The 132,559-nt window shown below is 36.3% G+C and overlaps 8 protein-coding genes across 16 annotated transcripts; 5 read left to right on the top strand and 3 right to left on the bottom strand.

Annotated features, from left to right (window-relative positions):
- Positions 1–5,853: 5,853 nt before the first annotated feature.
- LOC122342830 (membrane-spanning 4-domains subfamily A member 4A-like) lies at positions 5,854–9,620 on the bottom strand. Its single transcript, XM_043236969.1, has 6 exons — positions 9,453–9,620; positions 9,120–9,239; positions 8,972–9,028; positions 7,715–7,831; positions 6,031–6,168; positions 5,854–5,862 (listed from the first exon to the last, which is right to left on the bottom strand). The coding sequence occupies exons 1-6, from the start codon at positions 9,618–9,620 to the stop codon at positions 5,854–5,856; spliced, it is 609 nt and encodes a 202-aa protein (XP_043092904.1).
- A 5,677-nt stretch (positions 9,621–15,297) lies between these two features.
- Positions 15,298–19,141, bottom strand: LOC122351007 (membrane-spanning 4-domains subfamily A member 4D-like). Of its 3 annotated transcripts, XM_043247831.1 has the most exons (8): positions 19,106–19,141; positions 18,645–18,813; positions 18,376–18,492; positions 18,238–18,294; positions 17,843–17,947; positions 16,878–17,010; positions 15,901–15,945; positions 15,298–15,814 (listed from the first exon to the last, which is right to left on the bottom strand). In XM_043247831.1, exons 2-7 carry the CDS (start codon positions 18,798–18,800, stop codon positions 15,941–15,943), a joined length of 573 nt encoding a protein of 190 aa, XP_043103766.1. In that variant the 5' UTR covers positions 18,801–18,813; positions 19,106–19,141; the 3' UTR covers positions 15,298–15,814; positions 15,901–15,940. The 3 variants fall into 3 exon arrangements, with proteins under 3 accessions (XP_043103766.1, XP_043103776.1, XP_043103759.1); XM_043247841.1 differs by lacking the exon at positions 15,901–15,945; XM_043247824.1 differs by lacking the exons at positions 15,298–15,814; positions 15,901–15,945 and having other exon boundaries at positions 15,960–17,010.
- A 1,423-nt stretch (positions 19,142–20,564) lies between these two features.
- On the top strand, positions 20,565–25,422 carry tmem144a (transmembrane protein 144a). Its single transcript, XM_043249205.1, has 12 exons — positions 20,565–20,795; positions 20,863–21,024; positions 21,586–21,708; positions 21,796–21,895; positions 21,969–22,049; positions 22,144–22,222; positions 22,465–22,541; positions 22,719–22,837; positions 22,932–23,051; positions 23,913–24,010; positions 24,102–24,155; positions 24,248–25,422. Exons 1-12 carry the CDS (start codon positions 20,717–20,719, stop codon positions 24,329–24,331), a joined length of 1,176 nt encoding a protein of 391 aa, XP_043105140.1. The 5' UTR covers positions 20,565–20,716; the 3' UTR covers positions 24,332–25,422.
- Positions 25,241–27,237, bottom strand: med28 (mediator complex subunit 28). The gene is made up of 4 exons (XM_043249218.1): positions 27,047–27,237; positions 26,707–26,773; positions 26,119–26,231; positions 25,241–25,965 (listed from the first exon to the last, which is right to left on the bottom strand). Exons 1-4 carry the CDS (start codon positions 27,206–27,208, stop codon positions 25,768–25,770), a joined length of 540 nt encoding a protein of 179 aa, XP_043105153.1. The 5' UTR covers positions 27,209–27,237; the 3' UTR covers positions 25,241–25,767.
- A 1,809-nt stretch (positions 27,238–29,046) lies between these two features.
- npy1r (neuropeptide Y receptor Y1) lies at positions 29,047–45,527 on the top strand. 2 transcript variants are annotated; one of them, XM_043247915.1, is made up of 3 exons: positions 29,047–29,314; positions 33,682–34,520; positions 42,704–45,527. In XM_043247915.1, exons 2-3 carry the CDS (start codon positions 33,795–33,797, stop codon positions 43,118–43,120), a joined length of 1,143 nt encoding a protein of 380 aa, XP_043103850.1. In that variant the 5' UTR covers positions 29,047–29,314; positions 33,682–33,794; the 3' UTR covers positions 43,121–45,527. The 2 variants fall into 2 exon arrangements, with proteins under 2 accessions (XP_043103850.1, XP_043103926.1); XM_043247991.1 differs by lacking the exon at positions 29,047–29,314 and adding an exon at positions 29,415–29,847.
- A 10,400-nt stretch (positions 45,528–55,927) lies between these two features.
- On the top strand, positions 55,928–89,261 carry rapgef2a (Rap guanine nucleotide exchange factor 2a). Of its 6 annotated transcripts, XM_043236081.1 has the most exons (30): positions 55,929–56,630; positions 67,818–67,888; positions 67,972–68,028; positions 69,943–70,026; positions 70,119–70,194; positions 70,278–70,445; positions 71,306–71,323; positions 75,472–75,594; positions 76,057–76,234; positions 76,346–76,482; positions 76,573–76,731; positions 76,994–77,146; positions 77,691–77,855; positions 77,945–78,052; positions 78,155–78,358; positions 78,454–78,562; positions 78,650–78,893; positions 79,338–79,498; positions 79,891–79,905; positions 81,855–82,095; positions 82,178–82,561; positions 82,704–82,915; positions 83,009–83,132; positions 83,883–83,906; positions 85,035–85,252; positions 85,628–85,756; positions 85,858–86,007; positions 86,703–86,862; positions 86,976–87,505; positions 88,221–89,261. In XM_043236081.1, exons 1-30 carry the CDS (start codon positions 56,562–56,564, stop codon positions 88,244–88,246), a joined length of 4,497 nt encoding a protein of 1,498 aa, XP_043092016.1. In that variant the 5' UTR covers positions 55,929–56,561; the 3' UTR covers positions 88,247–89,261. The 6 variants fall into 6 exon arrangements, with proteins under 6 accessions (XP_043092028.1, XP_043092016.1, XP_043092023.1 ...); XM_043236093.1 differs by lacking the exon at positions 71,306–71,323 and having other exon boundaries at positions 55,928–56,630; XM_043236088.1 differs by lacking the exon at positions 79,891–79,905.
- A 1,589-nt stretch (positions 89,262–90,850) lies between these two features.
- klhl2 (kelch-like family member 2) lies at positions 90,851–101,551 on the top strand. Its single transcript, XM_043246632.1, is given in 21 exon segments — positions 90,851–91,206; positions 91,505–91,630; positions 92,825–92,931; positions 93,257–93,378; positions 95,044–95,206; positions 95,346–95,455; positions 97,068–97,184; positions 97,275–97,424; positions 98,794–98,807; positions 98,809–98,909; positions 99,453–99,650; positions 100,114–100,187; positions 100,190–100,217; positions 100,689–100,729; positions 100,731–100,754; positions 100,756–100,819; positions 100,925–100,966; positions 100,969–101,049; positions 101,052–101,063; positions 101,178–101,321; positions 101,517–101,551. Coding segments are annotated over 21 exon segments (1,764 nt in total). The 5' UTR covers positions 90,851–91,189; the 3' UTR covers positions 101,546–101,551.
- Positions 101,552–112,673: 11,122 nt separating this feature from the next.
- cpe (carboxypeptidase E) lies at positions 112,674–126,320 on the top strand. Its single transcript, XM_043236922.1, is given in 10 exon segments — positions 112,674–112,791; positions 121,920–121,993; positions 124,038–124,072; positions 124,074–124,192; positions 124,285–124,364; positions 124,366–124,399; positions 124,916–125,095; positions 126,193–126,206; positions 126,208–126,249; positions 126,252–126,320. Coding segments are annotated over 10 exon segments (765 nt in total).
- Positions 126,321–132,559: the final 6,239 nt, after the last annotated feature.

Below are 132,559 nucleotides of genomic sequence, written 5' to 3'. Positions count from 1 at the left end.
GCTACCAAAACCAAACTGCGAGCAACAAAATCGTGTTTTTGTGACAGGTGCAGCTTCACGGGAAACTCAGTGACCTGGACTGATGTAATAAAAAGCGAAATAACTCCATTAAGGACAAAAAAATGTATTTTGAATAAAAATGTAAAAATAATGTAAAATACGAAAATAAATGTAAAGTAATTTAAAATACATTTTCATGGTCGGTAAGAGCTTATTAGCCTTCTCAGTTCATCAGATCATTACTTAAGAATATACAAACAACAGTTGTCTTTCTTGCACTTTTAAAAGCTCTCTGCCTTTTAACCAATAGTGAGTCGTGCACGGACGACGCTCTGAGCCAATGAAAAGAGTTTCTTGATTCGTTCAAGCTAATGTGCTTTGAGCAAGTCGGTAACACACGAACAGATGTGGCCCTGTTCAGTATGTTCTGGGGACACATTAGTGTTGAGCTTCCATAAACAAGCTACAGTATTTTAACCAAGTGTTTCTGATTGCCTGGTAATCTTTTGGGGTGAGGAAAATTGCCAAAATGTGTGTGTGTGTATGCTTTCTTATTGATTTCTTAGTAAAGGTAAAAGGCCTACTGTGCCCACTGCCTGATGTTCACTTGATACCATGTTATTGTTCTGGGACATACACAGACACACACGGTCTCTTTTTAGGCAAGGCTCCCAGGCAAACAGACTGACATAGCATCTGCAGCTCAGCAGTTGAGTTTCCTCTCGCTGTGTCTAGTTCCTTATTAGCTTTATCAGCCAATAAGAAATCAGTATTCTATAGCCAAACATGTCTCTTGCAGCCAATTAACGCTCAGCATCAAATCAATTAACAAAGCACATTCAGGTAATTTTGTAATAATGTTTGTTTGTGATTGCACATTTAACACACTTTCATTGCACACATTCTTTGTGTTTGTTGGTAAAGCATACTGTATTTAACGATCTAGTAAAAATGATTATTATTATTTATTATTTTTTATTTTTTTTTACTTCAATAGAATTATATAAAACTTGTTTTGCCAATTTTCTATCTGAACACACACACACACACACACACACACACACACACACACACGCATACAGTTTAAATGTCCCATAAAAAAATAGTGACACTTGTATCGTTTATGGTTAGAAATGACTGCACTGGAAATGAATGTGAAACAAATTTCATCAAACACACTGGCCCCTAACAAAATGTTACTGAAAGCTAACTGTTTAAAGATGTCAACCAAAAATCTGGAACACAACTTCTTTAGGTTTCTGGCTTTTAATTTCCTGTGGTTTTGTAGTAAAACATATTTTGGAAAATACATATTTCGTACATTTTAAAATGGTATTTTAGTATACTTTTTATTATAATAAACTTATCAAGGCTAAACTTATCTGTGCACTCCACAGAATTCACGATTTGTAAGTTGGAAACGTTATTTTCAGGTCTACGCAAAAAAAAAGTGGTTATCATAAATGGATCATAACTATTCCAAAAAATGCAATGTAGCAGAAATAAAAAATTCCCTAAACAAACAAAACACTACAAACTAAAATATAGCTCATTCATTCTTTACTTAATGGGGTACCTCTGGTTTTAGTGCTGGACTCCAACCTCTTGTTAATATATATATATATATATATATATATATATATATATATATATATATATATATATATATATATATATATGTATATATATGTATATGTATAAGGCATATAGCTTGGAACAAACATCCAGGTACATTGCTTTTTCTATGTGTGCAGCACTTACACACAGCTCTACATTTCAATCCACAATCCCATAGGGAATGTACAGATCTTGGCCTAAATGAAAGAACGCCACCTCCAGCTCAGCCTAGCCAAGACAGAGCTCCTCATTTTCCCAGCCAGTTTGGCAGTTCATCACAACATCACAGTTTAGCTAGGCTCATCAACAGCAACACCGTCCAGGATTATGGATCGGGCCAGTGCCTTGGGCCATCAGACTATTAAGGGCCTAGAAAAGTCTTAAATTCTGAGAGTTCCAAATGAAGCTGAGCTATTTGTACATAAGAGCATGAGCTGCACACCCCTGGGCCATTCTGCTCATAAGGCGCATTGCTTAACACACAAGGGTCCATGTCAAGACAGACCCCGGAAACTCTTTTTAGTCTAATTTTAGCTTTTTTTCTGTTTTTGTGGCATTCAGAAATTTGCGTTGCACCTTTCATTAGCGAAGTTTATGTTAAAAAAAGTAAAGCGAGACAGTTGTGTGTCATTGCACAAGCACAAAGAGGCACAAAATCAATACTGACTAATCACAACACATGATTTACTATCTACCTTTTTTGTGAGCTCTTTGCTTAATATGTTGTTTGTATATTTTACTAAAATAGGTTCAGAATGTAGTACCTTTCTGTTATATTGTACTGTGTACACGTTTTATTTTATGTCTGGTATCAAAAATGTGTAAATTGTATTGAATAAAATATGAGTAAAATCGAGAAAAATGGTCAAATCCGTTTTCTGTCTCATCCTAACAAGCATAATAATTTGTTTTCTAAAATGATGATGGTATCACCTTTGTTATTGAGCTGAGAAAGTGCTTAGCTCTTATTCAGTGCCCATACAACATCCAAATGCTTAATAAAGAATAGCCTAGATTTTTAACTGTAATAGCTGTATTATACATTCCCTTGGCCCATCAAATAATCAATATTTTCATGTTAGGCCACTAGGCACTCATTCATTCTTATGGTATAAGTTGTTTGTGGCCATGATTAGTTGTGATTTGTGTTTGTAGTCTGACCACATACGAGCGGTGTTTGGCAATGCAAACATTACCCACACTAACAACTCGAATGCACAAAATGGGATTTCTGACAAGCATGGGCTTGATTCCTTGTAATGATTTCTCAGGACAAATAATTTAGTGATATTGTCATTGTGCTTGGTATTTAAAAATGTTTACTGTACCTTGGGGATAGTTCACCTTGAAATTACATCTCTGTCATAATTTACTCTATAATTAACCTCGGGTTTTATTTTCAAATATGACTTTTCTTTATCACTGAAACACAAATGTGTGTCGATCATTGTTAACAAAATCTTAAAATGAATCTGTTTATTTAACAAACTGATATTCTCTCTTCATTCATCATGTTACCTAACTTTCAGTAGAAGCAGAATACGCTAAGAGTTTGTTAATGTACTGTTTTGTGTTTCAAAGAACAACATTGACAAACAATGGCCATTTCTGGATGAACTATTGAAGAAACAGAGCTGGAAAGACAAGACTGATACAGATTACGTCTGCGTTGTGAAGTGAGCAACATTAAAAAAATAAAATAAAAATGCCAAAATCTGAAATCAGGTATGGGTTTCACTTCCCATGTCATTACATTTTCTAAAATTGGCCTTGATCTGTGCAATTTGTGTATTCCAAATCCCAAATGTGAGCTTTAGTGCTGCATTAGGAGCACCATCAATGTTAGAGCAAAGCAGCTGACAAGCTCAAAATGGTCAGTCTATATATATATATATATACAAATTCAGATCAGACTATAATAAAATGTTTGTTTTAGCTCTCCTGGAAAGTTGGTGAAACTTTTACACCTTTCTGGTTCTGCCCCTCGGTATGCAGTTTTATATTGTGACTGTTGAGAGCATCGATGCCCTCTAGTGGTAGTGATTATGCTCATACTAAGTATTTCTTAAAGTCAAGTATGCACATTTTACTATCAAATTATTCTCTGAGAACTTTTTTTTGTATTAATATGATGTGTGTAAATTGGCATAATACATATTTACCTGACTGATAATAAATTGTTACATTTGGTCTTATACTGTTTCACTCTTTAATTATTGACTCTAGTAGATTACGATGTATCCTTGCTAATGACATGTACACCCGAATGAATGGGTGAATAATAAAGAGTTAACTAGAATAACCAAATAACAAAATACTAATTAGAAATAGACAAATAACCTATTTGTATTTGACCCTAAAATTCGAGGTCATAATAAAACGAACGATACAGTATTAATGATAGAATTTCTATTTTTGGTTTAACTATCTCTTTAATCTTCATCCTAGGTCAGGTACAGAATAACTCAACATTTGCACCAGGGGAATTCATTTTTACTTAGAGGTTTATTTAATTGCAAAAAGATGTTTCTTACCTATTAGATTAAAAAAAACAAACCATTCCCCAGTGGTTTCAAGAGATTTACAGTATGTTTCCATTTGAAACACTTATAGGCACAATAGGTTTTCATCACTAGAGCAGGCATTCAAAACAAATTAACAAAGAAACAAAGGTGTAGTTTAATGGCGCTGTGACTAATGTAATAAAAAGAAGTGCGATACATAGCTCAAAAGCAGCAATTTTGCCACAGTCGACCACTTCAACTTTTTCCGGTCATGCAGATGTGGTGTAAAGCTAGATTTGTGGTTATCATGCAAGATTTGAAAGTTCTGCTATTATGCTACTCTGTGTGGTTCTTTGTGGTCACCTGTACTTATTTTAGGTCTTTATTTTGAATAGTTTGTCAAAGATGTTAAAAGCAGTTATGGTGTATGGAATGTAGATTGATGTGTAAAATTTAAATATACATATAAAATAACATATAAAAAAATACATGTATATATAAATATATATGTTAATCTGGATAAAAACCAATAAACATTAAGTCAAAAAAAAGCATAGCTACGTCACAGACATAATGGCAGACAAATATTATAAGACTAAGGATATTTGAAGTGGTCGTCTTTATGTAATGCCATCCTAGGTGTATATGAGTTTTTAAAAATGTATCCTGTCTCTTCCAAACTTTTAATGCGGTTGGACAGTGCTCATTTTTTTGAAGCTTTGTAAAATCAGATATATCTACGAGTACCGCAACGTAAAACCAACCTGTGAGCCTTCGGGGAGGCTATCAAATGTCCTCTGAAGCAGATCAATTGGTTTTTGTGACAAATTTCAGGTGACAGGTTTTAATGTTATAACGTAAATAAGTGACATGTTATTGTACTTGAGAAAATGCAACTTAAGTTGTATAAAAGGCTCCACTGTATTGTGTGATCTGCTGTGCATCTAGAAGTTTCTTCCTGCCTGTTCCTGCACCTCCTGCATATTTTGAACTCTGACTGTTATTTAGAAATGATTAATAGGCTAGTTTTCTTCATTAAGAAGTAACTGATTTAGCTGTGAATATGTACATATTTTTATACTAATGGTGTATTAGTCTAATATTCAATACAGTTTGGAAAGGAGTTCTTGTCTCCTCATTCTTTGTGTCCTGATCGACACTGCAGGAGTGTACATTGCTTTATAGTGAGAGCCTGAGCCTAGCAGTCTCCTTTTCTTTTCCAACATACATCGCACGTCGAATCCAGAACTTGGCGCTCAGTCAGTCAGGTGTTTGCCTTATAGTTTTAAAACTAGAAATATCCTGTTACAAAAACCCATCGATCTGCTTCACAGGACGTGTGATAAGGCATATAGTTTAGTAGTTTGGGTCGCCTTGATTTTGCCAACTAAGACATGATCCTGAACCAACATTACTGTTCAAAAATCCCTTATCAATCCCTACTCCTAAACCTAACACAACCCAAAATAGCTGATTAACAAGGGTGTAGAAGTCCCTAACCCTGATCATAAGCCTAAAACAGATAATTCCAGAAAAATTATCCCTCAAATCCGATTGGTTGATTAAAATGTTGCTTCAGGATCAATAAGATCCCAGAACATCTTGCTGAAGATACGCTCACCACCAAGCTTGCAAGAGCCAGGAGGTCAATTTTTTTATAATAATCAAAAACTTGCTTGAATCATCAGGAGCACTATGACATTTTAATTCCTTGCAGTTTCCTCAGTGTGACTCAGTATCCCTGGGAAGTACAAGACAATATATTGGTACACAAGACTAAAATGATTAATAGCCTACACAAAAGTGAAAACCGGCAGAAATGTCATATTGAGATTCAAGTAATTGGTTTTGGGGATAGAAGTGTCTGACAGTCAGGTTTCAGAAATGACATAGTTACTAAGTCATTTACCTGGTTTAGTGACACGTTGACCACTGTAGACTCAGGTTTGCAGGCGACTTTGCAGGCAAATACTAAGATAGCGATGGAGATGATCAACTGAAGGATGGATAACACCAGCAATATTCCAGTGATCCCCAAACAGGATCTCTAAATAAGCACATATGAAAGCAGTTCCACAAAATATTATATTATATTGAGTTAATCAACAAAAAAAAAAATTAAACAGCAAACAGATATTCTGATGGACATAATCCTATTGGGAAATCTCAAAAATAAGGATATGAAGTTCACAACCTAAAATCATTTTGTAATATACTCTCCTTCTTGTCATTCTATCATTTATTTTTTATTGAAAAGCAAAATAAGTTATTTTGAAGATGGCTTTAATGCAGTTGATTGAATAGCTAAAGCATGAGCTCGCACACGAAACAAAGTAATAAAATAACAAAACATAAAGCTTTATCAAACTGATTCAGCAGAAATGTGCTTAATGCTTTTCATTTACGTTTAGATTTATACTTGTATTGTAGATTTTTCATTTGTAATTAGTTTTCACTTGTTATTCCAATAATAACCATTTGCTAAAAATACTTGTTTGTTTACACTTAAGTATATTGTCAAAAAGCCATGCAGAGCTGTTTTAACTAGAGTCGACTGACTGTGTAATTGTTATCTGTGAGCAAAATTAGAAGCAGAGGCAATCAACCTTCATGTCTAGTGTTTTTGTGTATAGACCTACAAGTAAAAAAGACTTTGCTGGTCATAGCTAACAGCTAATAGCATGTTGCACACTTGTAGGATTTCACTCGTAGATATTGATTACATTAAATTTAATAATTTTTTAAATTTAACATTTTAAAAAGGGTAAAAAAACTGCATGATGGCACACAAAAAAAAAACTTGCAGGTGAATGAATAGGGTAAAAAAATTGTTATCACCTAGTTGATTGATTACATTTTAATTGCAAATATTTTTTTTAGTTTTACAAGTTTTCTAAAATATTATATTAAATAAGAAAATTAGAATTAAAATATTATTTAAATATGCACACATTTGCATTTATTTCCAGAAAAAAAATGTAAACACTGGATGAAGTCAGTTTCCAAATTCTTATTTAATTTTCTTGACAATTTAGCGTCAACAGTTTGAAAATTCATCATTTGGTCACCCTCAAGTAGTTCAAAACCTGTATGAATTTCTTTGTTCTGCCGAGCAGCCGGCTGTTTTGGGTCACCACTGACCTATAGTATTATTTTTTTTCCTACTTTGGAAGTGGTTACATACTTTTTTTGTGTTTGGCAGGACAAAGAAATTCATACAGGTTTGGAACTACCTGAATGACCTTCTTGAACTACTTAAATGAATTTTTGGGTGAAGTATTCCTATAATGCCTGGCTTGTACTATTCTGAACAGTTGTTTGTTGAAATCCTTAATTCTAAGTTGCTTTGGATAAAAGTCTCTGCTAAATGAATACATGTAAATGTTTAACTTAGGCAGTGTTTTTCTATTTATTTATTTATTTTCCAGATAATCTAACAGCTTTATGTGAGAAACAAATCGAGGATTATGTCAAGATTTTCAGTGATTAACAACTTCGAGGTATATATTGTCAATCTTAATTATTGGGTAAAGTTTTCAATAAAGAAAACAGCTTAAAATACACATTAAAACAAAATATCGCACATTTAGTACCTTGTCATCATAGCAGCAATTGTATAAAGAAACCCGTGATAAGTCCATACTCGCCAGAATGATGGCTGTTTCTGCAGTTATGATGCTGAACAAATTCATTCCAAGAGAGGCTTTCAGCTATAAGAAGAACAGATTTAAAGTGACATAACATGTAGTGACTAGAAACACCGGCGGCCCCTGTACACCTAAAAACGCCAGCAGGTAAATCTCAACTGTTTTTATATGGCTAAAGAACATTTTTACGCCACTGGCTTCACAAAGAAGTGTCACAAAATGTTTATGTCCAGTCATCAACTATATTTTTGTCCTGTTGTTTTATGTTCAATGCTTTATTTTATGCAGGCTATTCTAATCGCTTTTCATAACGGTAAACATAAGCTAAAATATAAATGATACAATTCTTCATTCACACAAGAATTCGAAAGAAGGAAATACACATATGTGTGGTGTAATACAATGCCATTAATCAATATAGGCTTTTTAATGTAATCTATATTATTTAAATTACTAAAATAGCAATAGCCTAAGGAGCACTAATAATTCAGCACAATGCATGATGCAAATCCAAGTACACAGCTTTACCCATGGATTAATCATTTGTTTTGTTATATAATAAGTTGAATAAGAAAACAACAACAATAAACTTCAAAAATAAATGAATTACTTATCTCCTTACCATCAGACCCTCCATAGTTGTTGGCATTCAGTGCTGCTTATACCTCTTCAGAAATCATAAATTGCCTTGACTTACTTATTTTGTCTGTATAATAACTGCTTTCAGTGTGTGAAAGGCATTGTCTGATAATAAACATAATAATCGCCCAATAATAAGGGGGGATAATAATAATAATTTTATGTGATTTCAAGTTTTCCTTTCTCTTTGAGGTTTCACAAGCGGTTAGTGCATAGATAAGATTAAAGTGTCAAACTCAAAGAGATATTCTTTATAAAAGTTCAGACTCTTCCCCCTCTTGTTTTATTCTACATATATGACCAGTAGGACTTTCACCAGTAATCTTTTTCTCTATAGAATCTATGTACTCTCAATTTCAAAGAACAGATCGCTGAAAGATTGCAGAAAATGTCAATAAATATCAAATGAGTTTGGCAAGGTCAGTTGCGCAACTGATGCAAATCTAAAGCTACAGTGTGTGAACATTTAAATTGATCAACCATTTTTGAATAATGTAAACTATAATGACGTACTAAGAAGCAAAAAGTGACAGCAACAAATTTCAGCACATTATGTAGACATACCACACATAGATGAAACTGATTCTGTGCTGCAACAGACAGAGATCCAGTACTGATGTACTGAGAAATGAACATAACACATGTTAAAATGTGTATTGGAAATTAAAACGAAAAGGTAAATAAATAAATAATAATATTAAATAAAGCTTACAATTGCAGATCCCCAGTAAGTGATGAAACCGTATACAGACATCATATGAAAACTGTAGCTCAGATTTGTGAGTACAATACCAAGTAAGAAAACCATCACTCCAGTCATTATCTGCACAGTCTAGAGAGCAGCTACGGGTCAGGTGTTTTATTCATGATTCATGTTTATTCATGAGACAAAAGTAGTAATTGCGTTAAAGGGAATCAGACCAACACAAATCTTTGAACTTTGCACTTATGACAAGAGACCTCTGTCAATTTAAATGATCTAGAAGAAATTAAATCCTAAGAACGTTCCCAAAACATTATTGTAATTAATCTTTAAATGCATTACCCCAAGTGCCTTTGGCTCTGCTTTGAAAAATCCTTTAAGAGCTGCATTGTGATTTAATTCTCCATCCTCCAGTCCATCAACATAAATGGCGCTGTCTTTTGCCTCTTGTGGATTTATTTGGATGATAACTGTAGTTTTGTCTGCTGAGGTAAACTCCATCATTTCCATTCTAATTAGATTTTTGGATTTCCCTTTAATTCAGCATTACATTTCATTTAATATTAACAATTTATAATATTATGTATATTAAAACAGATGTTTTACATGGAATTTTATGTACCAGAGTATTGCAAAAAAAAGCAACAATTTTGCTAAAACAATCACTGGTGTGACAGAACACAAAAGTCAAGATATTTATTTTTAATTGATGTATCAAAGTGTATAAATGTAGGCACTGTAATAATAATACAAAAGAAAACTTGTTAATGTCATATGATGCATTAAAGATTTTACCTGAGTTGTGTTGATATGGATGTCTGATCACTCTGTATGAGCTGAAGAAGTGCTAAGGAGGAGCTTGTGTCATATAAGCTTGCTTTATACTTATATAAAGATCACGTTGATTCACTGTACATGAAGATTAAAAAAAATCTACAAGGTACCATAAACTACAGGAATTGATTGGGAACAAAAATATGCATGGTTAAAGGCAAAATCACACAGTCTGTGTTCAAACCCACAAATTCTGTAGTTGAGTAGTTTTTGTGTATTTGTCAATCAAGTCACTTTAAAGGAATAGTTCACTCAAAAATGAAGACTTTTCTTCAAGTAGCTTTATTTTAAGCAGGAGAGTATAAAAAATGAATGTCCAAAATATAAAACAATATTGTCAATATTGAATGCAATTTAACTTTCTCTGGAAAATAATAATTTAATCTAATAACAAATGAACAAAAGTCTTTTTTTGTGTTCAGACGGCTACAGAAGAATGTCATTTTACACCAATGAGGTCACAGGCTGTTTATCAATGTGGTCTCTTGATATTTCCTTCCCTTGCTGACAGCGAGTTGAGACTGCTTTAACTGTCATGAGCAGACTGCACTTGTACACAGAGGTTTTAGGTTTCCATTTCACGTAGAAACGTCACCTACCAACCAGGTTATGGTTGTAACAACACCATTATCAAAACATTCATTTAAACATTAATCACTAGAAGCAGGTGGCTTTGCAGCTGTGACAGGAGGCAAAGAACGAACTGATCACAAATGCTTACCATCGATGTGTTCTCTTTTGCACACTACATGCACACAAACTTGCACACTAAATGAAAAATATTACACTATATCTCTTGAAAAAGCATTTCTTAACCTAACTAATAAAAAGATTGCATAGTACTCTGTACACAAACATCAAATGATTATGCACTGATATGAAAATTGTAAAACATTACTTGCGTTTTGTGTCTTTGATTTGTTAATTGTGCTGTGAAATTTTTCATATAGCTAACACATGAGCATATGTGCAAAAATACCATGCGAAAAATGCAATGCCAAAAAGAAAAACAGCATCATGCTGATTATGATACAAATTAAGACAATCGAGCTCGACCAGAACTGTGGGAGTACAGTTGATACTTTTTTCCCATGTTTTTTTGTTTTATCATATACTTTTTTTATACTTCACTGAAATGTGTTTTAGAAGAAGTGTTTGTGTGGGTGGTTAGGGGATCTTCAACTAATTTAGTATGGAAACCGCATTCACGTCCATGTATAGCTGTGTGAAAATGAATATATAAATAAAACTCCACTGTTTGATAAATGGAGCTGTGTGCTCATGTATCCTACCTCTCTCATTCTGCACAAAACCAAATATTCCACAGTATTGATCACTTCAACTGTGTCTCACATTTCTCAGTTTAGCAACATTAATAGCAAGTGGTTTGACTGGACAGAGGTTCTCATTTAAAGCCTGCTGGGAACAATAATGCCAGAGGGCCAATAAATAAATATGTATGTAATGAATGTTTATGCATTTTTGACTTTACCACAGTACTATCCGTCTATGAGGAATGTGTACTGTCAAACATACACAGCTATTAGCCGATCATAACAGTGGGCATTTATTTAAAATCTAATCCACCCATACCTATTCAATCATTACCTCAGAGAATAGTACAAAATCATAAAAATTTGTGACACCTTTAAACAAAACTTAAGGCTTACATTAGCTTGCAGTGAATTAATCATTTTAACTGCATGGCCAAAAATGTTGTCACATATACATAACTCTTTGATAATGTATGTTTATATATTATTTTATTATTACATCGTAATTCCAGCGTGAACACGGTTATGGTGTACAGCGTAACTCAAATGGCTTAAAAAACAGATAATCAGCCTTCCATCCGATTACCACCAGAGGTCTTTCACATATTGACTTTCCCACCACACAGACTGTTGCACTATGCCCTGGAATTAATTTCCCATCATCCATTGCACTATATCACACATACAGCTGTAACTAATCACATGCTCACTTGTATTCAATTAGACCCACGCCATAAATAACAAGCTTCAACCTCTGTTCCAGTTCTCTCATAGTGATAGCAACTCTACTGAGCCACTTCCTATTTCTATGTCTAGTCATAGCTTTTCCTCGTTTGATTTTCCTGTGCTCTGATTTCTGCCTATTATTTTGTGCCTCCCTGTAATCTTGCTGTTTTGGACTATTGCTCGTTTACCTGGATGATCTCTCCATTCTGTCCCTCTGGATTATGTTTGCCAAGGACTAACCCTTGCTTGTTTACCGGACTGTCTTTTGTACAAAACCGATTTTCCAGGGTTAGGTCAAGCTAATCTGCCAGATTCACGCCTGAGCCGGTCATCGAGAGTCCTGCCACGTGTAAACACGTGTAAAAATCCAGTGCTTCAGAGAGATACACTGCTAGTGGCTTCACACAATGGTAGCATCACCAAACCAAACCCATTCACTCTAACTATCCTGTTCTTTCTCTGAGGATGCTTTCTGCGATGGGGGTCATGTTATGTTGCATATCGGCCTCATACTTCACCCCAGAAGTACTCCTGAGGTGGCGGTTGATGCTGCAAAATCTCTCCAGGAAGTGGTGCACGTTGCTGTGTTCCCTAAAGTGAGTCAATTTCTCCAGAGGTGGGGGCACATGATGCAGAACCTCCCAAAGTTGTGGCACTCACTTCAGCTCCTTGTATGGTGGTGACATCCAGCAAACGCTGTCTCATTCTGTTATGACACAGTCCAGTGACATGACAGTCATCACTAAACTGTCCACTTATCGGCTATAATGGCCATTTGTGAATCTTTGTCCTGCCCTGTCATGGCTATGGAGCTGTTGACCTGTATGACTGTAGCACCCATCTGTAAACACTTTCACTGGCCTGTCGCGGCCATGAAGGATGCTTTTGAACTCTTACCCTGCTTCGAACCGGACAAGGAGGCTATGTCTAAGCTCTTGCCCTGTTCTAAACCAGTCTTTAATTATAGCTGATTATGAACTGTCTAGCTGTCTAGCTTTCTTGTCTCAAATTATGAATCAGATGAAGCTGAAAATGGTCTGTTCAAAAAGCAAATTGGTCAGCCAGCCTGTTTGTGAACTATTTTTTTTTCCAGTACCAGTCAAAGAGTTAACTTGTCACCTGTCATCTTGCTCAGACTCAAGTGTGTCTGATGTAGATCTGTCGATCGCTCCTATTTCTGTCAAAAGATCTGGTCATTTACACATGTGTGGCTGATAATAATAAATATGTTGTACCCACTTAGTCTATTTTCTGTCTAGCCAGGAAATGCACCCGTTGGTGATCTGTCTGATGGTCCACTGCTCACAAGTGTGTTTAGTATTTTGTATATCCCTATAGTCTTAAAATCTCTTTGTCCCTCTAGAACATGTTTGCCATGGATTTGCCCTTGCTTGTTTACCGGACTGCCTTTTGGATTATTTTCTTATGTTCTTGTTGTCTGACCCTGCCATTTGTTAACCAAAAATTATTGCAATTGGATTTATTATTCCTACATTTTTCTCGTTATAGACTTATTATTTATTATGTAAATTATAGACTTTGTACTTTGTGACACAGAAGCAGGGGCGCTAATGTTTGGTTCATTGTATTTTATTTTGATAAAAAAATACCAAATGCAGTGTCAAGTTAACAATGCCGGAACTTGTGTTTTGGATGTTTCTTTCTGCAAATTCTTTCTGTGAACAAATGAAATGTCACAACAGTGAACTGAATCTTATATGTGGGATACATTACGTTTTTTACGTTTTTATCAGAGCTGCTTTTCGTCAGTATTTAAATTTGCTGACTCATTTTGTATTGTATAAAGCATTGTAAAAAAAAAAAAAAAGGTTTTAATTATATGCATATTCAGTCATTTATTATCTTGATCTGAAGATGTGGTATGTGAGAGAATGATTTCAAGTGCCTCAAGTGAAACTGTGTCATCTTTAATTAAACTGAGGTGTCACCATTTAAAAAAAATTGGATATGATTTTGTTGATTGTGTTTTTATTTAATGTTATCATATCCTTTTCTATACTCCACTGAAGTAACAAAAATGTTTTTGTTTTGTTAGAAGAAGTGGTTGCGTGTGGGGTTAGAGGGACTTGCTTTTTCACTAAATCATGCTAACAGAAAAAGTAGTGAGATTTCTCAGTGTCATGTCTGGTTTCCTGTACTGCTGTTAGTCATCGTTCTATTGTAGTTTTGTGTTTTGCTGGTCATGGACTCAGTGTCCCATACTGCTGTGTTCTCATTAGTGTGTACCTTTCTGCTCTGTTCCATTTCCTGCATGATCTTGTGTTTGTGTATATTAAGCCCCAGTTTGCTAGTGTCAGTGTGACTTGTTGATAAGATTTCCCACCTGTGATTCTTGTGACTATATCTTGGTTCATGTATTTTTGCTGTATCTCTCTGTGGACTAATAAAGGATCTTTAACTGCATTTGGACCCACTGTCAATGGTTAATTGTCACAGAACGGCTCACCACAACAAGGAATCCAGCAGTTTTCATCATGTGATCCTATTCCTCTCTGGCCACTGGCTGCAGTGGTTTCACCGGACAGAGGTTCTCAGTTAAGGCCTTAATATCATATATATATATATATATATATATATATATATATATATATATATATATATATATATATATATATGCTCTGTAACAATGTTTTTTTAACTGCATAGCCAAAAATGGTGTCACTGATATCTAAATTTGTATATTACACTCTTTGATAAAGCATTTGTTTCTATATTATTTATTATTTTATTATTAAATTGCAATTATATTGTACAGTGTAAACCAAATGGCTTAAAAACATGCTAAACATTTTGAAAATAAAATAATAGCAGTATTTTTAAGGGGTAGGGTTAAGGTAAAAGGATAGAAATAATGGATTGTATAGTATAAAAATCATTATTTCTGTGAAAAGTAAAACATATAAATGCCTTATTGTATCACAGTATATACAAGTTGAGGACATACTTATGCTCAGTTCAACAAAAAAAAAAAAAATTAGATTAGAAAAACATTGGACCTTGTCTGATACAAAAGCATAATAAAATGTAATATATCATTATAAAATATACATAAATATTATTGCCTATAACTGTGACTTTTCCATACTTTTTCCATATTTGCAGTGTATCTGAATGCAAAACTATTATTTATTATGTTAATTATAGGCTTTGTACTTCAGTCGCATTACAGTGGTGACACACTGTATTTTGTACCAAGCATTGTGTCAAGCAATACTAGAACTGCTATGTTTTGTGTGTGTGTGTGTGTGCACCAGTGTGATCACTTCAACTGTGTCCTTATACCAGCAGAATCAACTTAAAACACGCCATCATTTATCTTTTTTTATTAATAATGCATCACTGTAGGGCTACTTTTATACACCCACAATGAAAACAAAACATTGTGCTTTTGTCAAATAAAGAAAACAAATTATGTTTTGAGCCATTTGAATTTGCTTTCTGTGTTTAAATTAAACATCACAAAAATGAATTGAAATTTTCCGTATATACATTACTAAATCAAATATATTTCAAGTATATTTTTCACTTGTGTGCATATGCTATATATTAAGATAATGTAGTATTTGTACATCTACATCTATTTTTTACTTTTAATTTGTGCTACTGTCTGCTCAAAATGAATGAAAAGAAACATAGCAAAGCATTTTTTTTTTGTAAGACTAAACTGTGACCTACAACCGTAACAAACAGTGACATCAAAATAACATAAACCAAATCCATTACAAATGTAATTACAAAATATTCACAACTATTAGGGCCTGTAACACTAGAACATACTTTTAAATCTAAAAAAACAATATGAAACTTGACTTCTTTGTAGCCTTTGGTTGCCAGGATCTCCTCTTCATCCTGAGAAGTAGCAAACAAGGTATGTTAGCACAAAAGAGACTCAGAGTCCTTAAGAATATTAATTATTCAACAAAAAAATCACATACTATAAACACTTTAATCATTCAGGTAAGGAGAAGATCCCACTTAGTCTAGAAGTTAAAGAATGGATATTATTTACAGGATATTATCTGCACCAAATGCAACTCTTTAAAACACAACAAACAGGCAAACATGTGTCCTGAAATGTTCTGAAGTGTGGTTACATTTCTAGGGTCATATGGTTTTAAGACTGTCACTTAATTTGAATCTTGAAATGAAATGATATGTGGATATTAAAATGTAAAAGATGGTTTAGATAGGACTCCTGCATGTTCCATCAAACCTCGAAATGTATAAATGGCACAAACATGGGTTTTGTTTACTATACAAGTAATGAAGCACACATGGCACGATGGAACTTAACCAGAGATGCTGTGAGTCACTTCATGAACATTTTTAAGTTTCATCTAAAAAAAAAAAACTAGCACTATATCATACTATGTAGACACACAAAAACGTCACAGCAAGCTGTCAAAATAAAATTACAGTTTAACATAACAGAAATATATTAGGCCTACTCTTGTATTGCGCTTGAACGTTATAATGTATGTCTTTACATATTCTATTCACTGTCAAATTTAAATAAAACAAAAGGATAAAAATAACTATTACAACCACATTAACCGCAAAAGCATTTTTCCAATTTTTCCACCATTTATTATTGTAACAGTAAACCTCTGGTTGTTTGCCAGAAAATAAGTTTTATTTAAAAATGTATGTTTCATGTCTTTATTTAATTAGCAAAAAAAATAAAACACATAATAATTTTCAAAAATTGTAGGGCCCTATTGTTCAAAACATTGAAATTGAGAGTTTTTTCATTGAAATAAATGTTTTGTTATTAAACAGAGAGTAAAGGCCCGCTCCGCTTAAAATGTGAACGGTACCCAACCCTTCTTTTTTAATAATTAAAATGACTGGTGTGATAAAAATGCCAAGCTTGTAATGCCAAAAATAGCATTATCTCAACAAAAACGTTCACCTGGTTTAGTCACATTGACCACTATAGGATGGATGTTGCAGGTGGCTTTGCAGGCAATTGCTGAGATATATATAGAGATGATGAACTGAGGAATGGTGAACACCAGCATTATTCCATCAGATCGTAAATACTCCTAAAAAAAAATCAACATGTCCATGTATTGAAGCACTTCCATAAACGACACCAATAAACTGTACTGAGTGAGTTTCTGAAATTACACTGTATAATTTTCAGCTAATTACAGTAGAAGAGCATCTCAAAAATCAGGATTAAGCGATCAGTCAGTAAAATATTTTCAAATGTCCAATTACAATGAATAGCAAATGGAGCTGCTTCAAAGAAGACAAAAGCTTGTCGGAGGAGCACACTGATATGCATGTCTTCCTTCACTTGATAATTTGCCCAAAGCCAGCTATGACTGCGCAGGACAAACTGCTACCTGTGCACAGTTTTAAAAGGATGTTCATTGTGCTTAAGGCCAGTTGACTACTGGATAAACAGTGGCTCTAGCTCTAGCTCTATTTTCCAACTTTCTAAACAAAAAAGAACGCTTCCTTTCCCACCTCATGGCAGTGTGATGTATATCACTTAGTATATCACATTGTTTTCATTTGCTTAGGTCAGAGAGAACTGCTCCCTCAACTGAGCCTTTTTCTCTATTTCTGTCATTTATGGTTGTTTAGGCTCCTTGTCATTGTCACCTTGATCTTTGTTGGGGTACCTACATTTCAGAAATGTATGAATGCACAGGCACAGAATCAGATGAGAAGAGAGCTTGAACTCTCCAAAAAAAATCTCAAAAGCATTGCAGTCCTCACATAACCATTGTCACCAATGAAGCTATGATAAATTTAGGCTTATGACACTTTTGGAAATTGCAGCCTTGAACTGAACTGAATTGAGCACCATTCACCATCCACCATCAGTAGACTTCATAAGTGACCAGAACTTTGTGCGTGTCATACCTGCTCATTAAATTGCAATGACATTGCAAACTGTACACCCATCACAATAATAGCTAGTCCTGCAGTTACGGCGCTGAACACATTCATTCCAAGAGAGGCTTTCACCTACAATAACAATGCACTAGTTTCAGAAAATTATTTAAGGAACACTTTTTAGTAAAAATCAACAAAAACTTGATATCTAAGAACATGAGAAGGACAATCCCTGTTTACCTCCTCCGGACCTTCAAAAAGTGGAGAAACATTTTCATGGTGACATTTTCAGCCAGCATCGGGCCGTTACATATTATTTAGACACAGTCATAAATAGAATTACGGTGGAATTGCATCAGAAATGAGTATTTAATAAAAAAAATATAATGTTGAAACTGGTGGATCATCCTATATGAACTCACCAAACACGGCTGACGTTTATTCTGTGCAGCAACAGACAAAGATCCAGCAGTGATGTACTGAGAAAGAAACACGGGGTGTGGGAAATTTCATGCTGGGCATAAAAATTAAAAGGGAATAAAGCAAAAAGTCCAACTTACAATGAAAGATCCCCAGTAGGTAATGCCAATGTTGAAAACAATATTGGGAGAATAGACATGGAAGGTGAGTAAAACACCAAGTAGGAAGAGCGTTACTCCAATCATTATCTGGACAATCTAGATGACAGGTGTAGGTTAGATGTTTTATTCATGATGGCCTAGCATTGATATTTGGAGATTTCATTTATTTTAAATGATCTATAAGAAATGAAATGCTAAGAATCTTCCCAAAACCACATATAATTGTAATTCCTCATCAGATGCGTTACCCCCATTGCCTTTGGTCGTGATTTGAAAAATCCTTCAAGAGCTGCATTGTGATGTATCGTCTGTCCATCAACATAAACAACACCGTATTCTGCCTGTGGACTTATTTGGATGATTACTGTAGCTTTGTCGTTTGAGATAACCTCTGTGGTTTCCATTCTGTAATTTCCCCTGTAATAAGTATGTTATGTGAAAATGTAAACATTTAGGACTATTTAAAGACGTTTTTTTGTCTATTATGTGTTACTTTTTATAAGGATGCATCTTCCATAATTCTCAGATATCAAAATTTGCATTGTATTTCATATTATTTTGAAATAGGTTATGTTATTTTTGTAGGTTATTATTAAAACGAAGTAAATAAAATAATCAAACTACATATATATATATATATATATATATATATATATATATATATATATATATATATATATATATATATATATATATATATATATTTTACCTGAGATGAGACTTGATGTCTGTTGATGTCTGCAGCTCTTTTGGTGTGTCTTTGTGTGTGTGTGTGTGTGTGTGTGTGTGTGTGTGTTAACTCTGTAAAGAAGGAGGGGTTAGTATGCTTCTGTTGACGTCCACCTTCCTCTTAGCATCTGAATCATTATACATATGAAAAAAACCAAAAAGGAACAAAAATTGCTGTGTCTCTATGGATAATAGAGAATGCAATATTAAGATACACGCATAAACATTTTGCAGAGACAAATAAGTAGTTTCACATTAATCATAACTACGAACATTATTACATTATTTTAAGCATAGGCCTTTTTTGGCATAGAGCTTCAATGATTTCTGTAATTATACACAATTTACTGCCACTAATACTAATTGCATAAATACATGATTATTATTTTAGAATAAACCCATTTAACCTATTCACAAATGCAGTTATGGTTTGTTTTCTAAAACTAATAATAAGAATAATCTCCTTTAACAGAACATCAGCTCATGTCTGTATCAAGACACAAACATTAAAATGACTTATAATTATATTTTCCTCAGTATCTGCACTTATATCAACAGACGCAGGCCATATAAATATTCTTAATACATCGTATTTCAATAAACAAAGCTCTAACGAGAGCACTAAAGTCAAATGTAGCATCCCTGCAGCTCCTGCGGTAGACCATAGCGTTGCTCATGTTCACTTTTATAGTCTCAGACAACTACAGCAGACCGCTCTATTGACATACCAATCAGCTGAAATGTGGTTTATCATAGGACATATGTGGTTTCCTTTTATTTTCTACTTAAACTGCAAGCTGTAAGATATTCCTCTATTTAAAAAAGGAGAAATGAGCAGACTTTTTAACTTTGCCACTAACTCTGCCTCCCTTTCTTGAGCGCTGACCAAATCAGAATTTTGAAAATTGCTTTGTGATGCAGAGAGGGATCTGAATACAAACCACAAACACTTTCCAAAGATGCAGGAGTGTATGTATTTCCTAAATTGTGGGTGAAATAATAAAAAAAAAAACACACATTGTGTTTAGGGTTGTACAGTATATTTAGCAGTTTAAAATGAATGATGTCTAAAGCCCCCCTAAAACATGTAAACTCAACTGTTTGGTGACACACTGAAGCTCTGTTTCAGAGCCACTGCCCCCAGATGGCAAATTTAGATAATACAAATGTATATATACCTTGTTTTCTGACTGTGTAATATGTCTAAATGCTAAATGATGATTTTACTTATCCATGAATGCACTTATGTTGCTTGCCTCGGTAATTACTTATCACTATAATCACCCCATCGTGTAACATATATTTTTGCATGCATCATAAATAACGGCTATGCAGCTGGCGAGTTCTTCAGGTCATCGTCTGGCTCCGCCTCTGGTCGCCTTCATTTTCGAATGCGCGCGGTTCTCCACGCGCGCGCCCGACACGTGTCTTTTAACAATCACGTGATCGTGCCTGTCAGCTGACAAGGAAGGGACGAGGAAGTCACACATTTTCATCCGGCGCCTCTCTATTTTATTCCAGCTATCTCTGCCTGAAAGTGGCTTTTATTTTCTGTTAATCGCGTGAATGCTGTCGCGTGTGAATCTTTAGGATGAATTCTCGCGTGGCCGCGCTCGTCACCGCGCTCCTCTGCGCGGTCTCCGGCGGCGCCGCGCAACACCTGGACACAGGTAACGAATAGAAATGAATTAACTGCGTTGCATACATAATACATTCCTGACTTTGATTTGATTTCAGTTGAATGGCTATCAAACGGTCCAAGCGCGTCCGTGGAGCTTCAGCAAGGACCCAACAGCACCAACTCCTCTGATCTGACTTACGGATTCATATCTTGCGCCGTATCAGTAGTCTTCTTCGGGAGCAACTTTGTACCAGTAAAAAAGATAGAGACTGGTGATGGTCAGTCTTTTTTTATTTTTTTTTTTTTATTTTTTTAAATTGTGCTTTTGTATCGCTGTAAATCTGGCTTTTTACAGTAAATGTTTACATTACCAAATGTCAACGCAAATGAAAGATAATGGTTTAAAAAGCTTTAATAATCGTTTAAAAATAGTAGAATTAACTAAAAGTGCGTATTTGCAATAGTCTGTTTTGATTTACTGGCCCTCAGTGTCAAAGGTAATCTTTAGGACATGGAAAGGAGAGTTTTGGAGTCATGGAAAGTTTGTTTTTACTGTATGGAAAAGTGCATGGCAACTGAGACCGTAAGCCTCTTTTTGCCTTTTACAAAAATTCATACAGGTTGGAAAAGTGGTGTAAATGACGTGTCTTTGTCCCCTTTTCCCATCCAGATGTAGTAATAAGTTGTATTGCCAAATAACAAATTAAGCCTATATTTGTTTAGCTATTAATGTTAAATGTAGACGAATCCAACATTACACACATGTTGCCTTTTTGAAAGCACCCAAAATTTAGTTCAGTAACATTTAGTTAATTTTGACTTTACCCTACTGTGTTCAGGTATGTTTTTCCAGTGGATTCTATGTGCTGCTATATGGACAGTCTCCCTAGTGGTCAACATCATTCTACATAGTCCAAAGTTTTGGCCTCTTGCTATGCTGGGAGGAGCCATGTGGGCTACTGGTAACAGGAATTATTTGATATGTGGTTAATGATGCTATACATTGTGGAAAAACTTACGTTTGTTTGTGTGTTTTTTTTTATTTTTAGGTAATATAACTGTAGTTCCCATTGTAAAGACTATTGGGCTTGGGCTTGGTTTTCTTATATGGGCTTCGTTTAATCTTCTTTTGGGTTGGGCCAGCTCAAGGTAATCAAAATCTGATTTCAGAATCCATTTATTATTGACATAAACACAGACTGATTTCCGCTGTTGATTTTAGGTTTGGCTGGTTTGGTATTGGTGCGGAGACTGTTTCCAAACCAGTACTGAACTCCTGTGGAGCAGGTATTTGCTTGTTTAGGTAAAAGTGCACGCCTTCATATAATTATTTTTGCCTTTAAGTTGCATTATTTTAAAAAATGACTTCTCTTTTTTTCTTCTTTTTATGTTTACAGTGCTTTTGTGTTTTTCTTTGTGAAAACCGATGTTCAGAGAACCGCAACATCTGAAGAATCACCATTACTAATAGACCATGTATGTTGACATATATTTAAAAATAAAGCTAATAAAGTCAAATTTATTTATGGAGCCATGGCGATTTAAAAAATTTAGTTGAGAGGAAAAATAATTTATTTCAATGCTTTTGTGTTCCACTGAAAAACTTCCTCCCATCTAATATTTTTTAATCACCGTGTTCTTAAGACACTGCGTACATTTTATTTAATATGTCAGGTTCAAATAATCCAGTTAACTCCTTGAATTAATGTCGTGTCTAGACTGTGAACTCTGACTCTGTGGTAGCAACAGATGATTCCTGGGTGGATGCATTAACACCACGCTCCAAACGGATAGTGTACGTACACTTCACACTTACATGATCCATTACACACTTTCCCAATTAATAATTGCATGTGTTATACATAAGCATAAAGTATAAACCATAAAACATTGCCTAAATGTTTTTATACATTTTAAGGTCCCAATAAAATGTAATTAAAATGCAACAGAACAATGCATTTATAAATTGCAGTGGAATGTTTCTTGCTGTTGTCGCCGGACTCCTATACGGAGCTTCGTTTGTTCCAGTTCTGTACATTAAAAATCATGCATCAGATCCAGACGGCCAATACAGCGGGGCTAGCCAGTTTGGTAAATCCAGATTGCTTTGTCATAAGCGGTAGTCGAATTATTCTATGTCAACTATAATGCATTTGGTTTACATGTACACCATGTTTCTTTGCAGATCTGGATTATGTCCTTGCACAATACAGTGGCATTTTCCTCACTAGTACAGTGTATTTCATCTTGTACTGTGCCATCAAAAAAAACAGACCACAAGTCTTTCCTAAAGCAGTACTGCCAGGTAACACATCGCTTCAATTTAAAGTAATAGCCCCCCCATCCCCCCCTCCCCCTAGATTTGTAGAAATTTAGCATCACGTCACTTGCTCGCCAATAGATGCTCTGTAGTGAATGTGTGCCGTCAGAATGAGGTTTAAACGGCTGCTAAAAACATCACAAGACTTCACAAGTGATCCACGCTTCTCCAGATTCCATATCATTTTGTATCCAGACTAGATGGTGGATCAGCACCCAGAGATTATGTTCATCAGAGACCAGAACACCTAGATGCGCCCGTCGACAGATCACCAGATCCTGATGCACACACACACACACACACACACACACACACACACACTAAGTCATTTACACTACCTGACACAGCTGCGTTTAAAATTGAACTGGAAGTTAAGTGCTGGGCGTCCGGTCAGAGGAGAACTGACCCCAACTGAGTCTGGTTTCTCCCAAGGTTTTTTTTTCTCCATTCTGTATGCATGGGGTTTTGTTTCCTTGCCGCTGTCGCCTCTGGCTTGCTTGGTTGGGGACACTTAACTTCTAGTGACTATCGTTGAATTGACTACAGAGACCGTCTCTGCATTTAATAAGAAATTGGTCACTCTCGTCACTATACATCCCTGTCATTATACTGTACAGTGCTTTGATGCAACCTGTGTTGTTAAAAGCGCTATATAAATAAAAATGATTGATTGATTGATTGATTACTTGTGGGTTATGGTGATATTTGGAACTATTTTGGATAGTTCTGATGGCACCCATTCACTGTAGGAGATTTTTTGCTGAACCATTCCTGTAACGTGCTGTAGTCTTCCGCATTCCTCCTTTCATGTTGTATAGAATGATGTTATTTGTTTTTTCCTTGAAGGATTCCTTTCTGGCATCATGTGGGGTATAGCCACGTGCTGCTGGTTCCTGGCCAACCACTACCTCAGTGCTGTAGTGAGCTTCCCTATTATCACAACAGTGAGTCACATCTGACATCTCAAAATAATGCACATCTTTTTGTATTTTTCAGGTAGTATTGTTTTTTAAATGTGTGATTGGTTCCTTTCAGGTTCCTGGATTGATTGCAGCTCTTTGGGGCGTTGTCGTGTTCAAAGAAGTAAAGGTAAATACTTGTGTGGTGTATGAGATCTGTTTCCGCTGTCTATTGCTTTTATCTTTTTGTATTGAACTTTTCATCTCCTCTCTCTCCCTCAGGGTTGGCGAAATTACATTGTCCTCATCGTTGCTTTCTGTCTTGTTTTATCTGGGGCATTATTGACTGCATTCTCAAAGATCTAAACCTTTTTTAGACGGGGAAAAATGCAAAGAAAAATCTTTTGGTTGAGTGTTTTAACATTTTAGGTTTCTCTTTTGAATCTTGGAATGAATGCAAAGATTGTTCTTTCATATCAGGTTATGCAGTTTAAAAAAACCTGAACAAACTGAGAAGAGAAAAGAAATACTGTTTATATGAGGGAAGGATGTGGTCCTAAATCTATAAGATACTTGAAATGTTACAGCAACATCAGCACATTGTTTTTTACTAGGAACACAGTTCACTATATTTTTGTTGTATTAGCAATCACTTTTTAAATTGTTGTTTACACTATAATGGACCTCATTTCACTTTATATTTGCACATGTAATGGTTATAGTTTTTTTTTAATATACGTGTTGCATCTGCACAGTATAAAAGCAGGAAGGGTATATAATACATAAAGACAAAGAAGTATATTTTAAAATCATTTTAAAAAATCTATTATGTATGATGATATTTCCATGCTTGTGCTTATTTTTATTTTAAATTAATTTTTCTGTTTTTTAATTTAGCATATTTTCAGTTGTTCTCAATGGTGATCATCAGCGATGTTATTTTATATCGCTGTACAAATCGAAACACTGCAATGATTATTTATAATTCTTCTTTTTCAGTTTTTCCTCAATGACATTGCATTACAGTACTGGGGGAATGACATAAATGTCACCATGCAAACAATTTCATGCTTTAAAAAGCAGGCTTTTTCTTATATGTAGTATCTAATTGTGATATTCCATTTCTTTTTCTTCTGTTTAGAATTTGTAATGGAATTCATACAGTTTTCGATTGCTGATGGGTTGTTTTTTGCTGCCAAATTGTTTGAGGCCTTGGTTTGTGTTTTTTTTTTTATATAAACCAAAAGGGAAATAAATATTCAAATGCAAAGGATGTGTGAACTGAAAAACGTTGCTTATATTGATACAGCATGTTATGAAGGGAGAAAATACAGTGTAAGATGTAATGTAAAATTTTCAGTAAAGAAAAAAACATGCTTCATTTTAAACTTTACAAAAGATATTTTAATAAAATAAAAACAATGGGGGGAAAAGTATCTCAATTCTCTCCAACTAAAGCTCTTTGTGGTCATTTTAGCTTTGTGGTACAAACATCTGTGCTTGTTATATTAAAAATGTAATTAACTTGCCATCAATTTTATAGCAAATTCAGTTTTGAGTAGGCTCATGATTAAATGTCAGAGACCCTCGAGTTCATCAGAATGACCTTCTAGCAGACCTACAAGATCCTCATGAGAGGAGAGACAATAACATCCTTTAGCACCTTTGGAAACACCACGGATGACAAAAATATCACTAACAGAGTCCACAACAAAGGCTTCTTGCACAATTTGATTTGCGCAGAGAGCGAGTGTGGCCCCTGAAACACAGTCTGGACAGGGTTCTGAATCTCTGGACATGGTTTAGTTTGGTTTCATGGGTGCAGGAATGTTGGCTGAGGCCTGTTCCAGGAAGGCCAGTGGACCCTGAGGCAGTTCTGTGGGCTTCTTATGCTGGACGTTGATGTCTTCCAACACCTGCTGCCAATGATGGATCTTGGTGAGATGTTTCTGAATCAGCATTTCTTTCCTCTGGAGTTCATTCTTCAATTCTGATGCGTCCTGAAACAGAAAAGCAATTTTGGTTAAGAGTACACTGTATCAAATATTTTAACGGAGAGTCTGAAAATCTTCATGAAGCTGGTTTAAATTTAAATAACGTGGATAGATTTTAAAACAATTTTATGGAGAATTTAAAAACAACGAGGAGTCTACCTCTTTTTCCACTTGTTCAGGTTTCTGTACCGATAGCTGCAGTCTTTTCTGAAGGAAGAAACATTCAGTCTGTCTGGCTACATCCAGAAACTTCTGTATACACTGGTCAACCCCTAAAATGCACAGCAAACAAAATCAAGGTAAAACATTACAAGTCAAGCCGCTGTTTTATATAGAGCCTGTTTTGAGAATTTGGGCTATTATCAAAATGACACTTTCAATTACAACACTTTAAAAGGAAATTTATCAAAATGAGTTTTGCCTTATGTACTTTCCGGTCTTATTCCTATATATATCCTTAAGGTTTTTACAGAGTTATACAAATTTGTTCATATTATTTGCCTCGATTTATATAATATTCAACAATTAAAACGTGATTCTTTTTTTTTTATACTTTATTCTGGTAAACAAAATGAATTTTGTAACTTCACAGTATTGATATTAGTGTAATATATCATTTATTTTTTTTTTTTTGAAGCGGCTTGGATATGAATATAGCAATTGTGAAGTATTTATTAATTCAAATATTTATTATTCTTTGCTATTCCTATCCGATAAGAACGACAGAAAAGAGAGTAAAACAATTACCAGTCCTAATTTCTTCCTGGTCTGTTCCATTCACATAGTCTTGACTGACAAGTGATGCAAAACACGCCTGTGGTAATCAGAAACGGTAAAAGACAGGTTACGTGACAATCTCTAGAACAATAACACCACCGATTATATAGAATAAAGCATAAAAGACTAACAACTTCACCATTTCGATTTACAACCAAGCAAACTAATTCCACAGCATCTATAAAGCATGTGCTTATATACATATAAAAGAAACTGAGTACGTGTATAATCAGTTCTCTTGTTGTATGATTGCGCAGAAAATCTATCACTGGCATGTAAGCAGCAGCAGGAGTTTTATCGATCTACTCACCTCGAAAGAAGCTTCCAGCTCATCTACTAAAGTGTTGTTTGCCCCTCTGTTCCCAGGAGGACCCGTGAGAAGTCCTGGCTGACCTGGGCCCCCAGGACCCGTAGGTGGATGAGACCCAGGAGGCTGCTGACCGGGGAACATACCGCCCATGGACGACGCCATTTTTCCACTAACAACAACACGTCTTCTTCGCGTGCGCCAAAACTACGTCCCAGTCTATCAAGCTACGTCTAGCGCCACCTAGTGCAACACGACGGGCAACGCAACTCATGTATTTACTTAGTAAGTAACTGCCATTAGCTTCGACATTTCATTCGACGTTTCAACTCATTTTGTCAAATTTTATAGGGACAAAATGTTTAATTGTTGTGGAAATTATGCCTGAGCAATAACGTTTTAAAAAAAAAATACTTTTTTTTTTTCAAATGTACTTCTGTGTATTTTACTCTTCGTTTTAGAGCATGTAATAGCTACTTCATTTTATATTTAAAAAAAGAACACGTAAATTATATCCAAGACATATTTAATAAGTAAGGAAGAAAACAGAAATGAATTCTTGTGACATAAAAGTATAGCTCACCCAAAGTTTTTATCCTTTCCTGATTCTTATTCTGTATCCAATTTATATTTTAAAAATATAAAAATGTGAAGATTTTCAAGACATAAAATATCTCAGAAGAGAGATGAAAAGATAAGAATGAAAGAGAAAAAGGAAGAACGTTTAAAACGGTTTTAATAAAATAAATAAGTTATCTTTTTCTGATTCTTATTCAGTTTTTGTTATCTCCTGAAATCCAAATTTTGTGCCATTGTGCCATTGCGCATTGTTCGTTACACACACACACACACGGATGAATAACAGCTCAAAATGTGCCATTTCGACCTTCACGCGACATGGGCCTTTTAAAGAAGCTTGAGGAAAAAGAGACATCCAGATAAAAAGCGACAGCTCGCACAAACAGGTCAAATAGAAAGTTCACTGACATTTAAAAGAGCTTGAGCTCCAGAGCTCCTTCTAATGTAATTGGCAGAAAAATCTATAGAGCATCTGTCTGGTTGTCATTAAGCGTCAGAAGAGCGTTTCAAAGCCTCTGCGGTGACCCGGTGGGCTTCCAGTTATCGGACGACGTAGTTTTACCAAATGTTTATGTCTCTTTCGTGTTTCAAGTCGAAAGGCAAAAGAAAGAATGAAAGAAAGAAATTATTTACAATGACCGAAAAAGGGGTTTTCGCAGGGATCCAGTCACAAGCATTAGTTAACGCTGTGTTTTTCTCCTCCAGCAGGTGGCGCTGCTCCATTCAGTGAGAGAGGTTTCACAGCATCACACCTACATTGAAAGACCTCGCTGGGTGTGCTGGAACTAATTCCACAGCTTTTGTCAGGTTGGTTTATTTTTAAACGCCATATCCTGAGAACCTTGTTTACAAAAAAACAGGCCTACTCAATAATTAGCCTATTTTTTATCCCCCGGAACCAAATCAATTTACTGCACAAAACAGCTGAAACGAAAAGTAACCGGATGAATTGTACAAACGCGTTGTGCTATTAAAACACAGCTTGAATTTGCTTTGACGTGACATGTCTCTGTCCTGAAAACACAACTCTTTCGGTTAAAACCATCACTTCCGTCGATCATGAGTGCATGCCAGTGTGAATGAAAAGTCTCCTTGGCGTTTTCTCTAACGTTTGCATGACCAGGAAATGTGCTTTTGACACATTTATAAACGCTGGACGTTTTGAACATCGGCAAAACATTAAAAATAACATTCGCGTAACTTACTGGGAACATTTTTCAGCCGGGTGTCTGTCAAACATCACGGCTCAGAATGTTTAACTAACCCCACAACCCCAGAAAAGAAAAAAAACCCAGACAGGGTGATTAAATCTCCGTTTATCCCGTAATTCGTACAGGCTAAGAACAACACTGTAAGAACATTCTGTGCGCCATGCCCAGATGAAGCGCGAAGAGCCCCGTTTCCATCAAACCACGACGCTTTAATAAACACGTGAATCAGTTTTGAATCAGATTATAGAGTCACTATAGAGAGCGGGGTTTTTTTAGCAGCTCTTGAATAAGTGTCATGCCACGAATGCATCACAGCGCCGTGCCGTGAATTGGTGTGGTCGGGTGCTTTCGGACAGTCACGGACCCCCGCGTGAGTAACGCTGTGCAGAGGCGCGGTGGAGGCAGCTGTGAGCGCCACACGCTCCTTCACTCGCTCAGACTGATGGAGAGCTCAGGTCTGGTCGCGCGTCCAGCGCCGCAGGTAAGACTCCGCAACGCCGAATCGCTCCGCTCCGCTTTCTATTTCTTTCCGCGTGCGAAAATGTCGTGTTATTATTTAAGAACAAGCAGCAAGGCGGCGATGCAATCTCCCTCGATACGGTGGATGTTGTTCCGCGCGTAAAGACGCGGTACGCTATAGCGCGTTTCGGCTTCGAGCGTGGAGAAATGTGGGATGCGTAGGTTTTGCTCATTTCACAATGTGTTATAAAAAATAAACTTTACGCGCCCAGACGCGCGTTGCCGAGCGCAGCTGGTGGGCAAGAAGAAACTGATCATTACGTTATAAGGACTAAAGCGCCTGCAGGACTTTGACCTGTTTGCTGTACACTAGATGAAAGCACTTAACTCGGGAGTTTGGAGCCTAATAACGCTCAATAATTGAACTAAAGGCTATCATCGAAACTGTCCCTCCCGGGAACGAGAGGACGGTCAGGAGATGTTCTCTTCGGACGCGCTTATCTTTCTCTTTAGGATGTAATGGCACATTTCAGATTGTTGAGAGGAGACATTAAGGTAATGTGTTGGTGAGCTCAGATCCACTCTTTTCGCGTCTCATCAAGATTGTATTTCAGCGCTAGATACACGGTATTGTAACTGTTGTCGTACTCTGTGAATTCGTCTTTTATGGTGCTCTATAAATTCCTGGTGCAGACTGAAAATATCAAAGTTCATTTTGTGTCATCGTTCTAGCCGAGGGATGTCCGATGCTATCTGTGTTATAAAAGAAATACGTGTTTTCTGGGGATTAGATTTTTGTGATTCTGTGATTTTCAGATTTTTTTAAAGGTATTTACCTGGACCTGGTGTAGAAGGCATATACACATGAGTAAGGATCCAGTTTTACTAGCTAGAACACTAAAAAAATCGTTTAAGGCATTTTTTTGCCCACCTTCCCAATTTCCTCTTTGCTGTCAGTCAATATGTCACTTCTTACATCTTTCTCAGTATGGTTGTTGTCTTTCTTACTTGTTTGGTTCCCATGGCTCCCAGTGACTCAGTTAATCATCTTTTTTGGTTTTTATTTTAAACTCATTTTCGGCTCAACTTGAATGTTGTATATGACCCAATTATATCAGCATCACCATGACATGCATCTTCATCTCTGATTTCTTTTTTCAGTGAGAAAAGTCTCTCCGTGTAGCTCTAGCGCAGTCGATGACCTAATTATATTGTCATGGCAATGGCATTAAAAGTGTCTGCTGATTCATTTAAAACATTTATTCTTATAGAATAGACAATCAACATATGGCCAATGAAATGGTAAATGTTATACCTCAGATAATAGAGTATGTTTGGTTTATTTTATATTTATGGACAACTTGTCAAACGCTATCGCTCTTTAATGTTCAAGTGGGACCTCATCAATATATCAACTGTGCAAATACTTATTTCTTATCTCATTAACATTAAGCTTTAATCATTTAACAGACTCGCTGTTATTGTTAACTAACGTTTCCTCCTTCTTAACTTTAGCTGCAAGTTGATCACGGGCCGTGAACCACATCAGTAAACAAATTGTTTATATATTGAACTAAATCAATTGGTTAATTGAAAAGACCCAGAACTGTCTTTTCACATGTTTTCAGAAAATGTGAATATAGCAGACAGTTTGTATTGACTGCTTAAGGTGCATTAATATTCTACATGAATCTCCTTTTGTGTCTCAGAGAAAAAATATCAGCATTCAGATCTGAACTTCATGGGTTGTAAATAATGACAAAAGTTTTTTTATTTTGGGGTGACCTATCCCGCTACGCTAATGTGGACTACTGGCCTACTTAGGACATTTGGGAATTACTTCTGTGACCATCAACAGCACAAGAAACAGTGGACACTAAATCTAACAAAACGCATAAAACAAGGAACCTTGTTCTAGCCACCGGTTGTTATTTGATTTTTATAAGCAAAACATATATTGTAGAAGTCTAATATGTCACCAGAGACAAGCTGTTTTTGCAGAAATATGCAGTAATGACATTTTCATTAAAAAAAATTACAAGGTCAAAAAAGTGAAACATATTCATAAATGAATCATTTACTAAGATTAATACGTTTAGAAAACAGATAGATAGGATGCGTTATCTTTTCCTGCCCACCTAAAAAGTGTGACTTGTCTGAGGTCTTATGACTGTTAAACAGATCTTTTCAAGAGACAAACAGACCTGTCATATTGTCATTCAGTGAACGCTCTATTCTAGTGAAGCAAACTACCAAAGTCTCAAACCCAGATATGCTTTATGCATGAATTATATACCCAAGACACCCGAGCAGCCGAGCGGCGCCTTTCAACTTCATCAAAAAGCATCTCTTCTGTGAGCGCTCGACCCAAACCTGCAAATGCGATAACACGTTTCTTTCAGTTTTCCCTTTTCTTTCTCTTCCAGTGTGTAGTTCTCTGAACAATCCGATGGCACCGTTTCTTATGTTACCACCTCCTTATGAAGAATCGCTTCTCATTTTTAAGTCGCTTTGAATAAAAGAGTCTGTTAAATGATTCAAGATAAATGCCAGTGCGATAAGAGACTATTATTCACACAGTTTATGTATTAATGAGGTTCAGCTGGAACATTAAACACTACTAGGGTGTATTATTTGTCATAGCATTTGCCATCTGTCTTCCATAACAATATATTAAATCAAACAAACACTTACGGTAATTGTTAGCCACCTTCAAGCATTCCTTGAGTATTAAGTGACATTGTCTTTTTTGAGTGACTTCTCAGTAGCTTATTGTCTAATTTAACGTTGTTGCAATACATTTTTAATACTCCGCGCACCTAATCATACTTTTCCTTTACAGACATGCAAAGGCAAATGAATGACTCTCGCTCCATCTTGACATTTAAGTGCCTGCTTCAAATGCTGGCATATTCCCTTTGTAGCCCACTCTACTCTTAAGGTCACTTTGTAGAACGGTACCGTCGCGGGAATACTCTGCACAGAGCATGCGAACAGCCTGCCATTTAGCTTCAGTCTATTGGGATTAGCCACCGTCTGCATATCCCGTCGCAGTTCATGCGCACGAGACTATTGTACTGTACATGTATTGACCTGCTATGAACGAAAAAGGTTAGTTAGAGATTCATGGCCGGACTTCGAGTAATATTTATGTTGTTTAAATATATATTTATGCAGTGCATTTACAAAAGCCTAAAACATTAAATTATAAACCGGTGAGTTTAGAGTTGAATTTGGATGCTGATAGAGATGAGGGAGAAAAGGGAGCCCGAGATGAAAGAACCAGAGACCTAAAAACAGGAGGCTTTGCCACCTCTGTTACCATGACAACCTGCTTTCACTCTGATATATAGACCAATTTATGTCTGTGCTTATATGTGGAAGTAAAATTATTTATAATTAAAACCTATACGTGATGTTTACCGTCCATACAGTATATTAAAGAAGTTGGAAAAAAATTGGACAGATCGAGTCAGGTAGTAAATGGCTTGCTAAATGATAGAAGTGCAGAAAGGTTTGAGAGCTGAGGGGTATGTAGAGGCAAAGAAAATATCATTAGCTTTCTGTAAAATACAACAGAAGCCAATGGGGTTTCAGTTTATTTTATAGCGTCACTGTTACAGCGTAATTACACAAGCAATTACTGAGTAATACTAATTAACTTTTATAGGGTTAGAGTTTGATTTATAGTTATATCTATAGAAGGTACATGTAACAAGTAGGGGTGAGTACATGATCGTGAAGGTTTAGTACGTACCTCGGTTTTGACTTGGTTCAATATGGCTTTGGTACAGCAGGGAGAAAAACTAAACAAAATAGATTTTTTTTGTGGTTTTATGAGCAAATTGCTCTTTCTTTGAACAAATTCAGTTATATTCAAATTTTCTTCTAAATAAAAAAAGATTTGTGTGTTTGATGTGTGTGAGAGCGTGTGTGCATGGGCCAAAATCCAATGGTTTTATTTATATTAGCCAGTAGCTTAGCCATGAGTATTTAATGGCTGAAAGAATCGAGTGCCAAAATCTTAATTAACTTCTCAATTCCATGCATACCATGCGGGCTTAATTAAACAGCTTTTAGAAATGGACAGCCTTATTATATTTTAATGTTATTACATTGCCTGTGGAATGCTGTTGGATGATTAGTTATTATTGCACAATTAAATGTGTATTACTTGCCTTTCCGAAGCGTAATATAAGGCTTGAAAAAGTCAATGAGGTCAATCGAAATGGCGATGCTATACGTTTAAAATAACTCCGTATTAAATATGACTGAAGGGAACATTTATTGATTTTTTTTTAACTGGATTGTTCCGTAATCCAACATGACAGTAGATACGGCCTTGTCTTTTCGGAGTATTGATTGAAATGTTTTCTTATGTCTCCGCAGTGTGTTGTCAGAATTACTAAAACATGTTCATGGAAAGATTGTTACCTGGAAGGAAGGAGTCTATGATCACTTGATATAAACCAACACCAACTAACTGCGGAGGAGGCGGAACAATGCCAGACTCCGCCTTCTCTCCACCAGTTCCACCAATCACTGCTCTGAACTGTTCCTTGGACATATCGAATTGCTCTTTCGCTAACCTCTCCACAATCTCATATGGCGACGAGTGCTACGGCAGCCACTCTTTGTTTGTTGTGATGGCCATTGCCTACAGTGCTGTGGTACTTTTGGGGGTCGTCGGCAACCTGGCTCTCATCCTTGTCATCGCACGGCAGCGGGAACTTCACAACGTCACAAACGTCCTAATCGCAAACCTCTCTGTTTCGGACCTGCTGATGTCCCTAGTGTGTCTGCCGTTCACCTTCATCTACACCTTCATGGACCACTGGGTGTTCGGCGCAGTCATGTGTAAACTCAACAGCCTGGTCCAGTGCTGCTCCGTCTCGGTGTCCATCTTCTCTCTGGTTCTGATCGCCATTGAGAGGCACCAGCTCATCCTGCACCCTCGCGGATGGAGGCCGAGCTTGAACCACGCCTGTCTGGGCATCAGCCTCACCTGGGCCCTGGCCGCCCTCACCGCCACACCCTTTCTGTTGTTCTCCAGGGTGACAGACGCCCCGTTGAAGCAGCTGCCCTCGGTCTTTCAGGAGCAGTACAGGGGAAAGGTGGTGTGTGTGGAGGAGTGGCCCTCTAGAGAAATCAAGCTCACCTACACCACTGGCATGCTGGTGCTGCAGTACATCACTCCTCTCACCTTCATCTTCATCTGTTACTTGAAGGTAAGGCCAGAGAGATGAGTAAGACGAAATTGGTGGCGTAATCTAAATGTATGAAGGGTTAGATTTACTAAACAGGGCAAGTTAGAATGTAATTCCATAGAAGTGTAAATTCTGTGTGTGATTTACTAACGATGGCACTGCTTTTCTTTAATATTAAGAATGATTTTAGGACAACTTCTTTATCGTTGTCTTTATAGCTTGGTGTCAACAGGCCTTAAGTCTGTGTCATGTGTCAGTGGTGTATACTTTCATTTTTCACATACACAGTAGTGCCATTTCAAAGTTTGAGGTTGAGTTAGATTTTTTTTTTTAAGATATCAATGTTTTTATTTAGCGATCATGCATTAAATTGTTCAAAAGTGACAGTAAAGATTGTTAAAAAATAATTTGTAAGTTTGTTCATTTTTTCAGTAACACTTTACAGTAAGGTTTGGTGGTTAACATTAACGTTAGTTAACATGAATTAAGAATGAACAATACTTTTAGAGCATTTATTAATCTTAATGTTAAGTTCAGCATTTAGTAATGTATTATTACAATAACAAGATGTGTTTGTTAATGCACTGTGAGCTAACATGATCAAACAATGATTTTTACTTTTTATAAATAAGCATTAACAAAAGAAGTCAGTTATTTAAGTTATAACTTATAATAAAGAGAATAATAAATAGAGTAAATAGAAATATTTTTATAAAAACCCATTTATCTGCTATAGAGTACATGTGATAACCTCCCTGAAGCGTAAAGGTTAATTTTATGATGCAGAACTTGCAGATACTTGGAAGAGCCAGGATAAATAAAAAAAAAAATGTTTGTTTGGGGTTGAGTAGTTTATAATGTATTTTTCCTTTTTGGTTGAACTATTTCTTTAAAGAATCTTAAAAGCAATGGTGGTCCCAAACATATTAACTAGCGCAATTGTTTTCAAAATTGGTCGCCATGATTTTGCCAAGTAAGACATGATCCTGGATCAACATAACTGTCTAAAAATATAGACTTATGTCAATTTCTTCCCCTAAACCTAACCCTACCCAAAATGTATCCCTAAACTTAGTGGGAAATGATTATCAAAGGTGTAGAAGCACCTAACCTTGATCAAAAGCTATTTCCAGAAAAATTATTATCTGGAATGTTGTTCCAGGATCAACAAGACTTCTTCCAGGAGCTTCTTGTACTTGGTAAAATCACACTCACCAAATTGCAAAATACTTTTGTTTTTAGTAAGGAAGGACACGATTAAGGTTAGAGGCAGGTTTGATTATATTAAAGGGGTAAAGGAAGGGCAAACAGTATAATTACTGATGCAATTACAGGGGAGTACAATGTGTAATTTAAGTATAATGTAATAACATCCATGTACACAATATGTGCACTGATAAATTTAAATGTAAGCAAACTGTAATTAAGGCCACTTAAAGTGGGTCCGATAAAAGAGAGAGAGATTTATATAGGGAACATTTCACTTCAATTAAAGGAAATAATAAATATTGTGTCAGACAAAACTCAAAAACTCACTTGCAGTTTTTTATTTTCTGTGGAAGACTCACAAATACAAACCATCAAATATTCTGGACATCTATATATAGATCTTTTCCACAGTGTTTTTAATACACGTTTAGACTGACCTTGTGCTACAGTCGTTTTTGACTGTTCACTAATCAGATATGCCACCTATGACGCATACTGGACGTCAGTATCATCAGACTTCACTGGTCTTTCGGTCTCTTTTAACAAAATGTCATGATGTAGAACCCTTGACATCATCATAAGAATCGTAGGCAAAATATGATTTAAGAGCTGCTATGGAGATCAACATTGTCAGGAAATAATTTGCTTAAATAATGGCCTGTTTCAAGCAAGACTTCAGAAGGGTTGGCATATAGTGCATGAATCATTCAGGCCACTTTAATAATGTGTCTTTGTCTCTTTTTTTTTGAGCTTAAAGTCTATGATAGCTATGATGAATATTTGCTTTATGGAAAGCACCATATTACAATCTACAGGTTTAGAATGTCACATGGGTAAATCATTTCTGGTTCTAAGGTTTCTGTTTGTTTGGTTTGTTTAATCTCATTGCCGTCTCTTTGAGAACAAATGAAGTTATTGTAGTATTATAAAAGTCTCTGTAATTTCTCTTTCTGCAGGTTTACTTTAGAATATTAGAAAAACACTAAACAGACATTAATACAATTGCGTACAACACTGAAACATGTATCATTTTTTGGGGGTGCTAGAGGAACGCTCATTTCTCTCAGTCAGTTTGAAGACACTCTGTGGGCTGCGAGGAGCCCAATTTATTCCATATTCTTATGTCAGTCTGAACAGAACAGAACAAAGCCCTCCTACAACATCCTGACTGTTGTATCACAGTCTAGTACACGTCTCTCGTGGAGGACTATGATATTCAAGCATATGTACTGTACATGTTTGTTGCTCTTTTCCAGTCCCTGTAGAGTTCGGCTTATGCCTGACCAGTGAGGTTAGGGGTGGGTGAGACATCACTGAGAGCTTTGCAGTTTGACATTTATTCAAGCTTATCTAAGTGGGTTTGGTACTTATTTATAAATGTTAAGCCGGCATACTTGTTAGGTTTCAATTTAATAGTCAGTGGTTTTCCATCAGAAGAGGCTCAAGATGCTCAAACTCCTCAAACCTTTGTCAAGTAAGGTAATAAATGTTTTTTTTTTTTTTTTTTTTTTTTTTTTTTTATCAGTCTCAGAAATGTAAATGTGCATAAGTCAGATGAGTAGGAAGTTCAAAAATGAGTGCTGGGCAACGATTAATATTTATGTTTATAAATATACTTCTATTTATTATGTATATTTAAAGACACTCATACACATGCAGTATATATTAAGAAAATATGTGTATATATTCATATCATATCTATAAATGTATTTAATATTTAATATATGTATTTAATATCTTGTTTTTCATGTTATGTATGTATTTATACATACAAAAATAAATAAAAACAGTAAACACACGAACATTATGTATGCACAGTCAATACAATAACATAAGCTAGTTTAAGTGTATTATTTCCAATAGCAGAATGGAATCAAATTTGGTAAATGTGTAATTTTGTTAAGTCATTTTGTTTATAGGATATTTAATTGATATCTTAATCCTGCCAGTCCTAAAATATATTTTGTAAATGAGAGTTTTATTACATTTTGACTCCCAGGCGTCCTCTTGCACAGCATACTTCCACCATGGTAAATGATGCGTTAGATTCCAGTAACAAGACACTTTATAAAGCCCTAAGCAATAAAAGCACAAGAGTCAGTCAGTGTTTGACCTAGTAACTGATGCGAACGGCTGACTTCAAATTCAACTCCGTGTTAGATTCTTTAAGTCTGACTCTTTACTCTTTTGTACTTTGTTTACCCTGTACTCTGTTAGGTACTTAGGGGGTCAGCTTAACTTTGTTGAACCTTCATTTTTTGATAATATTTCTAAATCTATTTTAGGAAGGACTTTTTGTTTCATTCAGGCTGGCTGAAAAGGTCTTAAAGTCAACAAAACTGACTTGTGTGCTATTTATATTCATGTCCTTGTTGTAAATGATTTATCAGCACATATGTACTTGTTGTAAATCAAAATGAAATAACTTGATTCTGTTAACCTGACCCAAGTGTCATCATCCAGTCAAATCCCAAATGGATAAAGCCAACGCCTTATTTTGCCATATATCCATTTTACTCTGAAATACTGATAATTGCAGAAATATAATCGTGTTGACTTTTCAGGAGTTGAGATAAATACAAAACTAGTTCAATATTACAGCAGTCTCACAAATACAATCATAAACACACATACAAACAAAAAGGCATGTCTCTTCCGTTCTGCTGTATCGTCTAAAGATTATTGCTGAGGTTTTTTTGTCCTAGAATCCAGTAGCTTTGGACATAGCTCAGTGAAAGAGTGTATGTTCTGACTGAACATGACCAGCAGCCAACATGACCTGCCACATCAGCTCATTGCCAACACAAACTCAGTACTGCTGCAGGTTTTGAAAGAAAAGAGAGAGAGAGAGAGAGGGTGGGATTGATCTGAGAATGGCAGAATAAATGAGTGAGAGGGAGACAGAAGATGAGAAGAAAGGGTCCGTGCAAAAACTGATCATTTTAAATTCAAAGACCCCCAAGATCACAAGGATGAGTCATAATGGCTCATCCGCAAAAGGGTACAAAAATAGAAGTAATAATAATAAAGAAGCCGAAATATATGCCGCAATACAAAGGATTCAAAACTTTATGATGCATAAATGGAAGGGAAGATTCATGTGATAAGCTCCCGCTTCTCAGTAATGGGCTTAATATGGAGATTATTATGCTAATAGAGTTGTAAAAATTAAAATGCGTGTGTGGGGTGACAGAATGAGCATTCTGCCGTCATTATGACGATGGCTCACTGTTCAGATTGTCAAGTGCTGTTGAGCGTTTGTTGGTGTTCAAGTGAAATGACCGAGTTTTGTCAAGGATGCTTGTCACTTTTACACCCAATTAACCACGGGCGGTTAGTTCAAAAATGGAACAGCACTTACACCCACATGCACACATATCCATATTTGTCTCCTTCTTTCTCTTCCCCTCTTCCTCACTTAGGTTTTTTTTTCCATCTCTGCCGCTGTAATTTTAAAACGGCGCTTTTTTGTGATTTGGGCCAAATTGCGTCGCAGAAAAGCAAAAGCACTTTTCACACTATTGCTAGTTCATTTAATTTGTTGAGCAGACATCCGAAATTAGGTATTTTGTTTGATAACATACTTTTGTGGAAATTACGGTGATGGAAAACACGTTTCAGTGTCTCACTTGTCTCATTGCAAGACCAATTTTCTAGCTAGCTTTTCTTTAATGCACATAATTATTTTTTTTCCACCCGCTTTGCTTATTTGCTAAATCATAAAAAGGAGCACATGAAAAATACGCATGTATTTACTTTTCGATTTTTCACTGTGCTCTACAAACATCCTGTTTCATATCTCATATAAATCACCAATCTTTATGGAAATATGAAGGATGGACAATTCAAAGAGAAACATATACAAACAGATAAATGCTTTTAATGATGGTGAATAATATGTGCTTAGAGCTATTTGACATTATAATTACTTCAAATTTTAAAAAATGCTATTCACTGACAGATTTCGATTTATTTTGTAACATGCGATCTCAAAATGGCCATGCACCAGCCAATTAATCACCCTGGCCAATATTTTGGTCTATCTTGGTCTGTCACTACCAGAGAGTACATGACTAAAGCATTTATATTCAGTTGGATCCTTAGGTGCTACTGTCATCCAACCATCCCACGGTCCAATACTTCAGAATGTGACGCCAACAAAGATTCTGGCTGTCCGGTCAGGGCAGCAACTGTCGGATTGCATCGGATCAGTCTCTCTCTCCCTGAATGAGCCAACGACTTCATGAGTCCTAATGACTGAGGGACTTTTTTTTGTTCAGCTGTCAGTAAAATCGACCTAGAATCACATTTAATCAGCCCACTAAACAAAGCCAGCTTTGCATGGAAATAATTCGGATATGGAGTCAAACTTGCAAATTGCATACCATACTGTATACGAATTCACTGTTTCGGTCTGGATGATGCTGGCTTTCGGATTTGAGCTGAAGTAAATAATAAGTTATGAACACATGCATCTCGGTGTGCGTATTCATTCTCTCTCTCTGCCTCTGGGTTTTGTGTCATGCAGTTATTTCAGGTCACAGGACTCTGTGCCAGCGCTGCCATTCATCAAATAAAGGGAGAGAACGAAAAATGGAGGGAAAGATGGCTGGGGTCTATATTGTGCTCGCAAGACTCTGATCTGTGTAATGCTAATGCACTAGTGATTAATTCATTCATCTTGTCATGCTAATAAGGCATGCCAACGCACATGCACTGGGCGGAGCTTGTAGATGTGGACAGACTGTTTTTCCGTCATTAGCAATGAAAAGGCAAGGCTTTCGAGAATGGCATAGCTCTGTCCCTTAGCTATCTTAACTCACACAGCTAAACATTAATGCCACTGCACAAATTATTACATTGTTTATTATTTATATAGAACATTTTGAGGGAATGTCGAAGTATTGTTCATTTTGTGCAGTTTAAATTGCCTTTTGGATCCAAGTAAACTATTAAAAAGGCTAACATAACATATTTATTCTCATATAAGGTAAATGGCATAATAAGAGTATCTATGCTGTATGATTTAATATTTATAACTGATTACAGTTTATTGTTATTGTAATTCATGTTTTTGCCAGTTTAGTGTATTTATATATTTAGCTAAGACTAGAGCTAAATAGATTATTTTTGGTCTAGCCCCCTTAAATGCTTAAAGATATTTGTGGGTTAAAAAAACAAACAAAAAAACAGCATTCCTAGCATGTGACCCCTAAATTTATGCAATGATTTAATGATTTTTACATGGTTTTGTACTGGATGCTCATATATATTATTATTGTAAAGTATCACAGTACAATTCAATTATTTGTAATTTAAATGTTGCTTGAATTATTTAGTCAGGCTTAAATATTTTAGAACGGTCAACAGTGGACAAAGATGCTCTTTACAGAACAGATAGCAGAATTAAATTACCTTTTGGGTCAGACCCCTGCCTCCCAGCCCATCTTTTCCTCTTACCTGTCTTCTGTTTGTTGTTGGAGTGGAACGAGAGATAGCCTATCTCCATGCATTTGCTTTGATTTGTTTTTGGCAAGTTCATCGTGATCGTGATTGCTGAGGCACTTTAACATTTCGTGACAATACAGTGACGTCGCAGCAACATTATTTAACTTGCAACGTTGTGTTTGTGGCCCTTAAAGAGTGTTCTGTTTGTATTCTGTCCGTCAGTTTGTGTTGACTCAATAATATAAAAGACACAGAGCCTGAACACACACACACACACACACATACATACACACACAAAGATCATCATCTGAAATGTCAGAGCAGCTTTTCCCCCACTGTGTTTTTAATGATGGTTTGCCCTCAGGTCAGCTATAGTTTATGAGCTCCGGCGAGCGTGTCATAGGGCTGTGTACTGTGGTTGTTGGTGGAGGGAGTTGATTTTAGACTGCAAATCTAACTAGTAAATGTGTATTCATTTAATCTTTTTTCACATTAAAATCCACTTGGAGGCTTTGGATCATTATTTTGATGACTTTTCAAAGGCTTTTTGCTTTTGTCAAAGATTCAATTAAAGATTGTCAAAGATTTTACAACCCAGATGTCATAAACACATAAATCATAAATTCGGTTACAAGATAATTCTTCACAATAAATATGTTTTAAAACTGTATAAAAATCTAATTAATATAAGCCATTTCATATTATGTCATGTGTTTATTAATTTCAAAATAAAATATGACTCAGTGCAGTTGTTATGGATGCATATAATGCTATATAAAATGAAAATAAAATCTCTCTTTCTGATATTAGCCTTAGCAAAATAAAGGAATTATTTTTATTCCAAACATTTATTGCAAACAGTCGTAATTTCCACCACAGTAAGTTATTAAACACAACACATTTGTGTTTGTTATGTGGTGGGAATTGTCATTAACTTATATTGATATATAGAGCCATATATTTGTTGCTGATTATATAAATAATTTTACAGAGAGTCCAATTTCTTCTTACTTAAAGAACACGCTTATATGTGATATGAATAAACGATTGCTTATCTGTCTCCCTCTTCTCTTCCACTCAGATTTACTCTCTATTTCTATCTGTCTCCGGCACCATAATCACATGATGATTTGTTTTGTGTTTTGCTTTATTATTATTTTTTCAATGAGCTACCGTTAATTCACATTATACACAGACAAAACTCTGACTTAAGACATTGACTAAATGTCTGAGTAATTTAATGCAATGTCTGCATTGATACATAATGTAACTGAACATAATGTTGCTTTGCTATTTCCAGTTTGGTAAGATTATTAGTTTCCTATTAAATATTATATGTGATATGAGGTACGGTTGCTTACTGACAGATTTTCTTCATATTTTTGAGATGTATTCCTTTAGATCAGTCTAACGGCAGTTTGTTTTGCCATTTGAAAATGTAGATCATTTTCTAAATGTCCACAGGGCCAAAAGTGTTCATACCGTAACTGAAGAAACGCTCTCATCTGTGACGAATGAATAAATAATTGTTTTTGTGTCCCACACAGATCTACACACGTCTGCAGCGGCGTAATAACATGATGGACAGGATCCGTGAAAACAAATACCGCAGCATTGAGACTAAACGGATCAACATCATGCTCTTTTCTATTGTGGTGGCATTCGCGGTTTGCTGGCTCCCGTTGAACGTCTTTAACGCCGTCATCGACTGGAACCACGAAGTGGCCATGAACTGTACCCACAATCTCCTGTTCTCGCTGTGTCACTTGACTGCGATGTGCTCTGTCTGCATAAACCCGGTGTTCTACGGGTTCCTAAACCGCAACTTCCAGCGTGACCTCCGGGCCTTTCGACTCTGCAAGATTGTGTCAGCGCGGGAGAACGAATATGACATGGTTGCAATGTCGACTATGCACACGGATGTGTCCAAGATGTCACTGAAAATTAGTAGCCTAGATCTCTAGTGCAGTTCTGTAAAGGATACTCGCGTCTGCGTTCTGAAAAATGCATCTCTTTAGAGCTAGTTCAAAAGTGTGCGTTTATAATAAGAGTGATTGTTAGCAGATGTGACCATTGATGCCGGGGCTGTTGCTGCAAATGTTTTCCGAAATGTAAAATTGTACGTCGAGCGAGGATGCTGAATGCATTTCTTGCAAACTTCCAGTGTCCCGCGTCAGTGAGGCCTCGTTGGTTCAGACGGGTGGACTGAGCTTTGATCACTAAGATGAAATCTTCCTGCTGCGTGTTTGACTTAGTACGAAGAAAGCAGAAATGAAAATGAATGCAAAGCCCAAGAGGTCACGAATTCAAAGATGGATTTAAATGTATAATGAATGTCAGATGCGACTTTTAAGAGGAACTCTGAACTGTTTCCGTGCTGGATTAAATTTTTTGTATTTTTCTTTAGTGTTGAAACCAAAACTAAATTGATTTTCTTCTACTTACTTATTCCTTTGACAAACCAAGCCTGCGGGAAGTAAAAGCCTGTTTTTAAAAGGCATTCGCGTGGACTGCAATTTGCAAGTGACCTGACATTGTTCATTTTCAAAGAGACTTTGCGATTTCTGATGTCACGAGTGACAGGGACTGTTGGCGATGTGACAAAGCTGTGCAGAGCATCACGGCAACCTCCAGCCATTTAAATGCTGTCAGTGTGAACAAGGCTGTTGTGCTATTGCTCACAGTGGTTTATTTTAAACCAGGGTGTCCGGTCCTACTTCTTGAAGGCCAGTGTCCTGCAGAGTTTAGATCTATACCAGAATTAAACCAGAATTAAAACACACCAGAACCGAACAATCGAGGTCTTTAGAAAGGATTGGGTAACCCTTCTTAAACAGTTTTATTTGTCTGCATTTTGTTACTTTAAATCTGTATCAGACACAAACAAACAAATAGGAATGTGTCAGTATAGTTTAATAAATGTACATCTTCGGTGATGCATAATGATTGTAATTGATGCTTTGCTATTTCTAATTGACATTAATTACCTCTATTATGTAATGTGATGTACTATTGCTTATTGACAGATTTGTAGTATATTTTTGACATTTAGTCCTTCATTAAAAATGTTTTGCCAATGTAATGCCTTTACCAGTTGTTTTATGCTGTTGTCATTGCAGTTTTAGTTTTTAGAGTGTCATAAATGTGTAGTAGTAAAATACATGTGATATTCACCCTCAGAAATGACTAAATGATAAATAGAAGGCCACCGAAGTGGTTATCAAGCTCCTCTATTTCTGAGCAGGCTATCATGTGCTGCTGTTGGGATTTTGCCAACATCAGTGATTGATCCGTTCTAAATTACCACAACAGCGTAATCACGAAAAGATCAACCCAGCACAAAAGAGTCCCAGATTACAAAGCAATGCAGTTATAGAGATTTGCTTTGGCGTGATTATGTTCGTGCGTGGTAGGTCACTGTGCTTTTTGTGTACAGAATGTTCCATACACTGTATACGTAATAACTGTTTCATTCGCTGAAGATATTTTTTAATCTTTTCGGATTTCAGATTTCTATTTTTCCATGTTTGTTCATTTTAGCCTTTTTTTGTTGCAAAAAGTACACTGTGTGTCTTAAATATAGAGCGCAATACTGAAAACACCTTTCAAACCATATTCTATATCCTACCATTAATTCTTTTATACAGTTTAAATTCGCTTTTTTTAGTATTATTACTTAGATTTTTATGTAGTTGCCATTAACATTTGCTGGTGCAAAGAAGTGAGCATAAATGCATCTCTTTAAAAGGAAGAAGCGTTTCTTGTTTACTTTCAGTGTTAGAGAAAGCTCTTTAACTTCCCACAAGAGCTTAGCGACACAGGGCCAGAATTGGAGCAACAAAAATATCACAACACAAGCAAACACGTTTGACAGATTTATTTATTTATTTATTTTGAAGTGTAAGTGAGCGCCGATGCTCTTGCCGCCATTATAGGGAATCAAGGGGGAATAGTGTGCTGGGAAAATAACAAGCGAAATAATTAAATATGTATTTCCAGAACCTGCTGTTTTCGTACTCAATATTCCAACTGTCTGTTATCCGTTCTTGTAATATTTGAAAGGAGCTGTACGGCGTTTTTTTACTTGAATGGAATATTTTTTAGCCAGTGTGGATATCCTGTGGACTCTGCAGTGATGTTCTACTTTTTATATTGCTCATATCATGCTTTCTCTATGGCAGTTTTTCATGATTTCTGTCATCGTCTCTTTGTTTGATTTAGACACATCGAGTCTAATAAGATGTTCCGCAGTGCGCAAAATCATCCATGTTTGCTTCACTGAGTGCAGTGATCTTTTCTCTCTGATAGGGAATTATACCTCTGACGCGACCTTTCTTTGTAGTATGACGAACAATAAAAATATAATGTAAAAAACGCATGTTACGGTACTTGGTCTTTTGTTTGTTTTTGCCATACGCGGGTATTTAGCACACTTGAAACCCTAAACTATCAGCTTGAGAGTGAGAGTAAGTGAGTCACAGAAACGGACAGTGATGCACGTTGTGGAAAACTGAAATAATGACCGAATAATTCCGTGTGACCTACAGGAAGGATCGGCTCAACGTAAAAGTTGATACATTTTTTAGTCACCCGTCACTAGTTGGCTACTAATCGAACAGAAAAGTACGACAGTGGGACAGAAAGTGTGAAGGGTAATGGAGTGAAGGGGAATAGAAATAGGAGAGGATGTGATGAATGTGAGGATGAGTCTAACCAGAGGGAGGATGGTCACCTCTCCTTCTCTTTTTGAGCCTCGTGCAGTTAAACGCTCCTGACAGCCGCCATGAGCTACTCTAACAACAAGGAGCAGTGACGACAATTGCTGGAAATGAATAGCTAGATACCGTGATAAAAGACGCCACACAGCGGGCTTTGTTTCATGACGGGAAACTTGACAAGAAACTACAGTTTTAAAACTCGCCATTCCAACGGGCTCTAAAACGGAGGGTGAAATAAAGTGTCTCCCAGGCAAAATCGGTTGCTTAGCAACAAGAGGTAGACATCTCTAAGAGGACGAAGTTTTGGTTCTTGCACAACTTTTTCTCTTTTGTCTGAAACAGATGTCATCATTAAAAAAATCTGAAGCACTGAATGTTTTGAGACTGGGAAATGGGGTTTGTGTGCTCTTTCTTTTTTACGCAAGCAAACATAAGTGCTATCAAAAATGCTATTCATTTATTTGTGTATTTATTTATTTATCGTGCGCCTTTACCTCTGATGAAAAGGATGGTTTTGGTATGCGTGTGTGTTTGTGTGTGATTACACATGAGAATGAATGTGTCAGCTACATTATATGGTTTTAGGAAGCGTTAATATTGTGATGGCGGTTCTGTTCGCTTATATTCACCCTGTCAAAACAAAATCACATGACATAAGACACACTCTCACTGCGGTGTTCGCTTCCTTCCCTTTTTTTTGTTTTCTTGCACGATGGCTGGAAAGATACTGACTTACTTTATATGTTTGCCAGATCTGCTTTTATCTGATTTGGTTTACAGTATCTGTATCTATGCATACTGTAAATCAAATCAGTTAAAAGCAGATCTGACAAAGATAAAGTTTACTGTCACATGCAAAAACATGCGTAACAGTGTGGTGTAACAGAAAACAACGTATGACAGGATCTTCTGAGTGAGTTTTTTCCCGTTTACAATTTGTTCCGATAAATGAAGATAACTTTAACACTGATTTTGCTTATGAAAGGAGGATTCAAGATAGATCTGAAATAGTGTAATGTGCAGTTATCTTGATTGTTTTTAGAAGGAATTTTTTAAAATAGATTTTAATAGACTAGTAAATGCCTAAAATGGCTGTCATTTTCCGTATTTAATATATTGCATTATATTTTATCAAGATAGCCTGACATTTTTAAAACGATACACTGTTTCTTCTCTGATTTTGCAGTAGTCAAACTGAGTAGTTTATTCTATTGCTGTTTTTTGTTATTTGACCTTAGTGCAACATGAGGAAATGATGATTACCATATACAAACAATAGGTTCGCGTGAACAAACTATTTTTGATGCTAGTATAGATGTACACATGGATTCTAAACTCTGTCTTTGATTCATCACCTCTATGGGAGAATTTAAACATGCATCTTGACATGTTTGCTATTGAATTAGCTGATTGTTAAAATGACTTAACAGAAAGAAGATTATTTATGAGTGTTGTGGGTTATTTACTTTATAAAGGCAATAAAATGTTCTCATCGAGTCAAATAAAACAGAATGGGTTGGAAATAAAGAACTAACATTAGTTAGGGATTAAGTTAGCTCATATGAAGTTTAAAGGAACACGCCGATTTTTTCCAGGCTCATTCTCCAACTCTCCCAAATTTTGAATGCTGGTCAAAATGGATTCAATTGTCTATGCTAAGCTATGCTAAAAGTGCTATCGCTAGACCCGGAGATCGAGTCAAAAACGGTAAAACTCAACTTATCAACTCTGGGGAGTTAGAGAATGAGCCTATTTCCAAAAAAACAGTGTTCCTTGAAATGATTACTTGAAGTTTATTTTTAGTTTATTTTATAAATTTAAATTCACAATGATTACTGAATTCATAAAATCTTTTGCTAGTATTGCCCACTGGCATGTTTTTTTGTTTATTAAAGGGTTTTCATGAAAGACTATACAGGATGGAAAGTCAAATCAATCAATTTAATAATGAATTTGAACATTTTAAGACAGGAAATCTGGGTCTTTTACAAAAACAATTATTATCAAGCATGATATAGCTCATGCATTTTCACAATAATTCATTGGAATGATATGCACTTCCTGATTTTGCTGAGTTCAACGTGTTCCTAGGTCAACATATTTAGTGACCCTGGAAGAACATTTTAACCAAAAACAATTAGTCTTGACCACATCTCTACACCTAAACCTAACCTTACCCATGAGTAATGCCTAAAATCAGACTGATGGACAAGCACCAAACGCTGACTGTAAACCTAAACTTTACAAAAACTATGAAATGCTTCTTAAAATCTGCTCGGCTAATCACAAAGATGCTGACCCAACACATAGGACTCAAAATATGGAAGCATGCATGACCAAAATGCACCTGACATATCTCAAAGTGGTCAGCCAATTGTAATCTATACTGATGCATCACGAGGGGGTTAGTTTTAGAAATGCATCTCATCTCCTGATGCAGCGCTCTTTGTTTCTGAGTGCTGAAAGATAGCAGTGAGCACTAGGAGAATGTGTACATGTGTAAACTATTTTGTGCCACTTTAGCATGTTTTGTTCTACAGCATTCAAACAGCAAACAACAAAGCTTTAATGATACAAGTAATTTTTTCCACTTTAAAAAATGTGTGAATGAAGCATCTGGAAGCAGACTCATTCTCTCTTTTATTGCCGAACGTAGTCAAAGAAACAGTGGCAGAAACACTGGGGGCCATCATTAGAGCAAGTGCTTTAACACGACAGACATAACACACATAATGAGAACGCCTGCATTGCTGTGAGTTTTGTTCTCTCCCCTTTTGTACAGCTGAAGAGATTTCTTACCTCATCCACATCTTACATCCAGGAGGTTTTAATGATGTTGTGTGGAAGTGGATGAATAAAGGTCCTCCAGACTGTTGCTGCTGCTGCTGTGAGAACTTAGTCATTTTAGTCCATTATTATTAGCTGAAGAGATTAGAAACCATCTTAATGAAGTTGAGCTCGTAATGAAGAGGACGGAGAGAGGAATGTATTGAGGCAAGGAAATTCAAATAGGCTACTGAGTATCCAAAGAGACAGTGCTTTCATAATAGGGTGCTATTTTGTCTTGGTGTGTTCAGTTTCCCATCTGATTTGAGTATTCACTTGTGTGTGTGTGTGTGTGTGTGTGTGTGTGTGTGTGTGTGTCTGTCTGTTGCCCCAATTCATTTGAAAAAGTGTCGTTATGTGCTGGATATGTTGGTGTCTGGCATATGTGGGTCACTTTCATCAACCCCAAATATTAAACTCACAGTTCTTAAATAAAGAAATTATAGTTTGTTTGTTTTTTTAATTTGGAACATTAAAATTGGCAATTCAAGAAATAGTCCTCTGCTTTCTCTAAGTAATTACACTATTACTAATAAAGTTTTCAGATTATTACATTAGCCTGTACACACACCTATTTTAGATATGTGATGTGGAATATATCCATAGAAAGTACTTTAAATGTAATTAAAGTGTCTACTTTTAAGGTTTCAAACAGGTTTTTGGAGTATATTCAGTGAATATGTCTTTCAGTGTTATTACACAATATTTAGGTAAAAATTCAAACAATGTGCTGATTCTGACTTTTATGATAAATATATATATATATATAAATATATATATATATATATATATATATATATATATATATATATATATAATATATCAAAGAACAAGAAAACATATAAAATGCAATTAATGTAATTACATTAATTTACATTTAATTAACAGAAAACTTTAAAACAACAACAATTTAAATCAGTATTACACTTTTTTTTGGTTAAACCCTTTTTCGTCTTTGACCCATATACATATATAGAAAAGTGATAGTGTTCCCGCTCCGTACAGGTTTTGTTATATGTTCCAGTTAATTAAAATTTATTATATAAATATCTATATAAGACACACCCATAGTTTTAAAGCCTTCAGTGCCTTCAGTGCATTAAATGTGTGTTTACTCACTTGTAGAATTGGTAATGTCTAAAGAGAATCACTAAATTGATTTTAATGTGATTTATTCCTCACAACCTCTAAACGGGACGTGTTTCCTATAGATTAGGAACATCTCGATGGCCTCTCCTCTTCTCTCTTTCTTTCTGTGTGTGTGTTGTTTAGGGAGGAACTGTACATGTCAAGAGGTATCTTAATCTCAATCTTACAGAAAATTCTTGGACTCAAAAATGTTTCATGCTACTGCACAAAAATGGACTTATATGGTTAATAAATTAATCCTATTAGTTACTGCTGACAAGACCAGCAACTGCTATATCGCTCTGTATTAAAAAATAGTGACCTTAAATACTTGTGCTCCGACTTAGCAAACATGCAGTGCCAGTTTTAGTAAAAGTTATTTCTATCAGAGTTTGTCAGTTTTTCTAAGCTTTGTCTAATCATGGTATCTCATCTAGGCCTCTTTAATGTGTCCTGTCTTGTTTTTTTTTATTTTATTTATTTTAATGTCAAATTCTGGGGCATGTAAGCAAATGGTTTAGTAACTTTTTATTATTAGTCTGCGAGGATACAATTTTTGTCTTAGACCGAACATGAGGTTATAAATTGATATTGTTTTCAGAAGATGTCAAAGGTGATTAGACAGAAAGTAGTGTGAGACTTTTGCATGTTTAATAAGGTTCTCTGAGGAAGACTCAAATGAGGAGCCTTTGAAGTGCTGCCCAAATCACAGACCCGGCTCATTATTTTCATATACAACCAGCTCAGCTGCTCTTGAGGATCAAACACTATATGATTCAGATCCTTCAAAGGGGATGCCAGGTTTCCAAAGATAAACATAAAAGTCCTAACATTTTAAGAAAAATATTTCATTTATGTATTAAAATGTGCAAATTTGTCTACAACATCCCACAGCAGAAATGACATACATAACTTCAAGAAAACCTTATTTTCCCACCTCAGATCAAATCCCTATTATTTATTGGGAATGTTAGTCTTCAACCCTGTTATGGACACTACATGGGGGCTCACTGAATATGATCATAAAATGAAATATACTGAAATCAACATTTTCTTATTAATTAGATGCCCTTCACACAAATTGCAAATACAAGTTACATAAAATCTAACGCTGTATTGAAATAGAACTTTTTGTGACAGTAACCTTGTGATTTTTGATCAAAATGTGGCAGAATTTGTCTGATTGAAACCTGTATTCTTATGATTGATCTAAACATTTCAGACTAAGTTCAACAAAAAATAAATTATTTGTTCATTGTTTAATGAATAAAAATGTAGGTGTGACAGGGTTGAGACTAGGGTAACGGGGTTGAAGATGAAAACGGGGCTCAAGAGACAAATGCAGCTTAACATATAAACAGTTTTTTACTCAGATTCACTGTAAGCTATTCTAAGATTTTCTATAAACACTGTATTTCATTATGTAACCAAGAAAGACAGCATATAAAAACTGCAACTGAACTGAGTTTTATTTACCCGACTGCAGGAAAAAAACAACAATAACATAGTATACATTATATGAGAACATTATAAACGGACAGAATAGGTCATCAAAATAAAACATTAAAACTTGTACATAACTTGTAAACATAATAAAACTTGGCCCCTTCGTGGCATTCAATATCTGGTCCAAGCCTCTTTCAAGATCCCCTCATGGCCAACACAGGGAAAATAATAAGATGTCAGGGCTCTGCGTACGGGTAAAAGGTCTTGAAAAGAGGAATCAAGCAAGCAACCATCAGTCAGAGGTTTTTTCAGTAAGTAAATTATTACATACAACCTAAACAACTAATAGAATTAACTACACTTTTCATTTTCAGACTGGTCATTTTCTTACACTCTTAAATGCTCGGTGCTCTACCTTACTAGCCGCTGTTGTCTTTCACCTTAATTCATTGATTCCTTTCTTTTTTTTCCCTGTCTCTCTCTGATATCAAATTATAAATTGATATAAATGAAATATTCTTTCAGAGCAATTTACTTAACGCTAAGATGTGAAAATATAGACAGAAAACACATGGGCACACAGACAGCTTCAACACAGACATCACTACATTCAACATATGCATGTGGTATAAGATTCTTGATCAAAAAATGATTATTCATTTAAAACAACCCCGTTACAATCTCACATGGTGATATTTTTATCAATATGGCCACCGCGGTGAATAACAGGAAAGCACATGGCATGCATGACATTAAGAAATCGTGTGTATTGTTAAAATAACAAAATTTTTACAAGTAATAGTTTTCTATCATTCGATGAAACGGGGTTGAACTGTTAAGCTTGATAACCACAATATCACAATATTAATAGGTTGCAGTTATAAAAGAAAGTTGTAATTTGCCTGTGTCTGCTCACAATGGCGTTCAGAAGGCTTATATGATGTTACTTCCTGTTAAGCACAGATAGACATTAATGACAATGGCAAAATGCATGGACTTTTATCTCATTTAATTATTCATATCTCAAGTACAATTCCCAAGGCCATGAGGGACATGAACAAATAGGTAGTGTCAACAGAAATAAACTTTATTAAAGGAAACATTTCAGTTAATACAAAAAGCTTTTAAAAATAGATTCTGGTGCCCGAATAGAATAGATAAAATACAGTTAGGATCAGAGGGACAGTTTTAAAGCAATGACTGATAAAACTGTATATACAGATTTTTTTTTAAAAAAGTACAAAAACACAACAAAATGACTAAACAGAAAATATTAAAATAAAAAATGAAAAACTATGATTAAACTATCATTTTTAAAGGTGCTTACATTAATTCTACAATATTTACAGCGACAGAAAGTTGTAAAATATTAGTAAGTGACACATACAGTGCATTTATTTTGAGAAATGTTAGGTTTTTTTTTCTCCATGTACAAAAAAAGGTCAATAGGGTCACCTGCTGCTTTGGTCCCCACTGACTTTCATTGTGTGGCTAAAAACAGTTCTTTTGTGTTTCACAGAAGAAAGAAAGTCGTGCTGTTCAGGTTTCCACATACTTTTGGTCATGTTGTATGTATTGTGAGTCATAATGTGAGTCATATAACAATATGACCAATCCAGTTTGAAGATTTTGCAGGTGTTTGTGTCTGCTCATGTGTTACCTCAAACAGTGCTGCTATGTGCTTATCTTTAGAGACAGATGCAATTGGACAGAGAAGTGACAACAGCTGTTGAACAACAGATGAGATACACACACACACACACACACACGTTAAATGCTAATTACAGCAGGCTCAGATGCATTTAAGCTAGATGCCTTACTAAAAAATTAATTCTGGATCCTTCATGTATGTGTATGTGAGTGTATAAAACATCAAACCTTAGTTTTTCCCTATAGCAATCAATCTTACATTATTATCTCAATTAAATCAGAGTGCAGCCCTGAAAAATAATGAAGGAACCAAGCCACTTTTACGCAGTACTCATGGTCAATATTTGCATAAGAGTACCAGGATGGAAGGAAAGCATAGAGAGAAAAAAGGTGGGTGTAGTGTTTGCTTTTAGGATGACAAAATTATTACATTTTGCATGTTGTTAGGTTTTGATTGTGGATGTAAATTACAAGATGAATAAAGGTTCGAAATAACTCATCAACAGTGAGCATACAAAAGCAGCCATAAATCAAGACATAAACAAGCACCTATACTTTCACACAGATGCCTTATATACCCACACACACCCATGTTTTCATAACGTGGCTTTAACCATCTGGCTATATAGATTAGATAGATAAAACAGCAATATTTTCAGTACTTCTTTCTTTGTTGCTAAGGGAACAGAAAACTGGCACCCTTGGTGTTAGTCACAGACTTCCAACACCCTTCCCCCTGGTGGTAATTAGTGTCATATAGATCTTTGCACACACGTTAGTGACCCTTGTTTCTGATATGCAGGACTGTTACACAAACTGAAGAATTTCCCTCTGCCGTGTTGTTTTTTTTCTCAGCCCCCCCCATCCCACACTCCTTTCATCACACCCTTGCTCTTTTCTCTTTGCATCTGTATCCCATGCTTCCCAGCTCTTTTGTTGTAGATATATCACTGACCTCGTGATTTACACCACTCCTGTTTTCCATCCAAGTACCTGCAGTCTGAGTGCTTTAAAATACCCTGTTTATGTACACTTACATTAATGCATTGCATCACATCTCTGTAGGCGTTTGTTATGTGTGATTTGTTTTTTGTCTGGTGGAGGCAGTGGGTAAATTCTCTATCACTTTATTAAAAACAAATTGGAATCGCTGTTTGTACACCATCAATGATCCTTTGATAGCACCAAATTAATGCTTTCTGTGATAGATAGTCACAAACACACACAATGGTTTCACTATGATATAGAGGACAAAATTAATAGTAAACCTTAAGGCAAAAATACAACCCAGCGCTGGCTCTGTCCATATTTTACCAAGGGCTATATTTAACCCAGCATTTTTTTTTTTTGAGTAAACTGGTTGGCATTATTCAAAGTTATTCAAAAACAAAAACGAAAAAGAGAACCACTTCAAATGTTTTGATGAGATTTATTTATATATATATATATATATATATATATATATATATATATATATATATATATATATATATATATATATATATTATATATTTATTTTTTTTTTATTATTATTATTTTTTTAACACTATTATGAACAATATTTTCAAGAATATTGAAAATACAAGGATAGCTAAAGCTATTCACACACTTATTTAGTTCACATATCTAAATAGGGACATGAATGTATTTATTTTAGAATTTTTAGAATTAATTTATATTTTTATTATACTGTATTTTAGAATTACCATGGACTAACCCTATTTACCTTGAAGAAAACTTTTCACTCTTAGAATATTAAAAAAGAAAACTTTATTTATGCTTTATTTATGAAGTGTTTTATCAAATTAAGGACATTCGTGATTGTCCCAAAGCTTTAGCTCACTTCTGGGAAGACACTTGTCCATAAATAAAACTTTACAAACACTGTAAATAAGATCATGCACATGAGAGATTTTAACTAGACGCTTGTCTTTCGCAGCTAAACTGCAGTTTTAGTTGTATGTAAATTCCGTAAATAAGTTACTTACCTAGTGATATTTATAATATATAAACTTTAATTATATAAATGCAGTGTTTCGTTACTGGAGATAAAACAACAATAAAGTAAATTGTAGATCTGTTTTAGTTTATACACTTTTTAATTATATAATGCATGTAATTTATATGTTGTTTGTTTGTTTAGAGCATTTCTCGCGCTCACGAAGCATTCGCAGTTCCCTCATAAACCTCCACTAAACTAACGAGTGTTCACTAAACATACAGTAATCTAGCGCAACCTGCTGGTCGCTTTGTGTTCAACACACAAAAAGAGAATAGTTTTCACTTCTGTAAAACAGTTTAAAATACATGCCACATATATTTCATTGTGCTGTGTCTGACTGCACCTGATAGCATTCTTTGTTATTAATTTGTTCAAAATTTGTAAATAAGACATGCCTATTGGTACCAGTTGTGAACCAAGAACAACGGATTTTAAATAAACCAAATAAACCAGTCATGAGTAGCACGGGTGTATTTATAGCAATAACCAAAAATACATTGCGTGGATCAAAATTATACATTTTTACAAAATCATTAGGAGATTTCCATGAGTATAGTTTTTGTAACTTTCGTACTGTAAAATTAGAAATTATTAATATGCATTTAACCTCATTTGGACAACTATAAAGGAAATTTTCTTAATATTTCGATATCGATATTTTACTTTTTACGTTATTTTTGCATCCTCAGATGTTCTAATTGTTATATCAGACAAATATCCTATACTAATATGTATATCCTAACAAAAAACGCATCAATGGAAAGCTAATTTATATAAGCTATATGCTAAGCATATAAATAAAATTATCCTTATGGCTGGTTTTGTGGTCCAGGGCCACATTTAAGCGTTTAAATATGCGTCGACCTTTTTCTGGATGTTTTCTGGTTATGTAACGCTCTTTGTCGTCGACTGGTCGCCGCTTCACGCCGCTCAGTCTCAAAGTTTGTCTGAACTTGTCTTCCACCGGGGGGCGCTAGAGGCCGGTCTTGTAATTTCTCGCTTCAGCTCCCGTGAATCACGGCGTTGTCACCGGTCCAGTTTCACCCCGCCCGTCCGTCCGGTGTCCGTCGCCTAGTCGCTATGGACGGACGTCACTTTGTTAAACTACTCCAACTTGGGTTAACGGACGCTTAGCGTCTGCTTTCGCCTTCGACGCGACAGAAAAGAGACTCGCCGGACGCGGAGCGATGAACAGCGACCCCGAAACAACGGAGCTTACGCCTATGCGCTCGTGAACCTCTATCCGCGCACAAGAAGACAATGCTCGGACGTCCGTGGACGTGTTTTGTTGTTGTATAGTAGTTTCAGTGCTGTTACTCGGCGAAACGTGATTCTGCCGCCCTGTGGGCATCACGCGCTCTTCGAAAGGGGTTTTGAATGCCACAAACTTTTAAGGGTGTGAATATTTGCCCCCTGTAAGACGCTGCGAGGACCTACTGTTACCCGTGCTCTGAACGCAACTCCAGCCCGGGGCTCAGAAACTGGCCCACGACGAGACATTTGTGTTTTAGGGAACGTGTGGGGGTTTTTTTCTATAAATGACGGCTCGGCTCGAACGAACTCGGACGCATTAGAGGACATGTTTGGACTTTAATAAAGGAGATCTTTTGTTACATGTGATTGCACGCGGACAGAATGGCGTCATATGTGGACAATAGTTTTCGGCACGCGATCATGAAGAATCCCGTGGACAGGACGCAACAGGTAAGGGACCACTGCTGCCTACTTAGGGCACACACTCGATTTTAAACACGTCTTGCGCGTTTGTGATTGTCGTGTTTCGCCGCCGCACAAAAGATAACCTCGGTTGTTGTGAGAAGCTGTAGACCGTCTGAATGAAAAGTTTATACAAGCAGAAAACCGTTTATGCAACCCAAGCGGACCCAACGTCTTATTGCGTCAGTTTAGAAATCGCTTCATAAAACTCAACATTCAAAACATCTCTATTAAGGCTGACGGAGAAAGTTTCAAGGAAACCGTTTATACAACTCGAGCTTGGTTGTTTGGTTTAAACGTTTTAAACACGTACACCTAAATCAGCTTGAGACGTATTAACAGTTTAAAATAGACGTTTCCCTACAGCGCTTGATTTAAACGGCCAAATAAAACGGCGTCGCCAAATCAGACGTTTAACGCATCGTTTCATTTAGACCAGCTTGTTTAAAGGCGCCACAAGCTGCAGTTGAGCTCATTTTGGGCAAATTGCGGTGTCCCTTTAGTACGCAGCCTAACAAAGTCGAGCAAGTTACTATTTTGTTCCACATATACTCTCAGATTTGTCGTAATCGGAGCCTACAAGGGTTTTTTTTTTGAGGAGTTGCTTAATATAGCCACACTCGTCGGAGTTGGTAGGACCTTGTTTCTGTGGTATTTCAGACGCGTATTACTCATCTGTCGGAAGGGAGTATTTCCTCACAGTGCCCTGCAGTCCAGACTAGATCATCCTCATTTAAACCATCTGAAATAAACAAACGGCGCAGCACCGTTTATCCCCAGACCACAAGCTCATTAGACTTTCAGCTCCGTGAACTACCAGCATTGTATGCAAACGCCTGCTTTCTGTGGTCACTTAAAGCTATGTTTGTGGGATTTTTGGTTGCGAGTCCCAAGCCCGGGAATTTAATGAATCGAAAGAATGCGAAGAATGTTGTTTATAGCTTAGGCCCTTTAGATCTGGGCCTCTTTGTGCTGCCATGAAGAATTAAATCGCTTCCTTTAAGGATTTCATATTTTGCTTGTTTTTAGTGTGATGTGTTCAGGTACACTGAGCACTCTGAAGCCCTAGACAGGATTATGGATCAGGCCCTGGGACCTCTGACTCTCAGGGGCCTCAAGCTGAGAGAAACCCAAAAGCCACTGTTTGAACGCGTGCTGTTGGCCTGGTGTGAAATAAACGAAGAGATGAGCACTAACACCTTCTGAACACATTATTGCACCTTTGATGTTGTGTATTGACTTTTCCATAATGAAGTAATTGGATTTTGTCTTTGACTGCAATCTGGACAGGTAAAGGACAAGCGTTCTTTAACGAGCAACTTGCTTCCAGTGTCCAGTTGTCTTTTTTTAAATCAGTAATATTAGGCTAATCCACTAGATTTTCATTTGGCTATTAATGTGGGCCCTTGTGGTAATCAGATTAACATGTTAAGCGAGTGTTTTCGTCAAGGACCAGGCTGTGTTAAGACCCTGGTATATACTCACTCACCACACAGTTCTTCATTTAGGGGTGAGAAGAAGTTCAAGATACCTTGTGCAGTGGTATACTATTAGCACACATCCCAACTTGTTTAGGTTAATGTCAGTTTTGCAATTTCTGCAATCCAGCCAAGTCACGCCACAAGTATTTGTATAGCACTTTATTCTGCTTGCTCTAAAGTAAAGAAAACAGCAATTCGATGACTCTTTCTGATCTCGGACTGAACAGAAGAAATGAGCTGGAGAGGATTTGTATGCCAAAAGCCAGAACAAACTTCTCTGAAAAGTTTTTTTCTGAAAAGATGTTTTGAACTCTCAACTCTAAATAAACTTCGTTTTGGCCCGGTTTTGTTTGAAATGACATCACACCAGTGTTTTCTTCGATTTCACTTGTCTTTAGTTGTATGCCTAACTTTGTACTTTATGTTTGTTGTTAAGTATTCCCATATTTACAAATGGCAGTAATTTATAAATCTGCTGCTTATCCCCAAAAGTAATTATTGCTGTTATAGTGTTTTCATGGGATTGTTTGTTTTCATCAATTTGTGGCGCTCACACACAGACTGTGCATGTGGGACAGTGATAGTTGTGGCAAATACACCCATTTGTGGATCTAGCAGAGCTATATTGGAAATTAACCACCCCAGTGTCCCTCTAAAATTAGCAGGGCTTTTTTTGTTTTTGTTTTTTTCGCTGACACTTTACATACAGTTAATGTTGTGATTTAATTGGAAATATCAGCATCTGTTTTCCTCTGTATTGTGCCAAAAGGTAACTTGTCGTCCATTTAGCAAGGGCAGAGTTTAATGAGATGAAATGATTGGAGAAGTCTGGTATGTATCTTAAGTATGTTTTAGCAACCATCGTAAATTGTAAAACACGTGGATTCATCAGTCATCTTGATCAGTAACATGCGTTTACACAATAGGATAAATTGTCTCACTTTAAAAGATGTAATACAGTTTGCATGAAGATTTTAGTCAGCTATTATATGGTGGTGGGAAAAAATACAGGAACTTAGATAATTTGGTAAGCTGCCAGTTTGATGTAGTTATCATAAGGACTTGCCTTTTTAAAAAAAAAATTCCTGTTTCTTTTTTATTGTTTACTATAAGCATTTGCACAGATGCCATCATGTAGACAAGTAAACGTACCCTTGCTGCAGTTGGTTTCTGGTCAGGGCCTCAGGTGTTTGTGAAACGGTGGCATAGGTCAAGGATTAGTCACACCGTAGCAGTCATATGCTGAAATATGTTTCCATTAGGTCTGTGCAGTATATTTGTGCAGATCTAAATACATTTTGCTTACTCCCATGCCGTTTCTGCTTTAATCGGTGTTTAAGAAGCATTGTAACTAATTTCTTACTTGCAAGACAAAAACGCAATGCCTGAGTCTTCAGGAAACTCTTTGAAATCACTGTTCTCGTGACGTTGTTTCTTGATTTTAAATGATTGTATAATCATGGCTATAACAAGAATATCATCCTGTCCTAATTCACACTATAATCAATTGTTTTGCCTATATATTTTTTCAATCTTGTGTTTTTCTTTCCTTCTGCTTTTTTTTTTCACACGCTCATTCAGTCTCATACATGGTTAAGATACCAGATGCCCACAATGAGAGCGGAAAGCCACACTGAAACTTAATTATAATTGTGCCTGTGCGCAGCATTTTCACAAATGTGTGTGTGTGTGTGTGTGTGTGTGTGTGTGCCGTTTGCTATTATCCAATTGTAAACATTTCAGTATATTAAAGCTTCGCCTTTTTAGAGAGACTCCATTCTCTCCTTACATAACTAATTGTCTGTGTTCTCCTGCCAGTTTTTGTGTTTTATAAGCCTGTCCGTGAGCACACAAGTGTGTGTACAACAGGGTCTTTAGAGTTTTAAGGTGTTACTTCCTCATGTAATGACCCTCGCCTCGGTGTGCTTGCTGCTGAGAGCAACAGGAAAAGAGCAGAAGAATGAAATGTACTGAGATAGGAATGAAGTAGAAGAAAAGGAGGAAGAGGGAACAAGAGAGACAAACAGAAAAGCGAAAACAACTTGATTGAGATTAAAATCTAGGCTCTTAACTTTGGTTTTAAGTTCCTGTTTTAGTGTTAATTGTAATACTAAAGGTGTTGTAATTCTTAGATTAGAACGTGACAGATTTATTTATTAATATGATTGTTGTTAATGTATACTCTCACAAAAACACTTGAAGAACAGGGTCAGATATAAGGGCAAGAAGCTGAATATGAAATACAATCTGACAAGACAAAGAAAAATGAATCCATTATGGATTTGACTATGCCATAAAATGTTTATATTTGTATAAAATATTCATCTTTTAGCTGCAGTTAAAATTAGTTTTGATCCATTTTTATGCTTCGTTAAACAGCTTGTAAGTGTACTCCTTTGATGCCTGGGATTAAACCTTCTTTAAGGTTTCATTTGCGGTTAATTTTGTATTAACGTTGGTTTACATAACTTCTGAAAGCTTACATCCAAAGTTATCCAGCTTTATTTCTTTCTTTGCTTTTAATATTTGCTAATTCACCAATTGACAGTATTGTAAATGTAAACTAAATCTAAAGACTCTTGCTTTTTATGTATCGTTGGTTTTGTATAAGCTGCAGAAGTGTGCAATAGAATGGGCTATATACACTTTTGAACAAATAAAACTCATCCAAAAATGATTTTTATTCCCCTGCTTCTGAGGCTTCTTTGAAAATGTCCCATTTCATAATAATGACATTACATTTCTTCCTTTTATCGAAAACTGTGCCATGCAGAAAAGAAAAATCTTGACATTTATGCCACCCACACACATCTCGTTTTTTTCCCCCTCCAAGCCATAAAAGTGCCATGTTTCATCTGCATGATGACTTAATGTGAGACATCTGTTTGTCATGGTTTACTAAATCTTTTGAGCTTTCTGATGTGTTGGAAACATACATCAAATCTCAAAAAGAACCATCTGCTCGGATCACTTTTGATCCATTGTGGGCATTTCAGTCTGTGTAAGGCAGCGAGAAGGTTTAGAGCTCTATAATGATACCATGATTTTTTGTTTGCAGTTAGAAAAACCGGACATCAAAAACACATTTGTATCACAAAATGTAAAAACTTATTTTGCGTTGTGAAGGTCTGATGTTGTAATCTGTAGGGGAAAAAACAATGTTTATACTGTCTAATTTTACTTTGCATTGTGTTTTTTAAAAAAAAAAAAAAAAAAAAAGGACTTTGGAACTGATTCACATTCTTCCGAAACGCATTAGCCCTGCAGTTTCATAACAATGGTTTCATTTCCTCCATCCTGCCTGTTTTTGTGTAGTAGCGAATCAGCCTTTAGTGAATGAGACCTCCTGGAAGGGATTTTAGAGAAATGCAGAATCACATGTTGAGTTTAAATAGTGCAGTATCACATGTTGTTTTTAAACAATAAAAACACTTCTTTGCTGTTATTTTTTGTAATACCAATAGACTCAAACCAATGGTTGGTGCTAGTTATTGGTAATGTAACTAATTCCTAGTTACTGTTTTACTGTTTAGTTATTTAAAAATTGTTGATTTATTTTTTTTAGGCTTTCAATAAAAGCTTATAAACATGCTTTTGTTAATGGTAGTGTAAAACAACACCTTTTTAAAGCTGTCAACAGTAAACAGTGTTGGTGCATATCCCTTTAAATGCTAATAAGCTCTGTTCGTCCCGCCCCTCTCTTCTGTGGGTTAATGCGCGGTCCTTTAAGAAACTTTATTAGGAAAGGCGATTTGAAAAATGTATTTAAAAAAGAAACATATACGTGTTTGAAAGGTGATTTTCAAGTTAGATGTAAGTATTATGTGAGTATTTTCTGTGCTGTCTCAGATGAATACCTTACAGAAACCTAATAGAAACAATAATTGCTGGATGGGTTTGGAGGAGTTTTTCAGTCTGGGGCCAAATTCTCAGCTGTGAACCATTTCTTCTTTTCCCAGAACTTCAGTGACATCATTAAGGTCAATGATGAACTGAATTGTAGTATTTTTAGTAAAGGATGTTTCCGTTACTACCCCATTTAGACCCACTGTGCGTGTGAGGGGGAGTGAGAGTCATTTCTCCGATCCTGACAGAAGTTTTTCTGTTCCTTCATTAAAGTGATGTGTCAGTGCTGATAAGTGCATTGGCACACATTGCTGTATTAATAACGTCTTATCAGCTTTTCCTCTCCTCCTTACGTGTTCTTCTCAATCTCGCACATTAATCAGAATTTAAGTAACTCCCCGCTTGTCAAAATGTGGATATGGATGCACATTATTACACGTTTGAGCAGAATCGCGACTGCAAAATCTACTGTAGCCTTTTTATAAATGCATGTTTAGTCAAATTAAAAAGCAGGAATGTGAAGGCGGGTGTTTTCATTACTTCATTTCTGGTATGACAGGCCCTCACTGTAAGCATGTGGGATCTCTTTATATTTTTTCGGAGGAATGGTGACTCAAAACAATGCTTTGTTCTCATATGGAAAAATAGTGAAAATACTCCCTTGGCTTTGCTTAACCGCTGGTCTCGCAGTGGACATGATGTAATGTTTCTGCTTTCTCTTGTGGTCTAATGTTAAAACATTTTAGCAAAGCCTGCTTGTTTATGTAATTAAGTTTTTTGGGGTGAGTGGATCTCCTCTCTGATAGCCTTAAGGAGTCTGATAGCTTAAAGGAGTTTGTGGATGTTATGGAAAGACATGAACCAGAAATAGTATTGGCTCACAGTTAACTATCGCCTGCTAGTAGTGTTTACTCAAAATCAAAAGTTGTTCCAGGGTCATTAAGTGTAATTCCTGCTGCACCCAGGCTGCTTGAGATGCTCAACAAATCAAAATGTTTTTCCTTATGAAAGTAACAATGGATTTATAATTATCTTTGCAAGGTAAGCTGTGATAATTGAGAATATAACACGGATAAACAGTATTAGCAAACTAGCTGGATGTTGTCGGTGTGCTTTTAATGGACTAACTGGAATGTGAGTAATTCGGGGTCAGAGGTCAGAATCTGAATTTATGTGCAGTCCTCCATGGCGATTGTTGTATGTGACATTTATGTGCACCGTTGCATATGGATATTTGGTGCATTGACAATGGCTTAATCACTGTCTGAGCTGTAGCTGAGAAAGTTTTACTCAATTTAACAGCACTCATTTCTCATTTGTGGCACTGCTTTTAAATTTATCCTCGTCTTGTTCACCCAGCTGGCTATAATGGTTTCTCCCACCTGCTAACCCTGCCACCGAGACACCGGGGTGGGGGGAATTTCACGCTTTACACAGAATGCGTTGTGAAACTAAGAAACCACACAAACACAGATGCTGGGCAACCGTTAGCGTTTTAGTTTTATTTGCACATTTTTTTCGTTTGCATTTTCACAGACACTTTCTTAGGAAAACAATTTGAAAATAGTTGTTGGGTCAGTTGCCTTAACTGGAAAACATTTAACTTGTGTTTTAACAAGTCATATGTTCGTGTGGATGTTTTTTCTCCCATGTTTCACCAACAAAGATCTCTCAGGGATCAAAAGCTATATGTTCTGGACTATAAAAATGACCATCAGTTATGTAAATAAGTGACCACTGTGTATAGGCTTTGTTACCTCTGTGTTGTACAAAAAAGTTTTCCACAATTAGAAAAAAACATTAAATACAAAGCCGATAATACGCTACCATGGTGTGGTGTGTAAAAATATGGTATTTCCATGGTATATGGCGGTAATGTTTTGGTTGTGGGTAATAATGAGTGCTCATAGTGTATTAATAATAGGATTTGCGTCTGATTGGCTTCAGTGTAATATTATTCTTTGCTAATTTGTGCGATTAGTGACTCACGGTTAGTTGTGTAACTGTTCACATGGCTTTACTAAAATGCACCTTTGCACAAATCCGTGAGAACTGAAAGGAAAGTGGGTGTAAAGTTTCTTTCTTTGCAGTACGTATTGTTTGATTTTGAGGTGGCTGCGTGAATAACAGCATTTTATTTGTGCAGGAAAGAAAGAGAGAAGGAAGGAAGGTAGGTAGGTAAAGAAGAACTTGAACACTAATTAATGTAGAGGAACATTGGCACTTTTTAACAGTTGATACTGAGAACTTCATTAAAGTATGGACTGAAACAGCGTATTGATACTGATGTTGTCAGCTACACAAATGACAGAATAGGAGTGCGTGTGTGTGTGTTCAGATGGAGCAAGAGTGGAACAGAACTTTTAGATGGAAAACATTCAACAGATTTAACAGCTCTGAAGAGAAAGGAAGTTCAGGGATTTATTAAGGATAGAAAGTAAATGTGCTTTTGTGTCCTTGAATATTGATGAAAATTGATGTTTACGAGAAGGAAGTTGTGCTGAAAAGCCTGTCACGTGGGTCAGACAGAAGACAGAAGGTAGTTCTTTTTCCCTGATGAATCATTGTATTCGAGTGTTCCCACAGTCATCAAGTTTAACCAACTTACGTATTTATTTATCGAGGTCTGGACGTGTCACAGGTGTTAATAAAATAGTAAAAGTTGCGTTGATGTTTTTGTAGCTGTTAATATTTAATCGGCTTAATATTGTGCTATTTGCAAGCTAAATTGTTGGATTTAGTTGGATGTTTATAATAGGTGATTTTTTTTTTTTTGGATTCTGGTAAATCAATGTATGGCTAGTTAAGGGATTTGAAACAACTTCTGCCATAGAATGGAAATCAAAAGTGACTGTTGCTGTTTCTGTAAAAAGGAACTGTAGCTTAGGCACGCTATCATAATTAGCCGGAAACGTTTGCATTATTTCAAAAACAACGTACTTTTAAACGTGCAATTGAAAGTGAATGTTTTTTTGTTTTGTTTTTCTCATGCCAACAAGTGTGTAAGCAAGTATTTTCCAGATTTGATTTATTTGAGTAATCCATTGCCCAGGTCTTCTACAACTAACTGAAATGTGACCTTAGTCTCTTGACTCAAGAGGACTCAGTCCATTGCCATAATCAGAATTCTATGTGCGTGTGTGTCTCTCAAAGAGGAAATGCCATAGTCCAAGAATAAACATCCCTGCCCTTCTACTCAAATCAACCAATTGCAGACCACAGCACACTACCCCTGACTGGAACCCATTGGGCAGTTTGAATTTAGTTTCATTTGACTTTAGTGATTGCAGATGAGGGAATGATGGATGGGTTGAAGGGGAGTCAAAGAACATGAGAAAGGTTGTTGGAATGTCTGGGAGGTGGGAAGGAAAGAGTGACGCCTCTGATGTCCCATTTGAGCGAGTTTACTGTGAATGGTACAGATTATGTGTGAATGTTGCGGCCTTGAAAGGTCTCCACACTCCGCTTCACACAAACTACAACACCATATTGAAAGTCTGGCATTCAAATTGAGATTTAAACCTAGAGTTTGGTTTCAGAATTGACAAATTAAAAATAATGAAATACCCCAGAATGTTTTGTGCATTGTCACACTTATGTTTGTATACGTATATTATTATATTATACTAATATATTACCAAATATTTTATTTGAACGCATAGTTTCTGATCATGTCATCATAACCTAGAGCCAATATGACCTCATCACATCCGTGAAATGTTGAAATCCCATACATACCAAGTTGCAGGAAATGCCCAGTTGGTAACACTAAACTTGTCAACAGGCCTGCGTGACCATGCCTTTAAGAATTTAAACAAGCCGAGATGTTGATGAAGCAAGCTACAAAGAAATGAAGGATTGTGGCAAAAATACAAAAACATTTAGGCTATATTGTGGATAATTCACTGTTTACTGTGCGTGTATCATTAAAGATCATTATAGATCCATTCAGTCTTAAGATAACAGAGCTGTGGTAACAGAAAAAAGAAACAGAGAATCACTGTTAGACCTGCCTGAAAAAACGTGAAGCACTCTTTTCATTTGTAGGTTCTATTTTGTTTGTGTCATTGGTTGTAATTAGTTTATTTCCTCTTTTTTTATGATTGACTTCACTTAATCATAATTAACTTTCGATAGTCTCTGAACTTTGGATAAATTAAGCTAGCCTTTTGTGTAATATATACATTGAAATCGAGCCATACCTCAGGACGTAACTCTGGCAAATAAAAAACATAGTAAACTAAAATATAATACAAATTTTCATCTTCGCCCCTTCACGGCATACTCCCAAGCCATCCTAGGTCTATAAGACTTTCTTCTTTCAGGTTTGAGGTTTTTAGCTGTTTTCTTTCAATGCAAAAGAGTGAAGAAAGTTTTCTACATTTGCATTAATGTGATTGCATACGCTGCACGCAGCACTTTCCTCTTCCTGATATTCGATATGCTCTTGCATAATAGATTCATATAGCTAACCTCATTGAAAAGAATGATTGTTGTCCTTGACCGTGAAATGATTTCTCCCACCAGATTTTCCTAATCTGTAATTTGCTTACCAAATCATCCACAGACAATTGTCTATTTGACCAGCAACAAAGACCCAGTTCTTGAGTGCGTTGAGAGCACGTAGTCCTGTTGTATATCTAACATTACATTAGAGTGGCAGTAACAAACATCAACAACAACCCTTAAATGTATTTGCCATTTCAGGTAGACAGTTTTACAAATTGCCAAGATTTGCTCAGAAATGTTTTGGGCCAACATAATAAACTACTAAATATCTAGGATGTGAGATCTATCATTATTGGCTTTTTTTATCTTATCAAAAGAGGAACAGAATAATGGCAGAAGTAGAGAGGAAAAACAGAAGTGAGGAAAAAAACCTGAAAGTGAAGGAGTGAACGATGGAGTATCTGCAAACATTCCATTCTTGTTAAACACTAATTGTGTAACTGAAGATGGGCAGAGTCAAACAGTGATTAAAGATGGTTGTGCGTATGCTGTGTGTTTGGCGTATGACGTATATTTATTGTTTGTGTATGCATTCACATATACAGGGCACCTCCTACTGGTGCTTTGGTGTACATACAGGCAGGTTTTGTTTCTTGTTTGTTTAATATATACGTGTTTATATTTTGCTCATGTTTGTCAAATGTGTGGTTGCATAAAACATTTGTTTCGCCCCCTAAAAATTGCAGGTCAGAAATGTGCTTATTCATTCAAAAATGGCACTCTGCTAAATTAAAATATAAGTATACATTTTTTAGGTTTGCCATGTTTTCAAAATGTAAAAGTGACACCAGTGAACAAGATTAGTTTATAAATATATTTTAATATACACATTTACATTTAGATTCTTTATTATATCTAAATATATTTAATATATAAACAACATATTTTTCGTAAATGTGTACATTCATGTGTTTCGTATTTTTATATGCATAATAAATACACAAAGCATAGACATGTTTTATGTTACCGAAAACTTTTTACCGAAAAAGTTTTGATGTGATTAATCGCAATTAATGGTTTGACAGATTTACTTGCTGCCATAACTTTATCATTGGTGGAATTGCTCGACAATACAATATATAGCCAATAATACAATTTGAGAAATCAGAAATAAGATTGTATGCTTGTCTTCATGCCATGCTTTAGAAAATGTTAAAATGACTTCTTGGGTGTCGCAGTCGAAAATCATTTGTTAACAGCAAATGGTTGCATGCAAAATGTGGCACAGAGCTAAACTGTATGTTTTTGGTAGTAAATAGGGCACTAGTTTGTACGCTATTCCTGTAAATTCACTGTAAAGCAGCACATGAGTGACCTTCTCTATGGCTTTGTTTTGCAGGATCTGCAGATCGTGTATTCATACCTACATGGCATGGAAGCACTGTCCAACTTGAGGGAACATCAGCTCAGGTACCAGCGTGTTTGTGTGAGAGTACTTCCATTACTACATTACTGAGGGAATTTGCTTAACAATCTGTTTATTTCATTTGCAGGTTGATGTGTGAAACAGTTCGATATGAACAGCATGAAGCTAATGAGGTTTTATACTAGTGAGTATCCAAACGCGCTCGCACACACACTCAATACACTCTCACAAAGGCTGTCAGAAAATGTATCTCTATCTAGGTCAGTTTATCAGAGGTTTACATCAAAGTCACAAGGATGATTTTGTCCACACAAACACACACACACACACACACACACACACATCTGCTTACACTCCCTCTCTCTGTCTCAGACACAAACACACACCGACATCTGTCTGGTGCTCAGTTCATTTAAATCTGTAACGTCCATCTACAGATGGGGATTAAGCTTCTAAAGGCTTTTTGAGTATAGACACACATTCTGCCTATTAACATAAAACATTCTGTTCAGGACCCCTTGTTTGCTTGGGTTACCACTGATATAATTAAAGGAGTTGAAGGTATATTTAAATATCATTAACAGTATTTCTGACACTATCAATTAGTACAGAAAATATTTTGGTGTTAAAAAAAAAAAAGCCAGATAGTGAACACTAAAATACCATTTCAAAAGTACAACCACAGGACATAAACAGAATGCATGTTGGCATGAGAGTAGTGTGATATTATTATTTGTTGTTGTATTTTTTTGTCAAGCTGACTTTGTTAGCCTGAAAGCATATCAGAAAGGGACTGTTTACATGCACTTGCTGGCAGTACAACAGTAACATATAACAATAAATTCATCCGCCTAGAAATGTAGGGTCTTATTAAATGGTCTGTTGTTTAACAAAAATGCAAACTTCATATTTTACACTTTACATTTTCTTTTTGTGAACATTACACTTAAAGTATTGTTAATTGAGCCTAATTTGTATTGATTCTAGTACATTCCTTTTTTTTTCTCAGCTCAAGTAAATCTTTGTCAGTCAAGCCAAAAAGTCTTATGGAAAAGTGAAGTCATGCTAGCTCATCAAAACCTGGAACATTCCCCATCACTTATGTACTTTTCCCCCATTTTTCCCTCCACATTTTTCTAACTGTAACCTCCCATTATCTGCACTAAATCACTGTGGTGCAATGCCTACGTTTAACCAGGCTGTCAAAGTCTGTGCTTTCCAAAACACACAAAATTAGCCATGTGCTTCTTTTCACTGGGAATTGTGTTATGCAAAATGCGTAGGCTCGTATGGTTTCCCTCAGCATAGTTTAAAACCCACCCGTGTGAGCCTCAGATGGCACAAGGACCACCAACAGTTTGCTCCCTGATTCTTTTTGCACACAAAAATGGCAAGTGCTTTCTCAAACTGGAATATTTCAGTCTAAGAAGCAAAATCACGTTTGGGTGTTTGGCTGCTGAGAAAGACTTATCTTACATTCTATTTGAAACATCAGGGTTTCGATAAGTACTAAGCAGCACGCTTTTCTTCAGCAGCATGTTTGTGTGATTTCTAAATGACCATGTGGCACTAAATACTGGAGTAATGAACCTTCACTCTTAACACGCATGCTAATTTGTGTAACTGTACACGTATTTGAACATTTTCCCATCAAGTAAAAGACTTCCAAAAAAGAGGAGTTAGCTGATGTAGGAAAAGTATGCAAGTTTTTTGCAAGACATGTTTTTTTGATGAAACAGCTTTTTGAGATTGCATCCATACATCTATAAGGCTGTGGTTTGTCACTTTGAAAGCTGGTCAGATGGGCTTTCTAATTGGATGGTTCTGCAGCAAGACCTCGTTGAAGTAGTTAAAAGTCTGGCTACGTGAGGCTAGCAAACCACTGGTGCCCCATTGCTCTGGAAAGTTGCACTACTGAATTTACCAAGATACATTCGCCCACATTTGTATGATTCATTACATTTGTTTCCTTTGCTCAACGTGGCATGTGTGTTGTTAGGTCACCGCTCCACCCGGAATATGATAGTAAGAATGGACTAAAATAGAAGCGTTGTGTGTTTGTGGGTAATTCTGTAATGTATGTCTCTGTGTGTTCTAGTCCTGATGACATTGGTACCTGCTGGTATATCCTCCTCTCTGGCTCAGTCTTTATAAAGGAGTCCATGTTTCTGCCCCGTAGCAGGTAAGCGTGTTTGTTTTGAGTTTGGTTTGCCCCGTTATTTTCTCTGTGTGTCCTGTTCAGCGTTTTGTGTGATGTATGCTGTTTTATTTCAGTTTTGGTAAACGTTCTGCGGGTAGTTTGCGTCGTGGTTGTGAGTGTATCGTCCTTGAGGCTTCAGAAATGATTGTGGTGAGTTACGCAGGCCTGTGAATGTGCAATAATCCAGCACCAGTTAGATGGGGATACAGTTAACCACTCTCTGTCTCTGCCAGGTGGACTACATGGATGACAACGATGAGTATTTTCAAAGGCAAGCATCTCATCGGCAGTCAAGGAGAAGATTCCGCAAGATAAACCAACGTGGAGAGCGACAGACTATAATTGATACGGTTGATCATTATCCAGTCAGCAAGCCCCCTCTGCCACCAGGATACCACTCGGTCCGTTCTCACACACACACACACACACACACACACACACACACACACACACTTTAATCCACATTATTTCATTTTAATGTCACCATAACATCTTAATCCACATTAAAGCATATTAATGTCATAGTTCACTCTTAAATAAAAATTTTCTTCTTTATTAAAGGGGTGTATAGTTCACTCAAAAACACAGTCAGTTTTAAAAATTGTATTGTGGCTCTTCAAAGCTTGGTAATACTTGTGGATAGCGGCCATTATTTTGAAGCTCCATAAATCAGATATATCCGAAAATACTGCATTGAAAAACTAACCTAACAAAAATAATTCTAGTTTTAAAATTGTGACGTAGATAACTGACTGACTGAGCACCGAGTTTCGGCTTCTTTACCTGACCTATGATTTGACGTATGGTGCAACTTACATCGTGCATCGAGTCAGAAGTCAGCCAAGAAGCCGGAAAACGGTGTTCGTCCTGAAAAAAAGTCAGTTATTTATGTTAGAACTTTAAATATTTTGGTTACAAATACCCATCAATCTGCTTCAGTAGATATCATATCTGTGAAACCGTCTAGGTTAGTTGTACAGCACAGTACTTTTGGATATATCCAAATTATGGAGCTTCAAAATGATGACTCAAGAGCATTACCAAGCTTCGGAGAGCCAGAATGCATTTGTCTGTAAGAAGAAAGTCATATGCACCCAGGATGGCTTGGGAGTATGTAATATATGCTGTAATTTAAAATTTTTGGGTTAACTATTCGTTTAATCACCATCTAAAAATGTATATGTAATGTATGTACTGTATTTGTCCTCAAATTAACATGTGGAATGCCTATTAATTTGTTTTTAATTTTGTCTTGCTGCAGGAATGCTCTAAATCCCAGGTAATTTCTTTTAATACTATTGAATATCTCCAAAGCTGCTTTGTGTGTTTTGCTACATTCTGTGAGTTTTATATGCAAATTTGCTAAATTTATATGCAACTATTAGATAAACCATTCTGGTTTGAAAACATTGTTCTCATTATTTTGTAACACAGCAGTAAGACAGAGAAGCACACATTGCAGCTTTCACACTGTAAACCATACTGACACAATAAAGGGCGTAAATATACTTCCCATGTCTGCATTCTGCGTAATGTAACTTTCATCATCAGCACAGTCTGCTGAACTGAAACAGAGATTCACTAGTTGGGCTCACTTGAGGAGCACTATTTGTTTACACCCAATCAAGATGCTTTTTCATTGATCCAAAATAAGGACACTAAATGCAGATTTAAATGTTTAAAATGCTTTGAGCTTGTCATTTCCAAAGTAGTTGAAAACTCATTAATTTGTGAAAACATGCACAGTCTGTAGGAGTGCGTGAAGCAGGCCTCAACAATGCAAGCATTTTACTCACATTTGTGACTAAAAATAGATGTGTGTGTGAACTGGAAGTGGTATTTAGGAGCATGAGTGCGAATATAATTACAAAATAGGCCTTCAAAACGGTCTGACTTACACAGTAGCATTTAGCAAACATGTTTATTTGTTCAATTTATTTATGGAAAAATGGCAATACAGATAGACTTATATATTATCTTTACCGTAGCACTAAATAATTAATACTTAAAGGCTTAATGAGCTATTTATTTTCAAACTTACATTTTTTTTCTTTTAATCTAACATAAAACATGGCTTATCTATAAATGGACTGATTCATTGTTATGGCTTGGTGACACTTAGTTAACAACATTATTTAACACATAACAGTGACTGCATTTATTCATCTTAGTCCATGTTAATTTCTATTTTTAATAATACATTATAAAATCAAAAATTGTGTGATATTATTATTCACCATGAGTTAACATTTACTAAAAAAGTTGTATTTTTTTTTATCAACATTAACAAAGAATATTAACTTCTGCAATTACCTTTTGTACAGTATAACCTGCTTTAATTTTAACAAATAGGACCTTTTATTGTTTCACCTATTGTTTTTTTCATTCATTTGATCTATGTATTGCACTCTAATCTTGAAACACTAGTTTATTTTATATTTTTTTTGTTTATTCTCCTGTTAGGAGGACAATTTTTTTTTCATTTACAAATTATATATTGAAAAACAACAAACGACAACAAAAAAACCATATAGCCTTCCATGACCTAAATACTATTTTGAAAATTTGAGACAATCACAAACGTAATGTACACACAGTTTATGTACATTATCATTTTAATTAAATAATTGTGCTTCATAAATATCTCCTTATATCAGTGTTCTCAAACTCGATTCCTGGATGGCCAGAGCTCTGAACCCTACTGAAACACACCTGTTCCAGACAAGCAAGATCTTCAGGATTGCTAGAAACTTCCAAGCAGGTGTGATTTGGAGACGGGTGGAGCTGAACTCTGCAGAGCTGTGGCCCTCCAGGAGCTGAGGCCGAGACCACTGCTTAATATCCCTTATTAGGCTAAAGCACATAATGTGAAAAAAATTGCATTGCACCTCTACATTTTCTTTAATGCGCTCTTAAACTTTTCAACTTTAAAGTGGAAAAGGTAAGCATCGAACCCTAGAGCACTTGAGGAGCGCATTTGTGAGCAGGCATTACCAGTTACTTTTGCACATTCTCTTGCAAATATACCCAAAAGTGCATATTAAGTCCAGGTGCAAATGGTAATGCATCTCGGCCGAGCACTGCAAAAACATAAAATATACCATGGAGTTGCTCTCTAAAGAGTGCTACCTTAGAATATAGCAGCCTATGTAGACAGCAATCACTAGGTTTTAGAACAGAGTCATGGTTTTGGCTACATTCTTAGCAAATCTAATCTGGTAAAAGCTTCCCTATCTTCTTTTCTATCACTCTCAGTTTCTCCCTTCTGGCACTTTGAGCATGTAGTTTCTGTCTCTCTGCATTAGTTTTTTATTATCCTCTGACTTGTAACAGGCCTGGTTATGATTGACAGCGGGAAGGCGGGCTCTTAACAGATATGTGCCATCCTGATTGTTCAGTGAGCTGTCAGTCATTGCAGGGTTGACCCTGGCGAGTGGTTTAGTAGGGCAGTGGGTGTCAACCATCCCCCACCCCCTCCTCTTAAACAATACCAGCCTCTTTATAATCCTATGATCTCGCATTGGTGTGTGTGTGTGTGTGTGTGTGTGTGTGTGTGTGTGTGTGTGTGGTGGGACAGAGGGGCAGGATCTGATGAAAATTGTCTGTAGAAACACCAGTCTCTTTCAGAGTGCTGTCTGTTACTGTGGTGATGGGCTGATTTCAGTAGAGAGGGATGCTCTCTCCGAGCGAGTGCATTGGGGAGATAGATATTTGAACAGCAAATAGGTGCGGTTAGAGTAGTGTTGTTTTAGAGGTTGGTTTAAATGCACACAGGATGGTTGGGCATTCAGTATTGCAGGCTATGAGACAGCTAGTACTGTCTAATGGTTATGGAGTCAGGAGACAGGAGACCAGGGCTGTGAGTATCTATCTCTCTCACACACACACACACACACACACATTTGAGAAACACAAAGGCTTGCGTATTTAAAACATGCATATGTCTTTTGCAACATCAGGTTATTTGTACACATGCATTAACTATAAATATATACATGCATTTTTTGTTCAAGCTTCATTTTTATAAAGTATTAGGGAGCAGCTGAATGAATGGCTTTGATATTAACAGTATACAAGCAGACAAAGTATTATTTTTAAATTAAGCAGTTGGTGAACAACTATATTCTGAAAGGGAAGGAATAATTTAGGTAATTTTATTGTTTTGTAAATGTAATATTAAAGTATAAATGCGTAACTAAACATATATACTGTTTTGGTATGCGATCTAATTTTAGTTCTTATTTTATTTTAAAATGAATTCAGAATTTTGAAATGAATTGTTTCAATTATTAATTTAGCATATTTTTGTTTCTGGATTTAAATTTAATGTAAAATCTGCATAATTTAGTTTAACTTAAAACTGATTTATATTAGTTTTTGCAGTTGTTTTCCTGTCATTGTTTTGCATGTAGTCGTATCAGTGATTTCTTTGAGGGGTTACATTATTGAGTTTTTGAGTTGCGTGAGTATATTCTACATGTCATTTTGTTGTAGGGTCACTGTATATAGGCCATCTGATCTAGGACATCAGTACATGAACCCATCAACTTTACTGTAGTAAGCCTCAGGGAATGTTGTACAGTAGGGTGTTGGTAAGGGTGGGTGTGTGTGTGTGTGTGTGTTGTCAGATCTAAACATTACTTTGGGTTATTAACTAATGAAAGCTTCGATCATTAGTCCATACATTTATTTACTTTTTGGACCTTGTTATTGGTGCTGTGTGTTTGTTTGTATCAAAAAATTATGATTGGCAGACCTGGAAAGGCTGATTCTATGCCACACTGCTAGAAATAATACTTCATTGTGTGTTTTATTTTTATCGACCAATGACCAATGATTTAGAGTAGATGGATTATTAGATGTTTTAAATGCCACTGTACAAGCAAACTTGTGCGTGAGAGAACACATCATCCATTCCACTAACGAGTAATTGTGCTGACACTCACACAGGGGTTTAAAATTAATCCTTGGTTTCCTGATGAAATAGAACGGGTGGGGGGGCACTTTATTTGCACAGATGCTCAAAAGCTTGTGTCAGAAAAATTGGTATATTGTTTTTATGCATTGTTGCAGCAGTATCTTGTAATGTGACGTGCAGTACTCCAGCTAAAACAATGGTTTAAATATACGTGGAATGTAATTTTTTTAGTTTAATTCATATTAATCGTAGACTGTGGAATATTTAAATTCCTTTTAAAAATGTATTTTGTTTTTGCAGAATAACTTAGATGAATTTAAGCTAGAGGGTATTTAAGATGTTGAAAGAAAAAAAAAAGATACAAGCAATTTCAAACATTTAAAATTTCCCTTATATACATTACTTAAAATCCTAATAAATTTAATATTTATTTTCTAGAATAATCTCATCTTTTATTTAGTTTATTTATCACTCTTTTTGTAAGTCTCGGGTGTATGCCTCTCTTGCAGCTTCCTGCCGACTTCTCAAAGCTTCACCCCTCCGACAGCTGCCACTCCCACATGACTTCCAGCCAATCACGCTCCAGCATTGCCAGTGATTCAGGAAGTAGCAGCCTATCAGATATTTACCAGGTGATAAGAGATTCTGAGTTTCTATCCCTCTATATAGCAATCTCCTTACACACTCTGCAACAGAAGCGCATCCTGACAGAGATTTATTGTGAACATCTGGGACACACACACACTCGCACACATTTAAATCCTGTCCTGTAGAGGACTCCCCCACCCTCCTCTGTGGTCCATCTGTCACCTCTCCATAACCTATTCATGTCAGTCCTCGAGCACACATACCTTTTGATCCACAGATCAGCATTTCACACGCACACACAAACATCCATTGCATGTCCAAACACGGTTGGCTCAGAGTGCTAACACACACTCCTGTACTGACACACCATCTGTACACACACAGTCATATTCACGTTATTCACTTTGTCTGTTTGTATATGCAGGTCACAAAGCACAGAAAGCCATTAAATGTCTAAATGTCTGTCATTATGTGGAAATTTACTTATTTGATTATTTATTTTACAGGCCACTGAAAGTGAATGTGGGGACATGGACCTGAGCGGGCTTCCTGAAACGGCAGTGGACTCGGACGAGGATGATGATGATGAGGATGTAGGGAGGGGGACGGACCCTCTTATGAGTCGAGATATTGTGAGAGACTGTCTGGAGAAAGATCCTATGGACCGTACAGATGATGACATCGGTATGCTTTTGTGCTTTGAATTGATCAGCAATGGAAATTCACCAAGCTACTTTCATTTTAACTTTCACTTACGCTTTCTCTTTCATTTTCTCCTTCTCTTTCTGTAAACAGAGCAGTTGCTGGAATTTGTGCAGCAGCTTCCGGCATTTGCCAGTCTAAGTGTTTCGGTGCGGAGGGAGCTCTGTGCCGTCATGGTTTTTGCTGTCGTGGAGCGGGCCGGAACCATCGTTCTCAACCACGGTGAAGAGGTGAGACCGGTCCCTTTGCGGCATTTCATCTCTACAGTTGTGTTCAGCTGATAACAGACAAATGTGTGTGTGTGTGTGTGTGTGTTTTAGCTGGACTCGTGGTCAGTCATTCTGAATGGAGCAGTAGAGGTGATCTATCCAGATGGCGTCAGTGAGAGTGTGTGTATGGGTGGAAGTTTTGGTGTCTCTCCTTCCATGGAAAAACAGCTGATGACCGGAGTCATGAGGACCAAAGTGGACGACTGTCAGGTAAGAGTGTGTTTATAGTGAAGATTGGCATAATGGTGAAGCAAGCAGCTTGTTTATGTCAGCGGATTTAATCTACATTCTATTTTTGTAAGCTTTAGTATTTTAATTTAGAAATGCAGGTTTATTCAAATGGATTATCTAAGTTGGTGGTAGTGTATTTAATAAAAAGCCCAGTTCAAGCTTCATTGGTAAGGCAAATACTGCATAAAATGTTGATGCTAAGAACGGCAGTTAACTTTATTATTTGTGTGTGTGTGTGTAGTTTGTGTGTATTGCCCAGCAGGACTACTGCTGCATTCTGAATCAAGTTGAGCAGAACACACAGCGAGTGGAGGAGGAAGGAGAAATCGTCATGGTAAAAGAACACAGAGAACTCGACCGGACAGGCACCCGCAAAGGACACATTGTCGTCAAGGTATTTTTGTTTTTGTTTTTTGTTTTTTTGTTTGTTTTTTAGCGCAATCAAATTTTACCTTTACAGTCTTAAAGTTGATGAATCTGTTCAGTTTTAATCTCTTACTTTATATGTTATGTAAATATAAAAGACAGTAGAACTTATACAGCATACCTTTGATAATCAAAAATTAAACACCCCATTCACATTTTGTTTTAAATATTTTTTTTATTATTTTGAATGGATTAAATTGGTCCAAAGTGACAGTAAAGAAGTCTGGAGTAATGACTGCTGCAAAATCATTTTTGCCATGACAGAAATAAATTGTTATAATATTAATATATAATGATAATAATAATAATATTTCACAAAAAACGTACAAAATTGATCATATAAATGCAGTCTTGAGGAGAGGTGAAATGACTTACCGACTTTTGAAAAGTATCTTATGGTTTATTTACTTAGACCAGTTGACCAATTAATAAACTTAATATAATTTAACACTTAATAATGTGTGGGTTTAAAGGTGGTTATTTAAAAGAAAAATCTGATGTACACTTTTTAGGGCACTGCTGAAAGGCTCATGCAGCACTTAGTGGAGGATCATTCAGTTGTCGACCCTACATATATTGAGGACTTCCTGTTGACCTATCGCACCTTCCTGCCCAGTCCTCTGATTTTGGGACAGAGACTTCTGGACTGGTTTAATGACCCTAGTTTACGGGACAAGGTAGTGTGTCTGAATCAACCGTTTCTAAAGAAACACACATTAAGCTTTAACTGGACAGTACTCACAGTTCTTCTCTCTCCTCTAATCAGGTAACCAGAGTTGTGTTGTTATGGGTTAACAATCACTTCAGTGACTTTGAAGGAGATCTTGATATGACTTGTTTTTTGGAGGAATTTCAAAGCAATCTGGAAAGAGAGGTATAAACAGCATGCAAGAATAACTTTTAAGGCATATTTAAAATGCGTTATTCATCACTTTATCAGACAAGTGTCTTTATTAACCTTTATTTATCCAAACAGAAAATGACAGGTCAGTTGCGGTTGCTAAACATAGCTTGTGCCGCTAAAGCCAAACCCAGAGCGATTACTATAAATAGGCCAGCTCGAGAGATGCCCCTCCCCTTCACCCTGATTGGAGGAGCTGAGCGAGGAACGCGCCTCTTTATCAGCAGCGTGGAAGTTGGTAGCAAAGCAGAGGAAGCTGGGCTTAAACGCGGAGACCAGGTGACACATTTCAGACATCTGTATAAAAGCGTAACGACACTAAAGCAAATTTTTTTTTTCTTATTGATCTTATTGTATCCTTTTACACTGTGCAGATATTGGAGGTGAACGGGCAGACGTTTGAGAATGTGCAGCTGTCCAAAGCAACTGAAATTCTCAAAAACAATACACAGCTCTGCATGAGTGTCAAAACCAACCTCCTGGGTGAGATTCCTACCTGGAAACACCTTGCAATACACAAAGGCTTTTGATAAATATGCATTTTTTTAACTCACTTTTACTCTTCCCCAGTCTTCAAGGAGCTGGTGGCCAGGGTGGCAGAGGAAAGGAAAAACGGCGTTCCTCATCTTCCTAAGATTGGTGACGGAAAGAAAAGTAGCCGTTATTCTGTACCTGAAATTGCGGCCGGTTCTGATGTAATAGGTCAAGAAAAAGTCAGCAAGAAGGTCAAAGCACATACTGTGGGCGGACGAAATAAACTCATGAAGATTCTAGACAAGACACGCATGAGCATCCTACCTCAGAAACCTTACAGGTATACAAGCACACAAACTCTTCTTCTGACACTGTTGCTAACTTTACGAATCCTGAAAGAGAAAGAACATCAGTGCGAGTTATTTTAGTGATATTTTCATCGTAGGATGCAATCCATGGTCATTTTCCAAATCATCAAAGTGATCATCCTGACTTTGGAGGAAACTGAGCTTGTGCATGTCTTCATTTAGTCGTTTGAAGTGCACTTATCAAAGGGAGCATTCCAAGCAACTAAATAATGACGCTTATGAGCTCTGCTCACTCCAGAGTCCCCACTATCAAGGATGATCACATGATTTGAAAAATGACCGTGACGTACAGTACTCGAATTGTTACACCCCTAACAGAAAATGTCACATCCGCTGCTTTTGACGCATGTATTAAATTCTGATTGATGTTCACCTCATACCTAGTCATGCTGAGTCATTGCGCTTTTGTTATATAGTGACCTCGGGTTAGGGCAGACTCAGGATGACAGCATTGTGGGATTAAGACAAAACAAACAGACTCAGCCCACAATGGCAGTCAGTGGAAATCTCTCATCCAGTAACCCTGACCTGGCCCAAGGCCAACAACGCATCATTGACTACAGCACACAGCCACCAGGTAAATATGTATATAGAATATGCAAATGCGTGCTCAGAAGTCAGCATAATATATATATATATATATATATAATCAGCGTGTGTGTGTGTGTGTGCATATATGTGTATATGTTTGTGTGTGTTAGTGTGTAACACAAAGCATATATAGACACAAAAATAATGATTTTGATGTTGACACATATTTACAAAGCACCTTCTGAACCTTAATAACTGCTGTTTTTAACACACAATATACTGCTGCACAAGACATGGCTATATTCTAGATACAGCACCTTCACTATAATATTCTTCTCATAAATGCATTCCACTCTACTGCTGCTTTTTGTGTTCCTTTCCTTTTGTTATATTTGTGCGATTTTACTAATGATCCCGCTACCCTCTCCTTGCTCACAGCACCTGGATTCACTCGTGAGTATTTGTGCACTGCTGCGGTTCTGCTCGTCTTTTTAGATACCTCATGTAGTTCCACTCGTCTCTCTAGATAGCTGTCCGTCTTCCTAGATACCCTAGATAATCTTGCGTAATTGCCTGTCTATCTCTCTCTCTCTCAAAATCTATAATGAAGTTCTGTCTAGACTGTATTTCCTTCTCTCTGTTCTACTGACCTTCTTAGCTATGTATAGTATCGTTCTGGTACAGATATTATTCATTTTTGTATACTTGAGTTTAGTGGCAACATTTTAACTTTGATGGCACCATGGATGATCTTCAAAAAAAAAAAGACTTATGGAAAGTTCTTATTTTTCGCAAAAGTAAGATGTAGCAGCACTGTTGCCATGTTTTTGCCAATAGGCTGTGTTTTGCCAGTTGTCTGGCAAGCCTGACTCATGCTCTGGGTTAAATTAAACACACCCTAAGGCTGTAGGACTACATGCACACTTTATTACATTGTTTCTGGTTTATTTCAGTGGCCCGTCTGTGTAGATAAATACCCTTTTTGCCATCTGCTAAACTTGCCACCGGGCCAAGTCAATTAGTTGATTTCCTTCCTTTTTTTCTGACTTGGATTGATGTACTACTCTGACTGTTTTGTGTTTTTATGTACAACTTTTGTACAACTGTTTCTGTAGCTTCTGTTCATGCTTAGCATTGACTGAAAGTGTTTCCAAAAGTAAACGGTTCTCAATGTTTTTAATTAAGCATTGCAAGCTCTAATGTAATTATTCAAGTAAGTAGTAAAACAAAGATACAAATTGGAATGTTTAAAAAAACTATTTTATTCAGAAGAATTTAGTTTAAATTATTTTTACGCACATCTTTTGATGAATAAAATAAATTACAAAATGACCAACTTCACTGATGATGAGAAGTCCTACAAGATGTTTGAACAATTAAGTTGACACCATAGTAGCCAAAGCGTTTTTTTTTAGAAGAGGTAAAATGTAATTAACACCTCAGTTAAAATGCTGAGGAATGGGCTATATGATTGAATCTTAACGCTGTAATTTATCAATATAATTTATGTGTGGTAGTCATTAGGCTTGCCATTACATTAAATTATTATAAATCAAACAAAATCTTACAGGTTTAATATTGCTTAAAGATACAGTTTACCCAAAAATTATAGTGATTGTTTACTCACCCTCATGTTGTTTCAAACCTGCGTAAGTTTCTTTCTCATGTTAATAAAAAAAAAATATATATATATTTTGAAGAACCAGACAGTTGTTGGTTCCCATTCCATAGCAGGAAAAGACACACTAAGGGAACCATCAACTGTTTGATTACCAGCGTTCTTCAAAACATCATCTTTTATGTTCAGCATAAGAAAGAATCTCATAGAGGTTTGGAACGACATTAGGGTGAGTAATTGATAAAAATCACCACGTTACAAATGATCGCTTCCTACCTGAAATTACCATAAGTATGACTTTACCCACTTATATTAGGTAAATGGATATACTGTTATCTAATATAAACTGCTTGAGTCTTTATATCATCAGATAATTAAACTATATCATCAACCAGCGATAATAAATTGTAAACGTGTAAAATTGGTTAAAGCTTTTTATTGTTGTATCAACATTTTACTGAAGAACCTGTACTTTTGTCAGCTCTGCTTTCCAATAAATCTCTGAAGGTTTTGTCTTCTGCCGAAGACAAGACATCTTCGCTGACCTCTGCTTGATCTGGATCTCCAGTTAACCACTATCTTTGTTATTCGAGTTCCTTTCATCTCTTTTTTGACTGGTTCCATCTTCCTCATAAGCATCTACCACATCTGCTTACTTAATATAGTTCTAGAAGTTGCATGAAATCTGCGCTATGCTGGAATGTTTGGATCCTAGTTCTGACTGAGGTTTACATACTTCCTATATACAGTTGTTTTATGGTTTGTTGATGTTTTTCATTCACAGAATTACAAGACCAGGTGCTGCGTGTTTTCAAAGCAGACCAACAAAGTCGCTACTTACTGATCAATAGAGACACCACAGCAAGAGAGGCAGCCAATCAGGCGATGCGAGAGTTTGGCTTGACGTCAAGTCCTGAAGCCTATTCGCTCTGTGAGGTGTCAGTGACACAGGAGGGAGTTATCAAACAGAGACGACTTCCTGATCAACTCTCTAAACTGGCTGACAGGATACAGCTGAGTGCCAGGTTTGGTCTTGAGCTGAAATTGAGAAGTTAAATTGCTTGTGGTTTAATTCTACATTTAATGGTTATTTGCTTGCTTTGCCAGGTACTACCTGAAGAGCAACATGGAGACGGAGACGCTGTGTTCGGATGTGGAAGCACAGGAGATGCAGCGAGAGTCTGTGGTCCCTCTGTTGTCCTTGAGCTCCATGGAGATAGCCAATCAGCTGTCAGCACGAAACTATCTGCTCTTCTCCAGCATAGAACCAACGGATTACATCAGTGACCTCTTCAAGCTTCACCCGCAAGATCCTCCCACCAACCTGCGCAACTTTGAGGGTCTTGTGAACCAGGAGACATTCTGGGTCGCCACCGAGATAGTACAAGAAACCAACCTGGCCAAAAGAGTGAAGATCATCAAGCACTTTATAAAGATTGCCCTTCACTGCCGTGACTGCAAGAACTTCAATTCCATGTTCGCCATAATCAGGTAGTGTTTTTTGTTCTTACCATGCTTCTTGCCATACAAATGTCAATGTGCTTTTGTTCTTTTTAGTTTGCTCTTGCTAGTAGTTGTCCCATCTTCTCTTCCACTATACAATGTCTTAAATCTATCTGTGTGTCTTTTGCAGTGGGTTCAATCTAGCACCCGTCGCTCGGTTGAGATCTACATGGGAACGGTTGCCTGGAAAATATGAGAAGCTATTAGCAGAGTTACAGGACGTTTTCGACCCTTCTCGTAATATGGCCAAGTACCGCAACCTGCTCAACAAACACAACCTTCAGCCGCCGGTCATCCCTTTGTTTCCTGTCATTAAGAAAGACCTCACGTTCCTCCATGAGGGTAACTTTACACCTTGCTGTTTTGCTGCTGCCTAAAAATTTTGAATTTGGTTTGAAAATGTAGTATTAATCTGTCAAACCTGTGTATTTACAGGCAATGACTCCAAGGTGGACGGTCTGGTGAATTTTGAGAAGTTAAGGATGATTGCGAGAGAGATCAGACACGTGGTTCGAATGGCTTCCATCACCATGGACCCTGCATTGCTTTTTAAGACAAGGTACACTAACTTACAAAGCATGCACTTATTCAGCAATGACATTTCATATGCACAAACATAAATGAATGTGTATATGAAGTAAAACCTTAAGATAAAAGTGTACCCTAGCCCATAATAAAGACTCAAATAATGTCATATTTGCATTAAAAATGACATGATGGAGCAAGTGACACTTAATGAGTCATACACATACCTAAAACCTCTTTCATCTTATGCAGAGTAAAGTAAAGTGTAACCTTCGAAACTTGCTGAGCAGCACAGGAAATGAGCCAATTTGAAGTGCACGACATGGGCAAGTGCATGCCACACAAATAGTGCTTCATACGACTCGGTGTGAAGCAAAAAAAAAACATGTACACACAAACATACAGTAAAATTATCTTTTCACCTTTTCATCCAACATTTTTAATGATAAATATTTATTTTTGCCTTCTCTAAAGTTTTGAGTGAATTTCCCGGCAAAGCTTGCTGGGCTTGCAGCAAAAGATGCATATCTCTGATGTCTAAAGAAGTTACCTGTGTAGGCAGCTCACTAGGGATTGTAACTGAACCAGTCTCTTGCACAGTGTGGCATATATCCAATGCTGACGGTTTCTGCTCAGTCATTTGTGTGCTTGGTGTCTTACTTGACTTCTTGTTTTGGGGCCTTTGCTCTGTGGGCTTCACTGTCTAAGCACTTGTGTCTTATGTCTCCTTTTACTCAACCCTTAATTTTCTTGTTCTTTGGCTCTTCGTGGCACTTTCTTGTAGGAAGAAAAAGTGGAGAAGTCTTGGGTAAGTGGGACTGCTACTATCTTTCTTTTGTCTCTTTCACTTTCTGTTAACTGTCATTGTTTGCTGCACAATGCTAAAAACCACACTAACACTTCCCTCTGTAGTCTAGTTTTAGTTGGGCTGCATATGTGAAATCTCATTTTTGACTTCCTTCTGCTTAAAGGCATGAATTTTGGAAACATGGGTGTTTCCAAATTATAATTTTTATGGTTGTATAAAAGTATTTCTGTTGCTTAAGTAGGAATGGGCATTGAGTAATATTGTAGTGGAGTACTCATGTTTCATCATCAATGCCAGTTTAAAATGCTTTTCTTAAAAAATAAAAAATAAAAAATTGTATATACTGTACATGAAAAGAAGAAAATGTTCCCAACTGCATGAATAATCTATTTATACATAAAAGCAGATATAAAAAATTGCTATTTATATTACTAAATAGTTTAGTTCCATTTCTAATTATTTCCAGTAGTGCTGTCAAATGATTAATTGCAAACACAAAAAAATTTAGTTTGCATAATATATGTGGATGTTGTGTGTGTGTGTGTGTGTATAAATACTCACACATACAGTATATATTTTATAACATTAACATGAAGTTATATTTATAGTGTATGTATTTATATTCATATAATTTATATCATAAATATATTTAACTACATTTTTCTGAAAAACATGCATAATAAATATACACCGCACACATACTTGTATTATGTAAACAAACTTATTTTGGATGTGATTAATCATTCGACAGCGCTGCTGGAAATAAATTAAAACAAAAACCTCTCCCTGAAACCATTATTTTTTGATTAATCAAAATTATTCATTAGGCAGTGACAGTTTCCAGTACTGGTTAGTTAGTGCTAAATAAAAACACTGCTTTAGTTGAATGAGTGAACGAGAATGAGTACCTGATTCCTCATGCACATCCCTACTTTCTAGACATGAAAATATTTCATTAACCTGCAAATTTCTTAATTATTTTCTTTGTGCATGTTCAAAACGGCCATGTTAATTCCAAAGCAAAATTCTCTGGCTGATTGATCTTGTTGTCTTCTGCTGTTGATTCGACATGTTCAGTACTATTGACATTCTGCATTAACATTGTGTGTTTTGTTTTAATGCGTGTAGGTCTCTAAGTCAGGTGAGCAGCTCTTCTCTCTCTGACATTGGAACAATGGGTGGAAAAAGAAAAGGGAGGCGGAGCTCTTTTCTCAGTGCTAAGAAACTTTATGAGGTGGAGATGATGAGCAGACGTGTGCGGCAGTATCTGGACACGCAAACACACGAGAGTGACGAGGAGAAGCTACACGAACTGTCTTTACAGTGTGAGCCTGCCCACAGCTCAGGTGAGTAGCACACAGTTTTTAAAAACTATCACCTTTTGATTTTTGATTGTTTTGAATAAGATTAAAATGTCTATATATTTTTTATGTTGTGATTTTACTTTATTTCTTCCCTTCAGATAATTGTTTATTTATACTATATTTTATACTATATACTATATTTTTTCTTTTCTTTTTTTTCTTTTTCTTTTTTTTTATTTGTTTGGAAAGATAAGCTCTTATGTCTATATTTAGTTTATAATATAGTTTTTATTTTCTTTTTTTCCCCTCAGACTTTTACGTTCTCAACTTTAGTTGTAATTATTATTATGGTTATCTTAAACACCAAAATGTGCTAAATAGCGAAGTAAATAAATATATATGCACTTGTGATTTCAGCTCTGAAGAACTCTGGAGAAAGGAGACGGGTGGATGCATCTCCTGTCAGTCAAAGAAGCACCACTCCACAGCAGACTAATGGAAATCACGGTCGCAAGAAATCACTTGGCAAAGAGTTGCCACCATTCGGTAAGAGCTTACTCTTGTTTTACTCCTGGTGTCATTCGAGCACCCTCTGCTGGTGACTTGTGAGTCTTGTTTGTAGTAAGATGAGTGTTTTGTGTCTGTAGGTGCCCAGTCTCCTCAGTCTCTTCATAAGATTTTGTCTCTCTCTGAAGAGGGGCGGGACAGACAACGAAAGCTGCCTGAGGACAGCCAGTCAAATGCTTCATCCCTCCTCTCCTCTCCACGCACTTCACCTCACAGCACACCGAGAAAAGGTATACTGACGATGTGTATGGAATTGGTTTAAGAATATTCAAGTGCACTATAATTTGCAATGTTCTGTTCTACAACTTTTTTATATGTATAATAACTAGGTACTAAACCTGAATGTAACATTGAACCATTTTAAGTCAAAGTATTTCCCTTATGCTACCCAGTCATTTCTTAAGTGCAGTGTAGTTACACTGTAAGTGCACATGCTGCAACATAAAGTGACCTTACTGTTATAATAAGATTCAATTATGCATAATTACATGCAAGTAATCCTAAAACAAACCCTAATCCTAACCCTAACCATATAGAAAATATGTGCAGTTGATGTTTTTCTGATGACTGTTTTAATGTAATTATAGCATTATAGTAAAATAAAAACATATCTATTATGTTTATGTAAACTTGGCATTTAATAGTTAAATGTGATAAGTTATGGCTTTCAAAATTAAAAAGCAGTATAAGCTCATCAGAAATGCATGAAATTATTGGCAATTCTGTTGTTCAGTTGATTGGCTTGATTATTTTATTACATTAAATGTTGCATTATTTTACAAGCTATTGCGTATTTGAATGAATGGAATAGTTTTGTTTTTTTGTTTTTAATTGAAAACAAACGAACTGCAAATCAATTCAATTTTAACCCAGATTTACATTTCTAAAGAATAATGTATTATCTATTTGGTTATGTTTTTTTTAGGCCCACAGTTAGTGGTGAGTGAAGCATCAGATCAGCTGAGTTTGTTAAGCTCCTCCTCCTCTGATCTCATCATGGTTGATGACCACACGCACGTTCAAGCCCATACAATTACACACACACTCAGCACACGCAGAGCTGAACCCGACCAGATAAGCTTGGGGTAAGAGGCTTTATATACATGTATGCATAGATGTGCCTAAAAAGCTGGTATAGGATATCGATCAGTCGATACAGTTGGTCTAGTACCTGACTCTCTGTATTTCTTTCTTTCAGATCCTACTCCTTGACTCAGGATCAGTGTGACCGTGCATCGTTGGACGCAGCAGACAGTGGCCGTGGCAGCTGGACGTCCTGCTCCAGTGGGTCCCATGATAACATCCAGAGTATTCCACAGCGTGTGGGTTATTATGACAACCGCAGCTGGGAGATGCTGTCAGAAGGGATGGGACGTAGTCACATGAACACACCTACCGGTTACTGGGCCGATGAATTGGAAGGAGACACAGGAACGATAAAACGCAGAGGTGGAAAAGACGAAACCCCAAACATAAACAAAAACACTGCGGGTCGGAGGGAGGGGCGTTTTAGAGAGCCGCCGCCCACGCCGCCTGGTTATACTGCTCTGTCATTGGCTGAGGCAGACAGCCACAGTCATGCGCATGGCCGACGCCCACCAGACTACACGGCGGCTCTGCAGAGGTCCCGGTTCCTTAAAAGGTCATGTGAGCCTCCTCCACTTCACCCATCCAGTAGATTGCCAGCATACAACCACTGCCAGTCACCACGACGACCACAACCGGATGGTGAGTATTAGGAAAAAAAATCTGATTACATTGATACTTTTACTAGTATACGAACAGATTTCAGTACTAAAGCAAAACAAAAAAACTAATGCCATTCTTTCATACTAAAATAGTTTCAAGTTTTTCCACAAGTAATAAAAGTATGAAAAACAGTAAACTAGTTTCACCCAAATTTAATTTAATCCTTTTAATTAATAAAATTTAAACGCATCTTATTTTTTGGTATAAAGAGGATTTACTATTAAAATTAAATATTGTGTGATTATTTCTTAAAAAAATAAAGTTTTACACATTTTTTAAACAGTAGGGGTAGAAGTAGCCTATCAAATACATTATTTTAAATAATAGTAATATGTTTCTGGCACAATGTCTAAACTAAACTTTTATTTTGACGGGTTGCCGTCAATACATTTCTGTGTATATGAGATGACTCTGGTTGTGCTCAAATGAAACGCTAAAATGCATGTAAAGTGACTTGTGTATGTGTATCAAGCTCTTATATATATTTTTCAGTTTTTATGTACTTTATTTCTCCACCTCAGATAATTTCATTTTAAATAATGAAAATGTTTTTCATATTTGTTTACATTATATTCATATTTGTTTTTATAATATTTTCTATTTTGTATTTTTTATTTAAAAAAATATATTTTTTATTTGCTTTTAAATATTTAAAATTAAAGTCAAGCTCTAATTTTGTCTCTTTTCTTTACAGAAAACGAGCAAATATCTGCCGTTTAATCAGAGACTCTTCGCATCTTTTTCCCAAAGTTGGACGACATTATTGTGACAGTCGAGATGGATTCGTGGCTGTCTACTGACCTTCATGAGGAGATCGCTGTGAAAGAGGACAGTTTCAGATAAATTGTTGGCACTTTTAACATAAGTTCTGCAAAACAAAAACAAGAAAGACGTCACGCAGTCTCATTTTAACCGCACCCTAATGGGAGGTGTTGCACATGGCGTAAGATCAGTGTTAAAACTATAGAAACAGTATTATTTCATTAGATGTTTTAATATACAATGTTACTTTATTATGTCACGTGTTAAAGACACTGTATGTGCTTGTGAGAGGGAGCGCTGAAATCATTCACAGAGGAAGACGGTTCTCTTCGGACACTTGAAGACAGAAAAAAAAAAACTGAGCAGCTGCCTCTCACAAACCTCAACAGTCTCGGACATTTTCTCTGTGCTGATCATCAGTGTTTTTTTTTGTTACTCATGAGTATATGACCATTTTAACGTGCATTTTCTCATCTGATCACGTTCCCCCAAAACTTTCCAAATGTTTCTGTTTGAAAATATTTTATGTTTTGTATTTTTTATTTAATTTTATCTGTCAGTATCATTGTTTCCGACTATCCGAGTATATGGCACAAATCGTCTTGTTGCACAGATTTTCAGAAGCAAGAGGTTGTAGTCAAGAACATATAAATTATCGTTGTTACATAGATGGTAGGTGGTCATAATATGGTCAGTAAAATTGTTACAGCCGTATATTTTGCTTAGAATGTCATGAGTTTGTGATAGTTCAAATGTATCGCTTGTGTTTCTACCCAGCCAAATCTATAAGAATCACATGCATTTCTACGTCTTTTACAAAGACAACTGGCAAAGTCTGTAACTACTTTTGTATTTTTAATACAACTATTGTAAATATTGGTTATATTTTGTTAAAAATTTCAGAGACTTATTCTGTTTATTGGACAATTCAGCTACGAATGACTGAGGGAAAATAAACACTGTAGCAATGAAATCCGATGTCTCATCTTTAACTTTGTTACTTTTGATGCTTTAATGTTGGGTAGAAAGTATCTTAAAGTGCCCCTTTTACAGGTTTTTGAAAATGACCTTTTGTGCAGTGTGTGAAACGGCTCAAAGGGAGCGAAAACATCCTGCGACGTTTTAAATCGGAAAGTACACCGTGTGTAAAGTTAATGCGTCTCAGAAGAAAGAGTCGACCCTGAATGGTGAAACATTAGCATATTGCCCGCCTACTCATTGTGTGGCTGTTCTGGAAAAACTTGCCCTATGTGCACGCTATCCACCCTACCTGCCCTAAATTCTATTGACAATGACTTATTACGTAGATTTAGCACATTGGGACTCAGGCTTGATTTTCTTGTTGGTCTGAATGAAAATGCTAATTCATTCTTTGCCACTGGGTGCCGCTTTTGGAGCGTTAAAAGCTTTGGCAGTTGTTAAACAAATGAAGCAAAATAATAAATGCATATATTAAGAAAAAGACAAGTGTTTTTTGACCGTGCATACATTTCAAACTCTTGTTTGATGCTCCCAAAACCAAAATTTAAAGCTTTTCCTAACCCATAGGGCACTTTAAAGATGAAAAAGGCAGATCTTTTCCATTATTCTGACAAACAGGTAACTCCACCTAACACTCATTGGCAAAGATCTTTTCAGACTGACTAACAAATGTGGTCCATTTTTCTCTGCTTTTTTTATGGAGTATATGTTGTGCTATGTTGATGAAAAGTATTGTGCCTCAGGACACCTGTTTCAATCGCTTCCTGTCAGTTATTGGGGAAATTTTATGCCTGGTAATTGAAATATATAATTGTGAAATTGTGTAAATAGTTTACAATTGATGATTGGCTAAAATGTTTAATTTTGTGCAGTAATAATGAGAATTTGAAGAATTTATTTTTTTTGTTTGTTTTTGTAGTCATGATTTTAAGATATGCACCTATAAAGAAAATATTTAAAAAATAAATAAAAATAATACTTACTGAAGAAAATATTTGCGAAGTAAAAGTGCAAATCACTAACCATTTTTTTTTGTACAATTGTACCATATCATTAAAGTAAATAATTTTTAATGAATAACTGCTATTACAATATTATATAAGGGTCAATATTCTTTAAAGTACTCCTATGATGAGTTATGAAAGGATTATATTTTTGTTTTGGGAGTCCCAAACAACAGATTGACCAGCGTGCAAGATTAACAAAAAAAGTTGTAATGTTTCTATTTAGCTGTTCTTAGGGTCACAGAACCCGTAGTCTACAAAGCTATGAAGCACAACTGAATACTAATGAGAAATATTTCTTGAGGATTAAATCGGCATCGCAAGGATTTCTAAAATTTACAGGACTCACTAAACACTGTTTTAATGCCTAATATTTTTTTATTATTAAGTGTAGCTTGGCTGAACATACTAGCTTTCTTTCAAAGCCATTACACAAATCTTATCGACCCCGTGTATAATTAAAAACGATGTCCTCTTTAAGATACGCTTCGGTTCAAAACGGTTATTTGTTGTTTGAAGGATGACCACGCACCGCCGGGCTGTCACGAGGTCTTCCAGCAGGAGAGGGCGCTGTGGGGCCGCTCGTGTTTTTGTTTGTCGCCGAAGGAGCGTGTCAGTCTTTCCTTCACTCTTGTTTTTGTGTGTGAGCTGTGTCGTTTGAGTCTCTGGATGTGTCCTGTCCTCACCCACACAACGGACCTGTCTGCCGCTCGGTATCCGGTCGCGTCAGTCAAACCGACACCGACAGCGAGGCCGCGGTTCTCTTTTATATTCATCAGCGGAGCTGGACCCGCGCACCAGGACCCAGTCCAGCCCGGCTCGGCTCGGTTCGGTGGACGGGACACAGCGGGGATTTAAACGACAGAGCCCGACCAGAGATGGAGAAACGCAGACTGATGTGAACGGAACCAGCGCTATGGAGATACATCCACTGTAAGGGCTGTGTGTGTGTGTGTGTGTGTGTGTGTGTGTGTGTGTGTGTGTGTGTGTGTGTGTGTGTGTGTGTGTGTGTTCGCACTACTGTAATGTCAATATAGAGTAAATCTGTTCAGCCATGAGATCACATGACAGCTCTCAGTCTTTGTCCACACGCCTCCAACACTCTTTATGTCACATGTTTAGGAGCCGGTGTCAGGTTTGACAACTGCCATATGGTCACTTATGGTGTGTGATGATGATGATGATGATGATGATGATGAAGATGATGTACCACTGTGTGTGCTTGTTTCAGATGCACTAAGCTTTGTCATCATAAAGCTGTGGAGCTGAAGGATGATGTGTGTGAGAAACAGAGTGCGGTCACCATCAATCCACGTCACATGAGGAAGGCTTTCCGGATCATGAATGAGCTCCGCAGGTGTGTGTGTGTGTGTGTGTGTGTGTGTGTGTGTGTGAGATGCTGGGGGAAATCATGCAGTGCCTCTTTGTAACAGTAACTAAATATTGTTTTTTATATGTCTGTTCTTACATGGATATTTAACTTAAAAATGTGATTTGTTGGGAGAATGACAGCCTCACTCTGCTCGTATTCACTTTTATCGGGTTTTTAAAAAGGGTTTTTTTGAAAGTGACTGATGACTGAGGTTAGCTTTTCTGTTCAACACGCCATTTGATCGGCTAAAAAAGACATTTAAGTAAGTCTTTGCAGTTATTAAGACGTTAATGTAGAGTTTTAATAATACAGTTGCCACAGAAACTATTTCGATGTTTCAACCGTTTAAAATTGGATACAAGACCAAAATATCAAACACCACATGGCATTTATTTACAATGTACCTAACTTTTTATTTTTTAATGTTTTTATTATTATTATTATTTTTGCAATTTTAAATGAATACTTTTATTCAGCAAGGTTAAAAGTTGATCAAAAGTGACATAAGATTTATTTCAAATATTGAACAAATGTATTAGTTTCCACAAAAATATTAAGCCGTGCAATTGCCTTCAGTATTAATGATAACAAGAACTGTCTCTTCAGCAGCAAAACAGCACATTAGGCTCATTTCTGAAAGTCACACTGGAGTACGAGCTGCTAAAAATTAAACTTTGTGGTCACAGGAATAAATTACATTTATTTTTATGATTAATTAGTATGTTAAAATGGTAAACAGTCGTTTTAAATTGTGTTGCTATTGATCAATATTTCTTTCTTTTTTTTTTTTTAAATTGACCCCAAACTTTTCAAGCTAAATATTTCTGAAAAGTATTGTGTATGAAAACACGAGGCAAACCAGTGGAAAGTCCCATTATGGAAACTGACTGGCTGGTCATCCTGTCAGAGACACTGGAATGTAGTCATTTTCTAGGAATAAAGCCTCACACGCATACATGTCTTATGTTGGATGCATAATTTAAGAAAAATCACATTGACATTAAAATTGCTCAGAAAAAAAGAGGTTAGTTCTGTGGTCTTCCTGTATTTTCAGATGCTGCTATGTTTGTAGCGTGTAATGCAGTGTCATTTAGACATTTGGTCCAAATAGGCTTTTGTGGCCGTTACGTGTGTAGAATTGATCAGTTCACATGCGTGAAATCTTTTCCCTGTCTGCAGTCAAAGTGTGTTATGTGATGTCACCATCATTGCGGAGGATGTGGAGATAGCTGCTCATCGAGTCGTCTTAGCGGCGGGGTGTCCGTACTTCCACGCTATGTTTACAGGTGAGAACACACTCACACACACTCACAACAGTATATACGTGTGTGAGTGTGTATATGTGTGTGTGTGTGTGTGTGTGTGTGTGTGTGTGTGTGTGTGTGTGTATTTGTATGTTTTTAACTGTTTTTAACATTTCTTAGAAATCTTTTTTTTTTTTTTTTATTGTTCATTCCAATTGATCTCAATCAAACTACAGCTGGGTTATTTTGAATTAAAAAGGTTAAAAACAAAAATAAAATGGCTAACAATAAAAACATGATAACATAATAAACTACAGTTGTCTGTTTTTACATATTATTATTATTATGTGAATATATGTGATTGTAGGAGAGATGACTGAGAGTCGTCAGAGGAAGGTCCGAATCAAAGAGATTGACGGCTGGACTCTGGGAATGCTGATCGACTATGTTTACACTGCTGAGATCCAAGTAACAGAGGAGAATGTGCAGGTAACTGTGTGTGTGTGTGTGTGTGTGTGTGTGTGTGTGTGTGTGTGTGTGTGTGTGTGTGTGTGTGTGTGTGTGTGTGTGTGTGTGTTGCACACTGTAAAAATATGACCTTAAAACTCAGGTGACTGAATTTGTATTCTTTTTATGTTGTGTTCTTTGGTATTACTCTGAGAGGACAGAAAATCACATCCAGGATGCATGCGTGTGTGTGTGTTGTGTGGGTGGGTGTCAGTAGCTTATGTGTCTGTGTCTGCACAGTTGACTAGACGGAGAGCGTTAAAATGAGGCCGGATTTTTAAGGAAGTCAAATCCAAATTTTGCTGCAAAGCTTAGCAATAAGAATGACCCTAATGGTAAGCCTAACCTTCTAGGGCCGTCATTAATGCTGTCAGTTTAGTTTGTGTGCGCATTAAGGTGAAAAAGTGTAAATTGTGTCAGGGTTAAGGGACATAAATACAGGACACTATCTTGGATTAAAAAAACAGCCGGATGAAATGCAACTTGGCTTACTTTTGACGTGCAAAATTTAGTTGCGTGGGATCCTTAAAAAACATTGAGCCACAACCCAAAGACATTTATTTCACATGTCCAGTTAGGGGTGGGAGATATACACGATGAACCGGTAGACGTTTGAGCTATCGTCTGTATCGCGGTTACACGCTCGCATGACGCTGCTGTGCTATGTGGACACGAAAACTCAATGTCTGGACGTTTTTAAGCAATGCGGTTTAAAAACTAGCGATTTTAAGCTGTTTAAAGTAGTCCCATCATGATACGATTAATTGTGATTAATCGCATCCAAAAGTATTCTTGTGTGTGTATATAAATACGCACCCATGCAGTATATATTTTGAATATATTTGCTGTTATTTACATGCAAATATCCATATCATTCACATCACGTATAAATATATTTAATTATATAAACTTAATATATTTTTCAGAAATGCGTACATGCATAGACGTGTAGTTATGTATACATTATACATATACACAGTGCATATACTATAAACAAAAAGTTTTGTTTTGGATGTGGTTAATCGCGACTAATCGTTTGACAGCACTAGATGAAGCACTAGATACGCACACACTGTCTGAGACTGAACTCTGTCAGAAAGATGTGCGTACATAAAAAGTTATTTTACTGCTTTAACTGTTAAATGCACACTTGTGTGGCAAAATGCCCATCTTTGCAAGTATCCTCGTAAACACAGTAATTTAGGTCTAGGATTTTAAATGACAGCAAACAGCTGAGAAAGAAAACGCGTGTAACAGTATTTTGGATCAAGGCAGCTCTTACACTTACACTAGTCTGCTGTCTATCATCTATGTAAATCAAACCACAAAAGAGAAAATTTCTCACTGCTCCCGACTAAATCACTTTTGTAACTTTAATAGTAAGAAATATATGTTTAATTTACGATGAGTGACGAATATGAAGTGTTTTTATACGTTTCATTTATTTTCAGTACGTATGCAACCGTATAACTGTATATTTTGTTCTGTTGCTAGTAATTAATTTCTTATTCTATTTAGTCTCTGAAGGTTTAATTGTTTTAAATTTGGTTATTAATATAAGTTTTTTTTTTTGTGATATTGACACTGGAGATATGTATGTAGTAAGCAACTATTTAAGAGAGCCTAAAATAAAGTGTTTTTATTCAGGTGCTTTTGCCGGCCGCTGGTCTGCTGCAGTTACAGGAAGTTAAAAAGGCCTGCTGCGAGTTTCTCATAACTCAGCTTCACCCAACCAACTGCCTCGGTATCCGCGCCTTCGCTGATTTGCACGCCTGCACGGAGCTGCTCAACCTCGCCAACACGTACGCAGGTGTGTGTCCATCGATAAAAGAAAGAACTGAGAAATGCACGCGTGCACAGTAGTCATAACAGCTACGTTCCTTATTGGATGTGTCAGTAACTCTGTTTGACAGCCTCAATCTCTCTCCCACTCTCATCGACACTCACAGAGCAACACTTCTCAGAGGTCGTGCAGAGTGAAGAGTTTCTCAATCTGGGCATGGAGCAAGTGTGCAGTCTCATAGCGAGCGACAAACTCACCATTCCATCAGAAGAAAAGGTAGCGTCGCTTTTCATGAGAGGCTTGTATTGCTGTAACTATAGCAGCACACAGGTGATTTTATCATGCGGACATTTTTTCAGCTCTGTTGCCATGGTAACATACTGCCGGTACAATAATACTATGGGAATAGCTGTAGCTGCTGCTGAGTTTGTTGGTCGTCATAGAAACAGTTGGAAGTTGGAAGATGCAAGGCGTGGGCACCATGCTGTTTTTTTGCCATGGCAACACCAGCTTCTAAAGATATCATATTTTTGTGTTTATTAATTCATTTCAGTTCTACGTCTGGCTTGTTCCACCTGTTATTAACATCCATATCTGGTGTGCTATTTAAACCTGGTATCGACATGCATCTCAGAAACATCTCCTGTGATCATTTTTGTTCAGATTTTGAGAACGCGTTTAACTACATGCATCTCAATTTTGACAAAATACTTATTTCAGAACAAAAGAAGTGTATAATAAGAGATAATATCGTACAGAAGAGCCCTGCAAAATCTAATGACTATATTTCAAGGTCAGTAAGTCTCTTGATAAATTACCTTGTTATCACAAGACAAGATTAATTTAAGATTAATCAAGATTAGTTCATGTGATTCAACTCCTCAAAAGTGTTATGATCACAAACTACCGTAATCATTAAACTATTTAATAAAACAATAAAGCTAAATTAAAATAAAATACAAATATAATATTACACAACTTGCATTGTGGCAGCTTTGTTTGAAATAATACAATGAATTAGTAAATGTTTAAAAACAGAAATTAAAATGGCAAAATCCCTTAACTTGCATAAAAATCAAACTAAGCACTAAATAAAAAAAATCCTATAGTAATATGATGAAAATATGTTATTAAATTTTACTTAATTATAGTTGTTTCACATTACATATTTTATAATCATTATATTGTTATGGTAAAATCAACCAAACGTACAAAACGGATAAAAAAAAATTGTTTCCAAAGAAATTGTGAAATACTTTAAACAAGATTTTAAAAGTTATTTTTACTTTCTTTACTATCAGTTTATTGTCAGTAAAATGGAATGAGTGGGCGTGTGCTTTGATGTCCATCACATATTGGTGTTCACACTACACTACTACTAATGTGATGCAGTTACATGCATTTTTGACTTTCTATGTATGTTATGGCAGTTGTAGATATGTATAGATAAAAGGCCTTTTAGACGCTGTGTCTGTGGCTCACTATGCATAAGCCGTCTACCCTATCAGGATCTCCGTGAACACTCAAAAATAAGTTGCATCTACACTGCAGCTATAGTTATATGCATGTAATAAATATCTATATCTTGAGTAGACTTTAAAAAAATCGGTTTTGTTAAACTACACATACAAGACAAACAGAACATTTAAAGAGTATTTTAGTATTGGGTTAATAATGCATATTTAGTTTTTACAACCAGTTGCTGCACAATGTTTTTGCATCTTGAAACTCATAGATTTTTAATGTGAATTATGACTGTTCCAAGATGGCATACCTATACATTTCTGTGATTGCAGTTATCATATCTCAAAATGTTTTGTGAAATGTTTTACAGCTGTACTTCATGCTGGTGAATCGCAGGTATAACAGGTTTCCTGGGTGTTTATAGGTGTTTGAGGCGGTCATAGCTTGGGTCACGCATGACAAAGATGTGCGTCAGGAACACATGGCTCATCTGATGGAACATGTTCGCTTGCCTCTTCTTTCCAGAGAATACCTCGTACAGGTATGCATGCGTGATTGAGTAATGCATTAGTGAGCTTTGCTTTGATTTGCTTTGATTTTCTAATGGTAATTGAATTTTGTGTGTGTGTAGAGGGTGGAGGAGGAAACGTTAGTGAAGAACAGCAGCGCCTGTAAAGACTACCTAATTGAAGCCATGAAGTACCACCTGCTGCCGGCCGAGCAGCGCACCTTGATGAAGACCATCCGCACCAGAGTGAGAACACCCATCAGCTACCCAAAGGTTTGTCTGGACACTCTTAATTATTATTGGATTATTTTTTGACGTTTTCGTTAGCTGTGAAGCTGGATCTAAACTCATGTCATATATCTGAAGATCTTCGCTTAATGGCTGCAAATCTCAAGTCCATGCCAAGATGTGATTTGTGGACATTTTAGTCATAATGGTTTTTATTAAACCAAGCAAATGAAATTTTATATATATGTGTATATATATATGTATATATATATATGTATATATATATATGTATATATATATATATATATATATATATATATATATATATATATATATATATATATATATATATATATATATATATATATATATATATGTATATATATTTTTTTTATTTTATTTTATTTTATTTTATTTACCTCTTCAACAACAGTTTCTTTACTTTGAGGAATCAAGTTTTATAACCTAGTCTGGAAAACCTTGAAAAGCCATGTAAATGTTAATATGTTGAGGTTGATAATCAATGTTCTAATCTAAGGTTTTGATGCAGACTCTTTTCTTGGGTGTAGTATAGGTCACTTTAATTAAAATGAATATAAAAGAAGACTGAAATTATTAAAATAATAATAAAAATAAATTCTAAACATTAAGAATATTTTAATGGCATGTAATTACGGAGCTCCCCAAAAGGGCAAAAATATAGTAAACGCATGAATACAAAGAATTTTTTTAATAACTTGGAACGTTTTAAACAACATTAACAAAAAAATTAATTAGTTTGAGAAGCAGTGTCCTAGAGGGGTTTTATTGGTGTGTGTGTGTGTGTGTGTGTGTGTGTGTGTGTGTGTGTGTGTGTGTGTGTGTGTGTGTGCGCGTGCAAGGTGCAATTAACATGAAAACTGAAAAAAAACCTAATTTAAAATATATTACCTTTAAATAATATTAAAATTGCATAGCTCTGCAAAAAGTGCATACAGTTTATGAACTTTACATTAGATCTTAATATGTATATTGTTATTAATATATATTTTTATTTTTATTATATTAAAGTAAATAAATACTTTTTAAAAACAAATTCAAAACATTAAGAACATTTTAATAGCATGTAATTACACAGCTCCCAAAAGGGCAAAAATATTATAGTAAAAGCATGAATACAAAGATAATTTTTGTAATAACTTAGAACATGTTTTAAACCACTTTAACAAAAAATTTGAGAAGCAGCGTCTTAGAGGGTTTATTGGAGTCTGTGTGTTTGTGCACGCAAGGTGTAATTAACATGAAAACTTTATGAAATAATTTTTTTTAAAATATAATAGCATTAAATAATACTAAAATTGCATAGGTAAGTGCATACATATTTTTATTTTTATTATTATATTACAGTAAATAAATCCTTTTTCATGTGTTAAAGGTGATGGTGGTGGTGGGGACAGGCCCCTAAAGCCATCCGCAGTGTGGAGTGCTATGATTTTGAGGAGGAGAGATGGTTCCAAGTGGCAGAATTACCCTCCAGGCGATGTCGAGCAGGTGAGCTGCATGCTCGTGTCATTGACAAGGACTCACTAAACCCTGCTCTCACGTTCAGCAGCTCTGCATGTGAGAACCACTACTGAAATAGTGATGGATTTTTGTTATGTGCCTGCTCCTGAAAATATTCAGCTGTTTAATTTACGCTTGGTGAAGAAAATCAGATTTAGTGAAATTGCACGCTTAAATTCACCTTTATCATCAACACATCACAAAAGTGGCTCAAGTGGAATATGTACCCCAACAGACTTTTTTCCCATAACATAACATTTGGTGACAACATACACTAACAGGTAAAAGTTTATGGTCAAGTTAAGAGATTAGTTGGTCACACTTTCCAATAACATGCCATTAAAGGGTTGCTTCACCCCAACATAAATATTATATATAAAATAAATATTATAAATATGGCAAGTTGAGGTAAAAGTGAACTTTAAGTAAGTTCACCCCAAAACAGAAAGTTCTGTCATTAATTACTTACAATTGAAATATTAGATTTTTAATACTGGATGCTTGACTTTTTCTTTTTTTATGTATGTGTAGGTGTGGTGTACATGGGTGGTGTTGTGTATGCTGTTGGGGGTTTTAACGGGTCGTTACGAGTGAGGACGGTGGATGCATATGACCCCGTAAAAGACGAGTGGTGTTGCGTCAGTAGCATGCAGGACCGGAGGTCAACTCTAGGCTCCTCTGTCCTCAACGGCTTGCTTTATGCTGTTGGAGGGTTTGACGGCAGCACAGGTAATATGTTAATTGATTTTGCATAATCTTGCATAATGTTTATGTGGAAAAGTGCATAGCTGTTACACAACAATTCTCATTATTATGAGGATACTGATAAAAAATGTAATGTACTGTTTGCACAAGGAGCGTGCCTTGCAACTATGGAGGCATTTGTGAAAGACGTTGCGTAATATCATTGCACCTACTGCAGCCGTGGTACGGCAGTTCCTTGATTATTAAGGCAGAATGAGAGTATAGTTCCTAGCCATATCAGCCTAGAAAATGCAACTTTACACAATATAACTATAGAAGAGTCAAGTTTTAAATAGAAACATTTCTAACGATGCTAACGGTCTGATCAGATTCAATGATCTATGCTAAGCTGCGCTAAACGTGCAACCTCCAGAAAAAGAGATCGGCTGAATGGATTCGGAAACTTTTCAAAAAAAAAGTTTTGCTTCAAGATGATGTTGGTTTGCAGGTTTAGCTACTGTAGAGGCATACAACGCTAAGGCCAATGAGTGGTTCCACGTGAGTCCCATGAACACGCGACGACGAGCAGTGTTGGAGTTGGCGTTGTTGGAGGTTAGTGACTGCTAAGAAGCCAGTCGACTTCTGTCAATATATATATATATATATATATATATATATATATATATATATCCATATATATATACTGGCATGGCTGTTCTGCTTTTGTTTGGCATTTGATAGACTGATGAGTTCTGAAGTTTTAAAAAGAAGACTAAACGTATTGCAGTTTCCACAAAAATATTATATAGTGCAGCTCTTTTTAACATTGATAACACTGAGGTGTACATTTGTTAATATTTAAAACACAATTGTAATTAAAACATTTTAATATGGGATTGATGATGAAATATTACCCAATACTTTTTAGCATTCCAATTTTTTGCTTTTGGATGAAGTTATCTTATTCTTTTTTTTTGAAATGCATATTTCTGTATTTTACATTTTTGTGCAGTGCAATTTTTTTCAGACATTTTTGTCTTATTTCAGCTGATTTAAAACCTATTTTAAACTCTGTTTTTCCAGGGCTGCTTTATGCAGTCGGAGGCTATGATGGAGCAACCCGGCCAGTGTTTGAGTACAGTTGAGGCCTCACAACCCAAACACCAATGAATGGTCTTACACAGCAGAGATGGGAACCCGCTGTAGTGGTGCAGGTAACACACACACACACACACACACACACACACACACACACACAATACCTTCACATATGCTGGCAACATATGTCTGTGTAAACCACAAATGTTTGTGTTGGACAGGTGTCGGTGTGTTAAAGGGTCTCCTGTATGCAGTAGGAGGTCACACGCCCCTTATGTTAGAAAGAGCTGTGAGGTTTACGACCCTGCCACTAACACATGGAAACAGGTGGCTGATATGAATATGTGCCAAGAAACGCAGGTGAGATGCTCCAGATCTTGTCTGAGCAACGGTACAGTGTGTCACTCTGTTAGCTGACACACACATACACAAAATTCTAGCTGTGATGGTTCAGTCGTGATTTTTCTGTTTCAGGTGTGTGTGCGGTAAATAATCTGCTATATGTGATTGGTGGAGATGATGGCTCATGCAACCTGGCTTCAGTGGAGTTCTACAATCCAAACACTGATAAATGGACTCTGCTGCCCACCTGCATGAGCACAGGACGCAGCTACGCAGGTGAGAGAAAGAGGCTATATTTGGACCAAACCATTACTTTTTGTGGTATATATTTTCACAACCAAAAAAAGAGAGCATAGAGTGGAAAGAGCTCTATCTAGTGGTTGCATAGTGTACTGGGAATTTGTGCCACATATGACCTGCTGTTTCATTTTTATGATGTATCAGCCAAGCTAATATTTGGGCATTTTTCAGGTGTGACTGTCATTGATAAGCCTCTCTGAGCAGCTCAGAAGTTGTTGAACACTAGAGCTGAAGCTGACGTACAGCAGAGGATTGCGCTCACACTGGAAGCAATTTAACCAATGACTGAGGCTTCATCCTGATCTGCTTCACCATGGACATGGCCTGGAGAATACTGCTCTCTCTCTCTCTGTCTCTCTCTCTCTCTGTCTGTCTCTCTCTGTCTCTGCTCAGCTCTCTCTCTCTGTCTCTCTCTCTCTCTCTCTCTCTCTCTGTCTCTCTCCTCTCTCTCACACCCTCTCATCTCTCTGTGAACATACAAACATTCACAAACATTCACCTACTTCTTTTTTGTCTCTAGTACACACTCACACTACTGCATCTCTCTTTTCTTTCTGTTTCTCTTGTTTGAGAGTAGTCAACGATGACGTTTATTGCACTTTGAGGAGCACTGACGGAAGCAGAATCAAACACTCTGAGAAAAGACTGGTGCAAATGTTCGCCCAGCGCATCTGCGTATGTAATGTACAGCGCTCCTCGCGTTTGGAGCGAGGGGGGATGGCCAGCCATTTCTGCTGCTTGATCTTTGGATCTGAAGGCTGCGCCTTGCTGGTTTTTTGCTTATTTGAAGTTTGAGGGAAAATCGCCTAGTTTAGGACCAGCACTTTGTTGCCTCTTGAAAGTGGTTTATTGAAGTCACTGGACTCCATCTTCATTATGAAGACTGGATGATGATGAAGATGGCGATGATGTGAATTTCGCTTTATGGTTAGAGCTGAACCTTGGCTTGCCTATATGCGAGAAGGGACTCTGTTATGAAGACGTACAAACTTTTACATTTTGCAATTTGTTTGCCAAACGACATTTGAAGTCTTAAAGTTTGAACTGTCTGTTGCTTGTTTCTTTTTTTCTTTTTAATATTCTCTGGCTTTTTCTTGTGGTCCAGATTGTTGGAGAATTGCAATCTTTGATATTTGAAACGTTAACATGAATGCTTGGCATGCACGATACTGTGGACTGATGCTGGTTGCTTGGGTATTAAACCGCTTTTGCATGGTTCTAAATACTGATGTTTGTGTGCCATCTTTAAACTACTGCTGTACTCACTAAACAACGTGATGTGCTATCTGTACTAGCGGTATTGAACACTGAAGAGGTATAAAGGTACTAATTCTTATATAAATCTTTCTTTCTTTTCTCTCTTTCACTCTGTTTTTTGTTCTCCTCTTCTTTAATCTTTTTTCTGTCTTTGTTTTCTGTAATTTTAATGGCTTTCTCTATACTGCTCTTGCTGTTTAATATTTAACTCTCTTAAACTACAATCACCTATTAATGAGCCTATTAATGAATATATATATATATATATATATATATATATATATATATATATATATATATATATATATATATATATATATAAAACAGTGTATTATTGTCAGTCAAGAGGAATGTCGTGTTCTTGAAGTTTCATAACTTGTTTTATATCATTAATAATAAACATGCTTTAGTAAATACCACCTGATGTTAAGATTTTGTGTGTGTGTGTGTGTGTGTGTTCGCATGAAGCACAATACAATATAATTTCAGCTACTGTGTATTTTCAGTGTGACAGTAATGTGCAAAGTATATGTGAACTTTTTTTTTTTACTTTTTACTTAAGCTTGATAAATTATGCATGTATTTGGTACTAAATAATGCAGGAGGAAATGAAAACGAGAGAAGATCTTTTGAATACACCACTTTTAACACTCCAGAAAAGTAAATGATGGTTTACTAAGGTTAAAATAAATTATGAAAAAATTATGCAAATACAAACAGAAAGTAAACAACAAATAAACAGGCATAAGATGAATTAGATTAAAACAAATCAATAAAAATTAGACTACAGTAAATGGGTGGATTTAAGAAAAAGCATAAATAAAATGAGGTTAAAATGTGTAATATATGAATAAAATACAGTACTATAGAAGTACACTAATGAACAGAAAAATATTACAGTAACAGACTAGTATATTAAATAGTTGACTGATTTTTCACATTTGGAAAAAAACATAAAAACAAAAGAATTCATAATAGAATAAAAAAAAACAAACAATAACAATAAAAATACAGTACTTTGTGATTGTTTTATTTTATAACCACTACATATGATGCAATTAATACACACACACACACACACACACACACACACACATATATATATACTTTTTAGATTTTTAGAATGGGTTTGGGGTGTTTGGGGGTCCGTACTATGATCAAGAATGAAACCCCTGCTTGAAGGCGCAGTCAGCGCAGGTTAATAGATTATGAAAGACAGGCGCGTCTCTGATTGGCTGGTGCTGCGGAAACTGAGGTCTCACTATCGTCAGTTCATTCCCTCAGCCAATCAGTCCCTGGCCTCTGCCCGCATACGTCAACCTCCTTCTTGCCACAGCCAATGAGCGACGGGCCCGTGCCCGCACGCGTCGTCTGCTCTTGTCCGCGCCATCGGTCATATGTAAAGCTCCTGTGACATTAAAAGCCACCGTAGAGCTGGCGCAGGTAGAAGAAGAGCTCACAGGTGAGTCTACAAGCCGTTCCTGCAGAAATACAGACTCTACACTACGATATTTGCTGTAAATATGATTTTAGAAAGGTTAGATTGAGAAATAACTACGCTGCTTGTCTTTATTTAGTTAGAGTAATGTAAACACGCGAGAAAGCAATGCATGTGTTGTTTGAGAAATTATTTCAATATATATTTGCGTCTGACAGATAAATAAAATGTCTGTAGATCATGCTCTGATTGTTATTTAATAGACTGGCTACAATGCGCATTTTAATAATACGACTAAAATAATCAATCGCAGTTTTTCTGTGATGTTAAGCATTTGTTTATCTGGTTTAAATAAGAGTGGATGTTGCAATAAACTAGTCAACTTTTTCATCGGCATAAAAGGCAACTTAACGAACACTTACAGTTCAGTAAGTGGATAATATGGAGGCATCAAGAATAATCAATATTTAGCATTTTATGAATCTTAGTTAATGCCACTTTTGTGCATGACTTAAGATTGGAAAGACTCATGAACCTGTCGAGCTTTAACTCATGTTCATATAACAATCATTCTGATAGGATGCAGTTCCATATCAACTACCTGTCCTTCAGGCAAGTGATAACTGAGTCTCACTAATCTTCATGTCATTTTGTGAGTACAGTTACTCATCCGGAGAGTCCCACTGACTCAAGCCATGGAGGTGAACGCGGCTGGCAGCCAACATCCTGTCTTCAGCGTAGATTCAGCGTGGAATTTGTGATTCATTTCTTCCAGAAAATCCGCTGCAGGAACCTCGCGCACGCTAGTGGGAAACCACATGCTGCAGAGCTACAGCAGCCCAGATCGCCACCTGGGCTCCTCATCGTCCACTAACTGATCTATTTCCTCTTCTGTCTGCCTGATTTATCTTTCAGTTCCTCTCCTTCATGCAGAAGTATAAGATCCAACCAGTATGTGGAAATTAAAGCATTTCATTTGAACTATTTTAATTGGAATATTCATATATTTTGATGTTAAAAATAGAAAATGAAAATGAACTCCCACGCATGTTTTTCAACGCTGTTGCAGGATAAACTAGAGACGTTGGAGAAACAGTGGAAGTGCTTAAGATGCTGCTGTTTAATCACTTTTGCATCCAGTCACCGCCATCTATGGACGACATTTACTCGAGTTCTTCAGCATTCCTACACTGGGACTCCATGCCCTCACAGAGAACACCTCTAGATTTATTTGAAGTGATCATGATAAAAATCACAATAGGGTTTAAGTTATAGTCAGGAGCCCTGAGCTTGTACTGTGTTTACAAATCTTGTTTTTATTATTTTAAACATTTTTTCTCACCATCTCAGGCCCTTTTATATTGGCCTCCAGTGTTTTGCTGTGCAGTGATTGAAGACACGTGGTATCATTTCCTCCACGAGCCCTGCATCATCGCAGAGAATCTACAAATACATTCATAAAGTCCATCATGACTTCACTGTGTTACTCTGCAGTCTGTATGATAGCCATGACTTGAAGAGACATTTCTTGTGACTTTTAAACCATTACATTAGTTTTATATTGGTATATGTAAATGTGTATAACAATATATTGTGTTTGTATATATCATAATACAAAAATGCTAAGCAACATTGATTGTGGATAGTGACACACGTATTGGCAGAGTTCACTCAAAAATTAACATGCTATTTAAGCTTTTTATTTACGTATAAACAGTGAACAATGTACATACAAAGAGAATCTAAATATACAGACACATAACACAGAAGCTCGGTGGCATTTGAGTTTTCATGTTTATTCATTATTATGAATAAATTGAAATAAAATGTTTGTAGTCCTGACATATGTAAAGCATGTATCTAATCATACTCCTATTTTAGCTAAGTAATAAATCTTTCTATTCTGGTGTCACCTTGCTGTACTTAACTGACTATAAAATGTCTTAGAAGTAATCATTATTTAGTAATTTTATTAAATTTGATCAAATTCTTTCTTAATGATAGATGATTCGCTTTCGTATTTTAGGCTCCATTTGGCATGCAGGCAGAATATGCCCAATTCCGCTGAGACTCTCTGATTCTGGGGCTGGATTCTTTAATAATCATGGTCTGCAATCATATGGTTTTTGCTCTGGGTTTGGGTCATTTTCCGCTTCTTTGAAACCATCATTACAGGTGAGCTCAGTAATAATACACTGCAGAATTACAAATAAAGTTCTTCACATGGACTCTTGAGCTTTTTTACTCTGGCTACATTTGAAGTCTAAGCTTAGTGATTAGATCATAATAGTTAACTGATAATAATAATCCTATGGATTTCTAACTATACGGTTTGCAATTGTGGTCGCTGAATAAACATAAGCAACTCTCAATGTGACAATACAAAGCATTGTTCCTTGTTTTAAAAAATAAATAAAGCGTAACTCAATGAGTAAACAAGTTTGGAGTTGAAAATGACAAAAATCCAATTAAAATTTCAACTTGAAAATGACTAATTAACAGTAGTCATGATTACAATTTTGAGATTTATTGATCAAACCTGGATTAAAAATTCTATACTGCTTAGTCCATCAAAACTTGATTTAAAAAAATGCAGAATAAAGAAAATGTTGACCAAATATAAAATCTATTAAAAAAATTATTGGACAGAGTAAGATATCTATAAAATAGCTGGTTAAAATGAACACTGGTGCTATGCTCATACATATGTTCTCTGTCATGTTTATAACAACCTATTACAACACTAGGAGGGCACTAGTATTGAAAATGTATTTATTTTATAAACCTGAGCAACAATTAAACTACATCACCAGAAGTATCTGAGCACAAATAAGTTTGACTACAATATTAATTCTCTGAATAATATAACAAAATATTAAATGGACTATTAAATGACTTTATAGTATTAGTTTCATCTTTGGTCCTCTCTTTAGCGGTTACGACATTCCTCTGAACCCTACATCTGATTCCATTCTACGCTGGAGCTCAAGCTTCCATGACTTCACCATGAATTTTGGGTAGGGCAACTATGGATCTACTTTCACCTGGTGGGACAAACTCTTCAACACCATTCCCAATTTCTACAAAGCATTACTCATTTCATAAAAGCCAAAGAGCGACATCGGATTGAGGAAGATCACCGCCACCCAGAGCGATCTCCATCTCTTGTTGGATTCTTGTGTGGGCTCCATGCACTGATGCTTTTTTTGCATCGCCCTGCTGCACACCGACTGTAAAGTATTTAAAATCAGACTACCGATTTAAATGAATGCCAGCTTACAGCAACGTGCCTTTGAAAAGAGAAAAAACACACCGCTGTTATTATTAGACCACTGGTACTCAAAGGACTGTCGGACTTCAGCCTGTGTTCTCAATTATTATAAATATCTTATCTGTTTCAAGTAATAATGACATTATTGTCAAAAAGCACTTTTACTTTCTACATAAACAAAGATGGAATGTTATAAATGGTTATTTTGTGCCTGCTTTTTCTTTTTTCTTTTGCTTTGTTGTCTACCTGATTTTTGCTCAGTTTCTGTAAAGATTGTAACTTCCATTGGTACCACCTATAGCACAGTAGATGTGCTTTGAAAGGATTTGTGGGAACAATGATTAAAAACAAAATAAACACTTTAGAGGAGAAAACTCAAACATAAATCTCAAAATGCTTTTCATTCCATTCACATCTACCATTAAGCCAAATGCTGTATGAGGTGAGATATACATATTAAATACATGATATTAAAGAATCATGTGATTGCAAACCCATCTTCTTTTACCAAGAGAAAGTACAGCTGCCCAAAGCTGAATATTACAGAAAATTAGGATAATTTAGGTATTACAACTCAGTTCCTCTAATAATTATGTTATACTATATTTTATACTTCTATAGGGTACAAGCATACAATTCCCAATATAATTTTTCAAATAATGACAGTAGGCTATTTCAAATTAGTAATTTATGGAGAGACCTATTAGGTAATATTTGATAGATGCTAATTATTAATATTAATATAAATTAATTGTAAAATATAAAATGAATAATGCTTTGTTAGAATATAAATGATATAGCATCGTGAGGAACTTTATCTAACAACATCACATATATATATAAATAGTCAATAATAACCAAATGAACCCATATTTATGTGCAAAAGGAGAAGTTCATACAGACTTGAGGATCAGAGAAAGTCTTTCATTTTAGGTGATTTTTAATGTTCATATCACGGTCTCATCAACCCACCATCCAGATAAAGTAATGCGTTTACTTAAGAATATTTCAAGAATATTTCTTAAGAATATTTCAAGCTTTTATAGTATTCATACGGAGTGTATTTACATTTAATTGAATCTGATTATCGGATACTTCTGTTCGTCATCACACAAGCCACGCCCCTGCAGGTGGTAGCACCGTGCGCGTGCACTCAATTGCGCGTCCGTAATCTCGGCAGCTGCACGTCCGGTGGTCGGACGCGCGTCCCCGCGGCTAAACAGGCAGTCAGGACTCGCGCTCACGCGTCAGTTCTGCGGTCTGGCATGAGCACGACACGGAAAACCAGAGAGACAGACGCGCAGGAGAGAACGAGAGAAAGACCGACAGCGGCGCTAAGAGAGACGAGACGGAGCGATGACGGCGGCGGTGTTTTGCGGCCTCGGTTGATGCTGTCCCCTGGCCCCAGGTGATGCTGCGGGGGAAGGAGGCATCTCCTCTGATAACACCGGTATGAGGAGATGCGGAAAGCGCTGGTGTCCGTTCGGCTCCCAGTGCCCCCATCACCTGCATCTACACGGTGGGCGAGACATGAGGGCCGAGAGCTGCTCGTGCTGAGATGAGCGGACAACCCCGGGTCCACGAGCCTGTGAGATCGGCGTTAACTGGGTTACTAGATGACAATACAGAAACACAGACCGTCGTGCCATTAATCATGAAGCTCCGTAAAGCAGCGTAAGCGAGCGTTTTTCTCTGCGTGCCATGTCGATCCACGCCGTGCGAAATTATATTAGGCCATTAATCGATAACAAATCGATAAAAGGGGGTTCTCCTATTACAGCCGTCTTCGAGGGAAATAAACCCGTGTGTTATATTCGTTTTTGCAGTATATTTAATGGTTTGATCTTCGCTGACAGCTGCGAGCGATGGAGAGTTGATGAAACCTGAAGACGTGTCTTACTGAATCGCTGTACGGATATCAGCAGCTAAATGCAAACCCGTTCTAATTGGTGTTGCGATCGAACAGGATTGCATCGGGACTGCTCTGCGTGGCTACGGTCGTATTGGCTTAATAACGTTCATCAATCACACCGGCTCGCTGTGACGCTGCAAAGCGCTTGGCTGTCCGCGCGCTCACGGAGATGTGATGACAGCGGCTGACGGCGGCGCGCCACTATTTTGCGAGGGTTGCAGAATGAATATTATTGCACATCAATTAGAGACTGGGTTGCGTAGGCTTATCGCACCGCTTTCTTAGCAGATACGCTGGGCGCATATATTAACCGGTAACGTTTATTGCTTATTACTTGACTGAACACTAGGTTCATCCAGCATGAATGAAGGAGCTTCGCTTCCCAAAGAGGCTGCTATATTATTGCCCTGACTGCTGTCATTATTCACGACTGATTGATAAAAGATTACTAAGAAATCAGTGTTTTGATGCAGATCTTATGGTAGGCTCAGCCACGGTGATTGCGTTTGAGTAATATGGCTAAGCATGAAAGTAATAACACTGTGATTTAGTTTGTGTTGTGTGTTTCGGGATGTAGGTACTATGGGTTTTAAATCCTGATCTGAAGCTGTATACCAATTAGTTAATAGTGTGCTCTATTTAGATTTTGGATTGTGCACTTTGCGGTCTGGAATTAGGCCGATGGATTAACTAATCATTGAACACCTCAGACTGGAAACCTACATAGAGACAAGATCCGCTTAGAGTGATCGCTTTTGATCATTTGTATTCTGTGTATAATACATGATTACTGGAAACTCAGTGAGGTATGATATTATGCATTCATCTTATCTTAATCTTAAAACGATTTTTTTATACATAAGCAGGCCTTTAGATACAATGTCTGTGTTATACTGCCTGTTTTATCCGCTTACTCACAGAGATCATTCACTTTATATAAAAACACCTTCTTTGACCCTATAATTGAATTTCCTGTAACACTTTAATTTTAAGGTGTTCTTGTTATATGTTACATGCACTTACTATTATAATAATTTTAATTATGCATAATTGCAAGCAAGTAACCCTAAACCAAACCCTAATCCTAACCCTAACCATACATAGTAAATACATAGTTAAATGTATAATTACATTGTAGACAAGTCAAGGACCCCTTGAATTACAGTGTGCTGTAACCTGAATATCTTTTGATTAGAATAACAGGTTTACCTATATTAGATGGCCTAACTACTGTGTACTTACATTTAAATTAATGATACAAATGGCGAGTACAAACATGTTTTTACATTGTACTCCTATATAAAAATACTTTCATAATTACATCTGTAATTCATTTATAATGATCTTTGTTGACCCATCCCTTACCTCAACCCACCTTTTAACCTACTCCATACCACCTAAACCGGTTCTCATCTTTACCCGTATCCCACCTCAACAGCAGCAGGAGCGTTTAAAAATACATTAGAACACAATAAGTGCATAGTTCTTATAGTAGATATAAGGCCAATTTAATATAGAGTGCAACCAAATAAAGCTGAATTAATATTAGTTAATACGCAGATATCAGAGGTTCTAATCTATAGGTTCATTTTAAATTCTGTATACTAAATTCTATGTATTATCTTGCACATTTTATTGTAGAAATTAATTAAAACAAGCTAACAAAATAATATTTGAAGAGTTACATTTAATGGAATTAAATAATTTAACTACTAAAGGAATGTAATTGCAACCAATTATAGTTACTGGAGAAAAAGTGAAAATGTTAAATGATCACAAAGGGAGATAGATCTGGAATTATTTTCACAATACGCAGATTTCCACTAACTTGTATGATGTATAGACTGCCTCTAAAATATGAGACACCAATTTCAATATACAGAATATGGCAATGCTTATCCTGTAATTGTTTGACTTTCTGTTTGGGTTTATCTTAAGCTTTTATAATTGAAGTTTTTTTTTCCAAGGCATTGTTGATAGAGCCTGTCCTTCTAAACGAAAACAACTCCATAGGTTGTTTGTGCAAGCACCTTGTCATTTAATCTATTTTTAACGCTTAAACTTATGCACCCCAGAAGCCAAAATAATGACAGTGTTAGGTTGTGTCTGTCGTCATAAATGACGTATGTGGATGTCATGGACTTTTTACACTGATCTCAAGGTAATTCATACATAGCTTTGCTTATTATGACTACACTCCAATCTGCACTTACAGAAATGTACATTTATGTAAACATGCATTCTCTGGGATCAACTCCCATGATCACATGACTACAATCCATCATATATATATCAACTGAGCCATGTGAAACTTGAGTTGTGACACAGATAGAGTACAAAACATTATTATGACAGACTATTCGGGACAGGTTGGTTGGATGCCACTGTTTCACATAACAGCTATCCAAAGATTTAATTTCAAAAACAATATCTTAGCTATTAAACTATATCTTTCATGACTGTAAACCAGTATTTATTCCTAGAGGAGAAGCAAAGCCATGATTTGTAAAGGCTTACAATTAAATTATTGCTTTTAAATAATTTGCTATGCTTCAAGTGTTTTAATCAAGATTACCACTTGAAAACATTATAATTTAGAAAAGGAACCAAAAGTTACTTCAAATGTAATCAGTTACCTTAATATCATAAAGTAATCAAAATGGTTACACTACATTTTAAAACAGAGTAACTAAGTAATTTGGTGGAATAAGGCAATATATAATCTGTTACATATTCAAAGTAGCATCCCAACACTGTTAATATTAAGAAATAATTCAGTAAATATAGTATACTATGTTTAATCTATGATAATGAATTAATAATGATAACAGATTAACAAAAGCTGTAAATGGTAAATTATATATTTATGATATCTAATGAATTAATGTTAACTGTAAAATGTCTGTAAAACGCCAGTTTAGATATTATAGCTCAGCTGTGAAAATTGGACATATATTATGAAATTATACAGAATATCAACTGCTAAAGTCATGCATTTGATTTATTCTTGACATATGTAGCGTTCATCCAGCATGTTGACTAAGAAACTCATTCACAGCCTTGTGCTGATGTTGTGTTCTGTGTCTACAAGAGTGCTAAAGACGTTCAGCTGTTATCCTGCAAAGGTAGGCCTCTGTTCCTTGGGCCAGCACGGCTGGCTCTCTGCGTGTGTTTATGAGATATGACTCCATGGCATTAAGGCTTTATTGCTACCAGATGAGTTTCCGCACCACCCACACCCTGTAGCTATGGGCAACCAGCTGCACCAGCAGCAGCGTGACAGATGGGAGAGAGAAAGAGAGAGGATATCAAAGGGAGGCCCCGGTATACGTACGCTGCTAGCGGAGGTTACGCTGGGCAGAAATAGCAGTTGCTCCTGGAGACAGATCAGCTTAGCACCACGAGCCATGCGCCTTCCCTGTACTCAGTCAGATGAGGAAGAATTAGTGTATGGCGCCGTCTGCCACGCAGTGGGCTGGGACTCAGCACTCAGAAACAGGCCATCCGTGCTCCGCTGAGGAGCATGTGATGTACCCTTACATCAGATACACACATTCACACATGATGGGTAAGATCTGAAAGCTTTACTGCCTAGCCCTTCCAGAGCCTTGACTTAATTGTCTTTGTATTTGTCTTTATGCATTTCCCACATGAAAGGTCGAGTACCGCCATTATTATCAGTCACATTAGTGTTTAGAGCATCCATCAAACCCCACTATTTAACTCTGCTGTTTTTGTTATGTTAGTTTTGTGGGGAGGGCTCTGGGTTAAGTATGTACAAATGTACTGTAAGCTACTGGTTACATTTAATTTAAATAATGCACATATTTGAACAGCTCATTCACTCCCAAATTAAAATGTTGTCATCTTTTAGCTTATGACTTGAGAGGATGACTATCTGGGGGGAAGAAATTATAAATATGACATTAAATAAATAAATTAAATAATAAAAAAATCTGCCTTTTTCTGCAATTACGAATTATTTCTCACATTTTTTTAATGAATATCAGTCATTACTTCTCTCTTTCAACCTTTTTCAGAATTTGCAGTTTCTAATCCACACTTTTATGGCTTTTTTTCAGAATTGACAAGCTCACAGCTGTTGGTTTAAATTGAGTTAGTAAATTTCAAACTGAAAAGTTTGTACACACCAGGACAAGTATCACCAAATATCGCCTTGTGACTAAACAAAGGGTACTAATGAATCTGCACAAAGAAATGCAAATGGAAAGCGAAAAAAGCGATACCGTATTTCTGTTCTTCGTTAAGTCATTAATATCATCAGTAAAAATTGCTTGCATGAACAGTGAAACACTGATGATATTCGCGGTGCAATAAATGATAAAAGTCAGGAATCAGGGGATAACCCTCTGTTGATTAAAATAGCATATGCTGCTTAGATATGCTTTTTGAAGAATGGTTGCCGGTTTAAGTTGGTCATTATTGAAAACAAGTGCTGGTCTCCAGCAACTAGCTCCTGCTCAGGACCAACTTGACCAGCTTAAACCAGCTCAATCCAGCCGCCATGCTTCATAATATACCAACCAGCATATGCTGGAGACACAGATAAAATGTCATGTAAAATGTTACCCTGAAGGGCTATGCATATGTGAATATTATATAAAATAAATTTTTCAAATCAAATTGTGCTTAAATTTAGGTTAACATTAACAGGATTCATAGTCTGTGTGTTTAAAACATCTGCTTTTGTATCAAACGGTGACAGTATTGTAAAAATTATTGCATTCCGATTCTGACATATAAACGTTTTTTTTTTTTCTCTATTTCATGTCTCCCACTCTTTTATTATCTGCATTTCTGCTCTACCACCACAATATGTACAGCTGCAAGTGATGACTATGATGTCTACTCCAAATGAGTGCATTGTAAAATATGAATACAACACAAAAGAGCTTATTTACAAAGGATTTGACCAAGGTTAATAATCAGCATTTTTCGAACTCCTTTACTGACCAGTTGGTATATAAAAAGAATATCAGGCTCATTAATGGAAAGTGCTCAAGTATAATCTCTGTTTTTCTCCGTATTGTACCTTTATTATGCGGAAAAATAAGAGCATCTGAAGCAACTGAAGCCTCTGTCTTTTGTGGTTTTAGCACAGGGGTGTGAAGAAAATGGTACTTTCTGCAGTGAGCACAAGTTCATTAATACTACATGCTAGAGGGATTCCACATTCACTTTCATTCTCTCTCTCTCTCTCTCTCTCTCTCTCTCTCTCTCTCTTTTATAGATTGTAATCATCTGTCCTATAGAGATCATTAGTTATTTCGACAGGAATAGTTTAGCCTTTGGAACAGTGGAGAGCATTCTATAGATCAGCCTTTCCTCTAAATCATTTTTATCTCACTAAGCAAATCCATTGTCGCATCACTGCAGTCAGATCTACAGTTGAGATGTGTTTTATGTCATACATGGCTGACCGTTAGGAAATATGTATTCAGCGCTTTCACTACAAGTGTGCTGAATCAATTATTTGAATTAATGGTCTCCTTGGTCAACATAGCCATGGAAACCAGCATTTCTTTGACGTTAATGGCACTGTTTGTGTATGTCTTAAGAGGTTCGACTTATGTCAGAAGCACCCTTTTCACTGACTGATTGATTCATGGACAGATGGGTTTAGTAGAAATACAATTATATAAAGAGGAATATAATCAAACCTAACGCTAAATGTCTCTGACATATTTACATTTGTAAGGTTTATATAGTCTTATGTAAGTTATGTAAATTATGCTTGGTTTTTGGTCAACATGTGGTGAGGCTCAGAAAGATTAAAATAAATCCCTTTCTTCCCCACGCCACTTTCTTTTCCTTTCGTGAAGATGAGACAGCAGTTTCTGCTCTCTAAGGCACTGCACTTTCATCTTTTGGGTTCACTGTTCTCTCAGCATAGTGTGTGTCTTCTGGCTAAAACATGCAAGAGAGATTGAAAGGGAAAGGGCAGCCTGCTCCAGTAAAATATGATGCTGTGCTAGTGTGCTTTGTTTTTCTCAGTTGTATTTTATTTGATCAGTTACACCTATTAGTTGGCGCTTTTAGCATGCGCACATTAGACTATCAATTATTTATTAGCGCAAATTCATCACATATTAATACCTTATTCTACATGACCTTATTCTACATCCCAACATGCCCACCTAAACTTAACAACCACCTTACTGACTATTAATAAGTGAAAACAATTAGTTAAGATTTATTGAGGGAAAAGTGTTGCCTATTCTAAAGTGTTACAGAAATCTGCATTTTGTATCGATGAAAATAAGGCACATATTTTGCCGGTCCTTTGAATCAACACTTGATACCATAATTAAATAATTATTAGCATAAACCTGCTATTAAACATATTCTTACTGAATTGCTCGATTTGATTAGTTTGTATATTGTTATAAGTTCGGAAGAATCAAAGCTGATACCGAATTTCAAAACCCATGCATTCTCTATTATGCCTCCATTCCAGCATTCACGTATTGTACAGCACTTGGCTGATAAGATTAGAAACCTGAACTACTCTGTAACCGTACAAATATTAAATATCATTTAAAAAACACAGGCGGAGCTATGGCATCAATGCTGTGATGCTGCTGTGGCATCAATAAAACATCTTTATTGTATATATTATTGCGTTTCTGCGGCATTAAACTAAATACGCATAATAACAAATACATTTAGTCAGCATGATGTATTAAATTGGTAAAATAGAAATCTTTATTATAAATGTCTGTACTGCAAAGACATTAACATTTATGATCTCTATTTCAAAATAAAGTGCTTTTTTATCTGGCTCGCATATCCTGAACATTTTATCACAGCTTGCACAACTGTTTTTAAGACATTGATAATTACAAATCAGCCTATTAAAAATGGATTTCTAAAGCATATACAAAATAGAAAGCTGTCATTTAATTTTTATAATAATTAATTTGTATTTTTGATTGACTAAATATAGCATAATATGCAAAATCGAAACTGACTCCAGTTTAAGATGAATTGTTATTTACTGTATTTATCAACAGTCCTAATGTGTATATTTATCCTAATTGTGAGATCCAATATACAACCTACATTGGCTTGCCGAAGGATTTATGGTTTACAGATTTGGTCTGTTATATTTAATCTTTTTAAATATTTTATTCGAGGCACATAGCCTCAGGTTTGGAAATCCTTTACTAAAACTTTGTAAATGCAAATATCTGATAGCACATTTAATAATCGATCTGCAAGGACATTTTAGTTATATGTACATTTGAAGGTTACGGATTTGTATTAGAAACAGAGATGTAAACAAAAATGCTGTTGTCCTGAGTGAGGTTAACAGACACCACGTAACAGTTCTCATCTTTCTTGGACGTGAGATATGCTCTTAGTGAGGAAGGGAAAAGAGAGGAAAACAAAGCAAGGAGAAAGGTGACGAGATGAGGTGTGAAAGATGGTGTTGATGTTGAAGTGATGTCTTTTGTTTGTCTGTTTTGCTGATGGATTAGCAGTGGTCTCCCTTTCCTGCCTGCACCTCCTTCATCTGTACAGCAGATGATTTCTCATTACTGCTATCAGAACCAGTTTGCTTTATTTGGATAAGACATGCATATAAAACTCTTTCGTAATAATAGTCTGTGTGGATTTAACACTTTTTGTGTCTTTCCTGGCTGTGTTTTTTATTGTCAAAAACAGTTTGACACTGAAAATCTGCATCACTTATGGAGTTTACTTGACACACCAACGTATTACTGAGTTATTCTATGAAAAAGAATGAAGACAATCATCATTTTGAAGTCTTTTCTCTCTCTTAATGATGCTGCTATTTAACAAAAGATTTTGAAAAAACATAACTTTTCATAACTGTAATGTTTTGAATGTTATTTTAAATTTAAATTTTAAATTTCTATTATTAGCCTTCTTGTTTGATAATGCAAATTCTTATTTATATATTTCAAAAATTTTCATCATTATTTTATCACAGCAAGATAAAAATATTGCTTGTAATTCAAACAAATAAACAAAAATAATTTAATAAAAAATAGTTGATGTGTTTGAATGTATCTTATCTTTTTTAGATTGTTGATTAAAAGTGAACTTGTATGACAAATTCAAAGTATTACCGCTGAATTGGTCTTGGGTGCTATATTTTATGTTCACTGTGGTTAAAAACGATATTTATTAAATGATTGCGCTTGTTTATCAGCTGATATAAAAATATATTTATAGCAAATGCTGAACGCCTTCTCCGAAGCGGTGCGCTGGAAGCTGGAATACAAAGTACATGACGCGGTTAATTTGTTCAATCTTGGAAATTCTTGATCGCCTTTTCCACCACTGGAGGACATCCTTTGGGCCCGCAGGTTTGATCCGCCTTAACTTGGATTTTTAAATATCCTGCAATTTCGAATCAATTGAGACGCTGCTGTCTATGGTATCATCTGCATCTCATTCTGCAAAGTCCTGAAAGCAGACTTTTTGCTGGTGGTGGTAGGTTTTCTCTCTCTGTTTTCATCAAAGCCCAATCTGTCAACTAGCACTTTGACAGTTACTAATCACAGCTTGTCTTTCTTGATCATCAATCATCTTTAACTGATTTGTTGGGGAGTGAGAAATGTCGCCATTTCAGAGCATGAATTCCAGTTGGTGCCAAATCCTTTCGGTGACATTAGTTCGCTCAGGATCGCTACATGCAAGTCGATGCATCACCTCGCAGTGGTTTCTGAGTTTTACGGACTAACACAGAACTAGAGACGCACTCAAGGCTGTATTGTCTGACTTCCAAGTCATTGGTTACGCTTTGAATGGCTTCCAAAACATCGACTGTGGTTTTAAGATTATTTTTGGCTGATGCAAGCTACTTATCAACTGTTTATTTTCTCCAACAGGATTGTTGCAGTCGTCATCATACTGTTGAAACACAGAACCAGCGCTTCGGAATTTGAATTTCCATCTGCCTCTAATGGATCGCTTTAGAGACTACTAGCTTCACCTGCAGGCCAGAATGTTTGTTGTAAAGTAGGTGACTAGTTTTTTACGTCTTTCAGAAGGTGGCCAGCTTCTGCGTTTTGTCCATCAAGCAGTGGATGAGAAATGGCGTGAAAGAATGATGTTGAGTATATGATGCCACAGTTCAGTCTCGGTGAACTGCCAGAGAGCCGCGATCATGTTCGCTTCTCCTCTGTCAGTGACAAAGACAAGTTTGTTTGCTCTCAGAACTATCTATTCCAAATACAATTCTGAAATAGCAGATCGAATGTTTTCACTGGTTTTTGAAAAATGCCTGCATCGAACGGTGGCAAAAGCACTGTGCATCTGTAGTGTATTGTGGCTGATAGGAAAGAGGTTTTCGGTGAAGCTTGTCCAGGGATGTCAGTTGTCACTGCGCGTTAAACCATATTTTACAATTGTATCGGTCATGTCAGTGATAAATAGCTCTTCTTAGTGTTTGTGCTCCTTTCACTCAGATTTCGCGGACAATGTTTGCTGGATGTGGGCAAATTCTCTACATCAAATTCTTCTAATCTTATTGCTGGGGACAACGTAGATGCTGCGCTAGCTTAAAGAAACTCCTGTCCAGAAACGTGTCATAAGGTCTTAGGTCGGTACATACAAAGTCAACGATTTTTCAGTCGCTCATCTTTTAGTGCACTTGACACTTTCACTTACTTGCCATAAAGGACAGGGAAGTTTACCAAACTGTGGCACACATGACGCTCAGACTCAGCTCAGACTTGTGGCTGCTGTATGTGAGTATTTTGCAGCATTTGTCGAGTCGCAAAGGAAGGTGTTTTCATCATTGGCCACATACTATAGAAAAGCATTTCCAAATATCTGATTTCTTTGTTTGGCTTTTTGTAGTTTTGTATGTTCCTGTCTTTAATAATAAAACTAATATCTGTAAAGCACTAAGCGCTTCCACGGTGTCATGCTCTTCAGACATTTTGCTTCGTGTGGGCCTAGGGGTCCTTGTTCTCAAAAAGAACCACGCGAGAATTTGTTGACTTTGCGCCTGTAAATCGCTTTTTAATTATTATTTTGAGTTGTTTTGTTGCTTTTGTGCAGATAAATAATATTTTATTTCTTTTAACAATTTAATTTTAAGATAGTTATTTCCATTTTGCGGAGTCCCAAGAATAATTTTATTCTCCCGCAACCCAGCATTAATAATTTATCAAATTCTTCGTCTCCGCTACCGCACTTGGTTGCGCTGGTCCTCATGGATTGCAGGCCCTTTAAGTCTCTCACTTTCTCACAGACTTTTTCTCAGACACCTACCCACATTAGCACATTCAGACGCACACTTCCTATGGGCAGGCCTGGGAATACTTTTGCTTTGACATTAACATCTGCAAAAGAGTTTCATGTACCCATTTTAAAGTAATTGAGCTTCAAAGTTCAAGAAATGACAGGGACATACAGCCTCATATAAGAGCTTGAACACACACACACACACACTGTGGATATTTTTAATATGCTGCTCTTTAATTGTGAGATGCAGAATATTTAGATGTTCAGGGAGGCAGGAAATAGACGGCTAAAAAGTCCAGAGCCCAAGTAGAACTCCTGCTGAATAAAACAGCTCTTCCATCTGTTTCCAATCTCTGTGCATGGTAGATAAACGCATTCAGTACCGTGATGCCTTTGTGTTCTTGCTTGACTGTTTTGTCGGCTTCTCTAAACAGGTGGTCTGTCCGTGCAACACGTTTTTAAAGCCGTGCTGCATAGCAAGGTGCTTAAATATTATATAATGTTTATCATGCAATGGCAGGTAAACATTGTTTGTGTGTTGCAATGAACATCAAAAAATTACTTGATTGTATGCTAACTCTCTTGTCTATGTTTGAGATAAAGAAAGAAAACGCGTGGTGTCCTTTCCTGGCCTCTGGTGATTTGCAGTACGTTACCTGGAGGGATGAAGTGTGTTTATGTATGTTATGCCTCATGTTTGAGCCGCTTGGATTGTTGGGAGGGTTTAATGGGTCAGTCTTTGTTGTGTGAGAAAGCAGGTGAGCATTCTGAAGCTCAGACAGTACTATTTCTGCGTTTGCACTGGGTTTAGTGTTGATATATAACATATGTTTCAGTGTGTGTGTGTGTGCGCTGGCTTTTGTGGTTTATGGGGACAAAATTTGTGTAATGTGATGGATAATGCGGAGGTGGCTACTATTTGAAGGTGTGGTTTATGAGAACACTTCCATCCTCTATAATTCAAAAACGCTTGGAAAACATACTAAATGGCGCTTTAAGTTTCCTGTAAAGGGGTAGGCTTAGGTAGGGTTGGTGTACAACAGTACATGCAGTTTGTACAGTATAAAACCATTAGCCCTATGGAGAGTCCTCATAAAACACAAATGCCAACATGTGTGTGTGTGTGTGTAAATGCATTGTTATTATTTTACCATACATTTCTTTATTCAAAGTGTGAACTAATAAAAACACATTTATGCTTAAAGTTTGTAAATGTAATTAATGCTTATATTTTATATGAAATAATATGTAAAACAAATTTTGTAATAATAGATATTTATAACTAAAACAGTATGATTATATGAGCACTGCAACAGCTTTGAAGGATTAAAATGTGTGTGCTGAAGTTACATGATTTTATTACCAGATTTGCCATACAGTTTTGTATCTGCAAAAACACCGTTATATATCTCTGAATATATCTCTGTCCTTATATGTATATGCACATGTAAGAAAAAGTTAAAATAAATAGTAGTTAAATAAATGAAGAAATGTTTGTGAATAGGTCCATTGTTAATAAGAATCCATTGTTTCTATACAGATGTCTTTTATATATCTGAAATGTCATGTATGCTTTCTTGGATTTTTCTACTCCATCTATTCAGTCAATCTAAATATAGATGTTATGCAGATTAATGTCGTTTCTCTGTTTTATATGAGTGTGTTGATTCTGACATCTGGCCAGGTGTTCAATGGAGTGAGCACTTCAGTAAATCCACAAACTCTAGACCCGATCATTCAGCACACTCTAAAAACAAGTGAGATCAAGGTCATTAAAGGAAATAAATAAAGCCATGTCTTCATTATACAAACAAAGGAGGTGCTTTTGTAATGGGAAACAAGAGAATATTATAAATAACCAAGATGAAGTCTAACATCTCATGTAAAATGAATAAAAATAAACAGCTCATAAAATATTGAGTTTGTTATTAAAATATTTAGCGGTAGTAGCAATGACTTATACTTAGGCCTTATTAAAATTTCATCTGTGGAAAGTGACAAGCATAGTAAAATATTTAATTGTGGTATTTTGGTTTATTTTTGATTATCATTAGATATTTTGAATTGGTCTACTTTATTTATTGATCATGTTCAGCAAGTTATGTACATCAGTGTTATTAGATAACTGTATTAAATATAATATATTTTTAAAGACATTAAATGTAATATTATGACTACTATCATAATATTGATTGCACCATACAAATGTGTATAATAGTTGCTGAATGATTGACAAATTGTCCCAGACTTTAAATATGATCGGTAGGTAAGATAGTGCTTATGCTCTTTTCGACATTTATACATGTGATTCATTACAAGTACAGTTCACTTTTTAAAAGATAATGCCTAAAATAACTATCAAGGCATCATTAGTTGTTATTTTTGTGGTTCATTTAATACATGTGCATACAGTATCGTGGTCATTAACTGTGCTTGTTTTGTGCGTGATAGGTGAGCCAGAGTTTAAGTACATACCGAACATGCACGGCAATGAGGCTGTGGGCAGAGAGCTTCTCATCTATCTGGTCAGTATCTCTGTAATGAGTACTGTGAGGCAACGACACCATCATCGATCTGGATCCACTCCACGCGCACCACATCATGTCTCCATGAATCCTGGACGGTTTTGAGAAAGCAGCCTCACAGGTAAACACACACACTCTACACAAGAAGAAGAATGCAGGCGTCTCTTTGGCTTAAGGCCCTTGCTGCAAATGGGCCTAAATGCTAACAAATAAAACGCCTAATTAGGACAGTACAGATTTATTTCCGAAAGCACAAACATAAAGTAACATTTGAAAGTTACAAAGTAATTAATTTACACCATACATTTACTTTTTTTTCTACTTCTGTCTTGGAAACTCTTGACAATTTTAGCATAGGTACATAGGCAGATACACTCATGATTATTTACACAGGTGGAGGGTTTCACTGAAAGTCTCCCAGGAATGCTAAAGAGCAAGTTAATGTAAGCTGCAAACTCATTTCCTGTGTGTGCAATATAATGTAAGTGTATAACAGAGACAAATAATTGCTGACAAATTCCTATCAATTTATTGAGTCTACTGGTTTATGACCTTACATCTTAGGGATGTCCCCAACTAAGGATCTACAGAGTCGTTGTGATTTGTATCTTCCGATAGTCGAATCAAATGTTTGGGGCTAGACATTAGACAGTCGTAGAATTGAGGTTAATACACAGTGAAATGTGTAACGGACACTGGCAAAATGCAAAATAATGTTTATGTTTGATTAAAAACAGTTATCATAAACATCAGAAACCAAAGAATTTTCCACATTTTTTAAAATAGTGCCCTTATAATAATGTTGTATATGACAGCAGTTCTGAATTTCTGTTTTGACAAGTGCACTGTAGAATGAAGCGTGATAGCAGGTTCTAATCGATGGATTTAACTCATCATTTATCTCAGAAGATTATGCACTTCATTTTATACAACATAACGCTAATTTTGCGACTTACTGGCTATCTGTCTGCTTGGCTCTGAATGAACTCCTTTCGTGGGATGCGCAGAAACACAGCAACTAAGCATTTTATTATAATAGTGTTCTCATTATAGTGTTATGTACATGACAGTCCCCAGTCATAATTATTAATGTTCTGCTTTTGTTGATGTGTTATGCAGCAGGACAAAAACACAGTAGTTTTACAACAATTTTAAAAATCATAGATAATAGTGGGGTTTTACTTTATACTTTGACTGAACTAAGAAAATCCCCTACTTTCAATTTTAAGAAAATGTTCACCTTATTTTAGTTTTGTTGGCAGAATGCAGTGGTGCTGATTTCCATAACACTTTACTGTGGTTTACTACATGCTTCTGCAGTCTGTACTACAGAAGTGTGGGCTTTGACATTTCACGACACATTTGACATATTGTATAAGCATGAGGTCCCTGGACTTTTAGTTTCACATTTGCTTAGGGGAAACCAAACGATTATTAAACACCTCACTGGGGGATGTGGTTGACCACACTGCTTTACTGCTTCAGCTGTGATACATGTCTATGCTGACCACGCAGCAATCATGCATTGTTCTGGTTTTTTCCGTTTGCTCTGAATGTGATGGAAATTCCTGTCCTGCCACATAAGAGCAATAAAGTTTGCATCTTTTAGGAGAACTGCACTAAAAACAACCTATAAAATAATCAGCATGATAGACAGATGATATAGGTCACAAAATGGGATAAAAGTCTGTGGATCATAGGTGTATGGTTTTTGGTGTGTTTAAAAAGGTTAATGTTGTATTCAGACTTCCTCTTGTAGCCAAACTCAATTTACAAGACTCTGCATTTCCCAGTGTCTGAAAATGATGAGTAAGTGATTCCTTGTCGGAAAATTGTCTCTTACTAAGTCTAAACTGAATCTGTTCAGTCATATCACATATGTCCTGCCAAAAAAAAACAGTTGATAGTGTTGATAGTTTAAGACAGTTGATAGTGACACACATTACCCTTGGTATAAAAAAATGTTAGTTTTTTGTTATGATTTGTGCTAATTATGCTAATGGTATCATTATGATATTTATGTGCAGTCTGGTGAGATGTGAAGGACTGGTTTGTGGGCCGCAGCAACGCTCAGGGATTGATCTGAACCGAACTTTCCTGATCTTGATCGTATCGTCTACATGAATGAAAGAGAGGAGGAGCTACCAAACTATCTTCTGATAAACATGAAGAAAGCTGGGGATGAAAACACCAAGGTGAGAGACGCTCAAACAGCGACCGTTAAATATTGCAGCACGCGCATTATTTTTTAGACTGATAAAATGATTTTTGGCCTGTGTGTGTTGCAGCTGGCACTGAAATTAAGGCTGTCATTCACTGGATCATGGACATCTTTTTGTCCTATCAGCCACCCTTACACGGAGGAGACGCGGGTGGCCAATTACCCTTATGATGAGACACGCAGTGGTGAGAAACAACATACATAATCATATACATTCTTAAAAAGACATATTAAACAGTGTGTTAAAAAGAAATTATGCTTTATTTAAATTCTAATAATGTTTCCACAATAAAACTTCTTTTACACAACACTTAAATCTATGGTTACACCTATTAGTTGCTTATTAGCTGCATATTACTTGAATATTAGCCATTTATTAATGCTAATTACACATATTTGTGCCTTATTGTATACAGATCTATATTTTTCATCCCTAATTCTACCCAATACTAAAGCGTAATAAGCAGCAAATTTAGATTTTATTGGAAGAAAAGTTAGGTTTAGAAATTATTTTTGATCAAATAAGTAACTTTTAGACAGTATTTGCATAATTTGACATATTATGACCATTAATAGTTTGTCTATGCAATAAGAAAATGTTACTAAAAATGTAGCCAAGGAATAATTACAAGTAGAGTCAATTACAGTTTCATAGAATTAAAAACAAACGCTTCCTTACAATTTCTCTGTTTGTCCATCAGGTTCTACCCATGAATATAGTGCTAGTCCAGATGATCTGGTATTTAAGTCTGGCTAAGGCCTACTCCAACTATAACCAGTGATGCTCCCAGCCCAAACGGCGCCATGCACATAGAATGATGATGACTCCAGCTTCAAGGAGGGCATCACTAATGGAGGGCCTGGTACAAGTGTTCCTGGAGGTATAATACACAGCTTCCCATCAAATCACTAATATATTGTAATAATTGTAATTTCTACATTGATTTATTAGAAAGCGTAATCATTTTTGTTATTGGAGTGTTAGTATATTTGCACAGCATAATGTATATCTGTACAAAGGTTTATATTGTCAATGCCACTTATTTTTTCTTAACTGATTAGCGATCTGAAATGGTACCGAAATATTGAATATTTCATTTACCGTTTCTAAATTGTTTGTGCTAAAATTTCTGTAATCTAAATTATCCAAATGATTAATACATGTATCACAGTTGAGGTGTGGAATGAAGTTGAGCACCAGATTACACAGAACTTATAGAATTTAATTATCCACGGACAAAGAGTAAACTGAATGTATATAGAGACATAGAAACATCAGGGAAAACTAAAACTGGTGAACAGACAGGGTGGGAACTAATTAACTAATAAAGACAAAAAGAGAGCGAGAACAACCAAATACACAGCGCTGGAGGAACTAAAACTAAGGCAGATGACATACATATACATACATCTTTTTATAAAGAGGCTAAAAGCAGAAGGAGTTTAATACCAGATTCAAACATACAGCAAATACACATAGAAAATGTTATAAGAAGAGGACATGGGAATTATTCTCCCTAGAACTAGTAATCACATTTGGAGAGTGTGCACTTCAAATTTGTGGCAGCAGCCTGGGGAGAGCCAGACAACATCTTTGAGATGGAGTGCAGAACTTCACCCAGCACTGCATTCCTGTCCTCACTGATGTTCTTTCAAATCCCCACAGCCGTGTTCCAACATTTAGTGGAATGCTTTCCTGGAAAAGTGGAAGCAGCATAGGAGAGATTAATGCAGATGGTTTTGAAATTAAATGCCAAAATAAGCTCATGAGTGTACACATACAGTACTTTCACCCACGTAGCATGTTAAAAGAAAAGGCCTATAAAGGGAGCGGTTCAAGTTCAGTTGCTAGATCACATTGACACAATCCATCACGTCAACCATCCATGTAGCCCCAAATGAAGGTGAGCTATCAACTTCAACAACAGTACTTGCAGCACGATCTTTTTAACACACTCTTTCTCTCTCTCTCTGTCAGGTATGCAGGACTTCCAACTATCTGAGCAGCTAATTGTTTGAGATCACTCTGGAGCTACAGGCTGTGATAAAGTTTCACTCCCTGAGTTCACGCTCCAAGCAGTACAGGGACCAGAACCGCTTGACTAAACAGTCAGCTACATAGAGCAGGTATGCCCGAATCTTTTGCTTTCTGTGTTCACTTTTCATTTGGAAATGCTGACAGCGAGGTGAGTTGTTTGTTTCCTGTAAAAACTCAGACTCATGAGTCCAGGATTAGAAGGAGATAGTTTAATCCCTCATGTCCTTCTGAGTTCTACAGAAGAAGTGCGTGGGATTTGTTAAGTGATCTCAGAGCCCCATCTCAAAGCAACTTCTATTTCTGTTGGAAAGGAATTGGCCACGATATGACAACACAGGTACACCAACAAGCACGTACACACTTAAACACACACACTGGTTAAAAAGCTAGACACAGCTAAGCGATCATCAAGTAAGAAACAAAACTATATTAATACTTTTTATATTTCTTATAAATATTTTTACAATTGTGTTTATTTAGGCGCAGAATACCACACCAACTGGTAGATATCACATACGCACTTTTCTAGGAATGCCTTATGAGCCAGGTTTGTGACTAAGAAATTACGTATTTATTAAAAGTCAGATAAAAGACATTGCAGCCAAAAACCTAATATCCCATCTGCTGTAATGTCTGCTAATAATAATAATAAAACAATCAAATCAATCAAATAAATATTCAATATCTATATAAAATATAAATAAATAAAATAAGTATTTCCTTCCTAGAGGACTCATAAATATGAAGTATTTTATGTGAGAGAAAGGCAGATAACTCTCTCAATTGTGATGCTAAATGGCTAACATGGCAGATGGTTAAAAAATACCAGTTATATTTATAAACTTTTTAGTTACAACCATACCTGTAAAGAATTGGGATTGTTTGTGATTCTAAATATGAAAAATGTAGGATTAATTGGTTTAATTATATTTTGACAGCAGTTACAAGTGACACATAACCGTGGAACCTACACGACACTATTTATACACTTACACACTTATTTTATCTACTTACACATACTCAGTCTTGAGTCTTTTTAGAGTTGCTTTCCATCTGAGTGTTCATAATTGATAAGGATTGCTACATGCATTAACAGTGATACTCACTCTTTTTAATATGTGTTTATTGATATTTGCGATTCTTATTAAGTCTTTTAAAGCTAATATAATTCAATTTTACATTTTAAATAATAATCTGCAATTAATATCATCACTATTTCAATAAAATCAATTGCTTTTCTCTGCGAATTAGCTTGTACAACCTGACCACCCAGTTAGATTTCACAGTGACGGCTTACTGTGTGAGTCTGCCCTCTTCTGGACACAATTTGCCACTTTTGATAAATTCCTAACATAAATCACTCTCTTTATTTTTCATTGGCAAGGATAGCGATTACTGGCGTTTGTTGGCTCCCGGTAATTACAAAGTGTCTAGCATCTGCTCCTGGGTACCTCACACGTGAGTCAAAGAAGTAGCCGTTCCCCACAGCCCCCTTCTGCGGAGTAAACACAGGGCAGGGGTTCTCTCACTCTTCTCATTATATCTGGCAGCATCCACGTTCTGAATAGCCTCTGGTTTTTCTGAAACTCTCCAGCTGGATTTTGAGCTGGGTCGCTGGAGGAGAGGAAGGGAGGAAGAAGGGAGGAAACTCATGGATTGGTGGAAGATGACTCCATCAGAGACGCTCAACTGTAACTTTGGCCTGAAGACGAGCCTTGCGTCCATAGCAGCGTATAGGTGTAATATATTATTTATTATTTATGCATTATGTTGTGTGCTCATCAACTTAAAATAACATATATTTAGATTTTTGCTTTGTTTTTGGTTGTCCACGTTAGAAGGCACTGCATCGGTGCATATTTACAACAACCATATGTGCATGAGCCATTCATACAGTGTTAACAAAGACAACCAGCGTTAAACTATTTATTGGCGTGTATGTTTGTCCTTATAAATATGGATAGATCGATGTATTGCCGCTAAATGAAGCGCTACGTGCGTTACAGTGAGAAATTACCCCTAATGTAAAAGTTGATCCTATTTACATATTTTACGATTTAGGATAGAGCCCTAGTTCGTGTTATTTGTGAGCATTGTGCATCATCTGCCTGTGTTTCCTGCAGGCATACAAAGGTTATTACATATACTGACAGAAAAAGATTCCCGGATAACCCAGGCGTTGATATTGTGAGGCCGATCTATTTACTCTTTGTAATGTTGTGTTTTACATTGATATTGTAGAGATTATTTTGTAGCTATAGTCACCAATCATGAATAATCAGAGAGCACTGTGTTATGATGAATGTACATATCAGCAATGAATATTACTATTTATTCTGATCGTGACTAATTCAAACTGAAGCCAGTATGACAAGCACTCGGCCACACCTAATCCACAGAAGTCTCTTTCTGTTTAAACCACCAACCTGTGGTTTTAAATAGCATTATGCTTGGTGTATTGAATGGGAGTGCTTTTGTCTAAAGCCTGTTTCATTTCGCCTGATACTTTAATAAGGTAATGCATGAGATATCATAGCCAGACAGCTGTTCGGATGAAAAGAAAATGAGAAGAGGTTATCAACTGAACTCCCTAACACGTATATGTTATAAAGAACTGTTTAGGAAATTAAATAATAATTATAAACATATATGATAGATGATAGCCTATAAATCTGTTTTATCTATGTTTCAAAGCAAGAAGTTTCATTTCAGATCATATAACCTTGCAGATTTTAATAGCTACAAACTACAAAAGAAAGCTTATTTAGATCCGATGGTTTTGTAATCTATGCCAAAATACACAATTGTGCCAGATAAAACACTATCTGCAGTCTTTATTCGACTTGTTCTATTTATATATTGTCTTTTTTTTTTTGTCTGTTTTGATATATTTTATAATTAAGTGTTACACTTCTGCATATTATGAAATGGCACATGTTACTGCTAAATCAATCAACATGATGATAAAATCTATAATCCTACATACTGAGTTATCATTGACAGTCCAAATGTTAACCTACAGATTTTGGAAATTTCCTTGCACAATCTAGATTAGACACAATAGTAATGTCATAAAATGGCATTTCAGAAAAATTTCAGCTATATATTTCTCCTTTGAGACTTAAAGTTGGGCATGTGCTTGTATATATGAATGTAATAATGGTTTAACTGAATGATCCAATTTGCAAAGCAAAATAAACTTCCCTTTGTTTGTAGGTCTGTTTTATTTGTATTTCTTGTTTTTCTGTGAAATAAAACCTTTGCCGCCGCGTGTTGTCCGCCATCATGTTAACTCTGAAATGCTAATGTTAAGTAATAACAGTAAAATTGAAATGCAAAGAATAAGTACTAGTTAGTTTTATAAACGAATCAGTTTATATAAATTTCAATTCAATGGTGCTCAGCCAACATTTCTTAGGAAATACCAATATATTAGAAAGAAATAATATATATTCAAACATCTTAAGTCCTATATAACCTTCATGAGTGTATCAAATATCCAACATTCAATATTATGAAAAGGTGAAGGAGAGGGAGAGAGATAATTAGTTGTGTGTGTGTGTGTGTGTGTGTGTGTGTGTGTGTGTGTGTGTGTGTGTGTGTGTGTGTGTACATGATATGAGGGTAGTTTGAAATGGTAAATGTTCATAAAAGTGACTCTCTCTAGAGGCAGTGATTCTGGAGTTAGCACGTCCTGTTTATTTCTTCATTTAGTGAAAGGACAAATAATGAAAACAGTATGGAGCATCATGTGTAGCAGTTTAAATAATTCTATGCAAGCAATTTCTTCAAGCAGACACACAGAATACACACAGGATTGCATTGTTGTATTCCATTTATGCTGCACCGGAATATGGAGATTCACAGTAAAAAAAAAAAAAAACCTAACTGGAATGCCTTCTTCCATTTGAATCTTCAGAATCCAATATGGCTGTTTCAGCGCTTACCCGGAAACAGTATTAATATTGTTTAATGTACACATATGCCTTATGTCACTTATGTCTTCAAATGCCTCAGTCAACTCAGTGGTACCTACAGTATTATCCAACCTTTTGTGGACATAGAACATTGGTGGCATTTTCTTTGCAAAATTATGTGTTTTGACACAATAGATTCGCTCAACTGACTTTACTCCAACAAACACGGTCCACTTAGCGGTTCCTCATATCAGCTCAACGTCTGAGGTAAACGGAACGCGGTCTTTTTGTGGTTAAACTAGTCCTTATCACGCAATTAATGAAGTTAGTAGTATAGTGACCTGCTTTTTAATTTATTCATTCACCAGTTGGCAAGTTCCGTGACATTCCGCGAATTACATAACTGCTATTTCTATCACTGACTAGATTCAGCGATTCGGTTCGATTTCGATTTTCATTCAAAGCCATGCTCAAGGCGAAATACTTTTGTTTTTCGCTTAGAAGTTCAAAGGGATGGACGCCCGTTGAGAGCGATATAACGCGTGCAGCGTATGTGTTTAAAAAATACAATGCAAAAAAAAAAAAAAAGACGGCTGTGATAAAGACAGAAAAAGCACCTTGATAAAAGACTCATGGCATCATGTCGACACATAAAGTGGTAAAAATTGCAGTTAATATTTTAAAAAATGTATTAATATTTAAAATGACATTTTCTAATCTTTTTTTTTTTTTAAATTTATATCTCCTTAAGCAGTGAATCATGTCGTCACGTTAACGTTAGGTAACTAATAGAGGATGTAAAATCATGTATCATGTAGAAATAAGAGGCATTATCAAAGTTATTTTGTTTTGCAGCACTGAGAATTGTGTACATACTTATGTGACAAAACACAAATAACATTAACGTTAGAACAACCAGGAGACAAATATCTAGGCATGTCTATATTTAGTTTATGTATATAGTTATTTATTTATTTATTTTTTTACAAATCACCAGCCCCCAACTGCTAATAAACCCCCAAAGGTTGGCAACACCTAATGTAACTGAGAGTTTGTAATCTGCAGCTCCTTCACAGCCTACATCAGGAGGCCCTTGCCCCTGAAAAGGATCTGAGATTAAACAGGTTTGTGAGTATAGGTAAAGGTAAAGTTTAAAGAAGAAGTATTTGCCACTCTTCTTTCCTGCTACTCACAAAGTTCTGCAGTTATGTAGCAGTTGTGTAATGCACGTTATTTAGCTCTATTCTGTATAGTTGCTGGCACAGTAGCAGATCAGAAGCAGTCTCACCATTATTCATTCCTTTACCTATTAGCATAACACTGAGATCAATACTATTGAGTCGGAGAGAACAACTGTATGGCAGTCCTCCTGTCGGTCCAGAGGGATCTCCAGAATACCTAAAACAGCAATACTATCTCTCTCTAAGATTACACTTCTCTCATTACTTCCTGAAGAGAGTGATGAGTAGCATTGATATGTGTTTAATTAGAGCTAAAAATACACGCGCTCCGGTCTCCCCACGAGCTGACACCAATATCTAATTGAATGCATTAAACAAGCACAACAGCACAAAAGTTTTCACAAATGACCAATTACTTTCATTACTTGAGTATGTTTTGGAGTCTTGGCTTACTTTTGGCATGTTTGTCACTTTCTTTTCTGTCTGTCTTCCTGAAAAGTTCTATTTTTGATTTTGATTTTTTTCAGGCGTGGCCCTGAAAGCAATGCTTTTTTAAATACAATTAAACAAATGCGTTACATTTATAAAATGCTGCCGTTATTGGATTCACGTTTTAATGATTAAAGTGACATTCTTGTATAAAAATATTACTGGACATTTCTTGTTGTAATCAAAAGAGGGCGCTGTTGAAACATTTTAACATTTAAGTTGGTTTAACGAACGATGAATGACAGCTATGGTAGACACTTAGAGGAAAGGATCTTAACTACAAATCCGCTCTCATGTACAAAAGTTCATAAGTATCTTTTAAATTTAGACTAGTCATGTTCTACATATTCATATGCTAGTTCAGACTGTAATTCTAAGCAGGTCAACATGTGAACTGACACAGAATGTTTGTCTTACCTCTTTATTAGTCGACAAAATATGGCTAATTGCTTATAAAGTGCCCACATTATGACCCTAAAGGTCCAAAATGTTAACAAAGCGGTCCTGTGGATCTCTGCTGTGGTGCAGAACTAGTGCCAAATGCACACATAACTCTCTCAAAAAAATGAGACAAAAGCTGGAATCGAAAAACACAAAAGAAATTCAGGGATCAGGACTAAAAACAGACATGAAACAGACATGGTCACATGCTACATGCATTCAAGTGTGTGTGTGTGTGTGTGTGTGTGTGTGTGATGATGTGTGTGTAGAGCATTGCTT

The sequence above is a fragment of the Puntigrus tetrazona genome, chromosome 1, assembly GCF_018831695.1.
Source record: "Puntigrus tetrazona isolate hp1 chromosome 1, ASM1883169v1, whole genome shotgun sequence".
Taxonomy (NCBI): Eukaryota; Metazoa; Chordata; class Actinopteri; order Cypriniformes; family Cyprinidae; genus Puntigrus; species Puntigrus tetrazona.
This window is presented reverse-complemented; position numbering and strand designations above follow the sequence as displayed.

Coding starts and splice junctions, on each gene's coding strand:
- tmem144a (XM_043249205.1), top strand. CDS start 20,717: ATGAATTCTCGCGTGGCCGCGCTCGTCACCGCGCTCCTCTGCGCGGTC. Junction 20,796..20,862: donor CGCGCAACACCTGGACACAG/GTAACGAATAGA, acceptor ATTTGATTTCAG/TTGAATGGCTATCAAACGGT. Junction 22,223..22,464: donor CACCATTACTAATAGACCAT/GTATGTTGACAT, acceptor TGTCGTGTCTAG/ACTGTGAACTCTGACTCTGT.
- med28 (XM_043249218.1), bottom strand. CDS start 27,208: ATGGCGTCGTCCATGGGCGGTATGTTCCCCGGTCAGCAGCCTCCTGGG. Junction 26,232..26,706: donor CCAGGAAGAAATTAGGACTG/GTAATTGTTTTA, acceptor TGTGCATTTTAG/GGGTTGACCAGTGTATACAG. Junction 25,966..26,118: donor CTGAACAAGTGGAAAAAGAG/GTAGACTCCTCG, acceptor TTTCTGTTTCAG/GACGCATCAGAATTGAAGAA.
- npy1r (XM_043247915.1), top strand. CDS start 33,795: ATGCCAGACTCCGCCTTCTCTCCACCAGTTCCACCAATCACTGCTCTG. Junction 34,521..42,703: donor TCTTCATCTGTTACTTGAAG/GTAAGGCCAGAG, acceptor TGTCCCACACAG/ATCTACACACGTCTGCAGCG.
- rapgef2a (XM_043236081.1), top strand. CDS start 56,562: ATGGCGTCATATGTGGACAATAGTTTTCGGCACGCGATCATGAAGAAT. Junction 75,595..76,056: donor GCCTATCAGATATTTACCAG/GTGATAAGAGAT, acceptor TTTATTTTACAG/GCCACTGAAAGTGAATGTGG. Junction 87,506..88,220: donor ACGACGACCACAACCGGATG/GTGAGTATTAGG, acceptor TTTTCTTTACAG/AAAACGAGCAAATATCTGCC.
- LOC122342830 (XM_043236969.1), bottom strand. CDS start 9,620: ATGGAAATGATGGAGTTTACCTCAGCAGACAAAACTACAGTTATCATC. Junction 9,240..9,452: donor CAGAGCCAAAGGCACTTGGG/GTAATGCATTTA, acceptor GCTGCTCTCTAG/ACTGTGCAGATAATGACTGG. Junction 7,832..8,971: donor ATCAGTTTCATCTATGTGTG/GTATGTCTACAT, acceptor TTCTTCTTATAG/CTGAAAGCCTCTCTTGGAAT.
- LOC122351007 (XM_043247824.1), bottom strand. CDS start 18,800: ATGGAAACCACAGAGGTTATCTCAAACGACAAAGCTACAGTAATCATC. Junction 18,295..18,375: donor CCTACTGGGGATCTTTCATT/GTAAGTTGGACT, acceptor TTTCTTTCTCAG/TACATCACTGCTGGATCTTT. Junction 17,948..18,237: donor ATAAACGTCAGCCGTGTTTG/GTGAGTTCATAT, acceptor TTGTTATTGTAG/GTGAAAGCCTCTCTTGGAAT.